A 144,179-nucleotide genomic window follows, 5' to 3' on the forward strand; every position below is an offset into this window, starting at 1 on the left:
TATTCGTAGTGTGAAAACCTCTCGTTTGATATTAAAATAATTGAAATTAGGTTATTTTTCTTGGTTAAAATCATTATAAATTATTGTTAATTTTGGTGTAGTGTATTGAATTACTCATAACTTCCAAATTAAACATCCAATCAAAAAACCATTCAATAGTGATCTATCCGGCTATATTACCTGCCAAATGAAACTAATAGCACGTAAATCAGTTTGGCCATCTCTGAGAAACAGGCGATCATTTGAACCTTGTCAAAACTGGTTTTTTAAGCATAACTTTTAAACCACTTGTTTGTTTTCAATAAAAATCGGCGTGAAGTTTAGCAATAGTAAGAGCTTTCATTTGGTACTAAGATCGATGAAATCGGTTATGTGGTTCCGGAGAAAATCGTGTCACGTAATTTTCACATTTTTGCTTATAACTTTTAAACTAAAAGTCAGACCTCGAAACCATTTAATACCCTAGCAACAATGTGAGTTTTATTGTACTCTTATGGCGGTTTTCATGACCAATTTTGGTCTTAAATGCCATTATAAGAATGTTATAAAACCCAAATTGTTACTTGGGTAGTGATATACTAGGTAAAAATACCTTTCAAATACAAGTTATAGCAGACGAATCGGTTCAGCCATCTCCGAGAAATAGGCGATTGAAAATTGAAGCGCACACACATACACACATACACACACACACACACACACACACAGACATTGCTCATTCGTCGAACCTGATCGATTGGTATATGTGACACGGCCCTCCGGGCCTCAGATCGACTTCGTGTTTTTCGACCAATTCCTAAACCTTTGTTATATTGTATAACAAAGGTAAAAATGTGCAATTTTTCATGGGCGGTGTCTTTGAAGAAGTTTATCAATAAAATATAGCGCATCTTTCTGCACTATTAGGGTGACCATGTATCCACCTATAAGGGCGATATAAACTTTTGTTTTTTAAAATACGATCAAAAAATTTTTTTTCTTAGAAACTCTAGGATAAACAACTTTGCTCAATGTAATAACTTAATAACTGGTCGCGAAATATTATAATTTGTTTAAAAAGAGTACTTGAAAATCAATTAGGGTGATTTATCTATTTTGGACAAGCGTTACGTCTAATCTATTTTGGACATTTCCATTTGATTTTGCCGTAAAAGTCCAAAACAGAGTACGCGTAACGCCTGTCTAAAATATATAGATCACCCTATGCTCAATAACTTTGCACACGATTTTTTTATTGCTTTCAAATGTTCTACGAAGTTATTCAAGTTATTCAAAGTTATTCAAATACACCTTTCCTCTAAGACTGTTTTTCGTTAGGACGCATAACCAATGAGTTATAAAATACATAGCAGCAATCCCACTAATATGAACGCTAATAGGGACCGCCTTAATAGAAACGTTCTTAATGCAGTCTACGTAGCATATGGGACATGAACTAAAAATTTTGAAAAAATCATTGATGTTTAATATCAGATTTTGATTCTGCAGTCTTTTCCGCTTATTTTGATACTAGATTGTAATTGTAATTGTAATTATTTTGATACTAGATTTGTAATGATCCGACCACGGGAAGTGGCCGAAAAACGATCATACACATAAGCATTCCAGTGCGGCGTGGAACAACTTCAGCGGAATTTTTATTCCTGGAAAACCATGGGTTTAGTCGTTCATGTCCCCTTAAATGGTTTCAATATTTACTCGTGACAACGTATAACTCGTGAGCCTAACTGTATAGAATGTTTGTGTCTTCGACAAAGTTATTCAGCAGATCAAAAGCTATTCATTGGATTGTAGTATTTCGGAATTGTCTCACTACGTAGCGTTATTGTATATGTAATATTCTTTAATAGGCTGTATCTTGTGCTGCTGACTATAAAGAAACTTGCGGCCTTCGGGAAGGTTGCTCGCCCAGTTAGCTCCGGGTCACAAGCCAGTCGTCGTAGGTTCGAATCTCGACTAGATGGTGCCGCTACAGAGTTAATAGGATCTTTGCACTAGTCCCGTAAAATTTCCTGTACTCTAATAACCAGCTGTAAAGTTTGTCGATAAAGAAGGGCCAAGTTCTGAAGGTCGTTTATACCCATGGCTTTGCTTTGCTTTATAAGCAGGGCCATTTTTTACGGAATTCATTCTTTTCATGTTTCTATATAGAATTTCAATACGTGTTTCTTGGATTTTCAGCGGTGACCCAACCTGTACAACATGGCCCGTCTATAACAACGTTTTTGATCTTCACGCAAATACCTATAACTTTATTATACTATTATTCTTCAAACAATCAGTTCAAGATTTTTCAGAAATATACCTTATTCTCAGACCTTTGCAACGATGTATTTAGATTTTTGAAATCGAATCCTTTTGAAACGGAAGTTATGGGCGAATGCCAAAAGGTGGCCCAACTACGACGACATTCCCCTATGTTCTACTACTACGCTTATTTACAAAAAAATTAAGTTTGTATCACCCTAACAGGTGGATTCACGGCCACCCTAATATGTAAATAAATACGCTATATTTTATAAATAAACTTTTCTAAAGACAATACTCCTGAAAAATTACGCATTTATACGTTACTAGCTGACCCGACAAACTTCGTATTGCCATAAATTATACTGTGCTGTACATAAATCGTGAATCTCTGAGTTTTGCAAGTTTCGGAGGAGTTCAACCTTAGATGATTCATTTTGGCAGTAACATAACTATGAAAGCATGGGTAACACAGCATGGGTCCACACAGTAAAGAAGAAAACAACTTTCCTATTGCTTAGCCTGATAAAATAAAGCGGATAGCAATATTCGCCGTGATTGTATAAAATTTCGCCGAATACCATTTCGTAAAAAACCTTACGCGGAATGTGCCATTTCACGGAAAACCTTTTTGCGGAATGTACCATTTCGCAGGGGTGATCCTCTTCTTAATCGCTGTCGCTCGTTCGGACCCAAATGAAGGAAAGTAATAAAGGTCAGTATACCTAAGAAAACAAATAAACCTAGACAGTTGTGATTTCTGAGCGGCGGCTGCCATTTGCTTGATTAGTTCTCGAGTTATGAGGAAATATGTATTTCATTTGTATGGTAGCCCCCCGTCTTAAAGGGGGGAAGGGTCCTCTTTTACTACAGAAAAAATTTCTGCCTCCTAAAACCTTCATATACCAAATTAGCTTCCATTTGCTTGATTACTTCTCGAGTTATGAGGGAATTTGTATGTCATTTGTATGAAAGCCCCCCGTTCTAAAGGGGGGAGGGGTCCTTATTCACCATAGAAAAAGTTTCTGCCTCCTAAAACCCCCACAAACGAAATTTTCTTCCATTTGCTTGAAAACTTCTCAAGTCATGAGGAAATTTGTATTTTATTTGTATGGGGGCCTTCCCTCCTAAAGGGGGGAGTGGTCCTAATTCACCATACACAAAATTTCTGCCTCCTAAAGCCCCCACATACCAAATTTGCTTCCATTTGCTTGATTACTTCTGGAATTATGAGGAAATTTGTATGTCATATCAATAATAAATTGCGTACATTTAAAATACATTATATCTAATCTTTGTAATCAAGAGCGCAGGTTCTTGAGAAAACTTAACTTGAATTATTCAAATAAATTAAGTAAAGCAAATCGTTAGAGTGCTGGACAATTTCGGTGTTACTGTTAGGATCATATTGTCCCTTACAGTCTCGCCCATTCGAGATTCAAACAAATAACGACTGGCTTGTTAAATCAGTTTGGTACCTCCAGGTCTACTCGAATTTTCAAATGAATGCTTATATTATTTTTTTTTTATTTTTTAATATTATTTTTCTTATCGTCCAGATAGTCTAAGTCACATAGCGTTTTTACGAGATAGGTAGAAATGACGACGGACTGGGGTCAGTCCCGGCGTAGTGGTTAGCATTCACGCCTCTCACGCCGAGGACCCGGGTTCAAATCCCAACCCCGCAAAAGTCACGAATGACCCAAAATTGGTTAAAACGACTATAATCTAAACAAAAAAAGAAAAGACAAATTAATTAATGTATCTAATATCTATCCATCAAATTCATATCTGTTAAACACAATTCGGTTTTCTGAAATTAGCTATCTGGGATGTTAAATTTGGAAAATAACCTCTATGAACTAAATCAGCGTACTTAGAATGGAGTATTCCCAATCAAGTAAACATGGCGAAAACTGGTGCCTGTGCTGCGCTCAGAACGCTCTATTGAAATTCGCCAATGGCGAAAACTGGATCACCTGCATAAAATGGGAACCAGTTTTCGCCAGCTAGAATTTTCTAAAAATTTAGTAAATAAGCAATAATTTAAAGTTTATTTATACACAATCGCTTAAATTAATAAATAAACGAAAGGAAAAATCTTTAAGTTTTCTACTGTAACCACAAAATATATTGTTTTTCTAACAATTATTGTTTCTCATCCATAGCTGTACAGCAGAAAAAAATCACCCCGATCTGAGAACGCAAACTGAAAATAATGATAACTTAAGTTGTACAATTATCAAGGTTTTGGAATCGTATTTCATTGGTTAAGTATATAATTTTGTTTAAATCAATGAATATGTTATGGCAATTATCGTACGCCAACTAGCAATAAAACACCTGTGATCCACTAGGGTGGCGAAAACTGGCGCCCTGGCGAAACTGGTGCCGTTACCCTATACGTTATTATTTTCCATGCAAAAATCTACGAAAAAAAAACAAAAACGAATGAAAAATTTTTTGGCCGGTTTTCGGAAATTTCACTGTTTGAATTCTCATTTCTATTTCGTGCTAGAAGTGTTAACTCAACTCGTTCACTCATTTTTCGAGTTTTTCAGGCTATAGAGCCCACAGACGATTGATTTTATAAAAAAAAAATAAATCGTGTCCTACAAATTATTTTTTTGCCCCCCTATTCAACAAATTTTAACAAATTACGTACATGGTGAAACAAATTGACTAGTTTTGAGTTTTATCATAAAACCTTTTGATTGACATTTTTATCGATATTTGTACCGTAACCTATTTGATTCTTGTTAGCTCAAAAGTCATCAGTCGTAAGTTACGTCCCGTCATAACATTGACTACTTCCTGACAAGAAAAGGATTGTAATAAACTGGAAAAGTTTACATCATTTTATTGCTAACTGCTAAAAGCGAAAGTTGAGGAAAGGTCCGGTAGCGAAAAATACACTATTTATTGCGGATGCTTGAAAATTTCGGATATTGGGAAATTTTACATTTCCTAACGGCAGCAGTTGGGCAAATCGTGAACATTAAGGACCGGTCCACCTCTCGAATAACAGTACCCCATCCACCCAGCACCCCGTAAGTAATAACCTAAGCTATGTGTGGCTGATGAGGCTGAATATTCGTAATAGGAGAAAAGCTGGTAGCGAAAAAAAAAATTTCATTAGCAAACAAAGACTGATTTAGCTGTCGATTACGAGCTCCGGTATGGGCTGCCGCATAGCACCGCGTTTGAGTGCGCCAGTGGAAAATAAGCTGCTGCCTGGTAATTCGACGTGAAAGGTGAGAGGTTAGCTTTTCCTGTTTGCTGGCAATCATCATTCGAGGTGCCACCGGCGGAACACCTTTCGGTTTTTGAAATGAAGTGAGAAAGAAAGCATGTGCTATCAAATGGCATAGCTTGAGTGGCATGGCAGCCAGCACTACTACTCTACGGCAGGAATTGGCAAGGCAATGAGTGTTGATGCTCACGCACATTATGCCAACGAGCTCGAGATAGTGTTTGGCCTAATACGATGTTGTTCATTTGAAAAATTAGTTTTTATAATAGAGTATTGTTTTTGTCTTGTGGATCGTAGACTAGTGACAAACTGCGAAGATATATCACATAAATTGCACACGGGAAATCCGTTGAAATTTAAAATATAAACATAAAACAGCAACAAAGAGAGAGTAAATGAGATTTCACTATTTCACAATATTCCCCCGTTGATGGATAAATTAATAAACATGAGAAATGATGTCCAATTCAAGACAAAGTTTAACTGTTTGTTTGAATAATTGGTTTAATCAACTGCGAAATTAGTTGAGCAAAATCAGAGCGCAGCTCGGGGTTTACAGCCCATTGACCACAAGAAGGAAAGTATGAATTCACATAACTACTTGAAAGTGGATTTGACATACATATCTTTAATAATGTCCTACGGAATGATAATTTTGTTAGGAGAACCAGGAAACAAAACACAGTTATAAAAATATAAACGTATAACTTGGCTTGCCCATGATTAATTCCAACATCTTTTACGATATGTCGATTTTAAATTAATTTCAAGAATAATTTCCTTGTAAGCATTCAGTAATTTCAGGTCCATTGACAAGCGTAATAATAAACATAGCATTTGCTTGTGTTCAAAAAGACTGGTACCGTTATTTCGAAACAAAACATCCCACCACTTAAATTGTGATTATAACCTTGTTGTCTAAGCTAAAGTATGATTAATTTTAAAGCATTACTTTACCTCCGAGAACTTGGTTTAATGAAAATCAGAAGTGATTCAAAATTTAAATACAAAAATTGCTTAATGATCCCGATGCAGCCTAGCCGGAACGATAAAACCTTCTCTCTTCAAGGGTACATAAATTACGCCAATGATTAAATCGCCACGGACATCACGGTTAGCTTCGTTTACGACGAACACGAAATGAATCGGTTTCAAATTTTAGAACCAGACAAAACACAGTTCCATTTGGCTGATTTACGAGTATTCAAACATTCCAGCACTTCATTTTGGCTGCCTGCATTTTCCCAGGTTCAAATTCCCTTTGCTCTGCTGTCGTTCGGTTGCCCTAATCTCCCCCCTCCGTTACAATGAAGTATAATTATAGAAAACAATCGCACCACCAAAAGCTCACGTAGTTCTGGAAATAAAACGGTGCCGTGATATTCCCCACTTCCCGTCTTTGGGTAGCGTTCCGAGCGTTGTTGGGCGTCGTGGTTGGGTGAACACGCTGCTCACGACGTCCCTAACCTGCGACGCGACAGTAACATGCGATGATTGTTTCTTTTTCTTATCATCATTAAACCTCGAATGCTATAGCACAGTGTGCTTTATATGGATATGAGTATACGGAGATATCTACAGCAAAGCCTCAATTTTGATAAGACATGCGAATGGTGAATTCATACTCAATAGAAAGTCATGTGACGGTACTGACCATAGACTTTAGCACGGAATTGAAATTGGCAATCAACGGGTCATAAATTCATCACGACGTTGGGATTTTTATGATGGATGTTCTATTGCAGCAATAAGAAATCGTTATCACATCGATGACTTCATTCGAGCTAGCCCCTTTCGGTGAGGGTATTTTTAGTGACGGAACAATCCTACGCCGCAGCGCAGCGATGATTTGCATTTGAATTTTATCGTTATAAGAAATTCTGCTTCAGCGACCTATTTGAAGTGACACACATTTCCAAAGTCAACCATCAGCCAATCAACAGAAACTATGGTGGTGTGGTGACCTAATTTTTACGCAGAAACTGTCACTACAAAAAATTGATCATCTTTATTGGATATTATAGAAAACCACAAGCCGACCTATCTAACACTATCTGACTTTGGAAGAAGTATAGTTGGTACGTGCTAATTGACACGCAAACGCCGCACTATCAGTCAAGTATTTGCCGTCACTAGCTTATGATTTATGGTTTGTTTCGCACTTTCTTGTCAAAAAGACCATGCAAACAAATACCTTCGCACAGTTCTAGCCAACCGAGGCGGTTGGAGTTATAGAAAAGTTTAAGAAATTTGAAAATTATGGTTAGCTCTTAGCTGACTACCGGAGTTTTACAGAACATTTTGTTCTCACAACTGTGCTAAACCGTAAATATGGTTATTTTTCAATTTCCAGTACCCAGCAGTTTTGCTGGTGCCAATTTTTTTTTGTTAAATATTAACTAAAAATCATTGATAAAGTAAATTCGATGGCTTTAGAAATACCGTAAGCGCGCCTAATTCTGCGCAACACAATTTTCATTAAAAATTGTAACAATTAATTTAAGATAACTACATGTACACATATTTTCCTAGACATGCTAATTTATATAAAAAATTGTATGAATTTTAAAATTATGACTGAAATGTACGATGCGCAGAATTAGCACCCATGCGCAGAATTATGCGCGCTCACGGTATATCGTGAAAACTACCATAAATTATGACAGGCAATGTTTACAAACCAATGTGATCTACTATGCACTAAACGAAATTATGAAATTATGCAAAAAAACGTAGGTGTATGTTTTTAATTTAACCCTCGGATCGGTAGTTTGTACCATGGTCTTTCATTCTGTGTAAGAACATTTCATAGATAAAAAATTTACCTTCAAACTACCGTATCCTGTCAATATGAACGTTATATTCTCTTGTATATTAGGTTAATTTCTTGTGCAGCTCAAGCATTTCCCTTTCTCGACTAAGGAGAGCTTCAAACTTCTATCAGAACGTGCTTCTACCCGAGAAATACACTTTTTGTGTTTTAGTTGCCTGGATAATTCTCACGTTTGGTTGAAATTTGTGTTTCATTTATATGAGGGCCCTCCCTTCCGGAGAGGGGAGGAGTCTCGAACCATTGTAGAAAATTTTCTTGCCTTCGAAAACCTCCACATGCCAAAATCGGTTCCATTTGCCTGATTAGTTCTTGAATTATGCAAAAATTTCTGTTTCATTTGTATGAGAACCCCCTCTTCCAGAGAGGAAAAAGGTCTCTAAAAATCTTGCCACCAAAAACGCTCGCGTTTCAAATTTGGTTCCCTTTGCTTGAATAATTCTCGAATTATGCAAAAAAAAATTGTTTCATTTGTAAAGGAGCTCCCCTTTCCACAAGGCTAAAGGGAGTCACCGTCATAAAAACCTTCCCCGGCCCCAAAAACCCCTGCACACAAATTTTCACGCCGATCGGTTCAGTAGTTTCCGAGTCTAAAGGGGTCATCCAGACAGACATAATTTATTTTTTAAATAAAAGAACTGTGCAAAGCGCTTTCAGAAAACACTACAAAATGGCGATGGAAAAATGACTAAAATGCGAAGAAAGGACAATGAAGAAACGGCATAAAGACGACGAAAATCCGAAGCAAAACTGATAGCAAAGTGATGAAAGGGATGAATGGCCGAAAATACGATGAATAGATAGCAACAAAATCAGGAAATGACTACAAAAATATGATGAAAGGCAACGATTACAAAGAAAAGATAACAACGAGATTACAAAAGATGGCAGAAAGACACATAAGATACAGACAACAATAAGGTAACGAAAAGACGACAAAAGAAAGTTGAAAAAATGAATGAACGTACAATAAAAAGATGCCGAAAAACGCCAAAGAAACGACAAAAATGTCAAGAAAGAAAATAAAACATGACGAAGAGAGTAGAAATAAATGCAAAAAAGCGATGAGGAGACGATAAGAAAACAGCAAAACAGCAATAAAAAATGCCAAAGAAAGACTACAAATAATAATAAGAAGACTCCGTCAAGAGCAACCAAAATGTCACAAAATACGATAAAAAATATCAGAAAATCGCTAAAAAGAGAAATATAGACGATGTGAAGAAGCCAGAAAAGCAATCGTTGTAAAGGCCGAAAAACGACTAACAGAAAGAACAACGGTAAGAAGACAACACCAAAAGGCGACACGTTACACGTAACAAAACACACGAGAAAAAATATAAGACGAAAAAACGGCAAGAAATGAAATATGATAGACAGAAATACAAAAATGAAAGATCAAGAAGCACAGTCGAGAATAAGTGTCATTGAATAATTTAAGTTAAAGTCATCTCAAATGTATCAAGAAGCGATTTCAAAACAGTTTGGAATTAAATAAAAAAAAACTTATTCAATTTAATTCTACTATGTATATTTAAACAAACAGACGCTGAGGAAGCCTGTAAGTCGTAGGTGAAATACGTATCTGTCAAGAATAAATATAAATAGTTGAATTAAATTGGATAAGTTTTCTTTTTATTTAATTCCAGATTTCGTATTCTACTAAGACAGTCCAAAAATTTCAGCCAAAACAGGCTACTTTCCATTAAAAAACCTCCAAATATCGGTTCAACAATGTATATAAAAATGAGTGAAAGTATGTTTGTATATTTGTATGTCTGTATGTTTCGTCATAACTCCGAAATGCTTTGACCGTTTTCCACCAAACTAGGCAGACACGCTCCTTGACGCAAAGGAATTAGCGGAGGCAAGTTGACAAAAGGAAGGCGGTCTCTAACAAGGAGGGGAGAACTAAGTAAGTAAACAAGGCTGCGTTTCTCTTCCATTTAGACCGATTGTAGCTGTGCAAGTGACTGTGAGAAATGAGGGGGGTTCCACCGAGGAGGGAAATATGAAAAAACCTTTATTTCTTTCCCCCGTTATAGGGGTAGGCAAATCGATGCATAATTAGCTACGTGACAGAAGGCAGAACTAAAGGAAACGGAAGGAACCGACAGGCATGGGGGGGGTGTAGGGGGGCGAGCGAGGAACGTGAGTATGAATGTATATACTACCATAACTCCGGAACGTCTGGACGGTTCCTCATCAAACGTCGTTTGTCGAACACATGTTTATTAACATACAAAAATCAGCGCAGGGTTGACAAAAGAGCGAGATGGTCTATTACAAGGGGGAAAAGGTTCAAATGGGTAAAGGGGTGTATTTCCCTTGCATTTAGAATGATAGCAGTTGTACAAGTGGCTGGATTTCTGAAAGGGAGAATAGGGTGGCCATTAACAAGTAGAGGTTTAAAAACGTAAAAAATGCTTTATGTCTATTTATAGGGATTACCGAGAAGAAGCGGCTGAGGAAGGGAGAGGCTGTACTGACAAAGAAAGTAGATACATTCAAATGAAGAAAAAGGGCTTTTTTCTTGAAGGTTTATGAGAATTTTCGTTACAATAATAGATGTACATTGTACAAGTGACAAAGGGAGCCAGAGTAAGATCGGGCTATCAGCTGGTTTAAACTAAAATTTGATTAAATTTCGCTTCTTTCTAATTTTGAAACGAAATTAAATCCATGCTTCGGTGTTAAAAATACAGATGGTAAGACTACGAAATTTTCTTCAGTAAAATTTGGGAGATTAATAAGTATAACTCCAGAACACCTTCTGGGCGATTCTCAATCAAGCATGAAAAGATGGTCATAGAGAAATTTACCATAGAGAAATTGGCTGTTGGACAAAAGGAGGAGCGGGCAAGTGGGGGTGCAAATGAGGAAAAAAGCTATATTTCTTGCTCTATGAGAATTTCCGAAATGAAAACATATGTCTGGAAGACGAAACGAGAGTGACCTCCTTCAAGCGGGCTACTCACAAATACTGATATCTGATACAAGAGGGCTGATCAAGTCTTCTAAATATATAAAAGTATGTTTGTATGTATATTTGCAAGCACCATCATAACTGCGGAATGCCTAAATGACTCTTCAATAAACCTAACATACATGTTCCTTGACATAGCATAAGGGTATCAGCACGGGAGGATTGATAAAAGGGGGATGGTTCCTAACAAGATCGATAATAGACGTACAATTGATAAAGATATAAGAGAGGAGTCTTCAAAGAAGCGGCAACAATTCACAAGAGTAGATGTTTAAAGAAAGAAAAAAGCTTTGTTTCTTTTTCTTTACAGGGAACATAAGGGTGGTATGGACAGGGGGCGTTCAAATGAGGCTCACAGACATAAGTTGTTTGATAAATAATTAATAATTCTTAAAATTTCATGTTGAATATTAGAAAGCCATGCTCCACTTCAAGTTAAGCGATGGAGAATATATTTTCTCAATATTAGGTGGTCTTATAAAATATGTATCTCGAAAAAACTGTTTATTTTAGAATTAGTTTTTTGCGAACCAGCAATTATATGTTCCAAGCTTCACTTACACTGATCGTGTAAAAATTTGCAATTTTTTAAACAACTCAAATTTTAAAAGCCCTCGTAAGAAAAAGATTCTGAAAGAGAAAGACAACCAGAAACTCTGTCATAAGCCGTTTTTAATTGATAATTAGCAAACTTTTCAACAATCATCAACTTGTAACACCGCGATCTCAACTGGAAGTAACGAAAGAGAATACATACAATATTCAGATATGACTCTATAATCTAAGCCTAAGGTAAAACAAAGGAACAAGATAAGTAAGGGTAATTGAAAGGAAGTGATTAACTATATACCTTCGCAAATGAAGGGATGTGCTACTGTCGATCCACAAAAAAACCTTCCGAGACGAATTGAACGCGTAGGCCGAAGTGCTTCACTCACTGAAACTTACAACATACACAGCCCAAGGTCTTACTGCCACCGAAAAGCGTGATAAAAACAAACAGTCATCAAAACACTCCCCTACGGATGGTACAATTTTTCTCCGAATTCACCTCATCGCACTAGCATCGCTGGTTTTTACTCTCTAGGAGTGGTGGAGGTAGTAATCATTACCTTCGATGAGGTACGAATGAGTGGGTCCGCGATGATAGCACAGGAGGACGTAACATCGGCACATCGGCCAGACGAGAAATTTAAATTGACTGGAACTAAGGAAGTAACAGATTAATTGTTACCTCAGCTTCTCACTTGATTCACACGTTCGTAAGAAGTGTTGTTTCAAGCTACCACGTAATAACTATCTAGACAGAAAGGATGAAACAGAACGAGAAAATGTGGGTGTCGAGTAACTGAGAGGAAATGAGCTTTCATTTTCATTTAAGTGCAGCACAGGTAACACCCGCCCAGGTACGCTGCCTTACATTTCATTTGGAAGATTTAAATTTTTAATTCAAACCAACATTCTGAACCCGCGATTTGCGCTGCAGCTATCCATCCCAACACTTTAATGCGACACTTCCGTTCAGATCCGAATCTGTTGTGCTCTTATAATCGAATTAAACGTCGAAACTCGCGACCAGACACCAAATCATACAATGAACAAATGAAGACATAAATCCCAGCTGATGGCTGCGGCTTTATGGGACCGAATTTAGGAAACAATTTGATAGGTAGTCGGTTATAACATCTTCCACGGCGTTGCGTGTAATGGGACGTACCGAGATAGAGAGACTGCCTGGATGGCACGCAGGGCACCAATTGTTCCAACTTCCTACGTACAAAAGGTAGTTTGTTCGATCTGGACCTCGCCGAATATACTGTATACAGCACTGCACCGGTCAGCCAATTTCAGGCCATGATTCAGTCCAATGGAAAGTGTGTGTAATTTAAAATTTTTGGAGCTTCAAATAGGCGTGTTATTATTGTTTCTTTCTCTCTCTCTCTCTTTCCCTCAACGCCCCTCCGGTTAGTCGGTCGGTCTGGTCCGGTCGCTGCGATGCAATTTACTGGTCTGCATTGCCGGTGTTCAGCCCAGCAGATAATGGTTGGTGCTACTTCTACTACTGCCGCTCATAGTGCCGAAAGCATCATTTCTCCATTCCGGGTTATGTCACCCTTACGACCGCTAGATGATGACCCGCAAATAATGCGGCGCAGAGTTTCCAATGAAGTTGTAACGGAAACCTACTGCAAAGGGAGAGTAAAGTTCCGGCATGTCGAGTGCAACATCGGTGGATCCCATCGATTTAGTTTCCGTGAATTTGAAAATGGCTGGGAAAATGGCTATGAAATTGGTTTCAATAAATATTATAGAGTATTGGAAGACGAAATTGAACAATGTTTGTGTTTAATACACATAAAGTAGTTACAGCGAAAAAATATCTGTTTTTGTTTGTTGAAATGGCTGTGCGTCGTGCCTTTATTACGTAAAAGTTTTTCTTTTGTAGACTCTTCATTACGTTTCGAAAAAAAACCCTTTCCTATGAAGACGATAATCAAGAAGCAATTTTCAGAACGAATATGACACGGAATCATTTCGTATAAGTAAAGATCCAGGACTCGACCTAAAGGCAATACCCCCAGCAATTAAAGGCAATTCGATGTCGGAAAACTTGAGCTCAAATTTTGCATTGTCAACGATGGAATCCCCAGAGAGGATTTTAAAGGGCTAACGTAATAGGGCTTGTGCTGCCAAGCAGACTATCATTTTCTTACAATTTGTGGTGCTAAAAGTATGACTATCATTGCAAAATAGTGTTGTTAGACAAAAAAGAATGAAAACCGTACATATAATAGGGAATAATAACTATGCTACAAAGAAAATAAAGCACGGCATATAGAAGACACTCGTCACAATAAAATAACACATTAGTTACTGTGATATTGCCCAAATGAAGAAAAGAAATACCATGCCATGTAATCATGAAACTGACCACAGAAACGAAACAGTTCAACAACAAAACTTCAACTGGCAATATTTCTGACAGGTAGTTGAAAATTCGGGTGAATGCCCTTTTTATGCTTCCAAAAATATTAATTAAACACAAATCATCATATTCGCTCATCACTTTCTTCACAATTTAACACTTGTTGCACTTTTTCAGCAGTGAAATGAATCATAATCACGAGTTTGTTTCATACCAATTCATAGTTTATGACGATAAAGTAATCTTCTTTTATCTGCTCATCTACACGAGGCTGATCTAATTATAAATTATCGAACCCATTCAAGTCACAGTGGACGAATTTCCCACGAACTTCACTTTCTTGTAAATCGGGCTACCAATCCTTGTTCGTAGCATACATAGGGTATGTTGCTGCTTCGTCGTAATTGCCTATTCCCGTCCTATCCAACACAATGCAAAATTAGTTAAACCCTAATATTTTTGTTCGTTGACTATCATACGCAATCAATCAAAGTGAGCTGAGATCTATTTAAATACTTTTTTATTAAAGAATTCCTAGCAGCCAGATTTCCTACGTTTTGTCGTGCGACGATGAAGTAAACGTTTCAATTTCCGTCATTCATGAAATGAAAATAACTCACGCAACGCATTGTGGTTATTCTGCAGCCGGGAAAACTTGCATGACCTGCAGAACTTTTGCAGAATAACATTTGTCATCCCGTCCTACACAAATGAAACACAAAGTTCCCCATAATTCGAGAACTAATCAATCAATTGGAACCATATTTGGCATGTGGTGTTTTTGGAGGCAAGAATTTTCATGCGCGCTAGCTTCGTAAACAATATTTTTATTTTAGTTCGGACGATGAAAAATGTTGAGGGACGGATTTTAAAACGGTACGACGAATTTAAGATATAAAGTCTGTTGCGTAATTTCAATAAAATGCTTTAATAATTGTTTTTTAGTGAATACAAGGGGCACGGATCGGAAGATAAAGGTGTTTGAGAGAAATCAGTAGCAGAACTTTTAGAGTATTCATTAAATCCACCTAAGAAATGATGAAAATTAGAGTGGCTTTCCTTACTACGACGGGAATTAGAAATAAATCCTACATAGGCTACAGACGAAAATATAGTTGCCGTAGCGACCAGTGTTGATGACAACCTTCAATTCTCGATCCGTCGCCGTCCTTAACTTTTGTCATCCGACCATATTGAAGATTTTACGCAAGGTTCTAGGTTAAAAAACGTACAAAATACAACATTACAAATCGAGCGAGAAGGACACGATGCCCACTGTCAACGCTTACTTTACTGACGCAAGCGTACCTCAAACAACCACTGGTGCATACATTCTGCTACCTTCACACTCGTGAGCGCACATGCTTGTAGCGTCTTTTTCTGCACAACCCGCTCACAAAGCCAACAACTCATAAGCTATCAATAGCCCGCGAGCGCCACACTAGGATGTATTCTTCTTTTGTTCTTCATTTACGACCTCGCCTCGCCTTACGACGACGGCCTCGCGAGTGGTCAGTATCAAGTGCTCGAATTGTGCTAACGAGCGAGCGACGACTGTGGCTGATAACTAAATACACAATCGTAAAAACTGCATTGAAAAATGAGAAAGAGAGTCAGACAGAGATGCTTTTGGCAATGTGTTCGTTAGAACTACATCACGCCCGTCAGAAAATAGGACCACACGAGTGCGGGCTCCGTAACACTAACAAAATACTATGTTGGCGGCTCATGCTGTATCAAGAACTCAGTTTTCCTCGGTCCTAGGCTACTCGTCGGTAATTCCTTCAGCGTTTCGACCATTGCAAATCAGCTTCAGCCTGGTCGAGCCGTATAACTCACACAGGTAATATACAAATATTCCTCACAGTAAAATAGAAAAGAACTCCCCCCATTGCTTAGCCTGATAAAATAAAGCGGATAGCTTTTAAAAATTCGCCATCATTACAAACCATTTCGCCGAATACCATTTTGTGGAACACCAATTCCCGGTTGACCGTAACGCGGAATATAGAGTTCGCAGAATACCATTTCGCGAAAAACCTTACGCGGGATGTACCATTTCACGGAAAATTGTTTCGTAGAAGGTACCATTTCGCAGGGGTGACCCAACTGAAGGAAAGTAATAGAGGTCAGTAGATCTAGGAAAATAAATAAACCTAGATAGAGGTGATCTCTACGGGGGGCTGACCCCTCCCCCTCGCGGTGGCCGACGCTCCCGACGGCAGGTAGCCGGCAACACTCGCGGCCTGTGTCCGTCTCGCCCTGAATCATCTAATGTTACTATTGATAGTTTCTGGTGGTCTTGTTATTGACTAATGTTTTATGAATGAGTCTAAAATTTCTCGAGTTCGATTAGTTTTTGAGTTACGCAAAAATTTCTGTTTTATTTGTATGAGAGTCCTTATCCCCCTACCACAGGGGGATAAGGACTCTCAAACCATCATAAAAAACCCGATTTAATCCACCTAGTGGTGAAAGAACCTTTGTTATACGATCTGCATCTACGTTAACGTTGTGTAGTGCGTTTGTTTACATAATTTTTTTGGCAATTGAAAAAGTTTACAAAATTTGAACAAAATAGGAGCACTTATAAATTTTGATAGATCCTTTTTTCATGAAATTGCTGAGAAAGTATAAGTAAGTTGTTACTAATTTGAGTAAATGCAAGTAAAAGTAAGTTGTAAGAGGAAATATTATTATTTAACATATACATTGCGTAGTAAAGGTCTAGTTTAAAGGTTTTGAACTATGCATAATTTACTGTAATGCCATTCTAATTGATTCAATAAAGTTTTCATCAATTTTTATTAACCTTCGGTTACTCACGCTGTTGTATTTTGTACAACACGTGTAGATTTTAGAATGCCATATTGTTATAAAGTTACAAATTGATGTTTAACTAACGTATATTTTTCAATAAACTTGTTATGAGCAAAATACCATAATTATTCAATGCATTAATACTTTAAACTGTTGGCAAAATAGATCAGCAAAAACTGACATCACAGAAACGAAGCAATCAGTATGTGAGGTGTACCGCAATAGGCCCCAGCTGGAACTTTCTCTCGTTTCTCCATATGGAAAAATAGTGTCTGTATGCAACAAAACTATCAGCAAAAGTAAAATGTTTTAAATGTATCCGTCTGTCGGTAGTCGAGTAATTTGGGGTCAAAACTAGGATATTTTTATAATCAAAGTTCTACAGTTCCTAAACAAGCAATTATAGAGGTATACTATGTTCAGCAAAGTTGTGTATTTTTACTATTTGTACAACATGAAAAAGTCATACAACAATTACAAAACGAGCTAAAATGGAAAAACTGATTTGACAAATAAATAAGATTTTTCTCTCTTCGCTGAAGAGATAGAAGGTTACTGTCTTCCGCAAAGTTTCTTGTAATAATATACTCTTCAACTTTACAGAACACATCAATGTGTTATATTGAAACTGAAGAAAAATATTTTTTTTATTTCACTTTTAGGGGGATTAATCAAAATTTAAATTCTACCAGACGATAGAGCTTGCAATTTCAAGAAACTCTTCCAAAGGTGCGATAAACCTAAAACCAGGTTTTCCTAGTCAAAACTCTAATGCGCACATTTTTTTGGTCTTGGGCTATTGTCTCCCGCGAGCAACCGTGTTACAAAAGTTGGCGCGAGTGTTCAAGGGTTAATATCTTTTGACCGGCAAAACCAATTCTTCTGAAATTTTGCAGATATATTTGCAGCAATTAAACCTCTAATTTGATGCCAAAAAAATTTAAACTAGATAAATTATCTAAGATGAAATAGTCGAAAATAATTGTAAATTTTAATGTGTTGTATACAATTGCTCATAACTTTTGAATTAAACGTCCAATCAAAAAACAAATCAATAGTGATCTATTAGGCTATATTACCTTTCAAATGAGAATAATAGCGCATAAATCGGTTCAGCCAACTCTGAGAAACAGGCGATCATTTGTACCTAGTCAAAACCGGTTTTTTAAGGCTAACTTTTAAACTGCTTGTCCGTTTTCAATAAAACTTGGTAAAAAGTTTAGTAATAGCAAGAGCTTTCGTTTGGTACTAAGATCGTTCAAATTGGTTGCGTAGTTCCGGAGAAACGCGTATCACGTAGTTTTCACATTTTTGCTTATAACTTTTAAACGAAACGTCAGACAGCAATGCAATTCAACAGTGATATACTAGGCAATAATACCTTTCAAACAAAAGTAAAAGCGGTCAAATCGGTTCAGCCACCTTTGAGAAACATGCGATAGAAAATGAGCTGCACATACACACATACACACATACACACATACACACACACACACAGACATTGCTCAGTTCGTCGAGCTCTATCGATTGGTATATGTGATTCGGCCCTCCGGGCCTCGGATCAATTTCGTGTTTTTCGACCAATTTCTAAACCTTTGTTATATAGTATAACAAAGGTAAAAACCTGCCTCCAAAACCCCCCACATGCCAAATTTGGTTGCATTTGCTTGATTAGTTCTCTAGTTATGACGATATTTGTATTTTATTTGTATAGGAGCCTCCCCACTATTGAAGAGGGGAGGGGTCTCAATTCACCATAGAAAAAAAATTTGCCTACAGAAACACCCACATGCTAAATTTGGTTCAATTTGCTTGATTAGTTCTGGAGTTATAAGGAAATTTGTATTTCATTTGTATGAGAGCCCCCCCTCCCAAAAAGGTAAAGGGTCCCAATTCATCATAGAAAAAAATCTTGACTCCAAAAACATCCACATGCCAAATATGGTTCCAATTGATTGATTAGTTCTCGAATTTGGGGAAATTTGTGTTTCATTTGTAAAGGAGCCCCTCCTCCTAAAGTAAGGAGGGGTTCCAATTCACCATAGAAAAAATTATTGCCTCCAAAAACCTTCACATGCCAAATTTGGTTCCATTTGTTTGATTAGTTCTCGAGTTATGAAGAAATTGGTATTTTATTTGTATGGGAGTCCCCCCTCCTAAAAAGGTAAGGGGTCCTAATTCATCATAGAAACAATTCTTGCCTCCAAAAACACCCACATGGCAAATTTTGTTCCATTTGCTTGATTAGTTCTCGAGTTATGCAGAAATTTGTGTTTCGTATGTTCGGGAGCCCCCCCTCTTAGTAGGGGGATGGGTCTCTAACCATCATAACAACCTTTCTTGACCCCAGAAACCTCTACATGCAAATTTTTATGCCGATTGGTTCAGTAGTTTTCGATTCTATAAGGAACATCCCGACAGACAGACAAACAGACAGAAATCCCTTTTTATAGGTATAGATAGATAGATAGATTAGCTTCTTAAGGAACTTACCCTCTACTGCCATCAGTATCAAAGGTAAATGTCGGTTTTTTCTCCATTTGTCGCCCTCATATAATTTTCAGACGCCGCAAGAAAAGGAACGCTCCACCGTAGCTTTACCTTTGTATTTACCTATTTAACCTAGTTCAAGAATAACAACCTTACTCTGATGCAAGCACACGATAGCAAATAGGTTTGTAACTTTACAGTACGCCTCAAGCACGTTGTTCAATGGTATCGCTGAACCACTAAATGAGAAAACTTTGCGAATGATGCATGCAGATATTGCAAACCCGCTCTATTTTCATATCGAGTAGAAATTGTTTCACATTCTCTATTTATCTTCTTCATTGATACAGAAGTAGCACCAGGATCCGATGTGTTGGTATGCTTGTTCAATGAAATCGCTGAACCAACTGGTTTCGTTGAATAATTTACTCATCAGCTACGTTGCTAAATACAATGGAATCGATGCGCAGGCCATCAGAATATGTAGTGGTAAGTTGAAATAACGAGCATTCTAATAAGAAAGTATACTGTCTAAATTGGAATTCATGCTGCGTGTGCATCGGTGCAAGCGAAATCATGAAAGAGTGACGAAAATATTGTTATCTGGTTATCTGAATTTTGTTACCTGTGCTATGGTTGAACAGGCGGACGAGTCACCACTGATCTTCCGTAAGTCAGGTTACAGTCTACCTAAAGAACTGTGCATTATGAGTTTTGTACGACAGCGTATGCTCCCTCGTATGATCGAAATAAATTTCAGAGAGAAAAAAGTCCGATTTCTAGCTTAAATACAGCGTTGAATCTTGTTACTCGTGTTATTGTCGACGATGACCAGAGATCCCAAATATATAAATTCATTAAATTCGCGGCCGCGCCCTGTATAAGACGCTTATTAGACATATGAAACACAAACAATGCTCGAGAAAGACCTGCGAGTGTTAGGAGTTTTCGAACGACGAGTGCTAAGAACGTTCTTCGGCGGCGTACGGGAGAACGGAGTATGGAGGCGGTGAATGAACCATGAACTCGCACAACTCTATGGCGAACCCAGTATCCAAAAGGTGGCTAAAGCTGGACAGATACGATGGGCAGGGCATGTTGCAAGAATGCCGGACAACTACCCTGCAAAGATGGTGTTCGCCTCAAATTAACACGTTCCAGACAATGCGGTCGCATGTTGTATTGATGAGGAAAACCGGTGTTGCAGCGATTATACGATACTGCATTGCAGTTTTTGCTTTTAACATGCCTGCCGTCCTCACTGTATCAGACTAGAAAACGATTGATGTCTTCATGTAGTGCGACACAAGCGACAAGAGTAGCAATAAAACTCAGAAAAATTTTAGATTGACGTAAAAAGAAAGTTTTGAAGAAAATTATTAAGATGAGCGGGCTAAGCGTACTGCCTTGAGGTACACCAGACGATGTGTCAAATATTTTTGAGCGCGCGGAGTTTACTGTAAATATTATACAATATATAATACAATACCATACTATAAAAAACAAGATGATACTTGACACATGGCAAGTCGTAGCAGATTTTCAGGCCATTTTAAACCAGCCGCTGATTGCCCGAATTAGACTGCTTTGCACGAATGAAACACAATGAATGAATGAACACAAAAGGGGCACTCAGCAGTGTCTTCAAGAACAACAGGTTCATAACTTTTGGTAACACTGCTAGGCAACGTGTGAAAATTACCAAAAGATAGGTGAAAAGAAAACAAAGAAGCCAGTTGTCACGCCTCGTCTCAGCCCAAGGGTCTCAGAATTTTTCAAGATTCACACACGGGCATAATTTATGAACTTTTCAATGAAAATAGTTGATAAAAAATTGGAGCTCTTCTGTATTCCCACAAAAGTAAAATTGAAATTTTAAGATTTTCTTGGATATTGCTTATTTTAAAAGTTCACTGAACCAAGCGTCGGAGAACAAAACCTTTTTCTTTGCAAATGTAAAACAATTATCTCAACAATCTTGAAAGAATATCCATCAGAAAGTGTTTCTAAAAAAGTTTCACGACAGTGGATTTCGGTGGACGGTGGACGGATTCTCCTGATAGAGAAAATCATCTGCGCGGTATACTATGTAAGAGCACAGGCCAGCTTGAGTTCAGTTTAAATAGTTATGGCTTCTAAATCAGTCTTTCACTCTACTTTCACAGCCTCGATATTCCCTTACAATACTTTCAAATCTAGACTTTCATTCCTCGAATTCTACCCATTCTATCTTCCATTTCCTAACATTACCGTTTAGAAGTTAGAGTTCGAATTATTATAACAATGACTACCTATTTGTGAATAAATTAACAAACAGAAAATAAACGATGCATACTCGTTTTTATCATATTCTGCACAACCAAAAATTCGTAAGCATTCGCTTCTTGAACGCCGACTGTACAAAATACGTGGTCAACTATAAAATGCTTACCTTTATCTCCGATGGCCACAAAACAGCTCCCATCTTTGTGCACGTTCAGGTGTTTCGTCTCACTCGGCAGTCGCAAATCGCGCAGCCGAAAGCCGGGCTCCAGCAGTTTGGCCTTGAACATACGTGCACTTTGATAGATCAACGCCCAAGCTTGATCTTCGGAAATGGGTGCGTTGAATGTTTTCAGTATGTCCTCCAGCGAAACGGACAACAGTTCTGGATCGTTGTCCACTAGTGTTCCGCTGGTCTTGTACTGTACAACGACCAAGCTATGATGACTGCTGCTGCCGCCGCCGCCGCCACCGCCACCGCCCCCGGCACCTGCCGGTGGATCGTTCGCCGCGCGGTCCACTTTTATAGCTCGAGGAACCGGAGGCGGCTTACGATTTGTAACTACCAGATTCTTCGGCAACGGCGGACAGGCCGGAATTGAGCCAGTCGATTCTTCTGCCATCGTAGCCTGTTGACGCAAATCTGAATGACGTTTGCCCGGAATTTACGTCGCTACAGTTACCCTATAGATCTTCTCTTCGGCCTAAGCTGTACAGATAATTATGCACTTTGTAAGGAAATCTGGAACGCATTGTAACGACAGGTACCAGAAACAGCTTTCCACGGATGAGCTTGTCTGATCTTGCAGCAGTAAAAATGACAATAGGTCGGGATGAATCACTAGCCGTTCACAGACCAATACTCACTTGACTTCGTCTGAATCCACTTGGAGTTGCTATCATAAATAAACACTACACTATTCTTATCGCGGGAAGCCAGTATCACATCGTCGATAACGCGTACGTCGTCAACATCGTTTTAGAGCAGATGAACTCACGTTATCAACAAAACCACCGCACTTTCATCTACAAAACTGCCATCTGTCAGTACTGTGACAGTTCGCACCACCAATCTGCCGGGCTACTTAGAACTTGAAATCATACTTATTCACGTGGTATTATCGAGCTGCAGACTGAACTCTCACTTACATCTACCTTTTTTCAAGGAAATCAATTCTCCATACGAATATTACCACTCACACTACTTCGAACACAGATTCCTTCTGCGGATAGGTTTTCTTCCTGATAGGTACGGGCACTTATTTTGCAACAGCTTAGAAATTTGTTATACTCCACTGCTCAAAATAAAAAAAAAGATCTTCCAAAATCGAGTGCTGGTTTCTAAAAAATCTTGCACTTTAAAGATAGCCCAATGAAATACGGACACTTGCTGATATCAGTTTCACCAGATATAAACAGATAATTGTGTAGAGCAAATAACAATGTTAACACTAGGGTAGGCCACAATTCAATATCACCATAAAGCACTTTTCTCTCTCACTTTGGTCTGGCCAGCTTCGTCACATGAGATCTGATGATGACCCTCAAACTGTCACTCTCGGCCTGGATTCCCTATATTTGATTCGTGGGCTCCATTCGTTGTTTCCAATTTTAGAATGATGATAACAGAGCAGCCACACGAAATCGGTAAAAGTAGCACTTTCCTCGAGAACTTGTTTATTATTTTTGCACCTCACAATCTGTACCATCCAGTATTGATTTCTACTGAAAGGAACTACACTACATCCACACAGCATAAAATATGTAGGTATATATCAGCACCCCACTTGATGCGGGCAAATGCCTGCGCCGTATCCGACGGAATCACACAAAAATCGGAAACATTCAACTGTTCCTCTCATTCAGGATAGAACCAAATCTTCAGCTGTTTCATCAGCGCGCGCGTCTGTGATTAGCCTAATATTGTCCGCGATACGCATGTAAACTACCGAAAGCAGAAAATAAACAACCATAAGCTATACAACGTGCACCGAACGAACGCCAACCGTATACTAACAGCGGACGCATCTACTCGAAAGCTTGTGCGCCGCGAGAGCCATCATCTGGTTTTTGGTGTGCTCTCGCAAAATCACCCATCAACAGCGAGCTTATAAGCTTTTCTCTCGGACGCTCGCTGCACGCTGCCTGCCATACGGGTTTACAGCCGTTTTCGAGCAACGTTTGTTTTGGTGCTGTCTCATCTGCACCCGTTAGCCGGTATTTGCTTGTTTTCTCGCTTGCACTGCTGCGGTGGTCGAAAACCGGTTCGTCAAAACCTATAACCGTTCGGTGTGGGTGGTGGTGTGGAACGAACGAGAGAGGTGGTTGCAATAGAACCTGGTAAATGCCGAAAGCTTTGAATCGAGCAGTGGCTGCGTTAGTGGTTTCCTTTGTTGGTATAGTATAAAGGTGCTCAAGCAGTGTCGGTCGCGATGCAAAAATTGGATTTTTAGCTTTTTTATCCGAAACATTCAGTTCTGTTCTACGCTTTTTCATAAAAAATGATGTGAAATGATTGATATGAATTACGTAAACTTAGGACAGTTTTAACGGAAGATCATTGATAGCCTATAGTTGAAAAACTTGCAAACGAACTATAGATTGTAAAATTAAAGCAGACCACGTTCTCTTTAGTTTGCAAAGGTTGAAAGTAATTGTAAACCGTTGAAAACAATGTCGATTTTATTAGCCATTGCTCTTCAAACCCATATAGGTACATTGTACAATGTATAATTTTATGCTTTCAGGTTGAGTTTACTACTAGGTAATCATAGAGCCTTTCCATGGTCCATTTATCTGCATTTATGTGCGTAAAGCTTTTTAATTTAGAGGCCGATATGGCTGGAGCCTGATTAATTTTTTTTCAATTGTGTAAATGTGATGTATTCGAGTTTATGGTTCAATTACCAGTAAGTTCTGATACCGTTCAAGAAAGTAAGATTACCGCTCTCACTTGATTATTTTTGTATGGCTTGAATTGTCAGTATTCAGGACCGAATGAGGTCGCGTTTTGTGTGCATTTTTCCAGCAATATGTCTCAGTTCAAGTAATTGACTGAAGTTTTTGGAGCGTCTTAGTAGAACACGAAACCTAAAATTAAAAAAGAAGAAAACTTATCCAATTTAATTCTACTATGTATATTTTACTAGCTGACCCGACAAACTTCGTATTGCCACAAATTAACCTGTGTTGTACATAAATCATGAATCTCGGATGATCTTTGTCACAATCTCGAGTTTTGCAAGAGTGGGCGGCGCTTCCGACGGCGGGTCACCGGCAACACTCGCGACCGTCTCGTCCTGAATGATCTAGTGTTACTATAGATAGTTTTTGTGATCTTGTATTGACTAATGTTTTATGGAAGAGTCTCGAATTTCTCGAGTTCGATTAGTTTTTGAGTTTCGCAAAAATTTCTGTTTTATTTGTATGAGAGTTCATATCCCCCTACCACAGGGGTGAGAGGTCTCTAACTATCGTAAAATAAATTCAAGACTCCAAAATCTCCCACATGCCAAATTTGGTTCCATTTGCTTGATTAGTTCTCAAGTTATAAAGAAATTTGAATTTCATTTGTATGGGAGCTCCCCTCTTAAAAGGGGAAGGGGTCGTAATTCACCATAGAAAAAATTTCTGCCATCTAAAATTCCCACATGCCAAATTTGGTTCCATTTGATTGATTAGTTCTCGAGATAAGAGGAAATTTGCATTTCATTTGTATGGAAGCCCACCCTCTTAAAGGGGAGATGGGCCATAACTCGCTTTCTAAAGAAGAGAGGGGTCTCAATTCACCATAGAAAAAAATCTTGCGTCCAAAACCACTTACATGTCAAATTTGGTTCCATTTGCTTGATTAGTTCTCGAGTTATGAAGAAATTTGTTTTTCATTTGTATAGGAGCCCCCCCCCCCCTGGGGAAATCCATAGAAAATATACCATAGAAAATATTCTTGCCTACAAAAACACCCACATGATAAATTTGGTTCCATTTGCTTGATTAGTTCTCGAATTATGAGGAAATTTGTATTTCATTTGTGTAGAAGCACCCCCTCTTAAAGTTGGGAGGGGTCCTAATTCACCATAGAAAATATTTTTGCCTCCAGAAACCTCTACATGCCAAATTTGGTTCTATTTGCTTGATTAGTTCTCGAGTTATGAGGAAATTTGTATTTCATTTGTATAGGAGCCCCCCCTCCTAAAGTGGGTAGGGGTCCCAATTCATCATAGAAAAAATTTTTGTCTCCAGAAACACCCACGTGCCAAATTTGGTTCCATTTGCTTGATTAGTTCTCGAGCTATGAGTAAATTTGTATTTCGTTTGTATAGGAGCCCCCCCTCTTAAAGTTGGGAGGGGTCCTAATTTACCATAGAAAATATTCTTGCCCTAGAAAACTTTCACATGCCAAATTTGGTTCCATTTGCTTGATTAATTCTCGAGTTATGAGGAAATTTGCATTTCATTTGTATAGGAGCCCCCCTTCCTAAAGTGGGGAGGGGTCCTTATTTACCATAGAAAATATTCTTGCCCTCGAAAACTTTCACATGCCAAATTTTGTTCCATTTGCTTGATTAGTTCTTCAGTTATGAGGAAATTTATATTTCATGTGTATAGGATCCCCCCCTCCTAAAACGGGGAGGGGTCCCAATTCATCATAGAAAAAAATTTTGTCTCCAAAAACACCCACATGCCAAATTTGGTTCCATTTGCTTAATTACTTCTCGAGTTATGAGGAAAATTGTGTTTCTTTGGTACTGGAGCCCCCTCTCTTAAAGTGGGGAGGGATCCTAATTTACTATAGAAAATATTCTTGCCCTCGAAAACCTTCACATGCCAAATTTGGTTCCATTTGCTTGATTAATTCTCGAGTTATGAGGAAATTTGTATGGAAGCCCCCCTTTTAAAGAGGAGAGGAGTTATAATTCCCCTTATAAAGAGGGGAGGGGTCTCAATTTACCATAAAATAAATTCTTGTCACCGAAAACACCCACATGCCAAATTTTGTTCTATTTGCTTGATTAGTTGTCGAGTTATGCAGAAATTTGTGTTTCATTTGTATGGGAGCCCCCCCTCTTAGTGGGGGGAGGGGTTTCTAACCATCACTAAAACCTTTCCTGGTCCCAAAAAACCTCTACATGCATATTTTCATGCCGATTGGTTCAGTAGCTTTCGATTCTATAAGGAACATACGGACAGACAGACAGACAGACAGACAGACAGACAGAAATCCTTCTTTATAGGTATAGATTCACGACAGATACGCATTTCGCCTACGACTTGCATGTTTCCTCAGTGTCTGTTTTCGAATTTTGAACTTTTTAATTTTAATTTTACACACTTAAAAATCTCTGCAAAACTTGCCGAGATTTGGACAGCCGAGCGTTCGGTGAAAATTTCAGTTTTGCAAATCGACGCTTACGGATCTTTACTAACGTTTGGCATTATAAAAAATCTTACCGAACGCTCGGCTGTCCAAATGTCGGCAAAATTTTGCTGACTTCGGCACTTTTTTTTAAGTGTGTAGACAAGTAATTGAGTTAATAGGGCCCTATTCTGTAAGTCACGTCGAGCCACTCGGCTCGACTCAGTCACTGTCGAGTGTCGAGTGCAAGAAGAACGGGCAGCATAGCGGCTCAATGCAGGACCAAAACAAAACTAGCTCAAGCGTCACTTGCTAACCGTTTAGTCACTAGCTTTTTGGCGGTGGACTCGGTCGAGTTACTCGACAAAATCGGGTCGCATGTGACTTACATAATACTAAAAGTCGACTAGTCGAGCAAAGTGACACTCGACGTGACTTACAGAATAGGGCCCATAAAGAAAATTTTTAAGTTAATAAATTTCATATTATGGGTTTGGAGCCATTTTAACACAAAGGTATAATAAGATATATAGGTCATTTTACGTGAAGTGACCGTAAAGTTCAAACATGTTTCCCGGATTTGAATTAAATTTAATCAGATTGTTCGTTTCGGGCAATCAAGAAAAAATCCCAAGTTTGATGCCGATTGGATCTTCCCTCGATTAATGGGAGCACCTCCTTTTTGAAAGAAAAGGCACTGCGATCGTTTTTATCTACTTCCCGTGGTTGTGTCACTACAAGATTACACGCAAAATAATCCACACGTCCTTTCCACGTGAAAAATCATGTAAATTTCTCTACAAGGAGATACGTGACCTTTCACTTGAACATTATAGGAAAATACAATACCATCTATCTGATTTCTACGTAAATGCACGCATACTAATGCAACTACGTGAAATTCAAGTAAATAGTACCGGAAAAGTTGTATGGAAAATATTCACATAACTTTTCCCGTAATTTCGACGTGAAAATTATTTTGAGTGTAGTATTAAAAAAGACAGAAAAGTCTGTGACATGAATGACCTGAAAGACGAAGTAGCTGTTATTCAACAGAAATGTTTGTTGGGTAGGTGCTACATAATTCCATAATTCGTGTCCGTAAAGGGCCACCGGAAGGATTAGTGTTCTGTAGAGCGCCAATTTTGTGCGAATTTGCAAACTACGGGACTTCAGCTGGCTACGTAATCCGTAGAAAGCCCGATTTGCGGCTGCAACTCGTCGTTTCACTTCGCGGCTTACATCGTTGTCACATGACACGAGTGTACCAAGGTATATAAATTCCTCCACTACTTCATATCGTTCCCCATCTAACTCCACCTCGGCACCAACACCACTTGGGCTCCCACGTTCCCTACCAGCAACCATGTACTTCGTTTTGGCGGTGTTAATAGTAAGTCGCAATCTCGCCGCTTCCTTTTTAAAGGGACTCTTCCACTGCTTTACGGTTGATTCCGATGATCGACGTCATCCGCAAAACCAAGAAGCATGTGAGATTTCGTGATGATAGTTCCATTCCTTTCCACGTTTGCCCTTCGTAATGCACCTTCCAAGGTAATGTTGAATAACAGGTTAGAGAGTGCATCCCCTTGCTTCAGTCCATCCAACGTCACGGGAGCAGCTGAGGTCTCACCCGCTATCCTAACGCATGATTTGGATCCGTCCAGCGTCGCACGTATCAGCGTAACTAATTTCGTCGGAAAACCATGTTCTAGCATTGTCTGCCACAGCTCATGTCGTTTAACTGAATCATACGCCGCTTTAAAGTCCACAAGCAGATGGTGTGTCTGCAAGTTGTACTCCCGTAACTTGTCTAGCAACTGACGCAGGGTAAACATCTGATCCGTCGTGGAGTAAACCCCACGAAAACTAGTTTGGTACTCGCCGACGAAGGACTCCGCTAAAGGTCTCAGTCTGCAGAACAGGATACGGGAGAGCACCTTATAGGCAGAATTGGACAATATAATTCCTCGATAGTTTTTACACTCCAGTCGATATCCCTTTTTGAAAATTGGGCAAATGAGGCCATCCAACCACTCCTCCGGCATTTGTTCTTCCTCCCAGATCCTGACATCACAGGCATAGCAAAATTCCTGCATCTCACCGTTTTATAGAAACTCCGTGTGTCGTTGCTAGCGTGTCGCTCCTCTGCGCCGGCGAGCACGTGCTCCTCGTACTCGCGTTTCTTTAGACGATGGATTCTTTTTTCCGCAGCTCTAGTCTCTCTATGCCTCTCTCTGCTTTGACGTGTTGCCGCAGTGAGCATGCGACTCCTGGCCTGGTTCTTTTCATCGGTCACTCTCTGGCATTCGGCATCAAACCAGCTGTTACGCTGTCTTCCACGCGTCGTGCATACCACCTCTCTCGCAGCTGTTTCGATGGCCCCATGGATGTTCCTCCACAGCCCATTTATGTCTTCTCCTTCTACTTGCTGTTCTGCAATTCTTTGGTCATGCTTCCTGGCGTACTCCGCTGCTACGCCGTCTACCGTTAACTGCTGGATGTTGAAACGCAGCGTCCTCTCAGTGCGAGCTTTCGCCGTGTTCGACAGCCTTGCGTGAATCTTACTCACTACGAGATAGTGGTCGATATTTGGTCCCTGAAAAACCCGTACATCGATAACATCCGAAAAGTGTCGACCGTCAATCAAGCCATGATCGATCTGAAAGCTAGAGTCTCCATTTGGATGCCATTTGGTGTGTTTCCGAATATTCAAACGTTGAAAGCAGGTGCCACAGATGGCCATTCCTCAGGCCGCGGCAAAATTTATTAGCCTCAGACCGTTATCATTGGTCGATAGATGCAGGCTATGTCTTCCAATAACTGGACGGAAGAATTCCTCCCTCCCGATCTGCGCGTTTGCATCTCCGATGATGATTTTCACGACGTGTTTTGGGCACTCTCCATAGGTCCTCTCAAGCCTGTCGTAAAACTCGTCCTTAGCATCATCGGATTTATCATTTGTCGTTGCGTATAAGTTAATTAGGCTATAGTTGAAGAATTTGCCCTTAATCGTCAACACGCATATACGGTCATCTACGGGCCTCCACCGGACAACTCGACGCTTTTGTTTTCCCAACACTACGAAACCGACTCCATGTTCTGCTTTCTTACCGCCACTGTAGTAGATGTGGTACTTGAAAGAAGTACCTGCAATAGGGTCTACTGCACGGAACTCGCTTTCTCCGGAATTTGGCCACCGAACTTCCTGAATAGCAGCGATCTCCACTCCGAGTTGATGCAGCTCTCGAGCAAGCAAACCAGCCCGCGCCGGTTCATGGAGAGTTCGGACATTCCAGGTACCAAATTTCCAATCGTTATCCCTAAATCGTTTCCTTGTCCCTTGCCGTGTCCTATACCGATTGCTCCGTCCTGAATTTCTTTCTTCGTTGTTCGTGGTAATTGAGTTTTCGGTATGCTACCTCACCGGGGTCGCGATACCTACATCCCGCTGATGGGTCTGCCATCTTAGGTATAGCTTGCGGGATACAGCATTTCATATTCAGCCGCACGTTACGAGACAGACGCTGTGTGAGCCGCCCCTCACCTCGAGAACAGGCGCTCTAGTTCGCACCTCCTAGCTTAGCTGCTTCAGTAAGTACATGAAGCATTTCCGGGTACGGCCATCGACCGTCATCATTTGACTTAAATCTGCGTCGAGGCGCCAGGTGGGAGCTTGAGAGAGCCAGAGCTATGTTTGTAGCTCCTTCCTACCCTTGACTCCAAACCATCGGCGTCTAAATTGAATCTATCTTCAATTACAGTTCTTTCTTCCCGTTTTTCGACTCTGCTGACGATTTATCTGGTCTAACTCCCGACCACTTCTTTGTTCAAAAACCTCCTATTGCCATAACTGAAAGCGATGTGACCAATCTCACTCCTAGTGGATTATCACGATAGCCGGAGTTGAAAAAGGCAGTCCTAGACTGCTGGAGCTATCTCAGCCATTTACAACAACTAACAAAGTGAAAGCCACCGAAACTCATTGTGGCCATTAACAGTTGGTGCTCGTGAACCGAGTAACTCATCGCCTCTTTAATGGCCGAATTGTCAAAACAATTTTGCATGCCCGCCTATAACATCGTGAGCTAGACCTAACTGCTTTCGTCATCTCGTGAACAGTTTTAAGCAACTAGTTATGAATTAGACAAATATTTTCGCGCTTTAATTTTCGGATCAGATGACAACACGCTACTTTAGAAAACAATTTCATTTACATGTAAATACTAAACAATTGCAATATAAAATATATAAAATTGTACGAAAGATTTGAAACAAGTTAACAAATCTAGATAAAATGCATTCTGGGTCCCTAATGTTACCGCAACTACCCGGACCTTATTTGGGCGATAGAATCTCCTGCATTCCTTGCTGCCAAATCTCTCTAGTCTGATGGATGCGACTCCTGGTAAATTCCATTTTCCGAATCAGCTCGTCATTCTAAAACGAATAACCAAATGGCAACCATTAAGTTTCCTACTCAATCAGTGTGGATACAAACCTCCTTACAGGCCGGATCGCTGTTCGATCGAACTAACTTATAAGCTTCTGGATAGAATGGTTGATGTAGCGAAGTGCTAAGTGTTCTAGAAACAGACCATGGTGATAAATAAAAATCATTAATAAATTAATGACACTCTTTATTACGTTCAATCGACAGATTTATATGATTCATAAACTGTGAGTATTCACCTGCGACTTTCACTGTAAATTTGCTGATAATTTTCCAACTTTTGGTTCAATATCACCGAGTCCCGGTGATAATCGTAGAGTTTTCTTATCATCTTAACGCGATCCTCTCGTAGTTTCACAATTAATCGTTTTTGCTCTTCAATCTTTTGCTGGAATGCCTGCTCCCGATGTTGCGATTCGTCGGCGCACTTTTGCGCCAATTCAAGCGTATTCATTGTCTGGCGCTTAAACTCCACCAGCTTCCGGTAGTTGTCCAAGTGGGTTCGCGTAAGCTGGCTCTGTTTGGCGAGATCCTCGTTGTAGCCTTTCAGATTTTGATACGCTTGGTATATGTCACGGTAATTGCCCTCCACTTCCTGAAAGTTGTATGTATCAATTTGATGGAAAAATGCTGGAAGCAAAACAAAAATGTTTCGAACAAACCGCTAAACGTTTAGTTTTGAAGGACAAGTCCTCTTGGAGCTTTTTCAACACTTCACAGAGTGCGCTTTCCTTTCCTGATGCACATTCCAGCTTTTCGCTGAAATCTTGGACCTGCTCCCTGAGGGTGTCTCGCTAAAATTCATAATTAAACAGTACCTGTAAGTTAGAAGATATACACAGGTATAAGAAACGAACGAACCTCTTTCAGTAAATCATCCGCTTTGTCCCGCAGTGAGTGTAACTCTTCCTGCTGATTAGCGAGTTGATTCTCGCAATGTTGCAGCTGGTTCCTGTGATCCTGGGTGCTTCTCCGGATGCTGTTCAGTTCTTCCGTTAGTTTCTTTTCCCGAACGGTGGAGTCTTCGCGAAACTTTTCCAACAGCTGCGACAGACTGAGACGGGTGGGTGGATTAGAAAACAAATTTTGGCTATTTTGATCGATTGAATAATCTGTGTATGATCATACTTGGCATTTTTTGTTTCCATATTATGGGCGGCTTCGGACTTGGCAGCTAGACGCTGGTTAACGTCTCTCAAGGTTTGCTGTAAACGCTCTATCAGTTCCTCTTTGTGGAATAAAGTTTGCTCCAGATTTGAGTTTTTTCCCTTTAGTTTACCGATCTGTAAGTAGTACACAGGATTTGTTATTATTATATTGTACATATCTGTCATGGTTACACAGTTTCATATTCAGTGCTACTTAATCCAAACGTATCAGTCTATCAGTAAATAATTGATTAATAATCAGACAAGTCTCGGAATCCACTAGAAAATACCCAATATTCATCTACTATCTACCACCACCGCTCCACTACTGAGAATGATTGCAATTAATGATCAAATTTCGCAGCTAAGCAGTCCAATGAACTGCTCAGGTGCACTACAAGGAAGTCTCAAACGCACGCTGCTTTTTGTACCAGTGATGGACAAGCTTCTCATTTTCATCGACAAAGCATCCATTTCAATATACGAAAACGATGTCAAAGCGTCAAGTGCTGTAACAATATCTAGTTAATTTTGGTAGAACTTAACTTTTTTTTCTTCTGCTGAGCACCTTGGAACCACTTCACCCACTCCTAGACTACTCGTCGTGTATTCGTCGAACGTTTTGACACTTATCAGTCACCCTCGAGCTGGTCAAGTCATCAAGCACCTCTATGTCTGGTGCCGGTGGATTTCTTGAACAGGACAGGTTTCGTCCGTCATCCTCAAGACTTGGCCGGCCCACCGTAATTTTGCGACTTTTGCCAGATGTATGATGGATATCTTTTTCGTTCGAACACGGTTAGCGGACGTACGTCTTTATAGGACTATTGAGGGCCAATTAGCGTTCTGTACATCGTCAGCCTCATGCAGCGATTTGTGGATCAACCAACATTGGATGAGGTGAACAAACAGTCGAAGAACTGAAGAACATTAGTAACGCCTGTATATACTTGCTTAAGTCGCTTACCGTCCTAAGACAAAGCCTGTTCAACAAGGTTTCTCCGGTTAACTCAGTTGTGGGCTACCGCTCTCCAATTCCTCGGACACCGAGTACTTTCCGCCAGATCTCGCACCACCCGGTCTAATCTTCTTGCTCGCTGCGCTCCTAGCCGCTTTGATCCTACCGGATTTGAGGCAAGCACCATCTTTGCAGGGTAGTTGTCCGGCATTCCTGCAACATTTCCTGCCTATCGTATCCGTCCATCTTTAGCCGCCTTTTAGATACTGGGTTCGCCATAGAACTGTGCGAGTTTATGGTTCATCCTCTGCCTCCATACTGCGTTCTCCTGTATGCCGCCGAAGATCGTTCTTAGTACTCGTCTTTCGAAAATTCCGAGCACTCGCAGGTCCTCCTCAAGCATTGTCTATGTTTCATACCCGTAGCGAAAAACCGGTCCAATTAGTGTCTTGTTCAGGGTACACTTTGTACGGGGGCTTAGTTTGCTCGACCGCAATTGCTTGTGAAGCCCATTATAAGCACGACTTCCGCTGATAATACACATCCAATAGCATTGTCTGCCGGAGAGCCACGGTAGACAAATTCGTCGATTACCTCAAACTTATCGCCTTCGACCTTTATACTACTACCCAAGCGGCGTCGATCGGCTTCGGATCCGCTGGCCAGCATGTCTTTTGTTTTAGACGTAAATATCTTCCTTTAACCCAATCTTTTCTGCTTCGCGCTTTAGCAACAGATGTTCTGCCGATAATATCCATGTCATTGGCAAAGCAGACGAATTGACTAAATTTGTTGAAGATCGTGCCCCGCGTGTTGATATCCCCTTGGTTCATAACACATTGTAGCGCTATGTTGAACAGCAGGCATGAGAGATCACAACCTTGACGAAGTGTGATTTGAATAAATCCTGGGGAAGTTGTTCTCGTCCATGGTTTTCCATAGCTCTTTCCGGTCGATAGTATCATATGCGGCTTTGAAGTCAACGTGAAAACTCGGTATTCATGGCCCTTTTGGAGGATCTGCCGCTGTGTAAATATTTGATCCGTTGTAGACCGACCTTCGACGAAACCGGCTTTATAAGTTCCCACAAATCTGTTCCCAACTGGTGACAGTCGGCGGAAACTGATTTGGGACAGCACTTTATAGGCGGCATTGAGATTGGTGATCGCTCGATAGTTCTCACAGTCCAACTTGTCACCCTTTTTATAGATCGGGCAGATAACCCCATCTTTCCACTCCTCCGGTAGCTGTTCCGTATACTAAATTTCAACGATTAGCCGGTGTATACAAACGGCCAGCTTTTTTGGTCCCATTTTAATAAGCTCAACTCCGATGCTATCTTTCCCAGCTACATGATGACCTCCTTAACTTCACCTATCGTTGGGGCTAGCACCTCCTCCCCGTTTGTTACACCGTCAAAATCGTTTTTCTCGCCGCCATGGTTCTCCGCCTGGGCGCATTCAGCTGTTCATCGAAGTGCTGCTTCTGCCTATTGGCCACCTGCTCCCTCACGATCGTCCGTCAGAATACTGTCATTCTTATCCCAATATATTTTGGCCCGCGGCACCAAAAATTTTCCGGGATCCGTTCAGTTTTTGGTAGAACTTTTGCGTTTCTTGAAAACGATACAGCCGCTCCAACTTAGCATATTACTGCTCTTCCAGGTAGCCAGGTAGGTCCAGGAATGACTATATATAATCCGACCTTTCTAAAGTCGGCAGCGAAAAGCTGTCCTGTGTAATCCATCAGATGGTCGCAGTGGTCAAATCTTCCGACAAAAAAAAATCCATCAGACAATCTTGAGGTCATGGGCTGATGAAGAACTACCTGAAGACTGGTTTAAAGGGCAGGAAGCTACCTGGACTGTAGTAATTATCAAGGCTTAACTCTCCTCAACTCTGCATACAAATTTCTCTCAGGCGTTCTATTCCACAATACGGGTCCTCGATTCACATCGAGATTTCAACTGGCAGAAACCATAGCTGGTTTTACACTTTAAGGCAGCGCGTGATTCAGTCAAGCGAAATTTATCATAGCGGAAAAACACTAGGTTTTTCTCAGGGGTAAATGAAATCACGAAAATACTGTAAAAAATACCGGAAAAACAAAGCGGACTGAAATACTTGTCCGCGACCAAAACAAATTTGCTTGACATTTGTTGACAGTTGGATCACTAGCTTTCGGGCGGTCTTCTCAATCGAGTTACTTCTCAATCTGAGTCTTCTCAATCGAAAGCAGCGTATCGTGCTCGGTTTCTATAATACCTAAATTGACCAGTCGATAAAGGTCTCGACGCGAGTTACATGATAAGGTCCTATGCTTGAACAATATTTCCCAACAAAACTGATTAGATTGAAATGTTGTGTTGCTGTTGGCCATCAACACAAGTCGGCAAACAGTAAACGAGGTCGACTGACCTAAATTTTTAAAATTCTCACTTGCCAAACGACTTAAATTTGGCTAGCTCAGCGAATGACTGTTACTTATCTTGTCATGTATATCAGAATGAAATGTAAATGTGTATTTTAGCATCAAAATTATTAAATAAAATATTGAACAAGCATTCTTTTGACACTTTAATGTAAATCATCCAAAAATCCAGCTCATGAAATTTCTTCCCTATCTTCTGATACTGAAATAATAATGAATTTTGACAGGTTTTACGGTTAGTAAAGCGCCAAATCTAATTAGAAATTATATCGTACGTACCTGTGTAAATAATTCAGTTGATTGTTCCGTTAATCTGATTCTCTCTTCGACGTATTTGGTTTCCAACTTTTTAAATTCAACAGTTTTCTGTTTGAGTGCATCGGCTGCTTTGGTAGCTTCCAGCGTTTTTTGAACCACTTGTTTCTGCAGCGAATGGGAAACGGGAGTTTTAGACTAAAATATAAAAAAACACAGTGTTTATTCCTAATCAATCCACTGTTTGTTGAACTGTTTCACTCACCCTCTCTTTCAGGCTATTATTGAATCCACATTTGCACATTCGCTTGTGTAAGCTTAAATCGGCTAACAGCTTTTCCTTTTCAGTGTTTAAACTAATGATTTTACTATCCTTCTCACTACACGAGGACGTAAGAGTACTTACTTCCTTCGTAAGGTTGTCATACTATTTACACAATTAAAATCCAAAGATTAATAAAGTAATATGTCAACCTGAATCGATGCTCAACAGTTCTAATCATAATCCAAATAATTTACCTGAAATTTAACAGCACTAAGCTCTTGCTGCTGTTGTTCGATGGTATCCTCGTAAGATTGAATATTTTTTTGAAAAATTTCATTGTGGCGTTCCAGTTCAGTGATTGTATTCTGCAATGCGTTTGACTCCTGCAACCACTGCTCGTGGTGAATAGCCTAGGCGTTAACAGCAAATTGTATCAACAATCGAACATTAATCGTCACACTCACCTGTTCACTACAGCCCACCAGTTGAACGCTAAGCGACTCAATTTCATCACGCAGCCGTTGCAATTCCTGCTGATGTTCCATATCCTGTAAGTGGAATTTATATGCCTGTTTTACCTATTAAAAATTTTGCGGTTGCGTTTTTGAACTCGTATTTTAAACTTACCATCTCCGCACACTGCTTCCGGAAGTAACTCAAATAATCACGATCGCGCTGTCGGGAGTCGATTTCCTTCTGCAGGGCTACCATTTGAGCTTGCAAACCGTTCAGCTCATTTTTCATCTGCACAACATAGCGCTGTTTTTGTTCTGCGAGCTGCCCATGAAAAGAAAACAACAATTTTAATATACTTTTTAAATTATTGCGCTCCTGTAGAACGAACTTATGGAGTGCAATTTGCACGATAGAAAAAGTTTTAATTCAATTAGGTGTGGGTTTAAAATGGATCAAAACACGTTTCGTAATATTCACCTCACATGTAATCACGCAAGTTACAAACAGAAAACAAACTTTTACGGTACAAATTAAAATGTGAGCGAATGTGAATCGACAAGCGAAGCTTCTCATGTTTGTTTGTGATCCGAAAGAACTATATTATACTAAGTATAAGATTTTTAAGAAATTGAAATTCGACAAAAGTAAAGAAAAATCTTTAAAATAAAAACTTAACTAAAGCAACTTGGTGATTGATATTAGCACCCGCGCATAGTAAACAAAAGCACAAGTTGCGAAATGAAAATTGTCGACAAACATCCAAAATAATTCAAAAAATAGATCATGTCAGCATATTCGAATGTATTACACCTGTTTGGACCTAGAACTGCATTCCTCTTCGTTACTATAGATCCACAGAAAAAACTCAAATAATTCAAGGTTTGAATAAAATCAATGAACCATCGCCACACTACGGAGGTGCGATATTATCGTAATCCTTAGTAGCACCGACACAGTTAACCGCATCAACCTTCCTTCATGCACTGTCAAAACGTAACTAAACCTGCTTCGACTTTATAGGGCGTTTACTTCTAGATAAACGATTCACACATTTTCCCCCGCTCCTTGTTTGATTCGTCGTGTATCGCAATTCCATCAAACACTATTCCGTCAACATAAATCCTGTGCCACAGAACCTACGAATTGAGAAGGGCAAGAATTCGCTTGACATGGTTCGGTTGTACCGCAGCCTGTATAACAGCGTATACATATTGCTCGTGTTTTCCGGTACACTATTTTATGTCGTATTTACAACATTACTTCCACCCGCGGAATTCCAAACTCGATAGATAGGGCCCATTTGGTACCGTAACTGTAATTATTTCAAGTCATGAGGGAAGGTGCGGTCACAGGACCAAACAACGGATTGCCTCGTCGTAATTTCATCACATAAAAATTGAGAAATTATGTCCATTGGTTGCAATATGGTAGTTGTAAGGCATGATCAATTTTAGCAATTAGACTTCCTAATTAACATCTGCAATCTAATTAGCTAGCAGCAGTAGCGTCTTATCAGAACTCATCAAATGCAATTTGCACTGTTATTACTATGAGGTGCGAAATTGATCAACAGTAGAAGAAAGTCCTTTCTCTGAACCAATTCTGCCAGCACGCTATGTGCTAATAATATTCACTTATCTAGCATTGCTATAGTGTGTAGCCATAAGGAAGCAGCCACCAAGACACATCGCGTGTAACAAGTATTTTAGCATTCCGTGACAGGAGAGCCCCGTTTCCAACGCTGTCTCGCTTATATTACCGCCGATGTCGAAACTTTAGTCATTTTTTGTATGAAGATATAATCGTTCAAATTTCAAACGTCATATCTATCCTGGGAGCAAGATATCATTTAAAACTTTCTATAACATATTAGCTAGCTTTCTACAAAGAACCGTCCTAATGCAAAAGCACCAAATAAAGGTAGTTACGATTAAAAATTTTGGGCCGGTTTGGCCTGATTTGGTATCCTACCATTACGCTACAAAGGGCTTAGACTGGCATACCGCCAATGACATCCCAACACGCCAGAGCTTCGCTCAATCGAGAGATACTGGGGCTTTGTCAAGTGAAATTTACCAAAGTCCTAAAAACTGTGAGCAAAGTGGATGAGATGGCTATAAAGAATCTGATGGCAAAAGCTAAACAAAAGGCTCGGCAATTCGATATGGTTAACTGAAAGTTTAGATGAATAGTTTTTTCTGTGTTTTATACTAATAAACTATAAAAGAAAAATATTTTTTTTTATTAAGTCAATTGATCAAATTTGATTCGCAACACCCTCTAAGTGTAATCGATAATTTTACTCAACTCAATAGTTTTAGTGTTACTCGAATTGAATAATAAAATCATGCATTTTTCTTTCTATCTTGGCGCAAACAATAAATAAATACCTATCGTCACCTTCCTTCAAGTGGAGGGAATCGATGACAGGAAAACACGAACGAATAGAGACAATTCAATTTCCTTTTTATTTTTCCTGCTCACCACCGCACCCCGTCATAACCATGAATGAATAGAAATACCAAATGTGTCAATATAGCAAAATTTATTCAACGATAGCATAAATTCGGCACCACTTTGAATGGTTTCTTGCTCTACTTGTCTTACCTCCCGCTTTGTTCCCAACAACGTTACGAGGTCCTTAAGCTCGATGGAATCACGCGTCAGCTCCGATATTTGACAACGCAACTGCAGATTCGAATCCCGATACTGTTCAAGCTCGCTGTCCTTGGTCACATTCTGTAGGTATACGACACCAGAGGAACACATCAAGACACGAATAAAAGTGGTTGCTGCAAATGGTTTTGACTTACCTCCCGAAAAGCATGATTTAGTTGTTCACCAAGCATCGAAACTTGTAAGTGTAAAGTTTCAATGACTTCTCTTAAATGGTTAACCTATAACAAATTGAAAACAATCATTCAACAATTGAATTGAAGCGAAAATGATTCAAAACAAAATAATAACTTACCAATCATTATCTATGTTAGTTAGTGATGGGATATACAGCAAACACGATTTAAATCATATTCATAGTGTACTGGCAAGATAGTAATTGTAATAAATTATTTTATTGAAATTTCGAAATTTTGATTTCAACATAATATAAAACTCTGCCTTACTTCTAGGTGCTTAATACTTTACGTTGGCACTTGGTTAACAAAATATAAACACTTAAATTGTTAGTTTAAAACAACCATCGAAACGTGCTATTCATGTTCACTCCATCAAAGAGCTACAAAAAGCGGTAAGTATGTCACTGTCATAGTGTTTAAATTAACAAGCAAATAATAAATAATCTTATCGGCTACTAGGACAATTCAAACTTTGAGCGATACTTGGACGAAGCCCCTTCCTGTGAGTCTGGATAAAAATATGTTAGAAAGAGAGAGAGAGAGGGAAAAAGATTCAACAAAAAAAACAAATGCTGCAAGTAGGAATTCGGGAAAATGATCAAGAATCATGCATCGCGCGCCAGAAGGCACTCCAGTAGGAAGTTCCGCTTCCGCCGTTATTATTGTGGTGGCTGCTGTTAATGTTAGTACTGCTGTGGTAGTTGTGATGCTGCGATTGGTAGACATTCGGACTCGGAACGGTCGGACTGCTTCCCATTAGAGAAGTTAAACTCACGGAGGAGCTACTGTTGCGCTTCGTTTCCTCCAGGGCGGTGCGTAGGTTGGAAATGGTAACCAGCTGGTTTTTACACTGTATAGTGAAAGGGAAGAATAACAGAGAGAAGAAAAGAGGCACAATGATTGTACTGCTGGATAATCACAAGATTTTAAATTGTGAATTTATGACTCGTTTCAATAGTTGGACAATAAAAATAATGAAATAATATAATTGCCTAGCATGGCACAGCATAGTTTGAATGGCCCAAAATATTAACAATAATATAATGTGCTTAAACTCTTTGATAATCGCACATATGTAGATTTAATAAGAAAGAACGTTTCGTTAAAAACTAAAATAAAAAGAAAAGAGTTCAGATGAGAACCTTGCGGTACGCCAGAAATAACTTGTGAGATGGTGTATTTTAAAAGCGATTGTACACTTACAGAAAACTAGTAGCAATTGAACGGATAGTTTGACTGATATCAACTTGCACTGTTGCACATGTTCTAAACGAACGTCAAAATGCGGCAAATCGAATTAATGATATTCTACTGAGTTATACCAACTATTAATTGGACTTCTCTTCTATGGGTTTGAAATAGCTATTGTACTAGTTGAGAACATTCTTGAAGTATTCAAATGGAGGGTGCTGCAGACTATCTATGCCGGAAAATTGTCATGACATGAGCACATGAGCAGAAATCTGCACGCGTTGCTTTTATAGAAATCCTATTATGTTTACCAAAACTTATTTTCTGTGACCCCTTCCGAAAATAGACGCGGAGGTTCATAGTGTACACAATGATTTGAACTGATTGGAAACCACCTACAGGCTGAAAACCGAGTTAAATGATCACAAGCGACCCCAGCTCTCTCCTGCTAGCCTAAGAAGCAAGCGAAACAATTGCGTAATTTACGACAGTCGGCGTTTTTTCGTTACTAACTTCTTACTTCTAGCAGCATAGAACCGGAGTGACTCTTGCCGTATCCAGAATTCCTCTCCACTGTACATGGTCTTATGCTACTTGTCGCCAATTCGTTGAGTGTCTCGGCATACGCAAGTCGAGTTCAACCTGGTCGAGCCATCTAGCACGTTGGGCCTCTCTATTCCTGGTGCCGGTGGGTTTCTGGAAGAGTACGGATTTCATTACACAGTCATCCAATCAAGACGTGGCCGGTCCACCGTAGTCTCCAAACTTTTGCCAGGAATATGATAGCAATCTCTCAAAGTTATGCGTGCAGCTCGTGGTTCATACCTTTACGCCACTCTTCGCTTTCCGTTTGTACTCTGCCAAAAATAGTCCACAACACATTTCGTTCTCATATGGCAAATGCACGTATGTCCCCCGAAAACAAAGTTACAGTTACTATCGGTCTGATAAGCGTTTTGTACATCGTGCGAAGGCGTATGCCCTTTGATTAAAGCGTCTTCCGGAGGAATAAGTAGGCTCGACTTCCAGCTTGGATGCGTCGTTAAATCTCCTTACTCGTATTATTGTCGACGGTGACCAGAGATCCCAAAAATATGAACTCATCAATCACTTCAAGTTCATCGTCATCAATAGGGAGGTGAACGTTGTTTTCTCCACAGCCTCTTCCTACCATATATTTGGTTTTTGACGCATTGATTTGTAACCCTATCCTCCCAGCCTTCGTTTTTAGTCTGGCGTAGATTGCCTCCGCCGTTCCAAGGTTTCCAGTAATGATGTCGAGGTCGTCTATGAGGCTAGGATTTGGCTGCTTTTGCGAAGATCGTATACACTTACAAAAAAGCACCGAATTCGGTAAAATTTTGCCGCAATCTCAACTGTCGACCGTTCGATAAAAGTTATTATGTTACCAAACGTTACTAAAGATGCCAATTTATCGAACGTTCGGCTGTTGAGATTTCGTCAAAATTTTGCCGAATTCGATGCGGTTTTTAAAGGGTGTACCTCCCGTTTCGATGCCCCCTTGACAGATTACACCTGCAATAGCAATATTGAATAACATACAGGACAGTCCATCCCATTGCCGCAACCCTCTGGTCACGCGGACGTGGCACATCACTCGTTCCAAGGTAGCTTTGATCAGCCGCGTCAGTTTGTCCTAAAAACTGTACTCGTATATTATCAGCCATAGCTGTTCGTGTTTAACTGTATAGTATGCTGCTCTGAAATCCACGAAAATACGATGCGTAGGTACGTTGTACTCTAGGAATTTCTGGAGGATTTGTCGAAGAGTAAAAATTTGAGCCGTAGTAGCACGGGCCCCCACAAAGCCTCCCTGAGACTACCCTACGAATTATCTTGCTATCTTGGGATAGACGACGCAACAAAATCTGAGAGAGCAGCGTTGACCAGCGTAATGTCGCGGTAGTTGGTGCAATCTAGCCGGTCACCTATTTTGTAGATGGAACAGACTACACATTCCATCCACTCCTCCGGTAGTTTCTCCTCCTCCGAAATTCTTGAAATTATCCGGTGAAGTGCCGTTGTTAGAAGTTCTTGGCCCTTTCCGGCGGCTCTATTATTCTTCAGCTGACCGATTGCTAGCTGGATCTCTTCGAGATCGGAAACCGGCACGCTGTTGTCATTTGTAGGCACTCCTAGGTTAACTCTCGTTGCGTCTCCATCTGCTATATCGCCGTTGCGGTGCTCATCGAAGAACTGCTTCCACCTGTCAACCACCTTGCACTCGTTTGTGATTAGATCCCCTCCCTCGTCCCCACACATGTCAGGTTTAGGTGTGTAGCCCTTACGAGTTTGGTTCACCATCTTGTAAAACTTGGACGGAATAGTTGTTCCAGCTCCTCACGATCTCTGTCCTTCTGGTGGCGCTTTTTCCTCCTCAGGATCATGGTCAACTTATTCCACGCTCGTCGATACTTAGCCAAATTTTCTCTCGTGGATATGCTTAAATAGTTTTTCCAAGCTATCCTCCCTATCGCTTTTTGGCATTCCTCATCAGACCAATCATTTCGTGCGCTCGAGGTTTCATCACCTAGCACCGCGATGGCGGCTACGTTGACGCCCGAGCGTATCATACTCCATATGTTTTCGAGGGTCCAAGCATCTAGCTTCACAGAAGAAGGAAGCTTCATCCAGTACGGGCGCGTAGTTTTCGGCAACTCCTGGGTTGTTTAGCTGCCGAATTTTTGAACCGAGGAGGCCGAATTAGTCGCGAGGTATGAACCATCGATAGTTTTAAGCGCACATGTACTGCTACTAGGTAACGGTCTGAGTCGATATCCGCACCCCGTAGGAAGCACACATTGGTGATGTTCGAGAAAAACCGGTCTTCGATGAGAATATGGTCGATTTGGCTCGAGGTTCGTTGGTCAGATGATCTCCAGGTGACTTTGTAGGGAAAGAAAGTGCTTCACCAAGCTCGAGAAGCTGCAAAGGGGCCGTGCACTAATTACGTAAGGCATAATGGGGGGAGGGGGGGTTCTGCAAAATCTTACAAAATCTTATTTGGGGGAGTGGGGGGCCTAATCTTTTCTTACGTAAGATTTTCATACACGAAAAAATTATGATAAATTCAAATTTTTTAATAGCAACTCATGCTACTTGTTACAATTTTTTTTAATTGTTGAGTTAAGTTGTGAAGTGTCAAAATCCTTCATGCTACAAGGAAATGCGTAGCAACTTGCTGAGTATTTTACCCTTGCCCACTCAGGGAAACATCAGGCGACCTACTTGTTCCAGAGCCATCTGATGTTATCGGTTTATGCTATTATTCCAACATATTCGGTTGCAATTGCCTATCCCAATCCCGCAAGGCAGCCGCAAAATCCCTTATGATATCACTACAAACATTTTTGTTTAAAAGTAGCTAATGTATAGCTGTATCAAGGGAACAAGCGCTTGATAAGCTACTGTACAACAAAAATGTTTCTTGGAATGTAAGACCATGTCGCGTGTCATCTAGAATAGGCAAAGAAGTTCTTTGTATGCTACTGCACGAGGACACGTGTTCAGAAGATGTAGAGTGGATCAATGCAAATTCTGGCTTCAGTTTTCAGAAGGTCGCATAATGCATGCAAAAGGGTTGATTATGCGACCTTCTGAAAATTAAAGCCAGAATTATGTGTACGCTAGTGAGTTTCTGAACATATACCAACATCTATTGACAACCTCAATGCTGTAATACGTTCGGTTCGTGAGTGGGCTATGAAGGGATTTACAGCAGATAATTGATTTTGCTTGTTTTTTTATGAATTTGTTTGAAACTTGGTTTTTATGAACTTGTTTGAACTTTGTTGACTGTTTCAATATTCTTTCAATGTCTAACATTTTAAATAAAACTTGCATTTTGATATTTCAAAAAATCTTACTAAGGTTTTTATGGGGGGAGGGAGGATTGGCCAGAATCTTACAAAATCTTATATAGGGGGGACGGGGGGTTCAAAAATGAAGAAAAAGCCCTTACGTAATTATTGCACGGCCCCAAAGTTGATGCATCGCTGGCCGCTATTGTTCGTAACAAAGTGCAGGCTATGGGGCCCGATCAGCGGTCTATACATTGCTTCCCTGCCGACCTAGGCGTTCATATCTCCGATGACGATCTTGATGTTCCGTGGTGAGCACCTGTCGTACGTTGCTTCCAGCTGCGCATAGAACGCTTCCTATAGAAGCTCTGTTCATAGTGATACTATTTTGGAGATTTTCGGGCATCCCCGGACATGCTATAGCCGAAGAATTGACCACATTCAATGCGCAACAATCAATTTTTGGAATAAATTCCGATGTTCACAATAAAGCTATGTTCGTGATAATATCAAAAGCCGATGGATGCATTATCGGCGAAGCAGGCGAGTAGTGTATGTCATATGAAGGATGTTCATCCGATGACTCGTAGACCGCTCTTTGAATAACGGCGGTGCTGCTGACTATCGACGGCGGTGAATTGTGCATATGTATAAACCATGAATTGCACGCGATGCTTTGAGAGAAATTCATTGAGGTCTACTAAAATGCGGAAAGCTGCAATGAGTCAGACAAGGATGTCGGCCGATAATCTGGTTAAAAACTTTTTTTCAGCAATCGCACCGGTACTAGGAATAGCGGAGCATAGTGTGCACGACTTGCGAGCCCAAAACCGAGTTAAATGAGGAGATCTTCTTAATAGAGCACGAGCAACCCCGGCTCTCGCCTGCTAGGTTAGGAAGATTTCCAAAGCAATAAGAGAATTACGTCGTTTACCAGTAGATGAACAAGTATGCATTGTGATTTTATGCCAATTATGCTAGCACGATGAATGATGAGTAGCACGAAAATAAGTGGTCCTCAATTACTTCCCTGCGGTACACTAGAGATATGCGTGAGGTGAGCTGAAACCGACACTTTCTCATATTTGGTGTTCGATTTATTAAATCATCACAGAAGAAGAAAAACAGAAGAGGTTCGGAGCTTGTTTAGAGGCTGGGATTCAATTAGGAAGAATGCTACTCGGTAAAATGCCAATGATAATAAATATACAGATTAGGAGGATATTTATTAGTAAAAAAAACTGATACAACAAACTAGGTGCTTGTGGCAACTACACCACGAGGTTGAAAAACTTCAATGCAATCTATAAGAACAAAACAAACGACGTTGTGACGTAATTCCCGAGCGCTTTGATTGCTTATATTATATGATACAGGTGTAATACGAATACGCTTGCACGATTTGCCTAACCTGCGCTTTATTATGATTGGTAAAAAAACCACTTTCAGTTTGGTGTACACAAGTTTTCCTGGACTTTTACACTCATTTCATTGTTAATTTGGATGCCTTGGATTATAATATAAGTGTGGAATAAATCCACAATTGTTCACACGATTGAATGCATTTTTCAAGTAACGTAAGCATTTCCGAAACACGATCGTATGAGCTAAACTTAATCACGTTTCTAGATAAGACAAAAGTTCAATATCACCAGATCAATATCAAAAACTTACTGAAACTTACGTTGTTTGCTTTAAAATAGCTTCGAAGTTCGATGCTGGTCTAACAAGCCAGTCGTCATATGTTCGAATCTCGGTTAGGCGGTACTGCTAGATAGTCAGTAGGATTGTTGCACTAGCCCCGTAACTGTGCTGTACTCTAACAGCCAGCTGCGAAGTTTGTCGATAAAGAAGGGTCAAGTCTTAGAAAGACGGTTAAACCCAAGGGTTGTTTTTGCTTTGAAATATGCGGTAATCTTATTCAGCTTTTTCTCCACAAAATTCTCTTAAAACTATTTTAGGTATAACCTTTGAAAAATGTCCATGACCAAATCTTGATAGATTTACAAAACTATTGCTACACCGCAAACACAAATAACCCTTTTTAAAGGAGTCGTTACTACAACGAAGGACGTTGCACGATGTAATTAAAAACATAGTAACGGTATACTCAACGCAGCCTGGTTCATTTAGGGAAAACCAAAATGCTCCGAAAAAGTAAATACAGTTATTCAAGAAAACTCAATTAGCAAGAAAACTTACCTCGTCTTCCACACGGCTTTTCTCTTCGATTGTACGTTGAATATTTTCTTTGTATGCGTGCAGCTGTTTGAACGAGTCAGTTAAAAAAAATGAATTAATAAACTGTTTTCCTGTAATCAATACTGTAAACATAAAGATTTTCTTTTGAAAATTTTAAGATTTAACAAAATTAATTAAACATTACTAAACGTTAGGTAATACTCGTGGAAATTCAGCACATAGATATTCGTTAAATCATACTTACAGTTTCTTTCATGTCGTCTATCTGTAACTCGAGCCCTTGGTTTTGTTGTTTGAGTTTACCAATCGTTTCATCATGATCCTGCAGTGCTCGTTGCAAATTTTCAATCTAGTTGAAGGAAAACAGGTGAAGTTTCTCAATACGTTCAAGCACAAGCAAATCATATTCTTACCCTCTTGTTGCAACTCAGCCGTTCTCGTTCCACCGAATCTTGCCGTAGTTTCAATCGATAGAGTTCTTTCTCATTAGAAGTAATCGTTTCTTCGAGCTGAACGATAGTGTCTGCCTTTCCCTGAAGTAATGAATCTTTCGCCTCGATTTCCTGTTTCAGATTTTCAATCAAACAATGCAGGGGCGTTGCGTCCAGTTCGGAAAACGAGCTTAAGGTATCGTCTGGCAAATCCTTTCCTAGCTGGAAAATGCCCATTGTAGTGTCTACGTAATAAGTCTAAAGCAGCTGCTCTTGCACTTTATTTGGTCTGTCCAATAAAATTACACGCACGAAACCGACCCGTTCACTACATGTTACACGCTACGACCGGTCCGAGAATCACACTAATACTGAGCATCCCAAACATTTTCAAACCGTGAAAAACTCGAAATCCAACAGATTTCCTCTCTCTCATGCTCAACCAAAGAGGAAAAGCTAGCGCTCGTTAAGTGCATTAAGTACACTCGAATAGATTAACGTCTCGGCATGTCAATGGGTGGAGGTTTCTGTAAACAATTTTGAACATTTCAACTAAGAATGAATGAAGAAGCTAGATTCTCTTGTACCGCTGCTTTGCTCCCGGACCTGTTTATTTTTGAAAAAAAAAATCTTCATACTCCACCTCCTGTTTTCCTCAAAAAGTGACTCTAGGCAGGAACAGATGCATCAACGTTGCAACACCCACAACTGTGTGGTGTTTTACCGGCTCGCAGTGATGACGGTAGACATCTTCAAATAATCATCATCCCGATCGAAACGGGATGGGACTCGGATGCTCTGCCCTGCCAAGCCTAGGGTGATGAAAGCAAATTGCTTGCGCGTAAAGTTTACAAACAGTTCACACACAGCGCAAGGCCGATCAGTCGCAGCTGACAAAAAAGAGCATAAAACTTAGAAAAATTAATTTGATTCGACAGCATGCAACTGACGTGCTGCGGTTCGACCTCCGCGAGATGCAGCGAAGCAGCAGACAGCTTGTTGGGAATAATTCTCTAAAAATAGTCTGCAGTTGCACACGTAGCAAAATAGAAATGGGAAATACTACTGTCACAGCGCAGCGTGCCTGTAGAGGCTGAACAGATTCGGAGAATCTGTGATGGAAAGCAGAAAATTTTAAACGATGGATTGTTTTTAAATTACCTCTTACAAATCATAAAAGTAGCCGAAATTGCCGAACTTATGTGTGACATTTCAACTAAAGCAGGACCAAATTTTTGGCAATTGCCGAAATAAAACGCACCTAGAGATTTTGTTTGAAGCTGGTATACCCAAGTATACTTTGCAGGTTTATTCTGAATTAAGCAATAATACAAACAAATGTTGCTTAATGATTGCCTGAAAGGAGTTTTCTGTTTGGGGATCAAGAACTTTTCGTTGAATTTGTTGCATTACATAATTTTAATGCAGGAACTTTAATCGGTCCATCTTGATAACAATTCAATATTATTTTCCATAATTTTCTATTAAGATTGATGTATTACAGGTGCCCAACAACGATAAGCAAACCATAATTTAAGAAGAAGTCATTCAACTTTCGACGCAATATTCGGCGCCAACCCACCGCGCTTAACTTGATGGAAGTAAACCAGTTGACAGCTACGACTGACAGGGGATCCTAAGACTCCAACTAAATATCTAAATATATTAACACGTGCAACGATCGTGAAGTGTACGAATCGTTTCGCTCTCTTGCATGGAGAAAGATCTTTTCCACTTTCACTTTTTTTCCTTTCCACAGTCAGGAAAGAACAAACCTTAACTTGCTATTAATAGTCATTGACAATTCAAATGTGGGTTAAATTCCGCGCTTCGTTATCCCGTTTCACACCATTTTACTGCAATGAAACGAGTGCAGTTTATGGAGCGAATCAATCAGCTTTAACCAGCCATTGTCAAGTCGGTGGCTTAATCCATCCTCGGTTGTGTTTATTTACCCGTTTGCGCGGCGTGCAACAGATAGTTTGAACAGCAGGTACCACGATATATTTAGGATAGACAGACCCACGCGTCTAGTTAAGAGCATCTACTTAGACTATCAACAGGAAGCAAGGGTAAACAAATGAACATACCAGATAGGCGATTTCTTCGGCCACGGCACGCAAGACGTTTTGCATTTGTACTCGTTGGGCGGCGAAGGACTCGGGAGACTGTTGGAAACGTACGAGAAAGGAATTTTACCATTTTATTTGCAATTTTCGTTCGTCTTCGATTGAACGGATGACTCATACCTTACAACAAGATTCCGCTTGATCGGCAATCCTCTGAGATTCTAGCTGACTGGCACGTTCTGCGGCAATCAGACCATTTTTGAGATTCTCTATCAGATCGGCCTGTTTACGCTTGTCGTGCTGCAAAGCTGTATGGATTATATAAACAACGCGCATTAGAGCAGGCATGCTCAATATTAAAGATGTTAGTCATTAGACATTTTATAGGTTATTTTTATTAGAACACTTATGAATTACTTAAAAGAATAATACAAGTTTGGCGTACCTGTTATATCTCTCCTTAGTTCTTTTTGTTCGGCAATTGTCAATAAACAGTGGCGAGTAATACTGTTAAAATGCTGCTGCAGAGATCCTAGGATTAATTTGTCTGTTTGGAAGATATCACCCGAAAGATCTTCCAAATTGGCAGTCGTAAATGTTTGAGGAACTAATTCCTCGACTGCTGCAATGTTCTATCGGTAAAGAGATATATTAGGAAACGTCTGCTGATCGCTTGCATTTAACAAAAACAAAATACCTGTGGCAATGGGAAAACATCTTTGGTGGTTTCCCTGAGTATTTTAATTAGCCTCAAAATTTCAGTTCGCATTATAAGCAGGCGTTTTTCGTGGTTTTCATATTCATCTCGCTATAAAATCAACATTATTTATATAAACGCAAAAGCAGTGCTTTAATTAGTTCCAACAAACCAAAATCTTATATTCACTCTCCGTAACGTGCAGCTTTCCACTCTGTTGAGCAATTACTTCGTCCTGTGCTTGCTTGACGGACTGAAGTTCCTGCAGGCGAGTGCCCATTTCTGCCAGTTCAATTTTGAGCCGTTGAACTTGTTCCATTTCAAATTCGCTCACTTCGCTCAGACGATCCAGACTGCTTCGCAGTGCGGTTGGCGATACCGGACATCGTACAACCGTTCCGATCGATGAATCGGAATGGGCACTACCGAACGAGGTAACCGATTCGGAGGAACATAGCGATATGCTGTCGGTAGCGAATGCGTTGGAGTCGAAAATGTGGGCAGTATTCTGGGGAGATACAATCGCCGTTAAATTTTTAAACTCAAAATAATTCGTAATGAAATTTAGTACGTGTGTAAGTCTACGGTCAATAAAAAACGGATTAATACCACTGAAATATTCTGCTGGGTACGTTGTTAGTATTGGGAAGGTTGTGCGAAAGCTGTGAAATATTTTTAGCAAAAAGCAAACCTCTACCAATTTGGTCTTTCTATTGGTTTCCTTCGACCAATGGGCGTTAAAAGTACCTTTCAGTGAAACCTTGCCTATCAGCCATGCAATCATAGTATCAACTAGGATTCGACCAAGCAATGAAATTATCGTGAACCCGACCCTTTTCTAAAGCTAAATAACTAATGTTAAGAAAGCCCCAATGGTCGAAATTTAATTCATTAAACACAATAGAAGAATGCGTTCGTATGAAATTGATGAAACTGAAAAACTTTCGAATTTCAAATATCACTGCCCAGCACAGCCAGCAATGCATGGCATCCAACCAAAGGTCGTCCCATTAACCGTGCAAGCCCTGCAGTGACACTGGATAAAATCCAAGAGAGTCACTGCCATTTCAGGCCAGACGCTCAAGGTTGGTCCTACCCTATTACCTCTTATAAAGCACCCGGATATTCCACAGGAGCAACGTCAATTTCCGCAATTTCCAAGTAACAATTCAATTTTATTGCACTCTTCTTGTGGCAAAACCATCATATGGGTGTAAGAAAAATCCCCCCTCGAAGCCAACTGGGAGGCCCACTTCTTTCTTCACCTCGTGCAAAAATGGCGGAATACAGCTCGACCATTACCCACAATCCTTTTCCTGTTCCTATCGACGACTCTCTGTTCTTCATGGTCAACAGTAGCATAATCCGATTCCCGTTTCCGTTGATCGTTCTATAGAAGATTTTTTGCCTAGCGGCAATTTTGCACATCGAGCGAGAAGCAAATGATGCCTACCACCACGCGAGCGAGTATGAGAAGCATAGCATCCAACGCGACTGACGCAAGCGTACGACAAACTGCCGCCGTTGCTATGTGCATACATTCTGCTACCTACACACTCGCGACCGCATAGCTTTGCAGCTTCTTGCTATCATAGCCCACTCACGAGATGAATAACTCTTTACTTCTCTCACGCGCCCTATTCTCACAGTCACCTCACCTCACCTAACGGCTCCCCGTTTGATTTGTACAGTCACCCAGGTGAGCGGGGTCACCTAGGTGACTGGAAGAATCGCACATTGTCACCTCACCTGAAAAATTTAGGTGAGGTGACTGTGAGAATAGGGCCCTGGGATACAGATTTTACAGCATTACTTTTACTTTTCATGTTTATCTTACGCCTTCGATGCTACACGCGGGTGGAGCCCTGACGAATGATCGCTATCAGCTGCTCGGGCTGCAATGACGAGCGGGAGCAACGACCGTGGCTATTAGCTAAATACACACTTGCAAAAAATCGTCCTAGAGCAAGAGACGGAAGGGATGCTTATGTTGGCGTGTTTGTCAGAACGAGTATGCGTGTGTGAGACAATTGACCACATGAGTGCAGGTCTTCGCAACACTGCGTAGCGGAACAGTGTGTTTTTAGTGCTAACATTTCTTACAGTAATGAAGTTTGTTCTACTACAGTAAAGCAAAACCTTGGTGCTACATTCCGCTGTTAGGGCACAGGACAATTGTGGGGATGGATCCAAATGGTGCTATAAGAACTCCCCAGTTGAGATTCAAACCTGTGACGACCAGTTTGATAAGCCAGTCTCGTACCTACAGAGAGGCAAAAGACGTGCAAATACTAGGACTCGTGCTGCTTGGCTTTGATCTAAATACGTTGGACAAACGGACGCGCATCATAGTGATTCGAACCAACGTTTGGTCGACGAACGAATATCTGAAAAGTGCCGACCATCAATCAAAACGTGACCGGTCTTAGAGTAAGACTTTGGGCTTCCCCTTTAGATGTTTCCAGTGACCCCACGTGCAGAAATGGATAGAAATAGAGATGAGCCATCAAATGAAACAAGTACCCAATATTCGAATGGCGCCATGTCTGGGGAATATGGTGGGTGGGACAGGACTTCCCTTTTCATCTGAGTGTTTTCGAGTAAGTCTTAACGGATTTGGAAACGTGAGGCCAAATGTTATCATGCTGTAGAGTGCTGTTTGATTAACGAATGTCTAAGCTTGGTTCATGACTTTTTAGTAATCCCTTATCCTTCCACCACGTCTCGAGGAATATTCGCTGGCGACCTGTTCTTCATACTTTCTCAACTCGGTTTGAACCGCTTTTACGCGCATTTTACGCAGTCTATAATGCTTTTTTCTCGCTAGAACATTTACGGTTCTATCGCTATTATCTGCGTCGACGTCGAATTTTATTTTAGGCGTTCTGCCCAAAACCATAACCGTTCTTCGCTTTTTCGCTGTGTCTGTGTTATAAAGTCTAAAATGATAAAAAAATAGCGGATTGCCTTCAATCACCTGCTTGTTAAAAATACTTCAGAACTCCAGCCTTAACGCAAAAGTAGGTTCTGAAAAGGTGTGATCGGGAGGTAAAGGTTTAAGAATCTCGTTTGCGAAAAACAGTTCAAACACTATTCAAGAACTTGCTTTACTTTTGTTACAACGGAACAAATCTAGTGTGTCTTTCTCCGCAATGCACAGACAAGACACGAAAGCAGTCCTGGTCTTCGCGAACAAAGGATTCCTCTAACGATAGATTAATTAAAAAGAAATGGGAGAGCTCTTGGTATGCAGAATTTAAGCAAGCCCTCTAGTTGTTACAATCTAGTAGATGTTCCTTGGGAAATGAGACCTTCCAAACGGTATTTGTCGTATGTGCCTAGATTCTCAATATGACTTAGTGACGTGACCCTCAACGGGTTGTCGTTTTTCTTCAGCTTTCTAAACGTTTCTTTAACCTACTACTGCTCGGGTGGTTTCACAGATTGTCTGTTATTTATAATTAGATCATAATCCTCATCATGTTTTTCCTGCAACATGTTCATCCTGTTTGGACTTGCTTGTTCCTCGCTATTCAGAAATATCCTAAAGTGCCCATTGCAACTGTTAACATTATTGATATTAACGTCATGTGAGCTGAACTAGAAATATTCATCTTCACAATTCCCAATAAATGAAACCAACGCATTTAAACAACATGAAATTTAATAATAAATAATGTTTCGAATTACGAATAACTATAATATATAAAATATTTCAGACACGTCCTTCAGTGGTCGCCAACGTCGCCCAATCGATTTTTTCTGATCATTTGATATTCGAAGTCAGAATCGGTATCTTTTCGACTTGAGACACTGCTTTTATCGGTACGTTTTCTACTATAGTTTCTAAATTTCTTGTAATTCACCTCAATCTAATAGATAGACAAAAAACAATCCCATGTTAGTTCGGTGAGTAGCCACATTCCCAAAACCCTACGTAAGCAAAAAAGAAGAAATCACACACCTTCTTCAAGATTTGAATCTCCTGACGCAACTGTGAAATCACTGCATTGCGATGCTTTACGACGGCATTAGCTTCATTCAGCGACTGTTCAACATCCAACAGTTTCTTCTTGAGCCGACGGTTTTCGTCGTAATGAATACTAATCTCATTTACCAGCGATTGGTTATCGACACTTAACTGTTAAGACGAACGAAAAAGGTAGGGCAATTGCAAACGATTGTATACCTAACTAGACTGTAGAGAACAGGGTGGGTGCATTGATGCACTACATACCTGAGCATTTAGCTGACCGTTCAGAGCGGCAACCTGCGATCGAAGAGCTTCGTTGTCCCTGATCGCTGCTTCTAGTTGGTCGGACTTCGCCCGTGCAAGGTTTTGCAGCTGCTGCAAAACTTTTCGGTTTGGGCCAGCCGAGTCCTCAAGTTTAATATCAGCAAAGGAACGAGTTAACTCAAGTTCGAGCTAAAAAATATAGAAATACGAAGAAAATTGAGCCATTACCATAATATTTAAAGTAATGTGCAGAAAGCTTGTGAGAATATTCAAAATTTTCTTACCTGCGTCTCCGTATCATCGAATTTGTTTTTCAACTCTTCTATTAGTTTATTAAGCCGCTCAATTTGAAAGGATTGCTGTTCAAGTTCTTCATTTTTGTGACTAATGAGCTGCCGCAAGTGTTGCAAATGTTCCTTGTTACTGGCGCCACAATCCATGCCACCGTGAATAAACTCTGTTTCAGAATCTTCAATACTACCAGGCAATGAAGGTGTTTTAAGTAGAGTTTGCCCCAGAGCTATTTCTAAATCGTCAATTCGTCTAAAAATATTAAATATTATACTTCCTATTTTATGCCATAGAACCATAGAACATACTTTTGCTTAGCAATCAATTCTTGCCTAAGATCATCAATCTGCGATATATCTTCAAGCTGGCAATGCGAAGAAACCGCAAGATTCACTGAAATGGATGGCCCATCGTTTTGAAGCTCAACGTGTTCTCCCGTTTTCTTACCAAAAATATCCTCAATACTTATATCGAAAAATTTAATTCCTTCAATGTCCCACCGGCCTGTGGTACGAGCTCTTCTAATTACTTCCAGCAAACTGTCCCTGTCGCTAAGTAGGCGTGCCTGTGCATCTCGGCCAAACTTCGTCAGATTTCGCTTGTGTGTTTCATTCATTCGATTCAAATGCCGTTGACAAGTACTTTGCATAACTCTAATTGCTTCTATCACACTGATGTTGATCGTACGCAGTTCTCGAATCCAATCTTGGTATAGTTCAATCTATAAGAAACAAACATGTTCTATATAAAGGTTTTATGGTGCCGCTTATAGCCATCCTGGGTGATACGAATATTGTTATTAGGCACTCTGTTCAAGGTTTTTTTTATTGTAAACGAGGGAAAGACTGCCGTGCCCTTGAAAAACACATTCACAGGAGCCACCTGTTACGTGTGGTCTTGGTTCAGTGACCTTGGAAGGCTGCACAAGCTACAATGCAACTTTAGTCACGCTCCGGTCGGCACTTACCTTCAAACCAGCGTCGCCCCCTTCCTTCTCGACCAGCAGCAAACGTTTTTCGAAAATCAGATTCATCTTCTCGGCCAGATCCGCGGTCAGCTGCCGTGGTTCGCCACATATACCACAATCTCCACCTTCCTGGTGGCATCTTTCAGCGGGTGAAAAATCTTCAGCTGCAAACGTCTCCGCCACCGTGCCATCCTCGATGGAAGGGTTTACCGGTCCAGTATCCATCGGAAACCTTCAAACACTGGAGGGATAAAAGTGACACTTCGGCTACGGTGAAAAGATTGTTAGGTACAGAGTTTAGGAGAGAGAAAAAAATCTACACCAATCACACTGCCTACTTTGTTTACGTTCAAGGCACAAGCGCACAGGTGAAATAAATAAAAACCAGATTTTGTGCTACGAACGAGCTGAGGCTGAGACTGTTAAGTAACACAAACACATGCGCATGCTACGCTTCGGAGAACGCAGGCGAGCTGGCTTATTTTAGGGTAATGAACCGATTATGTATTTGCATCCATGCTTACTATCAAACAAAATATTTCGCAAAAACGATTTCTTTCCTGCAAAAATGTATGCTATGGGAAGAGTTTCTTCGGCCTAAGGCCTTTGGCCTATACATACCATCTGTGCTTCATATTTCGGGGGAAAAATGTTACTTTACTGTAGATTCAAATCCATGAAGCAGCAGCAGAGCGTGTTAAAAAGAAGAAAATAGCATCCCATGCTCTAGAAAATCAGTAATATCAACCGTCGCGTCTACCCTAAGAACCGTTTCTCCTGTTCGCTCGCAGAGCAAGCGCGTGTTAACCCTTTACCGGCTAAGTACGTCACTAGATGACGGTCGTAACATTTAGGCCTAAAGAGGCACAAACAGCATTTGAACCACGTCTTTAAAAGTTTCTAGGTACATATTACAAATATCTATAAAAAGTCAAAAAAAGTGAATCGAAACTTATTCCTTGAAATTGTGTCTTTTCAATTAAGAAAACAGATAGTTTAAAAATAAAACAATTAACATCCTAGTTTTACTGTAGGCAGCTTACATGATGTATTGGAGGTTTGTGATACATCTCATTTGAAAGTGTTTTGAGTTAAGCATTGGACATTAGGATTCCTCAAAATTATTATACAGACTTGGACCGAAGAGTCTCTGAATTTTATGAAATGTTATACACCAGCATGCCAATGGGCTTCACCAACACGCACTACCAATGCTATTGAAAAGCAAGCCAATAAGCATTCAAGAGTCGCCTCAAAAAATATACTCAAAAAAATATATGGGCAAAATCTAATTCCTACTGATTGCTGAGACAAACAATTTAAATAGAATAATGGATGCCAATTTTCAACAGATATGCAGTCAAAAATCTAATATACAGCAATGCGCAGTAAAAAACGCCAATAGTGCTAATAAACGGTTGATTTACTGCTTATGTTCATGCTCATTGCTAACCTGGGTTGTGAACTTGAGATTTAAATATTTAATAAATTTGAGGTCACCATTTTTCTTCAGAAAACTGCAATGTAAATTTCCCCATTTTGTCGGACATTATATCACAGCTGTTTGACTAAGCAACGCAGAAACAATTTTTTTTTACAAAAAACTTGCAGCAAATGATCTCAGGAAAAATATTCGGAAAAAACTTATGACAAAATTGATCACGGTGATGAAAAACTTTCAATAGAAATTGTGTGTGAAATAAATTTTTTCGTCAATTCCTGGTGGGTGATGAAAAGTTTACAATAAAGCTTCTTTTCACTCTTGACCGAAGAGAATCGATTTTCCTTTGCTTTTGCAGCGACGGTCCGCATTCTGGTCACATGTCCAGCCTAATGCATAAGCGTATTTTCATGCTTAATACAGCTCATGATTCATGCGACTACATCACACTTCGTCGTAGATGGTTAAAACCGCAAGCTCCCGTCACGAAAGCGACTAATGCCTCGCCTGTTATTTTGAGGTTTCTTTGGATTCCTTCAGCGGCGTTGGATCAGCTTTGTCAGATTAGCCAAAAAACTATCACCCATATTCTATATTTCGGACACATTGAAATAATTTGTATTCGTTCGGAGTACAAAATAAAGAGGTATGTTTAAACATTATCTGTCAAAGCTCGCTTTCCAGGATCAGTCGGATTTATCACGAGGTAAACGTTTGATCCATCGTAGAGTGATTTTCTCGAAAATCAGCTTCGTAACCGTTTTTCAGCTCACTAATTGCATTCTTAACGTCCTTCTGTGAGGGTGGCTCCATGGTTTAACCATCGCACAGGATTCTTATCTTGTTTCTGTTGTTCTCTATGCTTACTTCTCCATTCAACAGCGTGGCAGCCCCCTCACTTCTCGCAGAAACCACTTCTATTTTGGTTTACTGACTAGTAGGGATTATCCCTTAGTTTAAGTCCAAACGAGCGGCAGCGAGTAAGGACAACATGTACCCAACGTTTGTCCGGGTTGAAGGCCATGAATATTTTCGGCCGAATGTGACGTTCGGCCATTCGTGTTTCGGTCTTTTGTGATTCGACCATTCGTGATGCGACCGTTTGTGATTCAGCCATTAGATATACATATTATGCCATTTGTTGTTTCGGTCGTTCGTGGGTAATCTCTTTCTACGAGATTTTCTATAGAATCTGTTCGAGCTTATCGTAAAACACGTCTTTAGCGTCTTCGACTATGTCCGTTGTCCATACGTAAATTGAATTTGCCCGCCGAAGTTCCTGAAAAGTTGCAATCTTGATTCCCATTCGATGAGCTGCCGAGCGAGTAGGCCAACTGCTCCGGCTTCATGAATGTTTCGGACATTCGAAGTAATCGAATTTTTAGTCGGTTGTCATAATAGTTAAAAATTCTTCTATTACAGAAGTAGTACTACAAAGAGAAAAGTGATGCAAGCTTGTAGAATGATCGCAGTTTCGGATATTTTCAATTTGTTCTCATCAAATGCATTTTTATCACGCTTTTGGTTTGCTGATCTCTATTTTTATTAATAGGAGTTTCCATATTCTCAAATTTAATAATTAATTTACTTTAATTACTATATAATATGCTTCCTCTTTTTCCTTCGCTTCTGTCCCTCGCAAAAAATATTACCGCACTGTTATAATTCCCTTCACTGTTGCATTGGAAATTTTGTATATCTGCGCTATCAGACCTAATGCTAGTTGTGGGATCGCATGTCGTGCGCAGATGTTTAGCTATAGGTGTGAAATTTAAACCGACAGAAACTGCTTCAGCATCAAGGGTAAACTGAAGAATGTATGCGCAAAAAAACAGGGCAGCAAATTTGTTTATTTCTTTGTACAAAGATTGATGTAATTGCATACATTGATTCCGAGACAGGTGTGTCTTACAAATCACGCCAAACTACGATGCTTCTGGAGCAGAAACCACTTCGGGATTCTTTGTTAAGCGACAGCGGCGAAGCGATAGCGTATATTTCTATGGATCAGTATGCGCAAAAATACATTTCAAGCGAATCGAATAGGATGGAGTTAATTTTTTTGTGGTCTGTTCAGGAAAAGGAATCGAATCTAGTAGAGAGATTTTTCGCGAATGCAACAGATTTTTGCGGAGCTCACAGGCATTCATCAGTTAACTTTCATTGTTTGAGTGTTACAATGTATATTCGCTTCCATTATAATCCGTGCAATGTCGGCGTCAACTTGTATAAGAATGCGAGTGTACGCGCGCGTGCTTATTTTCGTTTATGTAACGTGTGTTTGTCTGTTTGTGTGAAGGGGTGAGTGTCGGTATGTAGGTCCATGCCCAACGCATGGTTCTCTTCTTTCCAATAGTTTTACATCACTAGTTAGCCATTTTAAGCTAAATACACATAAACTTTCCTATCCTCGGGCGTTCGCGCCAAATACTCGCGCTCGATAAGACCCTCTATTCTCTTCTTGATAATCACCGGTGAGGGCATAAACCGGCTCTTCAACTGAGTGGTCACATCTGATACCAGCAGGTTATGCTACAAAAATGAGAAAGAAAGAATGGTGGATTAGCTACAAAGTTAAGAAAACCGGGTCGACTAAATGCTTACCGCCATCTTCTTTCGAGCCTTCATGATCCTCACTATAGCGGCTTCTATTTCGTGTTTTCGATCCTCGTCTACCTTGCTTCGAGTTTCTTTCCTTTCTGGCTCCGATTCACCCTTGGCGGCTACCGTTTGGATTTTGACTCTGTAGAAGAAGTTGTTAATGCAATTAATTCTAACAACTGAAATTCTCTAGACTTGTTGTAACTTATTGAAATTTGTTACTTGAATCGCGGGGGATTATTCTAGGTGCATGCTAGAGCTAGCGAACGAAACTTACTTGTGGAATTTGGAGACGAAAGCATCGTTCACGTAGAACATGTTCGTCGGTTCGATGTCCTTCGATTTGGGCGTTCGCACCAGCAACCGTTGCTGCTGTTTGCCCATGGACAGCGACTGCAGTGCCCGAATCAGATCCTTTCCGGGGATGTCAGTTTCCTGCTGAATTTCGTCATAACTTAACCTTTCGCGATTATTAAACAGCATCAGGACACACATCTTAAAACAAAAAAAGAGAGTACAAAACAGTAAGTTCTGAATGTTTTGCGCTGATCGTTGACAGATAATAACCTGATAGGTTGAAAGTTGCAGGACGTGCTTTCTGGGTGCACCGAGTGCTAACGGAGGTCCCGTCGACCCAGAGGCTACAGCTGTACTACTACATGCCCCATCTGCACTTTCTTTGTCGGCTTTGACGCCATAGAATTCAGCGTTCATATACACTGTGCCTGCATTACACAAAAAGAAAATAAAAATTAATCTGTTTCGTTCGCATCTACCTACAAACGCGTCGTAATCGATGACTAACCTAACTGTGGCTGTAAAGTTAGTTGCCGGCCTGAATGCTTCGCTAAATAGAAACGCTTGAATGTTTCGAATGCTCTCCTTGGTGCCTGCGGGATGTTGCAGTTCGGCGTTGCCGACTAAAGAAACCAAAATGGGAAATATGTTATCAAACGAAAGTTGCTAATTTATAACCGAACTCACCTGTGTTGGCCAAAATCCGGTCGTAAGAATTCGAACCGACAATTCTACACCGTCCAGAGCAGATGGATCGTTACTGATGTGATTTTTGAATTCCTCCATTACGGTGTTCGATACGGACATATCCTTGAACATGCCTTCCAATTTTGAGGTAAATTGACAACCGCATTCAGTCTAAAAAATCGTTGTTCAACATACGTACTAACTAACGCAATCTACAAATACCTTACCTTTAATTTCGATATCATATTCTTCTCCGAATCGTCGCTCACAGACTTGTTCAGCAGCAGACGCTTCGCTAGATGTGCCTTATAATATCGTTCAAACACGTCCTTTTCCAATAAATATCTGAATAGTACCATAGTTTTGTCCAGTATGGTTTCAATCTCTTGTTCTGACATCTGGAATAAGTGCAAATAGTTATTATAGCTTATCAATTATACACGAAATAACCCGAGAAACATACCCCTTTACATCCTTTCTTTAGCTTATCGTCGATAAACAGTGACAAATATTCCGGTGACTTACTGTTCAAGTTCAGGAAATGTTCAAAATCGGACGAGATCATGTTCTTGAAGATCTTATCATTGTTGAACGAGTGGTGCAAGAAATGATCGAAACGATCCTTCAGATCCAACAGGTTCTGAACGAACGTGATCGGATTGGTGCCGCTCTCTTCCTCTTTCACCAGATTTTTTCCCATCGAACGCAAATGCTGCGAAACACAGTCGGCGATCGTCTTCAAACCGCCGTTCACTCGGGAGAACAATTTGTACATACAAGCCAAGTCCTCTGTCTTGGTATTTTTCAGCATGTAAACTACACCGGAGTTCTCCATCTCAACAATCGTGCGCATGTGCTTCTTTATCAGCTCATCTTCAACAACTTCAACAATACGACACTCGGTACTTTCGTCCAGATACAGTTTAGCACGTTCCGCCTCTTCCGTGATACGAGCCTCAACACGGCGGATGTACACGCTGGCACTGTTTTCCGAAAGGAACTTCTGAGATTCGAGCTTATAGAAAGATGCCGACTGCGTAAGGAACGGCCGCTCGAAATCTTCCTCATAAACCCAACGATTGTTGATACCGAGTACCATTAGCATTTGGCAAGCATTTTTAATAGCGATGTGATCTATAGCCTCACCTTTTCGCTCGCACATCACCATGCTAAGTAGAGTTTCGCGCATATGATCTCGAATGCGTCCATATCGAACAACCTGCAATTAAATAGAACGCACACATTTAGAAGGTTAATTCGTACCAGTCCATAAAACTAGTCACCTGATCTCGGAATATAATCAATCCTAAATTATACACGTTGTCAACATCATTCTGCTGCACGTATACCCGGTCCATGTACATTAGAATATCTCGGATCATCACCATCGACGTCTGGTGATCGTTCCAAGCCTGATTGAGCGTCTGCAGAAAATTACAGTTGAAACTACGCAGCACTTCCTCTCGGACCTTTGTCTCCAGGTGCAATGTCACCACATCCTTCAGGCCCGTGTACAGCCGCTCACCGTGTTTGTGCAACACCATGGTGTACGCATTCCGGTACAGCTCTTCGAATGACAGGCCCGAGTTGTTCTTCTTTTGGATCTCCTGTATTGCATTCTTCAGCAGTGACCAGATGGACTCCACGTATTTCTCGTCCATAGTCATCTTAAATAGAATGGAAAAAAATTGAATTAAGTCTTAAAAGAAATTCAACTTAACAATTTGTGAGGCCGGTATACATAGATAAACGGAAATTCGACGTAGATTTCACACCAGATCGGATGCGTTCTATGCATCGGGATGGTATTAATACGAGACACTCTACTAGAGTGTAAGGCCGATTTTATACGTTTGCTGACTCCCTCCAACATTTCGCTAAAACTCGCGAGTGGTCAACCATGCATTGGGATGCTGTGGCCGTTAATTTGTTTACGAAAAATCTTGAAGTGTGGAACCAAATAAAAAATTCTTGATGAGAAAAAAGTTGAATAAAAACGACAGATTGTAGGCAGGTAATCTGTCAAAAATTATAACATCAAAGTAGACAAGCATGTAAAAAAAATCGCGCAGCAACGGAAATCAGATCAGACCAAGGTCTTTATTGACCTTGGATCAGATTTCTCTAGATTTTGTTGTACTACGGGATGGATGACACAAAATTAATTAGTACCCAGTGCGGAAAAGAAACTTATAAATCGCGGATAGCTATGATTGAATAAAGAATTGATTAAACAACTGAAATAAATAAAGGTTATGTTGTTGCGATCTAACTTACGCAGCCGTAATTTTTAGAATAGATAAATGTACTTTAGTTGCAATAAACACGGTAAAGGTCAAAAAGCGTGTAGGGCGCTATATCTCTGCATATTAGCGTTGGTAAGAGGAAATGCTTATCAACTTAGGGACTATATTGGCTCGTTTCATTATCCTTGATTTCCCTGATCGCGGATAAGTTCAAGTTGTTACGTGGTTTTTGAGCCGTAAATCTCGCATGTGCATAGTATTTTTCGATATAAATTAAATTATGGTTGTATATAAGCACCATTGGTATTGTATTAAATTTGTTAAAAAGGTATTTTTTATATCTTAATTTTCGTAGTTACTGACTTTACAAGAAAATTTTCGAATATCCAGCTTAGTCTCATATGACTGATGCTTACATACTTACATTATCCATCTAGCTCCGCCCATCTACTAACAACAATTCCTTTCCCGAAATACTTGTGAAGATGCAGAGGATTCCCTGGTCTTTAGTAGCAACAAGTATTGGACTAACATTCCTTTCCATCCCACCAGGACCCGCATTCGGACGTGGCCGGCGTCGGTATTGATCAGCATGCAGGGACCTGATAATGTTGCACAATGAAAAATAGCGTGCTGTCCCAAGTATGCTCTTTCCAGCCATTATTTTGCAATTTTCATCGGTCTTGGTCAATAACGGAGTAGCAGCACACGAGCGGTATCCTATGCTTATGCTTATGCTTATGCTTAATAAACACGGTAAAGGTCAACCTCCACTCCAGAGTATTTGAAGTTTGTTTTTGAAAAATTTACATCCAAATGAACTTGCACTCACTTTATATTAACCCCGACGAAAAAATGAGCTGAATGTTACAAATCGTCAATTTCAGATGAACAACTGCTTTTTAGAAGAATCTACGTGAAGGACAACCGCCTATAGGTAGCTTCGAGGTACGATGCTGATCTAACACGCCAGTCGTCGCATGTTCAAATCTCGGCTAGGTGGTGCTTGCTAGACAGTTGAGGGTGGCCACTCAATTTCAAATTCCTGGTTTATGTATGACTAGCTGACCCGACAAGCTTCGTATTCCCACAAATTAAACTGTGTTGTACATAAATCGTGAATCTCGGATGACCCTTGTCACAACTTTGAGTTTTGCAAGCTTCTGGGGATTTCAAGGGTATTTTAATATACAAATTTTCCTCACAGTAAAGTAGAAAACAACTTCCTCCCCTTGCTTAGCCTGATAAATAGCCTGATTCGCCATCATTACAAACCATTTCGCCGAATACCATTTTGCGGAACACCAATTCTCGGTTGACCATAACGCGGAATATAGAGTTTCGCAGAATACCATTTCGCGAAAAACCTTACGCGGGGTGTACCATTTCACGGAAAATCTTTTCGTAGAAAGTACCATTTCGCAGGGGTGACCCAACTGAAGGAAAGTAGTAGAGGTCAGTAGATCTAGGAATATAAATAAACCAGTGGCGACTCGTCCGCATGTTCAACCTGTTCATAGGACAGGCAACAAAATTCAACCCGACAAATTTTTTTTCATCACTAGTTCATGATTTCGTTTGAACCGACGCATATGCAATACGAATAATTCGGTAAATTATTAGTTTAGTTTACGAAGCTGCTGAGCAAACCGCTCAACACGACGTTTGAACGTTGCTTTGATCTCAATGCACAAGCATATACCAACACATTATTCCTGGTGTTGATTCTGGGTACGAAGGAGATAAAAAGAGAACGTGAAACAGCTTTTACTCGAAAGCGCGGGCGCATTATTGTCTCATTACTCGTTCATCTTCAGCATTGAACAACTTACTATCACATATCCCTATGGCCTGCGCTTTGATTCCATTTTATCTAGTCACGAAGCTAATGAGCAAAACGTTCAATACGACGCTTGATCGTTACTTTAGAGATTAGCACCAGGAACAATGTATTGGTACGAAGGGAATGGCATGCATTATTCGCCAAATTTTCTCATTAACTCGTTCATCTTTAGCATTGAACAACTTACGCATATTGCTTTTGGTGCGTGTGGTGGTTGTTCTTGAATTTGGTTCAATAGGTAAATTGAACGGAAAGTCTTAGGTTCGTAGTTAAAATTCAGAGACGAGTTTGCTGGTAAAGTAAACCGCCGTATTCCGTTGTTATTTAAATAATAGGGGTATTCACGTAGCGCTTGTTATGTTGCGTATACGGAGTATTGCGTATTTATACTGCCGCTACTCTGCCGCTTCCATAGAAACCGGAACTGCTATACGAATTGCGGCAGCATATACACGAAATACACCGTTTACGCAACATAGCAAGCGCTACGTGAATACCTCTAATGTTTGTTTTATGAATAAAATATAGAATTTCGATAATAAAAAAGCTGCTTATTAATTTGTATTTTTCGCTGGTTGAACAGGTAAGCTAAACCACCACGAGTCGCCACTGAAATAAACCTAGATAGAGGTGATCTCTACGGGGGGCTGCCCCCCGCAGTGACCGGCGCTTCCGATGGCAGGTCGCCGGCAACACTCGCGGCCTGTGGCCGTCTTGCGCTGAATTATGTAATGTAACTATTGATAGTTTTTGGTGATCTTGTTATTGATTAATGTTTTATGAAAGTCTAAAATTTCTCGCGCTCGATTAGTTTTTGAGTTACGCAAAAATTTCTGTTTTATTTGTATGATCCTTATCCCCCTACCACAGGGGTGAAGGGTCTCAAACCATCATTAAAAAAATTACTGCCTCCAAAACCCCCCACATGCCAAATTTGGTTCCATTTGCTTGATTACTTCTCGAGTTATGAGGAAATTTGTATTTCATTTGTATAGGAGTCGTAATAACGCGCATATGCATTTGTATAACGTAACGTAAAACAGACCCCATTGTGGTCCCTAGCCTCTTATCTAGCAACTCTTACCACGTGGTACCAGCTGGAATACGAGCAACCTTAGCGGAGATCGGGTAACCAACCCCGGTGGAAACTAAGGTCGTATACCAACAGGGGAGGAGGCACAGTGTGTCTGCCCCCCATCACGAGACTCGGTAGCGTAAGCCCTAGTACGGCTACCTATCTAAACCAAAAAACTTACAAGAGTCAAGAAATATCTTCTCGGAATATTCGGCATGGACCAAGGCGACGAAATAAGGACATGGAATGGAGACTTGGTACCTGGAACTGCAGATCGCTAAATTTCGTTGGTGGCGACAAAGTGCTGCTCGATCAGCTGGAACCCCGAAAGTTTGGCATCGTGGCACTACAGGAGATCTGTCGCAAAGGAGAGAAGGTGTGGAAGATCCCGCGGCTTCCCGAGGCTTGGTGATCAAAAGCACCTTCTTTCCTCACAAAGACATACACAAGGCCACCTGGAGATCACCTGACCAACGAACCTCGAACCAAATCGACCATATTCTCATCGAGGGCCGGTTTTTCTCGAACAACACCAACGTACGCTCTCTATGGAGTGCGGATATTAACTCGGACCACTACCTAGTAGCAGTACATGTGCGCTCAAAATTATCGACGGTTTATACCTCGCGACAAAGTCGCCCTCCCCGACATTCGGCAACTAGACAACCCGCGAACTGCCGAAAACTACGCGCGCGTACTGGATGAAGCTCTACCTTCCTCTGTGGAGCTAGATGCTTCGACCCTCGAAAACGGATGCTGTAGGATACGCTCAGCCGTTAACGAGGCCGCAACCGCGATGCTAGGTGTGGAAACCTCGAGTGCATAAAATGATTGGTTTGACGGGAAATGCCAAGATGCGATAGAGAGAGGAAAAAAGAGCTTGGGAAAACTATCTGAGCATATCCACGAGAGAGAATTTGGCCAAGTATCGACGAGCGAGGAATAAGTTGACCCCGATCCTGAAGAGGAAAAAGCGTCAGAAGAAGGATAGAGATCGTGAGGAGCTAGAACTATTCCGGGCTAATGACACCCGCAAGTTTTACGAGAAGGTGAACCAAACTCGCAAGGCCCACACACCAAATCCTGACATGTGTAGGGACGAGGGAGGGGATCTAATCATAAACGAGCGCGAGGTGATCGACAGGTGGAAGCAGTTCTTCGATGAACACCTCAACGGCGATATAGCAGCAGGAGACGCAATGGAAGTTAACCTCGGAATACTACAAACGACAACAGTGTACCGGCTCCCGATCTCGAAGAGATCCGACGAGAAATCGGTATGCTGAAGAATAATAGAGCCACCGGAAAGGACCGACTCCTGGCAGAACTCTTCAAAAATGACCAAGAACCACTAGTAGCGGCACTTCACTGGCTAATTTCAAGGATTTGGGAAGAAGAGAAACTACCGAAGGAGTGGATGGAACGCGTAGTCTGTCCCATCTACAAAAAGGGCGACCGGCTAGACTGCTGGAACTACCGCGGCATTACGCTGGTCAACGCCACCTACAAGGTGCTCTCCCAGATTTTGTTGCGTCGTCTATCCCCAATAGCAAGAGAATTCGTAGGGCAGTATCAGGCGGGCTTTATGGGGGCCCATGCTACTACGGATCAAATTTTTACTCTCCGACAAATCCTTCAGAAATGTCGAGAGTACAACGTGCCCACGCATTATTTTTGCCCTTCGCAAGACGTTTCGATCAAGGAGCATACGCCGCCGCACAAAACTGACGATGTACAAAACGCTAATCAGACCGGTAGTCCTCTACGGACTTGAGACAGTAACTTTACTTACGGAAGACATACGTGCATTTGCCGTTTTTGAACGAAAGGTGTTGCGGACTATTTTTGGCGGAGTACAGACGGAAAGCGGAGAGTGCCGGAGACGTATGAATCGTTCGCTATAGGCACTGCTTGGAGAGATTCCCATCGTACACCTGGCGAAAGTTGACAGACTACGGTGGGCCGGCCACGTCGCAAGGATTCCGGACAACTGTGTAGTGAAATCCGTTCTCTTCAAGAACCCCACCGGCACCACGAATAGAGGGACTCAACGTGCTAGATGGCTCGACCAGGTTGAGACCGATTTGCGTGTCGAGACGCGCAACGAATTGGCGACGTGTAGCCCAGGACCGAGTACAATGGAGAGGAATTCTTGATACGGCAAGAGCCATCGCGGCTCTCGGCTGAATAAGTAAGTAAGTTGTATAGGAGCCCCCCTCCTGAAGCGGGGAGAGGTTTCAATTCACCATAGAAAAAATTCTTGTCTCCAAAAACACCCAAATGCCAAATTTGGTTCCCTTTGCTTGATTAGTTCTCGACTTCTGAGGAAATTTGTATTCCATTTGTACGGAAACCCCCCTCTTAAAAGGGAGAGAGGTCATTATTCCCCTTCTAAAGAGGGGAGGGGTGTCAATTCACCGTAGAAAAAAAATTGCCTACAAAAACACCCACATGCTAAATTTGGTTCCATTTGCTTGATTAGTTCTCGAGTTGAGGAAATTTGTATTTCATTTGTATGGGAGCCCCCCTCCTAAAGTCGGGATGGGTCTCAATTCACCATAGAAAAAAATTTTGTCTCCAAAAATACCCACATGTAAAATTTTGTTCCATATTTTTGATTAGTTCTCGAGTTATGCAGAAATTTGTGTTTCATTTGCATGTGAGCCCCCCCCCCCCCCCTTTTAGTGGGGGAGGGGTCTCTAACCATCATAAGAACCTTCCCTGGCCCCAAAAACCCCTATAGGCAAATTTTCACGCCGATCGGTTCAGTAGTTTTCGATTCTATAAGGAACATACGGGCAGACAGACAGAAATCCATTTTTATAGGCATAGATTTGTATGGGAGCCCCCCCCCCTCTTAGGGGTTTTTCGCCGTCGAGAGAACCTTCCCTAGACCCAAAAACCCCTACATGCAAATTTTCACGCCGATCGGTTCAGTAGTCTTCGATTCTATAAGGAACATAGGGACAGACAGACAGACAGACAGAAATCCTTTTTTATAGGTATAGATTTCCCCGAGCGAAAATTTTTTCAACTGATCAGATTGTTTTAAAAATATTTTAAAAAGGGTTTTGAGAAACCCTTTTGAGATCTTGATACAGATAATTGTTCAATTCAAATAAACAAAGCTTGGATCGTTTAGAAATGGAGCAATTAATTTTGGGGTTAGCGGGGCTCTCAGTAGTCGAATATGCGAGTTTTTGACTGCGTTTCGTTGTTCATAAACAGTTCTGTTTGGTTTATATTTTTTGTAGTCTAAAACTAATGTGGTTCCGAAATGTTTATCATGCAAGAGGAGAAAATAAAAATAATTGACACAGCCAACTCCAAAATCCATCACCGTCAACTCGGTAGCAGGGAAAACTGCTGGATTATTTCAAAAGTATTGTGGCGTTAGTTATTAAAAACTTTTTAATAAAAAAATGCTAGAAAATTCTCACGACTGCCGCAAAGGGCAAAGTGCAAACCAAGCGTCGGAGTAAAACCCTTGATCGTCAACTGCGGTTAAAGATCATTCGGAAAGTTAAAGCTAATCCCAATATTCCAGACTAATTTGGAGAACAAACTGAATGTTGACTGATACATTCTGTGATGAATTTGGAAGGCTACAGGTGTTACCGAACAAATGGCCAGAATTAGGGCATGTTTGTTGTACGACCAGGTGCTGACGAAGCGCGATGGATGTGAAACTTATGCGAAAGTCGATTACAGCCGAATATCGGGGGTCAAATTCTTCAAGTCTCCTACTCGCGTTTATCCCAAAAGAGCTGAATCCACCAAATTATTCCCAGTTTCATCCAAGAGATGTATTGGGCGATAATGAAGCGGAAACTGAATATGACGGGGGTCTTGGGAGACGATAAACATTTGTTAGAAATAAAATTGATGGATTCAGCTGACCAAGATCATGACTGGAGCAGGTGTACGTTAGCCGATGAGCAGTATCAACAGTAAAGTGGGAGAATTCCTTCGAAATATAATGTTATTTTCTTTGTTTCGTCTTTAGGAAGTGTTTCGATCGAAAGAACAGTTAAAAAATATACGCTATCGAATTTGTCCCATTGCTAAATTTAATCAAATGGGCACTTAGCTCTTTTGAACCGATGACATCTCCATGTCCGGATGGTATTCTATCCATTTTTTACAGAAAATGGACGACGTTATAATGTCAGAGCTCATCAACCTTTTTCGAGCCATTTTCGCTTTGGGACATATTCCGGATTCCGGCAGAAGGTAGAGGTTGTGTTCATACCTAAGAAAGATAAAAAAGAGAAACCTATGCAAAAGGCTTTAAAACCAATAAGTCTTACATTAATGCTTTCAAGTTGATGGAGAAAATCACAAATAACGCAACAAGTTTTCGAAGAGCTCTTCGTTGCATGGAAATCAACATACTTACTAAAACGGCCAAACTACGGAAACCGCACTGCATTGTGTAGTGGCGTTCATTGAGAAATCACTCGAATATCAAGAGACGGGACATTTTGCTTTCCTTGATATTGAAGGAGCTTTCGATTACACGTCCTTCGTTTCAGTTATTACGACTCTCTTCCAAAATGGAATCGACTACACTATAATAAGCTAGATTCAAGCAATGCATTCGAGCAGACAAATCACAGCATCATTGAGAAATATACTGGTCACGATTTCGGTGATCAAAGGATGTCCACAAGAAGTTCTCCCCCTTGCTTTGGACACTGTTGGTCGATGCACTCCTTCACAAGATGCCGCAGTCTCATAACCAGACTATTGCTTAGGCCGTTGACGTAGAACTTATCGTCAGAGAAAAGTACTATCAAGTTGTTTATTAGCAGTTCTAAAGGCCACCGTGTTATTATGCTTACTAGACGAGTTTTAATATAAACTCCACAAAAACAGGCGTTAGCAAACAGTACAGCTTAGACTATGCTGTTAAGAAAGCATTCTGTTGCAACCAAATACAGGAATGCAGATCAAACATTTAAACAGTTTATCTACCCAAATTTTACAGTAGATAAAAACTACTCAACTTAACTCGTAGTAAACTACGCACAATCACGGGACTGCTAACTGGACTCTGTCCCGCTTTTTTTATTTAAAGAATATCGGAAGATACCGTAACCTGCCGCTCTTGTAACTCTGAACTTGAAAGTTTAGCGCATCTGCTCTGCAATTACGTGGCTCTTGCTTTATGTAGGCATGACTTCTCCGGAAGTATCCTTCCTATCCTAGAACTCAAATCCCAAAAGGTCATTGATGTTATTAACCATGTAGTACCGAATTGGACCACAAGATTACAGCTATCTAGCTCAACTCCATCAATGAGCATTCCGCAAACTATGTAGAGCAATTGGAGCCTGCCCCAAAAGATGAGCATTTTAACTATCATAGTGACATACAAAAAAGCCTCGCTGCTCAATATGCACAGGGCCTCGCGTGTTGTAACGCCGGCTCTGGAGCGCTTGAACCTCGCACTTCGTTGGCAACGCCTTCGGGGTGCACGGATTAGTTGTTTCATTCTCACTTATACTTCCGTACTGTTTTAAATAGTTTAACACCATTTTGAAGACTTAGTAGCATGAGTTAATTGACACCGTATGCACGCTAGCCAAATTTTTACCTGGATTGTCAACTCTCTTTATGTTTATAAATGAAAAGATGGCTACTGCGTTGAATATGTTCCCCGGGGGGATTCAGTTACAGGTATCGTTATTACAATTGAACAGCATGGTTCCGGCAAGTATGACGGGTAACACATTAAACAAGTTGCCACTGCCGTGTAAAACCTCTTTTACAGACAAAAGTGATAAAATTGCATTTTCTCAATTTCATGTCCGTGGCATATTAGCCAATTCTTCAGTTATAGGCAGTGAACTATCAGTTACACAAGGAACGGGACGGAACCAGAATGGAATGAATCTCGTTTCCAATACACCACAATATCGCATCAAAGTGCAAGTTTCATCATTGACATAGTTTAATTCACTATTTAGAAGGATTCCAACTGAACACCTGGTGAAAGTCGGAAGGCGACGGAGGGCCGGCCACGTCGCAAGGATGCCGGACGACTTGCAATAAAATCTGTTCTCTTCAAAAACCTCAACGACACCAGGAATAAAGTAGCCTTCCAGCCCAGTCAGACTCGAAGAAAAATTTTAGATCACAAATGAAACACTCTGCTATTTAGGCATACTAAGAAGCTAAATATTACTAAATTAGATTACTTACGAAAGCAGAAAGTATTCTTTAGAACTTTCTCCTCAAAAAATTACCACCCATTATAACAATGTTGACATCTATCAAATGTATGAATAAAGCATTATTTCGCCAGCAACACAAAGTTCATTGCTTCCCATGGCACCGCACCAGCTGACGCTGGCATCCTCCACCAGCTCACTCACAGTTTCCAACTGGCATTTCTGCACCACAGCCACATCACGGTAATGAATGAAGCAACAAAAGATCACACTTACCGGGAAAGCCCGAATCCGCATTTTGCCTTCCTTTTTCTGCGTCGAAAGACGGCTCATTTTGAAAGCAAATCCAATTTAATCGCCTTCCTCTCCTCGGCAGACCGCCTCCGTTGGGTCTGTCTGACCTTTTCGTTTCTTTCTGCTTGCCGTCAGGCGAAACAAGCAAACCACCACTGGCAGATTGGAAAATCTGCTCGAATTTATCTTCTGCGTTCTACACGGCTTTTGCACTGTAATCACAAGCAGTCTTCTTTGTCTCACTTTCTTCCACTGAATTTGTTACTATTTCGCGTATTTTATTTACTTTATTAATCGATTTGCGTCGGATAATTTGCTCACTAAACTTCTGCAGCTTCTCTTACCGCAAACACGCACACACTGGTGCAGAATTTTTGCTGACAGTGTCCTATTTTTTGAGACTTAAAACGCTTTACCAGGGTAAAGGATAACGGTAGTATACTGCTGGTGCTGCTGCTGCTGGGGACACTGAAGACCGAGCACTACCGATTTGAAGACAGCCGCTTTATGAATGAATCGATCACTCTCAAACCAAGTCATTGTGTTGCAGGAAAAATATTGTTTCTAAATTTTAGCTTGATTTTTCTGTTCATTTTGATGCACTAGTGTAAACAGGATCAACGGTGAATTCTAGAATGTAATAGTTTAGGTAAAATTGCTATCAATACTTAATCGTCATCATTATTGTCTTCCTCGGAAAAAGTCAAACTCATTAAAAAGCAAAATCAGCAGAAAATTACTTAAAATGAGGTACTGCATATAGCAGGTAGAATATTTCTTAGGGAATTGAAAAACGAGAACTCTCAAGCGGTCAAGCTAAAGTTCTTTGCATATATTTTTAAAATCTTAATTTAGAAGTGAATATAAACCAGGGTTGCACGTAAAAATTATCTAGTGCTACTCAAACAAAACAAATTTTAGTAATGTACCACAGCCTCTTAAAATATTTCAAAGAGCTTCAAAACGATTCCACGCTATACCTTACACACAAAACCCGCTCTGAATCTAAGTGTATATTCTACACAAAACAATGCTTTCTTTTAAAGCACATTTATAAAGAAAATCAACTAAAAAATCTGCTGATAAAAAATTATCAGCACTTTCGTCATTTGCGATCAGTTTATAATTTCATTGACAGTGACAGTAACAGGATTAAAAACAAAAAAAAAAGCTTTTGCTTCAACAATTCTGGATTTAGTTTCCAAAAGGTCGCATAATCAACCCTTTTGCATAGCTTATGCGACTATAATTTCAAAACTAAATCCAGAACTCTCCTGCCACTGCCGCTTTCATTATTATTTTAATTATTAGAGTTGACGCTCAAAACTCTACTTGAGCGAGACTCGTCGACAACAATCACGATTTCATTCTGCCAGTCACTTCGTCACACAAAAAAAAAACGCAGCGAGCTATAGCAGACAGATTTAAAGTGTATCTACATTTTGTTCAATTCCGTACCACGTACATACATTAATTTTGACGGCCGTCGTCGTAACCTCGGCTCTAGTCGACTAGCTTCGATCTTTGTGTTCCATCGCACCCCTATTGTACGATTATGTCTTTGCAAATACGTCCAAAAATTACGGTGCTTGAAGCAAAAAATTAGAAATTAAAAAAAAAACATTGTAAATTTTAGCCACATCCCGTAGGTGCAAAGTGCATTTCTGTCGCAAATTACGGAATTGCTACAGAAACACGACTGGGGACGATTCCGGCTGAGCTGTTTCGGGTTTCCCGTTGGCGATAAGAATACTGATTTTTAGACACCGATCAGCCGAGGATGACAATGATGATGACGGTCATCGAAACACTAGCACATATAGGCAACACCAAAAAAATCATCTTTTCCAATCACAGACAAGACGAACCGAAATAGGAATTCAACCTTTTCGGGTCACTTTTCTCGAGAGAAATCAACTTAACGCACTTTTAAACACTAGCAAACAAACCACGATGGTATAGTGCACAAATTCTACACTAGCAAGAACATTTACAGACTGGAATAACTAACTAGATTATTAACTTTTCTGAAACTTTAGTCGCAGTGCCGTCTTTGTACCGTAATGGCGACCATGTTTTTTCTTCCTCTTTTCATCGCTCTGTCTCTCTAGTGTCCATCAATCAGCAAGTGGGCCCGATACACGAATTGCTTCGAGTAGCTCGATTGTCGAGCACTTTTTGACAATCGCCGTTTGCCCGTTTGTCAAATTGCGACAACTTTGCGCAAAATCATCATTGATTATGTAAAGGAGTGCGGGGTTATCTGGACCTTTGCATGCACTGATACAAAGACTATCCACCTTTTCGCGTGCGTAATTGAGATTGCTGACAGCTACCGTACGCACACAAGGCCGCGTATACGTACACGCGATTTGTTGCTGCTGCTGTTGGTTTTTCCATGACGTTTTTCAAATTGGGGGAAAAGAACACCTTGAGGAAAGGAGCGAACGAGGTTTGCAGAGCAGCACTCGACTGGAATCCACAAGGACAGCGTAGAAGAGGCAGACCCAGATGCTCATGGCGACGGAGCTTAGCCAACGACATCCGGGCTGTAGACGAGAACCTGTCCTGGCGACATGTAAAAGTCATGGCGGGTAACCGTCAGCAGTGGAGATCTCTGATTTCATCCCTTTGTTCTGCCGGACCGGCGGACAGGGACACATAAGTAAGTAAGTAAGGGAAAAGAAACCACCAACACAATCTCAAATTAGCAAGCTCTATGACGGCTAGTGGGTACAACTTTCGGAAAACGTTATAGCATACCTTTGGCAACGCAACGTCGTCCGCATGTTCAACCTGTTCATAGGACAGGCAACAAAATTCAGCCCGACAAAATTGTTTTCATCACTCGTTCATGAATTTGTTTGCACCGACGCATGCAATACGAAATTAGTTTAGTTACGAAGCTGATGAGCAAACCGTTCTACACAACGTTTGAACGTTGCTTTAGAGATCTCAATGCATAAGTATACCAACACATTATTCCTGGTGATGATTCTTGATACTGAATTAGCACCAGGAACAATGTGTTGGTACGAAGGAGATAAAAAGAGAATGTGAAACAGCTTTTACTCGAAAGCGCGGACGCATTATTGTCTCATTAACTCGTTCATCTTCAGCATTGAATAACTTACTGCCACATATCCCTATGTATTTTTTCACTTTTATTTCACCGAAAAATATCGATGAAACATATTATCACATATCCCTACACACTTAAACGATTCGGTAAAATTTACCGAAATCTAAACAGCTGAACGTTCGGTAAAATTTTTTATTGCACCAAACATTACTAATGATCTGTAAACGTCGATTGGCACCATCGAAATTTTTACCGAACGTTCAGCTGTTTAGATTTCGGTAAAATTTTACCGAAATCTGTGCTTTTTGTTAAGTGTGTATGGCCTGCGCTTTGATTCCGTTTTATTTAGTTACGAAGCTAATGAGCAAAACGTTCAACACGACGTTTGAACGTGGCTTTAGAGATTAGCACCAGGAACAATGTGGGGGTGCGAAGGGGATTTGAAAACAGAGCTCGGTTGGCATGCATTATTCGCAAAATTTTGTCATTAACTCGTTCATCTTTAGCATTGAACAACTTACGCATATTGCTTGTGGTGCGTGTGATGTGGGCTTGTGCGCGCATCGCAGTAAGGTGGTTATTCTTGAATTTGGTTCAATAAATTGAACGAAAAATTTTCGTTCGTAGTTTAAATTCAGAGACGAGTTTGCTGGTAAAGTAAACCGTCGTATTCCGTTGTTATTTAAATAATAGGGGGATTCACGTAGCGCTTGCTATGTTGCGTATATACGGAGTATTGCGTATTTATGCTGCCGCTACTCGCATGACAGTTTTATCTCCATAGACACCGGAACTGCAATGCGAATTGCGGCATTATATACACGAAATACACCGTTTACGCAGCATATCAAGCGCTACGTGAATACCCCTAATGTTTGTTTTAGGATTAAAACATAGAAATACGATACCGTCATCCGGGGATACTTGCAACACCGGGGTTACTTGCAACACTTTTGCGCATCGCGCTTTTGACAGCTCTAACGCATTTGTTTGTTAACATAACCATTTGTAGTCAAAGGGGTTTCAAAGAACGGACGTTTACCTATTGTTTAGTTAAGTTTAATCCATTACATCATTGATTTGCTTGTTTTTATACGATTGGAAAGTAATTTCATTTTCAGAGTAGGAAAAATGGATGTACAAAGTTGTGTCAGTGCATTGACATAAAATTATTCTTTAACGTTTGGTTTCTGTACACAATTAGTACATCATATAAGCTAACATAAGCTCGCATAATAGCAACTTTGAGCTTTGTTTATATTTTGAACTTGGAGAAGAAACGATGAATTCGTGTTGTTACTTCCAATATGGCGCGGTTTGCAGCACTTGTAAAAATGAAAATTATCGTAATAGACAGTATGTAAACAGTATGTTTGCATCTGTACGGTGTTATTTTGCCTACTGCCATCTCCACGTGTCCACCTTTCTACCTTTTCGCGCGCCTAATGGCGGCTGCTGAGGGGGTCCAAAATACGTTGGTTACCCTATGCCGAGTGACAGCAGCAGCTGCATATAATTTGGACACTTACAGCAAAATCAAATAGAAGTGTCCAAATAATGTACAGCTGCTGATGCGGTCCGAAATAGGTTGGTTACCCTACTATCCACCTTTTCACGTGCTTAATGACGGCTAGTGGGTACACTTTTCGACCATGGTTTTTTTTTGCTTTTGCCAACTCCGCTCACGTACACTTGGATACAATCTTGGATGGAAAGGTCAACTTGACGCGAACAAAGTCGCCAAAGGCATGCTTATATTTTCTGAAGGTTGTACCCACTAGCCGTCATTAAGCGCGCGAAAAGGTGGATAGTCTCTGTAGTGGGTACGCCCTGCGGAAAATATTAGCATGGCTTTGGCAACTTTATTCGTGCCAAGTTGACATTTTCATCCTTGATTGTTGTTGTAAAACTATCAAGCGCACGTGCGGAGTTGCCAAAAGCAAATAAACATTTTCGAAAAGTGTACCCACTAGCCACCATTAAGCACGTGAAAAGGTGGATAGTAGGGTAACCAACCTATTTCGGACCGCATCAGCAGCTGTACATTATTTGGACACTTCTATTTGATTTTGCTGTAAGTGTCCAAATTATATGCAGCTGCTGCTGTCACTCGGCATAGGGTAACCAACGTATTTTGGACCCCCTCAGCAGCTGTACATAATTTGGACGCTTGGATGGGGTCCAAAATAGGTTGGTTATCCTAGCCATTTTTGTTATACGACTTGAAACAAGCCGAACTGTGCCGATGCTGTACCGAAAGTGCCGAACTGCAAGATTTGTTAAATTCGTTATAATCTGATAGTTATGGCAACCGTGCGAGATGATTCTGATAATTGGCAGTGTTCCCATTTCATACACACTTAAAAACTCAGCTAAATTTGCCGAGCGTTCGGTAAAAATTTCAGCTTTGCAATTCGACGTTTACGGATCTTTACTTTACGTTTGGCATCATAAAAAAATTTACCGAACGCTCGGCTGTCCAAATCTCGGCAAAATCTTGCTGACTTCGGCACTTTTTTTTAAGTGTGTAGGTAAAATTGAACCGGAGGTGTGCCGCTTGATATCTCTGGAGTGCCGCGGCACAATGTGCTAAGTGTCCGACCCCTTGTTGGCTACCCTAACTGGTACCATATTAAGCGGGGTACGCTGCTGAAAAGTAATGGGTAAAATATTTCATGATTTGCAGTAGTAAGTGGACACCGGAGATATTGCGGGTTGTTCGGGGGTATGTCAAAAACTGATTGTTTTCATGGCTTGTCTATCATGGAAATAGGGAACTGTTCTGTGTGCCTTAGGCGTATAAAGCGACTTGAGTGTATTCTAACAGCTAACCGCAAAGTAAATCAAGTTCCTAAAATGACACCTGGGACCTACGTTGGTTGTTAATGTTTATCTTCACTTTAGGATTTGGTCTTCTTCAGGTATATAACCAAAAGTAAAACGCCTATATAACTTTGATTATAAGTGTATTTTGCTTACCTAAAACCTATTTAAATACTAGCAATACCGTTCTTTTCTACTTGCTCCAATAAGGCCTGTAGATTTACGTCAAATAACTCGCAACGGATAGGCATCTCCAACGAGTAGAAAGGATTCTTAAGCACATAATCAGCATATAATTCATAAACCCTCCGCAACAACACATCCATTCCGCTCTGAATGTTCTCAGCCACCACCATGAACTTAACGCCCGTCAGCGTTTGGAAGCAATGCAAACGGAAAGTGTCAGCTTCCAATATTTCAATGCCACTGCTTTTCGGTTCCGGACTGAGCTGACTGGCAATGGCAAACAGCGGGTAGAACATACTGGCAAGAAATATCTTTTCGTTGGTTGTCATTTTCGGTCGACTGAACTTTAACGTAAGTGGATAATTATCCTTATTTTCTATCAACTCTTTGATGTCCCGTCCGTCTTCTAGTGCCAAACCGTTTGCCAGTATACCATTTACGCTGACAAGGACGTGTCCAACTGAAAAAGACAATGTTTGAACTTATTTGTTTAACTTGTGTAGGGTACAGGATGGTGAAAATACCCTCCTATTAAACGATTGCTTCTATTTTTTAGCCTAGGCCTAGCTCTGATGGAAAAACTGATGATTTTGATATTATTTTACCAAAAAAACAGCATATCACTTACATTCCTGAGAAAACATTTATAACATATCATGTTGTTAGAGATGAATGAATTTAAAATTTAAAATCTCTTTAAATAAAAAAATATTAATGTTGTATATCGGCAAAATATTTATTAAGCGAATGAAAAGGGAAATAGGCTAAATTTAGACGCTGGCTGAAAATACAGTATAATCAATATATATCCACCTTTTCGCGTACGTAATCGCGAGCGGAGTTCCCAAAAACAAATAAACGTTGTCGAAAACTGTACCCACTAGCCGCCATTAACCACGCGTAAAGGTGGATAGAATGCCAGTGTCGCTGATGTTTCATGGATATTTTGGTGGCAAACGTGTTGCTAGCTGGCTCGTGTCTTGGATACAGGAACAACATTGTCAAATTACCTAATAGAAAATTTTTCCTGCGGACGAAATACCCCGAAACGATCAAATCGGGTAATTTATCCTACGTGATTCATGGAAAAATAGGAAGGATTTTTTATTGGGTTACCTTTTCAGTTCAATCAGATTCTCGTTTCGAATCGAGCACTCACGCATATGCGCATACAATGTAAATACATAGGCTGTGAACCATTTCGCGAAATTTTTAACTTTTTGGTTAAAATTTGACAGTTCGATGGTTATTTCTCCTTGAGTGGTTAAAATCAGTTCAGAATGTGAACCATTTCATATTTGACGGATTGATAGTTTTTTTTTGCTCAATGAGAGCATATAAGGTGAGGATGAAAATATTGTTTTTTCTGTCCGAGTTAAAATCGGAGGAATTTTTGATGTTCATTTGCTTTTTTTGATAGATAAAATTCATCTCATTTCAATCCGGGTTGTTTGAACAAATTTAATGCGATAAGCATCCATACCAATGTAAAACAAATCTATCGAAAAATCAGCGAAACTTGTCGAAGCTCTCTTCCTCACCTGTGCATATCTCATTGGCTCTCAGAACTTGGTTAAAACTAACCATGCTCCCGAGCAGGGTTATTTTCGGAAAACCATCGAACTGTCAAATTTTAACCAAAAAGTTAAAAATTTCGCGAAATGGTTCACAGCCATAATTTTCAAATGTGTGATGCTTACCACGAGCTCTGCAGTGACACTACATGCTAAGCCCCACCTAGAAGACATTGAGCCCCCCCCCCCCCCCCTAGAAAAATTAAGCTGGATTTTTAAACTTAAGAAAAAACTATAGTTAGATAACTTTACATAATAAAAACTTGAGAGTAATTTTTATACGCATCACAACTTAAAGTTCCTATGCAAGTTCCATTGTAATATGCCAAGGAAATAAAATGGTCGAAAAAATGCCTGGGGCTATAGCCCCCCTAGAAATGAGCGCTAGTTCCGCCAATGACTTTCCCATTAACTAGTACATGAAGTTCATGTAAGTTGCTGTAGAGAAGTTTACATGATTTTTCACGTGGATGCGACGTGTCGATTTTTTTGAGTGTATAGGATATTTTCCCCTGGATACGCTTTATCCTGCCCTACCTTGTCTTGCAAAATAATAAGGTTTTGCAAGGTGACGTCACGAATGAACCGGAATGAACGCAATTCACCCATTTGACATCCACTCGTGGTTTGTTTACTATTTGTTAGGCGAACGCGATATGCATAAATTGGAGGTAAACGTTTTAAAAGCATATTATCCAGCAGTGTCGCCCTCCAAACTACTCAGAATGGCAGTTTTTGTGCTTTTCTGACTTGCCGTTAAGGCCTTAAGCAATATTCAGTTCCAACTTGTTAACCCATGTTCCAAGTCCATGTAAACAAACCACTGATAGACGTCAAAGAAGTGAGGTTATGCTCGCCCGTGCAAAACCTTATTCGTATGTAGATGCTCCAGTAGTTGTGGTAGTACCAGTAGGTGCTAGACAATGGAAATATTCCAAAATTTTTACAGATTTTAGTACAAGTTTGATAAAATCGAACTACCAGTACCAGTACCAGTACCATTTGGTAACTATCAAACACAGCATGACTAGAATACTTTTTTCGGGATACGCCTTACCCTGCTCTACTCTATCACGTATTTGCAAAATAATTCGTGTAGTTATTTGAAATCTTCGATTGAATGTGTTCTTACTTTTCTATAATAGATTGCAAAACATGCTACGCAAAGTTGCATATTTGCTGCATTCTTATTCGAACTACATATATAATTGCGATTGACTACACATTGCGACATGCTAAAGATGACTAGAAAATTAACTTTGTAATAATTTAAGAGAGAATTATACCTAACAAGACAAAAAAGTTTATTCCAGCAGCTTACCGTTTATTCCATCCTTTTGCCCAAATGAAACCGATACTTTTTTCGGTTCGTACTCCAAGTTAATTTCCAGCGGGTAATTGAACGTTCGCTCTGTTTCTATCTTTGGTACATTGTGGTCCAAATTGAAAATTAACCCTCCAGATTTGCTTACAATGTATACTCCATAAATGACCATTTTCGTGTTTAACAAGCAGCAAGATATTTCACTTTTCAGAAAAAACACTAGCCGTTCGAATTCGTAAACAAAACTGTTGACATTTGACAAAAACACCAGCCCATAATAATTCTAGTGAGAAAAAACAAAAGGGCGATTGTCGCAAATGTAAGCTTTTGCCGGGTGAGGGTTGAGTTTCCAATGCTGATCCAGCAAAGAATATCTCTCACGCGTATGGTTTTAAAAAAATCACAACTCGTCCTTTATTTAGTTGTATCTAGAATTGTCACTTTGACAGTCCTGCTCGAAAAAACTCAATTTTCGAGCAGGTCTTTTGTTTAATGTTTGTTAACAACCAATGAAGCTTAAAAAGGTGTGGAACAAGACAACATTTGATGGTATTAGTACTTTAGTGGTGAAAAATCAGAAAACGACGTCAAGCTACAAAAACAATCCGCGTTGGACGGTTTGCGGTTGTGTTGGTAGTTTGTTTTCCCCCAGTTTGAAAAACGTCCTGGAAAAGCCAACAGCAGCAACATCAAATCGCGTGTACGTATCCACCTTTTTGCGTGCTTAATGGCGGCTAGTGGGTACACTTTTCGACAACGTTTATTTGCTTTCGGGAACCCCGCTCACGTACGCTTGAAAGTTCTACAACAACAATCAAGGCTGGAAATATCAACTTGACGTGAAAAAAGTTACCAAAGCCATGGTAACGTTTTCCGAAAATTGTACCCACTAGCCGCCATTACGCACGCGAAAAGGTCGACACGCGACATAGTGTGCGTACGGTAGCTGTCAGCAATCTCAAGCTTGGCGTCACGCTTGATCGTGATTGGTTGATTTACGATTTCACCCACACCGTGATGAAATTTCTTCATTTCACTAAACCACTTACCAACATTGCCACACCTGCACATACCACGTTGGTCAACAACGTCAACAACAGGCGAGCAGTCTTCATCTCGCTTCTTCACCCCTCGGCAAAGCTTCCGCTGCACAAACCAAAAGTGACGAACAGATGATTTCATGTGCTTGAGACTGTACATGACTTAGTTTACTTTATTGTCCTACATCCCTAGGTAGAACCGAAGGTAGTATCTCACGATACTTTCATTTTCTACCTATCGTCTATGTAGTCCTGGTGCGAGCTGTGTTGACCATTTTGCAAAGACAAAATGAGACGTATTTTTGTGTTGTCTTGAAATTCAGTGAAAATCGTGTGCAAAGTAACTCCCTTTCTTTCTTAGCAATATAATTAGCATTTTTTATTTCCTGACCTCGTTAGTTATTTACATGCAGTGGCTTTTACGAGATGAATAGATTATACGTAAGTATGAAAGAATATCTGATAATGTATGAAAAATTCAGACCAATAAATTTACGTTTCAGAATATAGCGATCCTCATGTTACATGGAGCATTCGAAAGCACTAAGGGCATATATGTAATTATTCAGTTAGATAGGGAAGCAAGTCGAAATGCGGCACCGCCGAAGGTAAGGCGTCTGGACCCAGCAGCACTGTCGGGCGGTCGGGCCACCAAGGAAAGTCTGTCCACGCCGTCTGCCCGCTCGGAGAAAAACAAAGATAGCGTCGAACCGAAGATGTACGTATTGTTGTTTTTATTTCTTGCTGTAAGGGAAAAATATTTCAAAGGTCCTGGTCCTACTTCGTGTAGAAATTTTTTGTTGGCAAGCGATAGATGTTTTTTTTTTCTTAAGAAAACTGAAAGATGGTTGTGTTGCATCGCTGGTTTAGCAAAAAAGCTATTTTTAACTCGCAAAGGCAATGTTTGTAGCTACCTATTGAGAAGAAGTTCTGCTTTAGTTCTATTCATCGGTAACATTACGTCCGTGTCTGTTAGTATACGAACTTGTCATTTTGTGTTTGCCATTACTGTTGTACTCAAAATTAGAATATCCTTCGGATAACTAACATCAATATTTACTTTATTCCATACGATCTAAATCTCTTTACAGTGAATACAAGATTACGCGACGTGTACTCCAGTGCTGTGGTCTCAGCTTAGGAATCTTTGGGTGTAGCATGTTTATATTCAAACTAGCTGTTCTACCGGGGCTATACTACCTACTATCGCATCTGTTTGCAAACTCTGCAACCGCCTCAACTGTATGGGGCTGGATAAGTCCATCACTTTCAGTGCTATTTCACGGTCTCTGGGTGGTGCCTCTATACGTGATAAGCAAGGTTGTCAACACTCTTTGGTTCCAGGATATTGCAGATTCGGCGTACAAAATACGTAAAGGTCGACCGCAGCTGATTACTAGCATCAGTAAATTTATCGCTGACAGCGCTATCAACTTCGTCATCCAGTTGCTTTTTCTACTGCAGAGCGTATTGTGTCTAATTATACCATTTCCTGTGCCATTCTTGGGCAAATTTCTGTATATCATACATATGAGTATGCTTTGCTCGTTGTATGCATTCGAGTACAAATGGCTCAATATGGGTTGGGAATTGCACAAACGACTGACCTACATCGAAAACAACTGGCCGTTCTTCATTGGCTTTGGTTTGCCTCTAGCCATTCTCTCAGAACTAGCCGGCGCGTTCTTCTTCAACAGCTGTATATTTTCCGCGCTATTTTCCTTACTCATTGTTAGCGCTAATGAAACCACTCCAAGGGTGGTAGTAGGGTGAGTATTTAATGGGTACTCTCTTGATTAAATCAAAGTTTGACAATCTGTACTTTTAGTGAAAGGCCTCTGAGACTCTTTGCAGTGGTGGTAGTTATCACCAATCTCGTGCTCAACAATCAAATCAAGCTGGGCAAAACGGCTCTTACGACTCCGATCAGTGGAAGTCCCGGTACACCAGCATTGATGGGCCGCGGAATAACTCCACCTCTATCGAGTGGCACACCAACTCCGTCGCTTAATTTTCAACTGAATCAACAGCAAAAAAATCGACAGCACCACCATCATCATCGCCAGCATCGCCGTACATCTCCGACATCTTCAACTGGAACAGATTCGATGGCAGGCACGGTGCTGTCATACCAACAGCAACAACAAGCTTTGCTAAATCGTAACTTCAGGCGATAGGTGCATCGAAGAAGCCACATTAGGATATAGAAATCAGAAGCCAAGATGATAGAATCAAACAGCCGCGGTGCAAATCGCAACACAAGTGATCAACGATTATTAAATAAGTGTACCAGTTCTAAGCGCGTAACAATAATCATAACACAAACAAACAAATCGAATAAGAACAAAATTTTCAGATAGATACGTTGAATGGTGCTCAGTTTCGGTTTCGGTTTTTGTGTTTTTTTGCTGAGGATTGTTTCTAGAATTAGATAGTGTCGCCTCAAAGATACAAGCCACTGCACATAATAAGTATATAAGATAAAATCCAAATTGTGGCGCACTTACACTTTTTGTGTAAAAAAAAGAAGTAAACGATCAGACTGCTTTTTCCTCTCTAGTAAGGAAACATTAAATAAGATTTCCGTGAGATTAATCAACGGTTGTGTGTTGTGTGAAAAGAGAAACATCCCTCTTCATATGATTTTTCCCATTTTAGGTTGTGTTTTTTTTATCGACGATCGATTCAATTGTAACTGTTAATTTTGGCGAGGCAGTCTTCGGAGAAATTTATCAAGACTGAAGTTTGATGTTTTCCCGACGTTTCGACACTTTGTTGGACACCACCAAATATTAACAGTTTTCCATTTTATCTAAATTCTCTCGACTATTGCAGCATTTTTTCAATTTTATTCTTGTCTGACTTCTATCTTTTATTTGGATTCTTTTACCCTAAAAGGTGAAAATAGTTGCAATTTCAGAATTTTGATGAGACGAATTGTGTTGGGTTTTTCGACCGCCAATATATTCAAAATTCGAATATCAAAAAAGTGAAAGATGCCAACTGTTTCTTCCTAAATTTGATTTGCTGTTTGCTGGGCTTAATTACTGGTTGAACTACGTCAGGCTACGCTAACTAAAGGTTTAATAGCTCTGCCGTTTCCCACAGAAGTACATATGTCAACGCTATTATACTGAACTGTAACTAGCTATCTATAGTCGACTTTAAGACGAACAATACCTTACTTACTTTACCAGTCGAGAGCCAGTATGGCTAGTCGTCGCCAATTCGTTGCGCGTCTCGACACACGCTGGTCGAACCATCTAGCATGTTGGGCCCCTTTATTCTTGGTGCCGGTGGGGTTCTTGTAGAGAACGGATTACACTGTACAGTCGTCCGGCATCCTTGCGATCCTTGATTTGTAACCCTACCCTCCTAGCGTCCGTTTTTAGTCTGGCGTAGATTTCCTCCGCCGTCCCAAGGTTTCTAGTAATGATGTCGAGGCCGTCTGTGAAGGCTAGGAGTTGGCTACTCTTGCTGAAGATCGTTCCCCAAGTAGCACACTTTAGGTCCATTTAGTTGAAGCCACCAGGTTTACGACTGAAATTAGTCATAACTCGGTTGCCACAACTACTTTATAACAACCGTACTAGTAGGGTCTTCTCGTTTCGATGCCCGCTCGCCGGATTACACCTTCAATAGCGATATTGAATAATATACAGGACAGTGCGTCCCCTTGCCGCAACCCTCTGCGCAATTCGAAAGGACTGGAGAAAGTCCCCGAAACGCGCACGTAGCACATCGCTCGCTCCAGAGTAGCTTTGATCAGGAGCGGTAGTTTGTCCGGAAAACCGTATTCGAGCGTTATCTACCATAGTTGTTCGCGTTCAACTATATCATATGCCGCCTGAAATCCACACGAAAATATGATGCGTTGTTCACTCGCCATTTCTGGAGGATTTGTCAGAGTAAAAATTTGATCCGTAGAGCACGGGCCCCCATAAAGCCTGCCTGATACTACCAAACGAATTCTCTTGCTATAGGGGATTGCCCGACGCAAAATCTGGGAGAGCACCTTGTAGGCGGCGTTGACCAACGTGATATCGCGGTAATTACAGAAATCTAGCCGGTCGCCCTTTTTGCAGACAGAACATACTATACCTTCCATCCAGACTTCCAGTAGTTTCTCCTCCTCCAAAATTTAATTTAATTTAATTTATTGTTGCACCGCCTTCGATTAACATCGTACAGACTGAATATCTTAAATTAAGTTTAGTATGATCTAATTCTATTCGAGAAAACTGGGGTGACATTGCCATTCTCGTTTCGAGTGGTTTTGGTTCGTTTCGCCCATTCGTTTAATGTGGTCGAAACGAACCAAAATCACTCGAAACGAGAATCACAATGTCACCCCTGTTCTCGTCGACTCAAAGTCGAAGTAATCTCCAACTTCGTTGAATACGCGGAAGCAACAATCCCACGGGTTATAGTGGCCATAACACGTGCGATGGTGAGGAATGACCAGCATTGACGTACCCCGCAGATGTCGCTGAAGTGCGTTAAAAGAAATCTGCTCCAGTAATGCAGAACAATCGGTGGTTCCTTTGATTATGTCGAAGACAAACATTCTTTGCTGATAACTACGCCTAACTGACAGAGGCTCCAACTTGATTAACTGGCACCGGTCTAAATAGTTGGGAAGATTATCTGGATCGTTCCACGGAAGATTGCGCAATCCGAATCACAAACTTTTTTTTTCTGCACTCGCTCTATTGAGAGAAGATATGTCAGCTGATACAGGCACCAGGCTGGAGAAGCGTACTCAAGAATGCTACGTACTAACGAGCAATACAGCGTTTTGAGCGCGTATATATCGGTAAAGTTAAATCCTTGAAATTATCCAATGAAGTGTCGTTGCTAGCAGTTCTTGCCCAGTTTTGTAGAGTTTTGTCGAGAGTCGGTCCTTTCCGCCAACTCTATTATTCTTCAGCTGGCAAATTTCTCACCGGATCTCTTCGAGATCAGGAGCCGGCACGCTGTTGTCGCTTGTAGGCACTCCGAGGTTAACTTCTGTTGCGTCTCCTTCTGCTATATCGCCGTTGAGGTGCTCATTGAAGTACTGCTGCCACCTGTCGACCACCTCGCGCTCATTTGTGATTGCTCCCTCGTCTCCAAACATGTCAGGTTCAGGTGTGTAGCCTACAGAGACTATAGATTACAGAGGCGCCAAGACATTCAAAATCCGCTAAACTTTGAAACAAAACGGAGAGTACCATCATAAATAAAGGTAACTCTCCGCTTTCGTTTAAAATTTAGAGTTTGGTTCACCTTCTCGAACAACTTGCGCGTGTCATGAAGCCGGAGAAGCCCAACAACAAACAAACAACAGCCGGCACTGGCGCTTAATCCTGTTACCTGGTAATTAGCTATACAACGTTTGAAGAAGCTACTATTCAACCAAAATGTTTGTTGGGAGTTGTTCCAGCCCCTGACGGTCTCTGTTCTTCTGGCGCTTTTTCTACTCAGGATCGTGGTCAACTCTCGCGCGCTCGTCGATACTTGGCCAAATTCTCTCTCGTAAATATACTTAGACAGTTTTTCCAAGCTTTTTTCCCTCTCTTTCGCTGGTTGGCATTCCCCATCAAACCAATTAATTCGTGCAATCGAGGTTTCCACACCTAGCACCACGGTTGCGGCTTCGTTGACGTACTCCTACTAGGTCGATATCCGCACCCCTTAGGGAGCGTACGTTGGTGCTTCTGATCACCAAGCCTCGAGAAACTGCAAAGCTGATGCATTGCTGACCGTTATCGTTCATGTCCGTGTGCAGGCTTTGGAATCCGATCACCGGTCTATACATTGCTTTCCTGCCGACCTGGACGTTCATATCCCCGATGACGATCTTGAAGTCCCGTGGTGAGCAGCTGTCGTACGTTGCCTCCAGCTGCACAGATAACGCTTCCTTCTCGTCGTCGGGTCTACCTTCGTGTGGACAATGCACGTTTATGACGGCGTAGTTGAAGAAACGGTCATTTATCTTCAACAAGCACATCCTCTCGTTGGTCGCTCCACCGCTCTGTTAAAACTGGGCTTTGTCGCCACTTTCTCGCCTTTGCGACAGATATCCTGCAGTGCCACGATACCAAACATTCGGGGTTTTAACTGATCGAGCAGCACCCGGTCGCCACCAACGAAATTTAGCGATCTGCAATTCCAGGTACTAAGTTGGTATACGATAATACCATAATGTGTAATTTGCTGGTCAGGGGTTTGCCGAAGTACGAATCAATAATTTTGGGTCTGGTGTGAGCCTGACGGCGCTCAAGGTTTAGGAAAGCTTTAAGCAGAAAGTGCAGAAAGTCAAGGTGATTCGAAATCGTCTGAAAATTGGCGCGCATTCTGCAGCAAGCAACAGTACGAGGAAAAAGCAAGTAGATAAGTCCGGTGTGAAGTGTTTTCTTGCAAATTCTCACAAAATGTTAATTTAGAGAATACTAATCTTCCGGCGGCCCTTTACATACATTACGCTAAAGGAAGCTGATCGACGAGTGTTTGCGTCTTTGAGCGTAAAATCAATACCAGTAGCCAGAATGCCGTACGAAAAAGTAGCCAAAACTGTCTTCAGCAGGTGCAGCAGAACCAGGAAGAGGCCGTATATTTTGAGGCAGACCTTGCAGCCGGTGGATGTGCACTCTCGAGGATGATGTGGGAGGAAGGACCATAATTCGCTCGACGTAGGTTCGCTAACGAATCGTCGCCACCATAGTAAAGTAAGTAGTACCAGGAATAATCGAGGAAGAAAAAAGTCGACATGTTCCAACATTTTTTTCAAGCCCAAATGCCAGAAAATATACCCTAAATCGAGTTCGATGACTATAACAAATAAAATATTTCAGTTAAAAGAAAAAACATATTTTTAAGAACAAATCCTACCATGACACCAGTCAAACTAACCATGTTTGAAACACTTTGAAATAACAACTAATCTTCTTTAGCTTAAAACGCAGACAATTTTTCATAATCCTCAAAGTTCGGTGCATTCGAGTTCCTAGTAAAAATTATCAAAAACAATTATCATCTTCGCTCACATAAAAAAATTCTGCCTTTTATTCGAATTCTTAAACGCACATGACTTAGCACATTCAACTATCACCGTCCTCGTATTTCCTAAAACACACACCCACCCGCTTCTAGGTTCTAGGACAAAGAGAACGAATTCCCATCGGAATGATCCAGCAGCTCGTCCGGTGGTTCCTCCTTGATCTCCGGCACCGTGTGGTACGCCGAAATGGTGATATGTCTTTGCAGTGCTTCATAGTTGAGCGACGGATCGTTTTCCTTGTCCATATTGGCAAAGTTCTCCTTCCGGATGCCACGGTAGTTGACGCACTTTTTCGACGCAGGAAAGCTCTGTATCAGGCTGGAGATGGTCGGATGCGATAAACCGAAAAACCAATCGCCCGACGGTCGACCGTCGATGCTGCGGCAGTCCAGTGAAGCGTTTATACACTGCAGCAGAGTCGAGTGGCACGCATCGGTGGAATTGCCTGCTATCGTTAAGTCCGTATCGTTCTCCGGAATGATTTCGAACCGGGGACAATCTCCACTGTCAACAACTCGGCAGGTATAAATGCATTTCTTGGTAGGATCCTTTAAATGGCCATACGGACGGGAAACGGTGTATCCAACCGGGTATATGGTATACTCCGTGTTGTACGCTACACGTTCTGGGACAATTTCACCTAGATTGAAAATTGTGAAACCTGCGATCGTTAGGGGATATGTCGGATGACCTGTTTGCCGTAGCGAAATATTCTGTACACTTTTCTTTGTGGTATTCTTTTCGGCAGTTGCATTTGCGGTGGCACGCGCTTTCCGGGTTTGTCCTTTACCCTTGGGGGTTGTTTCAGCTCCAGCGTTAGCGTCGGCAGTCGCACGCTTTTTGTACTGTCTTTTAGGAGGCAAACTATTCGCAATTAATTCGTTCAATTTGCTACAAGGCCTACCCAATTGTGTTTCCATTTCATTTTCATGCTCCAGCAGCTTCTTCAGGAGGTACCTCCGTTCCTCTTTTACTAACAGTATATTTTCCTGAATTTGAGCAACATGGTCACATAAAGCTGCATTTTCCTACAACCCAGAAATCAAATTAATTGCGTCACTTACTCATAATTATAACAAAAACCACGCCACTTACAAAAATCAAATTTTTCATGATCCTTTTCAGCCGTCGATACTTGCGCCGGTATTTTTCGTTCACCGCCGGATTCGGGGTAGCCGCGGGAAACGGAAATGAGCTCTGCATTGTGCCTAGCAGCCAGCTAAGCACCCGTTTTTCACTGCTCCGTCGCAGCGACCGATGAAATTCTTTTCGCAGTTGCAGCAAGCCAACATATACGTAATCGCGTCGATTTGCTGCTACCAACGTGAGGTTTTTCATTCAAGAAAAAATATGCGATAAATATGCCTTCAAAAGCGAACGCGGAGTTGTATTAAAACGCTCACTCGTCTCTTTTTGCTTACCAGTTGTTAACACAGGCGTAGTGAACACACGCACACTAGCGAAGATAGCTAACAGTTTATAGAAAAAGAGAACGGAAGCGACGAAATGCGAAGCGTGCGGGGCATCCTTTGTTTTGACTTTTCTCGTTGTCAAAAATGATAAATTTACACACAGAAGTCGAAAAGCCTAGAATTAGATGATATTTACTCAACTTTTTAGCAGCAGAGATGCCAGATGCGGAAGAAAGGTTGAAATAAATATTGTGCTTTGCAAGAAATCTTTTCATTCTCGGAAAGTTCATAGCAAGCTGTCAAAATAATTCTGTATTGAGCGTAGCTGACGAATTTTTGTTAATTGAATATCGATATTTTTCACACATTTTTCAGCTAAAAGCATAATCAGCTAAATTGCTCGCATCAAGTGACGATCTGTATTTTACATTTATTTTATAACACTGACAGAGCTGTTGTATTTATTTATAGGCATGCCGAAATTAACTATTTCGAAAAAATCTATCGAGATTTCGTCCACAGATGTCGATACCAGTTATATCGATACATTATCGCCCAATGCTGAGCTCATCAAATATTGAAGGATATGCTTCTGTCCAGAGCTGCCATACAAATAGATTAATTTCTATTGTTTGGATTTTGCATCACCGTTCCGTTCCGTACTTCTTAAATTTTGTTACTATTTACACAAATTTTTATACTTATGATATGATTTTTTATGGTAGTTTTAGTTGCTAAAGCATCAGTAACAATTGCACATATAAACCAAAAAATATTTGGCCACCTTTCCTTGTTCTCGTTGCGGTGATTGACGATGCGGACTACCGCCGCAACAGGATAAAAATTTATGTAAATAACCGCAATATATTCGCGACTACGAATCTAAAACAAATTTTTAAGCCTGTTCGCACTTCGGAAAATCGCATGCCAAATTGTCAAAGTTTGCCTGAAAACAAAAGCAAAAATATACCGCACTTCCCGCCAAACTGGACTCTGCAGTTTGAAAGTGCGACTGCACCAAACTGCGACCAACTGAAATAATTGTATAGTAAGAAAGAGAAAGAGCAACAACGACAATGTTGCTGTTTCGTTCCGTCATATACATTGGTATTAGGGAAAATAGTCCAGATTTAGTTGCCAGACACAATACTTCCTTCTCTCCTTTTTCCCACAAAAACCAAACAAATATTAGTAACTTTGTAGTCACGAATAATTTCAAGGGGCTTTCAAGTTTTGATTGCTTAACTGAATACCTCTGATTACCATTAGCTTTTGGTAATCTGCACTTGAAGTGAATATTCACAGCAATCTTGAATGAGTCTCCCTGATGTTAATAGGTCGAATTTAGCTTAAACTTGGTTAAAACTACTTAAAATGTCTTTAGGGTGTACAAATTCAAATTTTGGGGAGAAATTCAGCCAATTATGGCTTGCTACCGATAATTGAATTATTCTCTGTGACAAATAACGTACTTTGAAGTTCCTACTACCAAGTTCTTGATTGAAAAACCACCTAAAAACTGAGTTTGTACACTTTAAGGGCATTTTGAGTAACCAAGTTTTAGCTAAATCCACCCAAATTACAGGGGTAAAACTCATTTAATAGTGTGAGCTAATAATGAGCTAGAAGAATTGTAGCACCGTAAATATAAAAGATACAGCAAAACTTTGTTTAGCAAAGTTGTGGATAATAACTAAGTAGTTCTATACAAATGTCCCATATATAACTTTGTCAAATGAATCAAAATTTGGTCAGAATGATAGTCCGAAAAAAAATTACCATAGCACGAAGATAAAATTTATTGTAACACAATACACAGGATACAACCCAGGTAACCAATAAGCATTTCCAATGCAATTTAAATGCAAGCCAATAAGCATTTAAGATGCCTTAAATGCTACTTAAATGCTATTTTGGCAAAATATGCGGCTACTTTACAGCTAGCCCTCTTATAGTGCTGCCAATGCTCATTTGCTGCTAGTTACCGACAAGAATTTAAATAGAATTGTGGATGCCAATTTACAACAGTTGTGCAGTCAAAAGGCTGACAAACAGCAACCTGCAGTATAAAACGCCAGGGATGCTAATAAACGATTGATTTACTGCTCATGGGAATCCTCCTGGGCACCTGGGAATATGCGGTAAAACATTAACATTTATCGATAATCAAACCATCAAACTTATTGAAGTCCACCATAACTTTCATGGCTTTGAGATTCTACTATAAAAATGACGCTTAATAAAGCAGCTTAATAATCAAAAAAAATTATTGTTTCATTTCATATTGTTTCAACAGAAAAAGTTATCAACTTCATATGAAGATAAAATTAACAAAAGGGCGAATGTCGCAAGCGTAAACAAACCGAGTGAGGGTTGATTTTCCTATGCTGGTCCAGCAAAAAGTAACTCTCACCCGGTTTGTTTATATTTGCGACATTCGCCCTTTTGTTAATTCTATCTAGATATTAAAAATGTTCAGATTAAGGAAGGTCATTCCAGCGGGGGTACACGGTAGACATATTGTTTCTGGCTTTGTACTACAAAATTTAATATTTTTTTTCGGGCGAACCATTCTTGAACACAAGCAACTTTTTTCGTGATTTTTAACGTTTCATTGGGTACATTTCCGATAGAGTGTAGATTTTTTTACTGACAATCTGGCAACTTTGAGTTGCGGAGTTGCTGCATTGTGCATGTGCAAGTGCAACGTGCAAGTGCAGTGTTTTGTTTTGTTTATCAAGTACGAGTACAACTACTACAAGCTGTAGCGCCAGATTATACAAAAATAACTGTTGTTGTTTATTTGATTATGCATTTTACGGTATTTTCATATTTTCCAAGCAAATTTTTACAAACTTACTCACTTTCTACTTTAAAGGAAAAATTGGAACGTGTTAATGAGCAGAAGGAGCCATCACCATCAATCTATGACGAAACAACGCAACACCCAGATGAAACGGGTGAATCTAATATGGGTTTAGTCACGGAGGCCGACCTGGTGGAATACATCTCGCGCGATCAAAAAGTATTTTATAAAAGTCAACAAATCAATGATCCTGAACTAACCGTAGAAGAAAAACTCAATATTTTGAAGGAAGTTTTATCGAAAAGTCACACAACATTTCTGTCTAGGTTTGGACACTTTATTAAGGAGGATCATTTGCGATATTTCGAGCAAGATCAGGAGACTTGCGGGTACAGCCCAGACGAACGTTACGAGGTGGAATACTATTTAGAGAAGATTCGACGTTCGCATAATGGTGGCCGAGAACGGGAGATACGCAATCGAAGGTACGCCGCATTGAAGCAACTGGTGCAGGATGGGAGCTATTTTAGCGAAATGGAAATGATGCAACGGGAACCGTTGCTGTACGAACAGCTCGTTGGGCAGTACTTAACTGAGCAGGAACGGAAAGCACGAGACGCGGAAGGGTCAAAGAAAGACAGTTTGGTATCGATACTGTTCAATGGCATTGATAAAGATAATACCGACGCGTTGCGCAAGGAGCAGCAAAGTGAGGAAACTAGAATGGAACAAGTGGCGGCCGGTTGTGAAGATGAGGATGATTCCGAGGATAGCGGACGGGAGAACAGACCGGAAACGCCAGCTTTTTCGCGCGCACAATGGGGTAACTTTGATGTGGAAGAAGAGGAGCGATTGAAAAATATTCAACTAGAGCGGGATGCAGAAAAGCGCAACAAAAAGTATTCCGTACCCGTTAGTATGGTAACGGCTGGCGAGCGGGACCTACTGAGAGATGAGTTTATCGGGACGATGTATTCAAAATTTATATCCGGGGAAGATGGGGAGTTTGATTATTCAAAAATTGATGAAAGCGCCGAGTACGAAAATTTGGACATAATCGAACAAGATGAACAGGAGCGATACTTTGACTCGGAGGATACCGAAGGCTCTGTTCCACCGAATGATACCGTGCATTCTGATATGCAATTGGATGATAACGAGGAAGATGATTTGGATATCTACATGAGGCATATTGATCAACATTTGAAGAATCAACAAAACATGGAACGAATGAATAGTCAGATGCGTGATATAAACTGTGAATACGAAAGTGATGATTAATAATTGTTTAATTGATAATTGTAGGAAAACAATAAAAACTTGTAATTTAGCTGCTAATTGGTATATGATTTAGTGAAACCTAAAAACCTTACTTAATTGAAAGTAATAATGCTTACGTTAAAGTCATGGTGAAGTTGTAAGCATTCGAACTGCACTGCTCGGATGAATCATCAAAGTCTACAGATTCCGTCTTAATTTTCTTCGACGGGCTAGCATCGTCCGAAGTAGCGGGAGGAGTTAGTGCAATATTAGTCAAATGGCGGTTCATGTGAGATACAATATTGGCTAACACCCAATGGCCAGTTCGATCCTGAGAAACTCGTAATTTTTTCTCTACTTGGCAGAAAGGACAAGTTACGTAAGCGACCATATTACCGTCTTCAACATATTCCGCAGAGACTTGAACCGTGCTCAGCATGTTGCAAAACTCGACATTTTTCGTTGTTCCATCGCAACTAGATAACGAAAAATTATTTATAATCCAATTTTAGAAGTTAGCAGACCAGTTACCGGTTGAAGTAGAACGTGTGAACACGTTCCGCTAACGATCGGGCTGCCTGGTCTAGTGAGTTTATCTCAGGGGCACATTCCTTTCGACGTTTTTCCCGTGCTCGGTTAAGTTCGTCAAGTTTCATGTAACTGGCAATGCCCTTTTGCCGCAAGTATACTCCAATCACTTTGATTTGTTGTGCTTCGCCACTCAATATATGAAAGTTTTGCGGGCTTCGATAAAATTTGCCAAAATATTTCTTCATTTGTTCCTCGTCGCTAGCAGGAATTCGAAGAATTTGCGGTATTTCTGCGAATTGTAAAAGTATGTTAAAGTGTGCAGAATTCATTTTGCGAGTAGTACGTTTAGATCTGATTTGTATCATAAATTTTAAATATATAATTAAAATTTAAAGTAAATAAAATAAGTATGAACGAGCCACACAATGGTGAATGAAAGGCAACATGTTCATCTATGTCACTGTAGTATTCTCAGATTAGCGCCCGCCTTGCCAGTCCTGAACAACACGTGGTTGTTCGTTGTTTTTTTTACGGAACGACTAACAAATATGTAATGCGATTTAGACCGCCCACCTTTGGCTTCTCTTTCTATTATTTTTAAACTATCGTCGTTCACCGATTCCAAAGCACAGTTTGCAGAGTAACCCGTGAAGTCCAAAATATTGATTATATGCTCCGGAATCAGCCCGACATCCCGTTGGACAAGCATCCAGAATCGTTCCTGAAAAGGCATTGGCAATCAGTCGCGAAACAACTATGCGCAAAAGTACTGTTTTGGCGCGCGGTTTTCTTGCTTATACCTTTATCGCTTCAACCATAGCGGAAGGACAGTTTTCAACCGTTGGGGAGGAAATCTTGAGGCACCTTTTTGCTTATGAAATGGCAAATATTTACACCTTTCCGTACCAGATAACAAGCGTTTTTGACATTGGCGTATCCATGGCTGGACAAAAATATGCAACGCACACATATGTATGCGAGAAGCAACGTAAATGCAGCAATGAATTTTTTACGGCTTTCACACAAAAGCGTCCAATTCGACAAACATTGGCAAACATTTTGAAACGCTTGCAAATAAATACATGCTACCGTAAGCGTTGCTTTGCTCCAAAAGCTTTCCCGCAAAACGAACGCTTCATTACGCTGCTGGATGGAATGGAAGCTGAAAGCTTTATTTTCAAAGCTCTACATTTTTGTTTTAGTTAATGCGGAATCATGAAAGCAAAATTCTGTAGGTATTACGTTCAATATGAATGTTAGTTAACATGAAAATGACCACGAGGTGTTATAAAAACAATAGGACACCATACGAACCGTTGCTTTTCAAGAGATGGCGCTTTTCTAGTGGTAGTAAAATCAAAATTTCTCACTTATTTATGTTTACCTACCTGAAAAACAATCACTAATCATATTTTATTTGTGGTTCAGTTATTCTGTTATACTTAATTTTCATGATTTCTGCCTAATTTTGATAAAAAACAAACATTTCCTATACCTCTCCATAGCATCTTACTACCCAGTCATCCGAGAGCCCTAAAAAGCTAAAGCCCTATAAAGATACATTTATAGGGCTTTATGAAAAGTATGTTTGCGACATTTCAATTCGAAAAAATTAAATTTCGCAACATGAACGCAATAAATAAAAACAATGTTTACCAACTATTTTTTGGTTCAGGTGTCAAACGTTATATTACGATTAGCGATAAACACAAAAGAAACTGAGATGCATGAGAGAATAAGGGTGTTGATTTCAGTAAATTTATTGTCGCGCAAAATTCAGCTTTTACGGACATTCACACTATGCGCTACGAGGTAACGACATCTGTTGTATTCAACATGGAAACATTGAAAGTTTCAAGCATACTCTCACGCATGGCGCATGATGAAACACTTGCGCCAACTTCTGTTATTTATTATCAGAAACTGGAGGCGGTGTCCTATTGAAATCAGTGAATCATTTTGTAATTTATATAAATCTAGCATTTGTCGTATCAATAGGAGACTTCAACTGTGGTCAACATCATCAGTGGTCTAATTTCCTACAATAAGTACACTGAACACGAATGAATTACAATCGAAGAGCTACTGCGGGTTTCCGACAATTTCGTTACCTTAAATAACAGACTTCAAGACATCGCTTTTGTCAACCATTTCGAGTACATATAGCCCTCTCTCCGTTGTTGCTACTTGAATGTTCATCAAGCACCATTTAATGGAACTCTGCTTTTGCGAATCCTTCCACAACCACAACCTCTCGAAAAATTTCGGAAAACAATTCTTTCTTTCGAAGTCAGAAATAGATAGATCATTCTTTCGCGAGGCTGCATGGATTTATCAAGATCGAATAAAACAACCTATGACAACTACCTACTTCTCAAGGATCCAGTCAAGCGTTAAACAAAAAGTTGCACGTTTCTGGGACTATATTAGGAAGCTGAAAAAGAGTGAATAATCCCGCACAAGCTTCGCATCGTTCTTCGAAACCGAGGATAGCAGAGCAGCACCACTGCCGAATGTTCACTGTTTTGCCACTGTTTGTTTTTAAGCACATAACTTCAATTTCCCCAGTCAGCTATCCAAATTTCCACAAAAGATGCAATCGCCGCGCTCAAAGAGCAGACACTGACAAAGAGCCTCCTCATTTCTCCAATGCTTCGAAAAATATATGCTGATAGTCTAGCAGAACCGATTGCACTGATTTTCAATTGTTCGCTGTGCGAAAAATCTTTTCCGGCTGGTGGGAAATCGGCCTTTATTGCACGGCTTTATGAGGAGCCGGTTAACAACCACTAATCTGATGTGCTACGTCTCTACTTTATCTAAAGAAAAACGAAGCAATACGATAAGTAGACTCGCGTTTTAGCACGGTGTAGCTAAATCTGCTAGCTGTCGAATATTTCATATTCCTTCCGGCGTACCACAAGGAAGCGTGCTCGGAACATTGCTCTTCAATATCTTCGTAAACGACTTTGACGTACTTATGTCGTCTTCCGTACTGTCGTTTGCGGATGATTTAAATATTTTCCGAGTAATAGCGTCTGTATCGGACTGCATGGCACTGCAGTAGGATTTAGATAATCTACTAATTTGGTGTGATAATCATGGCATACGCATTAATAATTACAAAAATTGTGTGATGGTACCCTTTACCCGCAGCAACATCATCGATACTCATTGGGGTTAGATATTGTAAATCGTGGTTACTTAATCTGGATGTTGAGTATTCGTCAAAAACTATCTGTTGTGAACAAACATACGATACCGGTGCCCGCCACGGTATAAACTAACGCGACTGAAGCAACCGGATGTCGCTGAAAGCTACGCGTTATCTCTCGAAGCCGCGCTACCGGAAGAGGGTGAGCTGGATAAAACCCCTCTTGAAGACTGTTGAAGTACCATGAAAACAGCAAATAACTGCGTAGCGGAGAACGTCTTAGGCCGTGTGACACTGAATCAACGTAACAATTCGTGGAGGACTGGAAGGACGGCGTTATTTGCCCTATTTACAAGAAATGCGATAAGCTGGATTGTGAGAACCACCGAGCGATCACTATTCTGAATGCCGCCTACAAAGTGCTTTTCCAAGTCATTTTCCATCGACTATCGCCAATAGCCAATAGATTCGTGAGAAGATATCAGGCCGGCTTCATGGAGGGTCGGTCTACAACGGACCAAATCTTCACCTTGCGGCTGATCCAAAAGTGCCGCGAACTCCGAGTCCCCTCGCCTCACTTGGTTATTGATTTCAAAGCCACATATAATAGTGTAAACCGACAAGAGCTGTGGAAAATTCTGGACGAAAACGGCTAGACTTATCATGGATCGTAGCTACGATGGAAGGGATTCAGTGATGTGTGAAAAACCACGGGTGGATTGTCGTCCCATTCGAATCTCGCAGGGAACTTCGACAAGAAGATGGTGTTTCCTGTCTGCTATTCAACATTGCGGTTGACGGTGACGAGTTCCGTCTGGAATGCGGGGCGCGATTTTCGATAAATCCAGTCAATTGATCTGCTTTGCTGATGACGTTAGCTTCGGGGTACGAAGCTGGTCTAACAAGCCAGTCGTCGTATGTTCGAATCTCGACTGAGCGGTGCCGCCATAGAGTTAATAGGATATTTGTACTAGCCCCATAATTTTCCTGTCTAAAATGAAGTATATGCTTACGGGCGGGACCGAACGCGACAGGGTAGCTTGGGTAGTACCGTGGTATTCAACGGGGATGAGTTTGAGGTAGTCGACGAGTTCGTATACCTTGGTTCACTAGCAACAGCAGATAACCAGATACCAGACGTGAGATTAAAGGGCGTATTATTAACGGAAGTCGGGCCTGCTACGGACTCCACAAACACTTGCGGTCGAACAATCTGAGCTACCGTACAAAGTATACACTGTACAAAACGCTTATTAGACCTGTTGTTCTCTACGCCTACGGGCACGAAACGTGGACACTGCTACAAGAGAGGAACTCGGAGCATTCAGAGTTTCGAGAACCGTGCTAGAAAACGGTGTATGGAGCCTAAGAATGAACAACGAACTCGCGCATTCCTACGGCAAAAGCAAAGCCTGGGTGCTAATTCCGTTATCGAAATTTGACCTTCTGTTTTTATACGACAGACCTCGCAACCAGCTGTTAGAATACAGGACAGTGCGGCGTCAGTGCTACGATCCCATTGACTCTAACAGCCCCTCCGAGCCGAGATTCGAACATACGACGACTGGCTTATTAGACCAGCGTCTTACCTCGAGGCCAACTGGGAGGCGTTCCTACGGTGAACCCAGTATTAAAAAAGTGATTAAAGCTGAAAGAATACGTTTGGCAGGACATGTTGCTACAATGCCGGACAACTATCCTGCAAGAATGGATTTCGCATCGAATCCGGTAAGAATAAGACGAAGAGGGGCACAGCGAGCGAGGTAGCAAGACCAGATGAAGCGAGATCTGGCGAGCACTGGGTGCGCGAGTCATAAGACGTAAGGCCAACTAAGTAAGTAACTAAGCTTACTCATTCTGCGACCTAGAGGTCAAAGCAAAGCAAAGCAAAGCCTAGGTGCTACATTCCGTTCTCGACACTTCTATTCCTTCTGTTTTAAACGGCGGACTTCGCAGCCGGTTAGTAGAGGACAATTACGGGGCTCGTGTAACGATCCTGCTGGCTGTATAGCAGCACCGCCCAGCCGAGAATCGAACACTGTTTTTTGCCGGGTTTTATAGCACTCTTTTAATGGTTTTAATGGCCCATTTCAGCCATAAAAACCGTTATAAATGTGCAATAAAACCCCGCTCTTAAGATATCCCAGTGAGTTGGCTTACTTACTTTTACTTTTTCGGCGACAATCTGTTTATCGAATCCATGCCGAATTCAGGAGCTGCCTCCATATTACTCAGTCTTGGGCTGCCGCTCTCCAGTCGCCCCTTACATCCGCTGTTCTAGCATCCTCGTCAACAGCGCTCATCCAACGGGTACGGGGTCTGTCTTGAAGTCGTCGGGTTCTCTACTAAATATTGTTCTCGCTGGTCTCTCATCCGGCATCCTTGCTACGTGGCCAGCCCATTGTAGCCTGTCGTATTTTAATCGCTTCACAATATTCGCATCTTTATATATTTGGTATATTTCATGATTCATGCACCTGCGCCACACTCTTTCGTCTAATATACCGCCGAGAATTGTTCGCAGGATCTGAGGCTCGAAAACGCTAAGAGCTCGTCGGTCCCTCTGTTTTAACGTCCACGCTTCGTGGCCGTAGAGTACCACCGAGAGAATTAGCGTCTTATAGAGCGCGAATTTTGTACGGAGTTGTAGGCTACGGGACCTTTCCTTCACGGCTCACATCGTTGTCACGTCACTAACGTACCAAGGTAACCAAATTCGTTGACCACTACAAAAGTATCTCCATCTATTATCACCGCAGTTCCAACACCCGAAGGTCTACCACGCTCTCTACCAGCCACCTTATACTTTGTTTTGGTAGAATTTATAATAAGCCCTGTCCTCGCAGCTTCCTCCTAAAGATGCGTGTACGCTTCTTCCACAGCTCTACGGTTAATACCAATGATATCGTCGTCTGCGAACCCTAGGAGCATATGAGATTTCGTGATGATGGTACCGCTTATCTGCACGCCTGCCCTGCGAATAGCACTTTCCAATAATGCAATGTTGAACAGCAAATTCGATAGTCCGACACCTTGCATCAAACCATCTAACGTCACAAACGAGTCCGATGTCTCACCCGCTATCCTGACGCTTGATTTTAAACCATCAAGGGTAGCACAAATTAGCCTAATCAGTTTTGTTGCAAAACTATGTTCAAGCATAATCTGCCGCAGCTCATTTTGTTTAATTGAATCGTACGTCGCCTTCAAGTCTATAAACAAATGGTGAGTCTGCAAGTTGTACTCCCAGAACTTATCTAGCAACTGACGCAGGGTAAACATCTGATCCGTCGTGGAGCGACCCTCACGAAAACCAGCTTGGTACTCGCCGACGAAGGACTCCGCTAACGGTCTCAGTCTGCAGAACAGGATACGGGAAAGCACCTTGTAGGCAGAATTGAGTAATGTAATTCCTCGATAGTTTTTACACTCCATTCGATGTCCCTTTTTGAAAATTGGGCAAATGAGGCCATCCAACCACTCCTCCGGTATTTGTTCTTCCTCCCAGATCCTGACAATGATCCGGTGGATTGCTTCGTACAGCCGCTCGCTCCCTGCTTTTAGAAGTTCAGCCGGGATACCGTCCTTCCCAGCAGCCTTACCGTTTTTCAGCTCACTGATTGCCTTCTTATTCTCCTCCTGTGTCGGTGGCTCCACAGCTTGACCATCGCTTACAATTTCTATCCTGTCCCTGCTGATCTCCGCATTTACCTCTCCAATAGTGTCCGAAAGTGCTCCTTCCACCTGGCTGCTACCGCCGTTTTGTCGGTTCTGCGGTTCTGTTCTGCGATTCGCTGGTCAAGCTTCCTGGCGTACTCCACTGCTACGCCGTCTGCCGTTAACCGCTGGATGTTGAAACGCAGCGTCCTCTCAGTGCGAGCTTTCGCCGTGTTCGACAGCCTTGCGCGAATCTTACTCACTACGAGATAGTGGTCAGAGTCGATATTTGGTCCACGAAAAGACCGTACATCGATAACATCCGAAAAGTGTTGACCGTCAATCAAGACATGATCGATCTGAGAGCTAGCGTCTCCATTTGGATACCTCCAGGTGTTGAAAGCAGGTGCTACAGATGGCCATCCCTCTGGCCGTGGCAAAATTTACGAGCCTCAGACCGTTATCATTGGTCGACAGATGCAGGCTATGTCGGAAGAATTCCTCCCTACTGATCTGCGCGTTTGCATCTCCGAGGATGATTTTCACGTCGTGTTTTGGGCACTCTCCATAGGTCCTCTCAAGCCTGTCGTAAAACTCGTCTTTAGCATCATCGGATTTATCATTTGTCAGTGCGTATAAGTTGATTAGGCTGTAGTTGAAGAATTTGCCCTTAATCCTCAACACGCATATACGGTCATCTATGGGCCTCCACCGGATAACTCGTTGCTTTTGTTTTCCCAACACTACGAAACCGACGCCATGTTCTGCTTTTTTGCCACCACTTTAGTAGATGTGGTACTTGAAAGAAGTGCCTGCAATAGGGTCTACTGCACGGAACTCCCTTTCTCCGCAATTTGGCCACCGAACTCCCTGAATAGCGATCTCCACTCCGAGTTGATGCGGCTCTCGAGCAAGCAAGCCAACCCGTGCCGGTTTATGGAGAGTTCGGACATTCCAGGTACCAAGTTTAAAATCGTTATCCCTTAATCGTTTCCTTAATCCTTGCTGTGTCCTATACCGATTGTTTCGTCCTGAATTTCTTTGTTCGTTGTTCGTGGTAATTGAGTTTTCGGTATACTACCTCACCGGGGTCGCGATACCTACATCCCGCTGATGGGTCTGCCATCTTAGGTATAGCTTACGGGATACAGCATTTCATATTCAGCCGCCCGTTACGAGACAGACGCTGTGTGAGCCGCCCCTCACCTGGAGAACAGGCGCTCTAGTTCGCACCTCCTAGCTTAGCTGCTTCAGTAAGTACATGAAGCATTTCCGGGTAAGGCCATCGACCGTCATCATTTGACTTAGATCTGCATGGAAGCGCCAGGTGGGAGCTTGAAAGAGCCAGAGCTATGTTTGACGCTCCTTCCAGGTAACTCTCACCATTTCATACCCTGAGGAGAGTAATGCCTCGATAATTTCTGCATTCCAGTCGATGGCCCTTTTTGTAAATACGACATATGACACCTTCCAACCAGTCCGTAGGTAATTCCTCCTCAATCCATACCCTTAGTATAACCTGATGGATTGCACAACAAAGCCGTTCGCTCCCGACTTTCAAAAATTCGGCGGGGATGCCGTCCTTTCCGCTGCTTTGTCGTTTTTCAGTTCTCTCGCTACTTTCCTAACCTCGTCCAAAGTTAGTGGATCCACAGCTTGTCCATCATCCTCAATCGTTATCCTGTTTCTGTTGACCGCTCCATCTTGTTCACCATTCAACAGTGCTTCGAAATATTCTTACCAACGCCTAGCCACCTCCGATCTTTCGGTAATCAGGTTCCCTTCCTTGTCGTTGCACATAACAAGAGTTGGCACGGTCCGGTTCCTGACTCCGTTGATCTTATTAAAGAAGCTTCTCGGCAGCTCTAGCTCGTGTCACAGTTGCAGCCAATATGTGACCTCTGGCTCGATTCTGCTCATCAGTCACTCGTTGGCACTCTGCGTCAAAACACTCACTGGAAGAAGCTGCAGCAGTAGTACCCAACACTTCCTGCGCTGTAGTACTGATCGCGTCGTGGATGTGCCTCAACTGTTCGTTCAGGTTCTCTCCGAGTTGTTCACCGATCCGCTCATCAGTCGTTCGAGAGTACTCTGCAGCAACTCCTTCTGCTGATAACCGCCGTATGTACAGTCGTATCTTCCTCGTTGGTTACAATTTGAATACGTTGGACAACCGGGCGCGGATCTTATTGAAATGGGCCATTAAAACCATTATAAGAGTGCAAAAGAACTCTAATGGTTACCACTTGGGATATTATCGAGGACATAACGATGGCTTTTCTTTAGAAAGATTTTCTAAACAATCCTGCAATTACTCTTTTGGAAACCTAACATTCTCTATAAGCATGAAATATAATTTTATGTTTTATCACTGCAAATCTCACATAGAAAGTAAGTTGAAAAAAGAAAATTAATAAAAGCTTTACATACATATTTTTGTCCTATAATCTCTTCTGCTGAAATATAGTTAATAATGATTCACTAATTTAATCATACTCTATTTGATTATTCATTTCGATAATGATAATTAGATACGGAACAAAACCATTCCCACGCAGCATCCGGTTCCGCGCAAAACAATGCCCATGCGTTGCTAGTGTGCATGTAAATACTTAACACCGAGAATACACATACGTCATTATACATTCTCCAGAACAACTTAATCGATGATAAATCGGCGATGTTGAGTATAACTCACACGTTCATTATGTGTTGCCACATCATTTGCCTATCAAATGCGTTTATTTAGCCAACATAAGTTGTAAGCAAACAGATAGTGGAATCATCGGTTCAATGATTTTTATTAACTTTCCTCACGCAATTAGGTGATTTCGGATCGACTCTCGCAATTGAATTCAACTTGATCTGTGTAGCTTTTCAACTACAATGAAGTGCTAAAATATGCAAATTTCAGTGTTTGAAGCAAACTTACATTGATCTACTGTACATACACTATAATTAAATGCGCTCCTGTTTTAACGTATATAGTTCGAATTATTCACGGCGAGAGTCAAGAGTGCGTCTGCTGATCTATCCTTGATCGGATCAGCTCTACGGGAAACGTGCCGCACTGCATTTAGTGTTCGTTTTTTTCTGTTCATTTATAAAAACCAGGAATTAAAGATGGCGCTATCGTGATTACGATGCACGCACCGAGACCGTTCGATGTAATTTATCAGTTAAACTTTAGCTAGAACCGATGAATAGGCAGTTCGTAAAATACCGATGCACGTGTGCACGGATTCGTTTTCCCACTATTGTTGCCTCCCAAATAGTGCGCTAATGGGCTGGAAAGTTTTGCCGTAAGCTTGTAAGCCCTGCTATTTGGTTGATTTGGTTAAGCCCAGTGTCTCTGTTTCACGTTTCATTTTTATTAGTCAATAAATAGAAAATTCACGCTATAAGCTAGAAGAACTTTAATTTTTATTGGTAGACGGTTTAGGGGAACATTGAGGTCGAAGTCGAAATAATTAAAAAATAAATATTTTGTTTTAGATTCGAATTTTGCAATGATTTCGACTTATTTTAAGTTTTCAAAAAATCCGACGATTTTTTGATACCGATAACGATAATAATAAACTCCACGAACGCAAAAACACATCCCTCTTGCAAAATCATGTGTTTCAAACATCGTGTACCGTGTGCCTATCGTGTACTAAAAAACGTATTGTAATTTTTGTTTGTTTTTTGCTAGTAGACATTTGGAAAGACTTTTGCATCTTTTGAGCTTTGAGAATAAAACACGACCCAAGAAAAAACAAAACGAAGAAAGAAAGATGGACGGAAACCTAAAACCCTTTTCATACTCTGTTTTTTTCACAAAACTCGCTCGAATATCGTTGATCATATAAATCCACCCTTTCGTAATTTTCCAGTCCAGGAAGCTCTAAGCTGAATGCATCTAAATTATATAGAATTCTAAACCGGACAGCGCATTCTAGAAACAGCAAAACCTTCCAAAGTGTATAATTTGCCCTCTAGTTTTTGGTCCGGGTTTGGAAAAAATCAAACAGGCGCTATGTAGGTGCGGTGCCTACTTACAAACTGTGACGTTAACTGTGCCGGATATTTTCATGTCTAATTGCAATCTAAACGAATGTTACGATGCATTAATTCGAGCACGTGGTATGTTGTAGCGCAAAAATCGGGTGATCTTTATCAAGATGAACTCAGGTTTCTCGAAAGCTGCGTTCTCGATACACATTTGCGTAATGAATAGCAGCATTTTCCCTATATTTTCTTTAAACTCGCTGCTGACACGGGGTGCATCATCGCCTACCGGAAAGCAGTACTCGTGTGAAAATAAGGTGTCCGACCCAATGATGGCTGTTCAGAAGACGATCGTCTGGCATAACTGAAAAGTGCTGCATAAAGTTTAACGTTGACAGTAAACCTTTATCGTTTCGGCAAATACCGATTGAGGTTTCACAAAAAAAATCAAAATCATGTATTTTTAAAACAAAGAAAGAATTGGTTAGAACATCCTTCAGTACCCTACTAGCTGTTTTAGACAGAGCTTCTACACCTTCCACAATGAGGGATGGCGGTCGATTATCATCCCCACTGCCACCCACTGTATCTACTGGTGTTAGGGTCATCTAAGTTGGGTCGTTAGGGCAAGCGATCGGGTCAGTGTATTGGTTGAACCAATTAACCCATTCAGTTAGGTCGCGGTATAAATAGGGCGATCTCCGGATTCGGGATGAGTTATTTCAATCGGTTACGTACTACAAACAGAAGCTCCCGAGAGCTTTCAGGATCCGAAGCGAGTGATGCAACAAAAAGTTTAATATTGGGCACGCGGTTTACTTCTGAATCGGATCAGTGAGGTGTTTGGCGAAGTTCGACATAGAAGAGGACTGTTTAACCGAGATTTCTGATTAGTGCTTTGTGAAAATTAAAATAAGAAAAAAAAAAAATCAATACCAGTATGGCACCCTTACTGAAAAGTATGCTCTTGCAACCTTTGTGTAATCAATTGAGATTGAAAGAAGAATAATGTGATTTGTGATTTTTAGGTTTCTTGTGCTATCTGATTGTTCTGAGCGCAGTCCAGCGGATACATGCTCAAACGGATTATTGTGATAAATCCTTGTGCAGTAAGTGTTTAATTGAAATAGTGTAAAATATTATTACATATATCAAACTATAAAAAGGAACAATGAAAAAATAATAAGAACTAAAGTCCCCGTGACTCGGTGGTTAGTGTTTTCGACAAATTATTTATTAAGGACTGGAACGAATGAAGGTAGATTGCTTGAATCTAATTTACTTCCTAGCGAAGCTAGAACGGAAACTAACAAGAGTCATACGGACACACTTTTCTCTACTAAGAAAAGTGATCATCTCCGCGGTGGAACCGAAATAATCATCATAATGTTAAACATCGCCATTAAACTGAAACCGATGGAGATGCATGGTCATCGTTACCAACATTTGCAGCTCCAAATTTACTAAATTAGAAGATGGTCGACCAGTGTAATACTTAGCAATATTACTATTGTAGAAAACTATTAGGCAAAACTCACGGCAATGCACGTAAAACCAAATTTTATTGATTAACTCTCAAGTTTATGTCTAACCGACCAGAAGTTACTATGCATTCAGTATAAATGTTGGGCTGACATTTTTTCCAACAATTCCGGCTGCTAATCATGCTAATCATGAAGAACAAAGAAAAGTACCAAATCTGGAAGAGAATTTTCATTTAAAAATATTGTTATTTAAGTTGGTTATTAAATTGGTCCAAAAATCCAAACTCTCTGGAAATAAGGTTGTAGCATTTTTTCAATTTTGTTTTCTTTATTTCCGAGAATTTTGGTTGTGGGATGGCTCTTCTCGTAGACTATCTATACCTATAAAAATGGATTTCTGTCTGTCTGCCCGAATGTTCCTTATAGAATCGAAAACTATTGAACCGATCGGCGTGAAAATTCGCATGTAGGGGTTTTTGGGGCCAAGGAAGGTTCTTATGATGGTTAGAGACCCCTCCCCCCACTAAGAGGGGGGAGGGGCTCCCAAACAAATGAAACACAAATTTCTGCATAACTCGAGAACTAATCAAGCAAATGGAACAAAATTTTACATGCGGGTGGTTTTAGAGACAAGATTTTTTTCTATGGTGAATTGAGACCCCTCCCCACTTTAAGAGGGGGGGGGGGGGCTCCTATATAAATGAAATACAAATTTTCTCATAACTCGAAAACTAATTAATGAAATGGAACCATATTTGGCATGTGGGTGTTTTTGGAGGCCTTAATTTTTTCTATAATGAATTAAGACCCCTTACCTTTTTAGGAGGGGGGGCTCCCATACAAATGAAATACAAATTTCCTCATAACTCGAGAAGTAATCAAGCAAATGGAACCAAATTTAGCATGTGGGTGTATTTGTAGGCAATTTTTTTTCTATGGTGAATTGAGACCCCTCCTCTCTTTAGGAGGGGAATAATGACTCCTCTTTCTTTTAAGAGGGGGGGCTTCCATACAAATGAAATACAAATTTCCTCATAACTCGAGAACTAATCACCCAAGTAGCACACTTTTGGCACTTCTAGTTGCAGAAACTTATTTATGACTGATATTAGTCGTATATCGATTGCTTCAACTGTTTTGTAAGAACTGTGCTAGTAGGGCAAGCAAATGGAACCAAATTTGACATGTGGGTGTTTTTGGAGACAGGAATTTTTTCTATGGTGAATTAGGACCCCTCTCCCCTTTTAGGAGGGGGAGCTCCCATACAAATGAAATACAAATTTCCTCATAACTCGAGAAGTAATCAAGCAAATGGAACCAAATTTTGCTTGTGGGGGGTTTTGGAGGTAGGAATTTTTTTAATGATGGTTTGAGACCCCTCACCCTTGTAGTTGGGGGATAAGGACTCTCATACAAATACAAAATTTTTTTTTGCTATATACCAAATGGTATTGTCACAAATTAAACTGTGTTGTACATAAACCGTGAATTTTGGATGACCTTTGTCACAATCTCGAGTTTTGCAAGTTTATGGGGAGTTCATGGGTGTTTTAATATACAAATTTTCCTCACAGTAAAGTAGAAAACAACTCCTTCCATTGCTTAGCCTGATAAAATAAAGCGGTTAGCATTTAAATATTCGCCACCATTACAAACCATTTCGCCGAATACCATTTTGTGGAACACCAATTCTCGGTTGACCATAACGCGGAATATAGAGTTTCGCAGAATACCATTTCGCGAAAAACCTTACGCGGGATGCATCATTTCGAGGAAAATCTTTTCGTAGAAAGTACCATTTCGCAGGGGTGACCCAACTGAAGGAATAGAGATCAGTAGATCTAGGAAAATAAATAAATCTGGATAGATGTGATCTCTACGGGGGGCTGTCCCCCGAAGTGGCCGGTGCTTCCGACGGCAGGTCGCCGGCAACACTCGCGGCCTGTGGCCGTCTCGCGCTGAATTATCTAATTTTACTATTGATAGTTTTTGGCGGTCTTGTTATTGATTAATGTTTTATGGACAAGCCTAAAATTTCTCGAGGTCGATTAGTTTTTGAGTTACGCAAAAATTTCTGTTTTATTTGTATGAGAGTCCTTATCCCCCTACCACAGGGGTGAGGGGACTCAAACCATCATTAAAAAAATTCCTGCCTCCAAAACCCCTAACATGCCAAATTTGATTCCATTTGCTTGATTACTTCTCGAGTTGAGGAAATTTGTATTTCATTTGTATAGGAGCCCCCCCCCTCCTAAAGTGGGGAGGGGTCTCAATTCACCATAGAAAACTACAAGGTATACAGCCCTAAGGGTTATACGAAAGGGTGACGTAGGACTATATCAGATCATTAGATCAAAGACTAATGTAAACTTCATTTCTGGCATATGTATGTACATAAGAATCATTGTTTAAGTGGATGTTTAAAAGAGAAGAGCGAAATATTCAGATTCAATTCTTCATTGAATGCAATGGTTGCTTTGAAAATACGTGGACGGGGGTTCATAAGTACAACGCCTGCAACCATTGAGACACAGAGATTTCTTTAAGGTTAAAATAGTAATGAACGACCAGCCCACAGATTATTGTATTGAATATGATAGTTTGACACGTTTCAATAATTTTACTTTAACTCGCTTGTGGCCTTTAAAAGGGTCATTGGTTACAAATAACATTAAAGCCAAAGCAAATTCATCGCATATATGACGTGTCATTCGAATATCCTTGTCTTTCGACATGAATGACAACAGGCACGTTACTTAGCGGCATCGATTCACTGTCTCTTGCTCCGAGAAGTTACTAGTTTACTTTGACAGCTTACCACTTGTTACGTAGCACAAAATATGGCACATACGCAAAAATTTCTGTTTTATTTGTATGAGAGTCCTTATCCTCCTACCACAGGGGTGAGGGGTTTCAAACCATCATAAAATAGATGCATGCCTCCAAAAACCCCCACTTGCCAAATCTGGTTCTTGATGCTTGATTAGTTCTAGAATTATGAGGAAATTTGTATATTATATGTATGGGAGCCCCCCTCCTAAAGAGAGGAGAGGTCTCAATTCACCATAGAAAACAAATCTTCCTACTACCTACTGAAACCCCCACATGCCAAATTTGGTTTCACTTGCTTGATGAACCTCACAGTTGGCCTCGAGGTAAGACGCTGGTCTAATAAGCCAGTCGTCGTATGTTTGGATCTCGGCTGGGAGAGGCTGTTAGAGTCAATAGGATCGTAGCACTGACCCCGCACTGTCCTGTATTCTAACAGCTGGTTGTGAAGTACAATAGAAAAAATTCTTACTTTTAAAAACCCCCACATGCCAGATATGATTCCTTTCGCTTGATGAGTTCTCGAATTATAAGGAAATTTGTATATTATTCGTATGGGAGCCCCCCTTCCTAAAGAGGGGAGGGGTCTCAATTCACCATAGAACCAATTTTTGCCTTCTAAAGCCCCTACTTGCCAAATTTGGTTCCATTTGCTTGATTAGTTCTTTAGTTTTGAGGAAATATATGCTTCATTTGTATAGGAGCCCCCCACCCCCTATACGCCCTCCTTAATATTGCTCTCTTACCCCTCTATAAAATTGCTGGTCATTTTATCTATCCAACGACATATAAATTGTTCAGTTGTGTTCAGTAGTTTAGTAGTTATTAGCATTTGAAATCTTTCATTCAAACGTTACACTTCTATTTTCGTTTTCAAAAAGTGCTACCCAGTCCCAGTATAGTAAACAAAGACGTAGTCCTACGTCAAAAAATTCTTGTCTCCAAAACCACCCACATGTAAAATTTTGTTCCATTTGCTTGACTAGTTCTCGAGTTAAGCAGAAATTTGTGTTTCATTTGTATGGGACTCCCCCCCCCCCCTCTTATTGGGAGGAGCGGTCTCTAACCATCATTAGAACCTTCCCTGGCCGCAAAAATCCCTATATGCAAATTTTCACGCCGATCAGTTCAGTAGTTTTCGATTCTATAAGGAACATGCGGGCAGACAGACAGAAATCCATTTTTATAGGTATAGATTGCCGCGTGGACGCGTCGATGAAAAGAGAACTAAGAATGGTTTCAGCGAAAAACCCTTGAACGCAAAACTTTTCAATTTACAATTTTACGAGAAAGTGAACTAAACTCGTAAGGGCTATCGCAGCGAAGCCTGATATGCGTAGGGACGAGGGAGGAAATCTAATCATAAGCGAGCTCGAGGTGGCCGACAGAGGGAAGCAGTTTTGCGATGAACACCTCAATGGTGAAGTTGCGAAAGGAGGCAGAACGGAAATTAACCAAGGAGTTCCTACCGGCAGTTCTTTATAGATATGCTGGCAACGCCTATACCAGTGTACAGTGTTATTTCCAAGATTTGGGAGAAAAATCTACCGAAGGAACGGATGGAACCAGCCACGTAACCAGGGGGGTTTGGTTTACATTTAAAAAAAATATCAATGCAGAATAACAATACACCAAGCTAAAACTGTAGCACAAGTAGGGTATGTTGCTGCTTTGTCGTAATTGCCTATTCCCGTCCTATCCAACACAAATTATTAAAAATATCAGCATTTTTATGACCCGCAATGCAAAACTAGTTATTCCCAAATATTTTAGTTTGTTGTCTATCATACGCGATCAATCAAAGTGAGCTGAGATCTATTTAAATGCTTTTTATCATTAAAGAAGTCCTACCAGCCAAATTTCCTACGTTTTCTTCGTGCGACGAAGAAGAAAATGTCGACTAATTGTTTTAATTTCCGTTATTCATAAATGAAAATAACTCACGCAAGGCACTGTCATTATTCTACAGCAAGGAAAACTTTCCTGACCTGCAGAAATTTTACAGAATAACATTTTTCATGCGTCCTACACAAATACATGCGCGTTAGCTTCGTAAAACACATCGTTGTGATTTGTAGTTCGGACGATGAAAAATTTTGATGGGCGGATTTTAAAACGGTACGTCGAATTTGAGAAATAAAGTCAGTTGCGTAATTTCATTAATATGCTTTATTAATCGCTTTTCAGTGATCTCAAAGTTCACGGATCGGAAGCTAAGTGCGTTTTAATCAAATCAGCACAAGAACTTTTGGAGAATTCATTAAATACACCCAAGTAACATTTTTGTTGTATAATAGCTTATTAAGCACTTGTTCCACAGGAATAAGCGGTACAATAGTTTAATAAGCTATTATACAACAAAAATGTTACTCGGGCATACATCGAACAAATGATGAAAATTAGAATAGCTTTACTTACTACAACGGGAATTAGAAATAAACCCTATATTTTTTATGAGTGCACCTTCGAATAACAATATAACCGACATCGTTTTGTCACAGAGAACAGATTAACAGGCTCGAAGGAAGTAATCGATTTTTGGTGTGTAAAATCTGTCGGTGACGCCCGTTTACTTTAAAACTAGTTTATAACGTTAATAAGCGGCTAAGGCGTCATTCACAAAAGACGTCTGTCTAACAGGAGGTGGGGACGGTTTGAAAAAACGGACGCTATAGGACAAGGGGAGGAGGGAGGGTAAACGTGATTTCGGTCCAATCACAAAAATCAAAAGCAATTTAAATATCCGGCAAATTCAGCTATCATTCAGCTGCAGCTTGATGTGAAGATGTCAATGGGGTGGTAAGGACTAATAGAGAAATGTGCAATGTATACGTATTACGTATACGCCGCTTAATTTTTAAAAAAATATTTTGCAATGGACGTCCGCCCTACTGGGGGTAGGAGGGGGTGAGGGTTTAGCTGATGTAGACAAAAAAGGACGAGGGGGGAGTGGGGGAGGGGGCTCTTAATCGCCGAAATATACCGGACGTCCTTTGTGAACGACGCCTAATAACAAAAAACAACGTGGCTAATGTTACCATCATTTATTTACCAGAAAACAATTTACCTCACGTCGCCTGCGGTAAGAGCGACAACTACGGACCTTTCTGTCCGGTCAATCGAGAATTAGTGGTCCTAACAGAAGACGTCAAGAGATACATACTGGATCTACACAATCAATTTCGAAGCACTGTGGCACGTGGAGACGCGCCAGGCTATGCACCCGCTTCCCGAATGCCAACATTGGTAAGTTGATTTTGTCATAATTTTGCAGGCGTTTTGAACGATAAAGAAAAATGAATCATGCAGGTTTGGGACGACGAGCTGCAGCGGTTAGCAGAATATAATGTTAAGACATGCATTTACGGCCACGATTACTGTCGGAACACGCCGGAATTTCCGCTGGTCGGGCAAAACATTGCGGCCAACTCGTTCTATGGTATGGAAGTGACGCCGTTGGATACTATGACAGAGCTCTTGTACAGTTGGTACGGAGAATACGAAAACGGAAACATGGGCTACATCGATTCCTATCCGCTAATAGGCCAAGATCCACCGTAATTATGATTCATTTATTGTAACATAGTAATGATGCTACATGTTTTTTTTCTCATTTAAATATCATCAAACAGGAAAGATATTGGTCATTTCACGCAGATTATGATGGATAAAGCGGTATCGATCGGATGCGCTATGATTCAGTACACCCAGAACGAACAGGGTCATGATTGGGTGCATCAAAACTACGTGTGCAACTATTCCAATTCGATAGCCCGTGGGCATCCGGTTTACGCCAAAGGGGAAACTTGTTCGAAGTGTCAAACCGGTTGCAGCCAGGTATATCCGGGTTTGTGTAATGTTGGTGAGAAGGTTGAACCAACAAGAACGTAGGAAAGCTCCCATTCAGGACTGGATTCTGAGTGAGAAATTAGTGTGTAAGTGTAGTTCCATCTGCATCGAAGACGACGTACAAAACGATGTAAACAGACTTATCCAATTCAAGTGTATGCCCTAAGGACAATGATATAAATTATTGTATATAGTGAAATATCAAACGGTAACGTGTGAAGTTTTATTTTTAACGCTTATTTCTTCACCAAACAGTTGCAGGAAACCAGCAGCGAACCGGCCGGATTCTTTTTTTGTCATGTTGAGGAGTTAATTTGCGTGTTTTTGTATTCGATTAAACACGTCCATTAACTCTGGTACATGATGATAAAAGCGAGCAGCGTGGAGTGATTATGTTTGACCTGGAAGTGACTTAAACGATGAGATGACAATCTAATATACTTTGACTAGAGTTTTTGAAGCATCTTAGTAGAATACGAAACCTGGAAATTAAATAAAAAGAAAACATCCAATTAAACTTTACTATGTATATTTTATTCTTGACAGATACCTATTTCGCCTACGACTTGCAGGTTTGCTCAGTGTCTGTTTTCGAATTAAATTGGATAAGTTTTCTTTTTATTTAATTTGCAGGTTAATACTGCAATACTGTAGTAAGTCACTCACACCGGCATAGCTGAAACGTACGTATCCGATAACGACTACACGCCGCACTTCCTCTAGAACGGTCAACACAATGAACGTTTAACAGGAACTACCCACTGTCCTGATATCAAATGCACCACCTCTAGCAGCTAGTCAGCAACACGGTCGACGGACTTGATGTCACGCGAGTAAAACTATGCTGATGCAGTTACTAATCCAGCGTCGAAATATCACGTGCTCCAGTAGTATGCTAGCACGATCGTTGAAACTGAAGTGCCGTTGGTAAAACGTTGTTAGTGCCAAGGCAAATCCTGGTCAAGGCACCAATGTTCGTGATTAGGGATAGATTTCATCCACGTTCTACTGTGCTACTGTGTGTCACGTTCGATCGAACGGACAATACAGTGGACCCCCGTTCGTTTGAACGATGCCTAATGCAAACTAACGGGGTTGGTTTTTAATTTGTACAACTGGCAACCCTAAATATGCTGGAAATTGTGTGAACTGGTCACCCTACTCTTTGTTATTGTTTTGGTGGTTTGATTCAGTTGGAAGTTGGAAGCAGCGAATATTTCATTCTCCGATCGGATTTCTATCATATTCGTTGAGAAAACGCAATGTGAAACAGATTAAACACGCTAGATCAGTACAAACAAATAGCGTTTATGCACATTGTCTGCATAAGCAAATGATGTTATGTTGAGAATGACATTTGAACCATTTTTAATTTGCGCATCGTGCAAACCAACGGGGTGCAAATTAAAAAGTGTTCAGATTAAAAACGGTCAAACGAACGGGGGTCCACGGTAGTCTTTTGTGACTAGCTTCTGCTGGACAATAGGAGCTAACTGCGAGGGAATATTACAATGCTGCTTTCTGCCGCAACAAACATTATAAACGCAGGTATTTTGAAAGGGGTAGAAAGTAATATAAGGAAAATTTGCTTTTTGTTGAGATCTAAAAGCTTAAATTTGATGAGTGATTCCTTAAACCAAACTGTAAGCTTTCGGCGTATTTCGGCTCTGCTAAGAGTCAGACTTTATGAGTGAATTTTTCTATGCCAAACATTTGTTTGCAACAATCATGTTTACACATATTTGAAAGTAATGACATATATATGTGTTTTGACCGTTTGAAGTGCTGCGATACTATTGATATTCTCAGATATTATTCAAAAACCGAGAGGCGGGCAACAATTGGCACCGTGCCGACAGAGCAGCAGGTTGCATCTTTCCTGCCGTTAAATTCGACGAAGATATTTTCGTGTGATATTCAGCTGAACTGCCTTTTTTCGTGCGGACTGGTCGCAACTGCGACGAATTCGTTCTCGAACAATCTTGTTGACCTCTGCAGTTCTTCCTGTTTTTTTACGGTTTTCAGCAGATCCTGTCTCGATAAATCTTTTTACTGTATAGTATGCAAATCCTTTTTTATGTCGAGATGTTTGAGGTCACGAGAAATAGTGCTACATGCAGCACCGTTTCGGAATTTTATTTATTATACGAAAATGAAACTATAGTTCCAAGGACCACCACCGTCCGCGCTTAAGTTTCTGTCGAATAGGTCAATAGCCTAAATTCGAAAAATGAGCACTCCGTACGAAGTGGCAACTCTGGAACATCACCTGCCGACGGCCCGCTAAACTGGGTACCCGATCATGCAGGATTAGCTATTCCTTAGCTTAAATCAAGCTGTAGAAGCTTAGATTGATCTCTTTTTAAATTCAACATGGATCACGTTAGACGCCAATTGCGGAAATTCAAGAGGGAGTTAGATCCATTAGTCCATTTGCCGAGTTCAAGGTACAATGCGACGAGGGATGAGAAGACCTTAAGTATAATATTTGAGGAAAAAGGACCACAGTGCTGTGATACTCACCCAGCAGATTACAATCCGAGATCGACCATCAAGAGCCTAGCAAATATAAGAGCGATGGATAAGACAGTGCAGAGCGAAAATAGATGGCATTTGCGGAGAGAATTTGACGGAACAACTAATAAAACCTTCACCTTCATCCGGACGAGAATAGTGCGCTCCGGCAACCTGCCAATAAATGCAAATGCGGCAGTCAAGCGAATTAAGCTGGGTTGGAAAAATAGTGTTTCACCGTATCCGAAAACTCCTAAGCTTTTTCCACTGAATTTCTCGGAGTGCAAAACATTGAACAGGTAAGTTTAAAACGACCCCATCGGCAGTCAAGCGAATTAAGCTGGGTCGTCCGAGAGTAAGTTAGTTGTATTTTAATTCGACAACATTATACAAGATACAACTCGAATACAACCCGACGCCGTAGAAAAACGCAAAAAATAGTGTTATTTTGAATTCACCGTATCCGAAAACTCCTAAGTTTTTTCCACTGAATTTCTCGGAGTGTAAAACATTGAACATCAGGTGGGTTTAAAACCACTCCATCGGCAGGCAACCATGTTTTCGTCGCATCATGTTGCATCAAAAGCCTCAACAATGAAGCAGGTGAAATTTTGTCCGCGAGTATATACTAGGGATGGAAAATCTCAAAAACTACTGATAGTTATCAGTAAACGAAAATATCACTAAATATCAGCAAGGTTTCGCTGTTATTGATGTTTACTGATACAGTTACGTCGTCCCGTTAGAAAAATTAACTAGATTAAATTTATTGATCGGTAGTTGTGTTCGATAGACGAGGATGACACAATATGTCGTTCGTCGTCGTCACCAGCTTAGAGCCGGTGTGGCTCATGTTGTTTCAAGCAGTAATCTCCATTCAACTCGACCTTGGGCCACTTGACGACAACTTCCCAGTCGTCTCAGAACTCGCAAATTACTTTCAACTTGGTTGAGGCATCTTGCACGTTGAGACTCCATGCCCGGTTGGGTTGTTGAAGAACTGTTTTTTCATCGTACTGTCGTCAGGTATCCTCACAACCCGGCCCGGCCCACCGTAGACAACCGACTTTCGCCAGATACACGATGGGAATCTCTTCATGCCGTGCAAGTAGCTCGTGATTAATGTTGATGGGGGCGATATTGAACACTGGCCGTCACTGAATAACCAAGAGATAAATACAGCAAAGATTCCCTAATTGGTGGTTCGTTAATTCACTGTCAAAATGAATCATTTGAGGGGTCTAGAAAAACGATTCAATATCATATTTATTGTTGCAGATCGGATAATCCGCTGGATTCAACGTCACGGATTACGTCTAACTTTTGTCGCTGTTTTTCCCGACGATACAGTCATTGTCTGTTTAAAAACAAACTAGTCATATCACCAGTCGATTATTAAGCATCATACATGAATGCAAAGACAGCAGACCGAAATGTTTACTTACTCCAATTTTAAGCTTAACCAGGTTTTTAACATGTATTCCGAGCCCAAAAATTTTTAAAATAGGAAACAAAAATAATCTGCGAACCGCTCAGGAAACTGTCAGCCCAATTAACGAACACGACTCGATAGTCGTGGCCCGAATAACGACGTCTGGCTGTATACAATGAACATTGATGTACCATCTCAATTCACTATGTACTTTGGTATTAATAAAGCATTAATGTCTAACTAGCTCCGCGCGAGTTTTTTGACGTAGAACTACATCTTACCGCAGGGTGTCAATCCAAATTTGGATTCAACCCAGCGTCACGAAGGAATGAAAGATTTTGAACGCTAATATCTCTGCCAATTATGTATGGATTTTCATGGTTTAGATACCGATCGACTCATAAAAGATGTAGCAATCATGTAATTTCTATTGTAACATTCTTTTTCAATCACTAATTAGTAAAAATTACCGAACAGTTTCAAGGTCAAATTATCCCATACATTTTCTTTGTGATCGCCTTGCTTCACAGTCAGGGACAACAGTTAAATACACCATCTGTTTACTGTGATTTCGATTACTTTATGTTTAGAAAAAAAAAGCAACAAAACCCCATCGTCCCAATAGGTCGAAGATTCTTAACGACGTTTAGACTTACACTAATTTGATAACTGTGCTTGGTAAGTATGCCAGAAAGAGTGATAATGTCCTCTCGTCTTAACAAGATTGCTTGGGACTGCGACCGACTAGTTTTGACTAGTCCAGTTTGATGTCCTGAAAGTAAACAATTTTGTTAAAGCATAAAACCACCCCTTCCTTTCAACCTAGTTTATTTTTAAACATTGAATCTAGCCCAAATTGATGTCCTGAAGGTGAAACGTCACAGAAAAGTGAGCGGTAATTTTTTCCTTTTGCCAGATTGTATCCACATTCGCGACTACGAAGTTGCTAATATTTGTTTGATTTTTGCATGAGAAAAAAAGTGAAGGAAGTACTTTTACTTTTGTTTGCACGCAAGTTTTGACAATGGGGTTTCGTGTAAGTGGGAACACGGTTAAAAATCTCTTTAGCTTTCGCAGTCGCGAATAGGTACTGTAAGAATTTTGACGATAGTGTGTCATTCCAAAAAATCGAAAAATGCGAGCGTCACGAAAAATGATAGGTTTTGAGCGCTAATAGCTCAGCGGTTTTCCGATCGATTTTCAATATTCTTACACCAATCGATCGGAAAATCTTCTAAGAATTGACCCAAATAAAGAAAAGTATGGATGTTGATCTATTGAAAAATTGAAAATAATGAACCTATGTTTTACCAGAATTCTCGCTTCTTGATTGGTTGGAAGATTCTTTACGATGATCTAAACCTATACCAATTTGATATCTGTGCTTGGGAAGCCAAAATAAGTGACAGTTTCCTCATTTCAACAAGATTTCTTAACACCGCGGTTAAACCTAAACCATTTCGATGTACTTGGTTGGAAAGTACGCCAGAAAGAGTGACAAAGCTCCTTCGTGCCAACAGATTTCTTACGAAAGCGATTAAACCTAGTACAATTTGATGTCTGTGTTAGGGAAGTGTGCCAGAAAAAATGACACAAGTTCGTTGTCCCAACAGATCGCAAATTCTTTACTGCGAGACGATTAAAACTCGGCGAATTTGATATCTGTGTTGGAAAAATGTGCTACAGCTGTAGTGTTCGGTTATAATACGACTCTGTATGAATACGCATGCTTGCCGTTTCATTAGAAGTGTAGTGAAAAGATGTGCTGTTGATGTTACTACTTTGATAAATGTTACATACAACGCATGTAGCATGTATATATGTTGCATATAGCATGTATACATGAAGAATCGAATGACTACAAGCAAGGATACATGCTACTATTACTACAAAGAGACTTACGTAGTCCTGCGTCACCTATATATGCGGTCGTGTCTTGTACACAACCCCTCTGATTTTTTCGGAACGGTTGTCTTACAAGGAAACACGGCGGTTACAATCTCAGATTATAGCTTGGTTCGACGCATGCACCTTCCAGCATTGGACAAAAGGTAGGAGTCAAAACGACTACTTGTTAAGCGTAGCTACTAATAACCCCCCCCCCCCCTTTCCGCTCCTTCACCAAAAAAGTTTCATTTCTTTCCCCTACCGTCCCTTCATCAATTGTAGAACCATCGTTACAACAAAATATGAGTATTACTTTGTTTACGAATGTGGCTACAATCTAGCAAAGGATTTCTGCTCACTTTTCTGTGACGTTTCACCTTCAGGACATCAATTTAGACTAGATTCAATGTTTAAAAATAAACTAGGTTGAAAGGAAGGGGTGGTTTTATGCTGTAACAAAATTGTTTACTTTCAGGACATCAAACTGGACTAGGTTTGTCCACGCAAATTAGTGATGTCCGAAATTTTCAATTATTCGATTACCGATTAATCGGTGAGCCTTGTCTGCACTAATCGATTAATTCAACTATTCGTGCTAGTGGTGTTCGATTAGAAATATTTGCATATTTCTTTGAATAATTCGATTAATCGAACGATTATGAACGATTAACGAGCATTATTCGGGGATTATACGTACTGATTGAACTATTCGATTAATTCAACTACTCGTGCTGGCATTATTCGATTAAAAATTATTCGAATATTCCTTGTGTTATTCGATTAGTTGAATTAATCGAACGATTAACGGACATCACTACACGCAATCCTAAGCCATCAATGTTAGGACGAGAGGATTTTATCACTCTTTCTGGCATACTTCCCAAGCTCAGTATCAAATTAGCATAAGTCTAAACGTCGTTAATAGTGATGGGCAAAACGGATCATTAGAATGCACGGATCAGAGCTGGTTCATTTAGTCAAGGATCCGGATCTTTAGTTACGCTGAATATAGGGCACGGGAGGGTATTTTCAGCCCATTAAGCGATGACATCTATTTTTTCGGCCTTAGTTCTAGTGGAAGAACAGGTGGTTTTGACGTTCTTTGAATAAAAAATAGTAGATTACTTACAGTCTTGAGAAAATAGTTATAATATATTAAAATTGTATGTCGGCAAAGTATTTTTATTGGCGAGAGCAGAGGCAAATAGGTTGAATTTAGAAACCTGCTGAAAATACCCTCCCGTACCCTATATTTGGGTTATTCTTTATTCTTCAGGCAAAATTTAAGAAAAAGAGTCAATGTTACTCCATAGAGAGAAAGACACAACTCTGAAAAAGATTCTAGAGCTAGAGCTGGCAAATGAGTGAACATGTGTAAATATATCACCTCTGTTTTCTAACTCCTATCTCTACCTCCACGAGGTGCCGGCTGGGGTACGGTAGCCAAAGTTGCGCACCTGGTGGTACGCAACTTTGGTTGTCGTATGCAGACAGAGAAGGTGGAATACTCGCCGTGTGGTGTCCGGCTACCTAATCATGCAGTTCGGCGCAGGATTTTCGGAGGGCGCGGCTGCGGGGTGTAAGCACACCGGGAGAGAGTTATTTTCTCAGCTGGCTTAGCACAGAGAGACTCTTAATCGGTCTGTTTTACACAATCTGCACTTACGCCCTTTGGCGGTTGGTGCCGAATTGTACATTTGGGCAAAAATTGAGCCACGGGACCTGATCCTGCCGGGAGTTGGCAAATCAGATGCCCCTAAGTCAAGGTCTACCTCCGTGCCGACGACTGAATGGCTGGAGGGGTGAAAACATGCCAGTCGCGAACGGAGTGCTTTGGGCATCTTGCCCCTACTGTGCCATGCGGGGCTCTGGTACGGTCGATCTTTGTTGTCCCTTGCGTTTTGTGGGAACAGCATAGTAGTCCTGCCCAATTCCCCTTATGGGTTTTACGCCAAGTGCGTTCTGGCCAACTTAATTGGCTTCGCTTACAATTTACTGTCTGATCTGTGTTGGAGATTGTTTGTGCATATACTCCGCTAGTCAAATAGTTAGAGTCGCACAAATAAATCTTCAACACAAACGGGCAGCAAATTTGTATTTATGCGAAAAACTTTTTAATGGCTCTGTCATCATCGCATTGGTTCAGGAGCCATATTTTTGCAAGGGGTACTTTCATTCGACGGATATTGGAAACCAGAACTTTGCTGTTTTCAGCAAAACTGGTATGACAAATCCTCGTTTGATGCCCAGGGCATGCATATTGTTGCATAGGTCAATTAGTGCATGCCTTATCTCTGAGTTGACTACTCGAGATATTTGTGCAGTCACAGTAGAACTCGTCGTGGATGATGTCCATAGGCGCTATGTCTACTGTTCTGCATACTTGCCACACGATGAACCGTCTCCCAGCGACGATTTCAGAAATGTGGTGAGATACTGCCAATCTAATGGGCTTCCGCTCATTGTAGGCAGTGATGCCAATGCCCATCACATCATTTGGGGCAGCTCGGATATCAATCTGAGAGGCTCTAATTTGATGGAATATTTGAGTAGTACCAACCTTGGAATACTCAACATTGGCAATTGTCCAACTTTCATACGAGCTGGTAGAGAGGAAGTGTTAGATATAACACTCAGCTCTAACAGGATCAGTCATGAGTTGGCACAATGGCATGTTTCAAATGAGACACCAATATCTGATCATTGCTTTATATATTTTGATCATTTGGGTGTCTCCTTGAACGCTGCAACATTTCGCAATCCGAGATTTTCTGACTGGGAACTCTTTGAGGAGGAACTGGCGACGAAATTTCAAGGATTCGAACCGACGATTGAGTCATCGATCGACTTGGATGTGGCTGTAGATGTCACAACATCTTTTATTGCAGAAGCTTTTGAAGTAGCTTGCCCGCTAAAAACTATTAAAACGACTAGAGGAACACCGTGGTGGAACTCTCATCTCGCGGAACTAAAGAAACGATGCAGGAGAGCCTGGAATAGACGTCGGAGGGATGGCGTGGAGCCTTTCAAGCAGGCCCGGAAAGCCTATGCAAAGGCTCTACGATCTTCAGCACGCACGAGCTGGCACAGGTTCTGTAGCAACGTTTCCAGTTTCGGCGAGGCAAGTCGACTTAATAAAATACTGTCAAAATCGAAAGATTATCAGGTTAATAACATTCGAAGTTCGAACGGTGAATACTGTTCGAATGACAATGAAATCCTGGAATGTCTCTTTTATAGTCACTTTCCGGGCTGTGTGGAACCTGAAGTTCGAAACGATCCAGAAATCGTTTTAGGTGGCTTACTCATGGGCTTTTGCTCGGAGACTTGTCACAACTGAAGCGATTGAGTGGGCCGTGAACAGCTTCTCTCCATACAAATCTCCTGGAACAGATGGAATATACCCTATTCTACTGCAAAAAGGATTCAAGTACTTCAAACATATTCTGAGAAGGATGTTTGTGTGTAGTATTGCTATTGGGTACATCCCAACTCAATGGCGTGAAATAACCATTAAGTTTATTCCTAAAGGTGGACGCGCGACATACGAGCAAGCAAAAAGTTTTAGACCAATCAGTCTAACGTCTTTCTTGCTTAAATCACTTGAGCGGATTGTTGATCACCACATCCGCGAAACAAGCTTAGTAGAAGTTCCTCCTTATTCAGCACAGCATGCTTATCAAAGTGGCAAGTCTACAACCACTTTATTACATGATGTGGTGGATAAAATTGAGGTTGCTTTTTCACAAAAGGAATCTTGCTTAGGAACTTTTTTGGATATTGAAGGCGCGTTTGATAACGTATCTTTCGCTTCCATTTTGGAGGCTGCTCGTTATCATAATGTGCCTTCAATAATCATAAAGTGGATAGAACAAATGCTTAGTAACCGATTGCTTTTTTCGTCCTTACGGCAAGCAAGCATTTGGAAGCAAAGTGTTTGTGAATGTCCACAAGGTGGCGTTCTCTCGCCTCTTTTATGGAACCTTGTGGCGGACGGCCTGTTGAGGAAACTCAATGGTCTAGGCTATCCGTCATATGGTTTTGCGGATGACTATCTCATCCTAGTAGTTGGAAAGTGCATAAGAACATTATTTGACTTAATGCAGCAGGCGCTACGCGTCGTGGAAGCGTGGTGCCAAGAAACTGCACTTTCGGTAAATCCGAGCAAAACATCTATCGTCTTATTTTCAAGACGTAGAAATACCAATGGAGCTCGCGCTCTGCGCTTTTACGATTCGGATGTTGATGTTGTGAACGAAGTGAAGTACGTGGGGTTGATTCTCAACTCCAAGCTTGGCTGGTCCACAAATATTGATTTCCGAATTAAAAAAGCGTGCATGGCCTTTGGGCAATGTAGACGAGCAATTGGCAACTCTTGGGGGCTTAAACCCAAATACATACACTGGTTATACACGGTCGTTGTCAGACCAATACTGGCGTATGGTTGTCTTGTATGGTGGCAGAGAGGGGAAGTTGTGACTGTCCAGACAAAGCTAAACCATCTTCAAAGGATGTGTTTAATGGCAATATCTGGTGCATTTACTACACAAGCGTGTAGGGCGCTATATCTCTGCATATTAGCGTTGGTAAGAGGAAATGCTTATCAACTTAGGGACTATATTGGCTCGTTTCATTATCCTTGATTTCCCTGATCGCGGATAAGTTCAAGTTGTTACGTGGTTTTTGAGCCGTAAATCTCGCATGTGCATAGTATTTTTCTATATAAATTAAATTATGGTTGTATATAAGCACCATTGGTATTGTATTAAATTTGTTAAAAAGGTATTTTTTATATCTTAATTTTCGTAGTTACTGACTTTACAAGAAAATTTTCGAATATCCAGCTTAGTCTCATATGACTGATGCTTACATACTTACATTATCCATCTAGCTCCGCCCATCTACTAACAACAATTCCTTTCCCGAAATACTTGTGAAGATGCAGAGGATTCCCTGGTCTTTAGTAGCAACAAGTATTGGACTAACATTCCTTTCCATCCCACCAGGACCCGCATTCGGACGTGGCCGGCGTCGGTATTGATCAGCATGCAGGGACCTGATAAGGTTGCACAATGAGGAATAGCGTGCTGTCCCAAGTATGCTTTTTCCAGCCATCATTTGCAATTTTCATCGGTCTTGGTCAATAACGGAGTAGCAGCACACGAGCGGTATCCTATGCTTATGCTTATGCTTATGCTTAATATCTGGTGCATTTACTACAACTCCTACTGCCGCCCTAGAAGCTATTTTCAATATTAAACCTCTACACTTCCACCTGAAGCAAGAGGCACTAATATGTGCTTATCGACTACACGCGATTGGCCTTTGGCAGTCTGTGGACGGTTCCACTGGTCATACTCGATTGTGGTCGCAAATTGTTGCTGAGGACAAGTTTGCCCTTGCTCCTAGCGATGTAACGCTCATGCGTACTTTCCCATATAGGACTTTCTCAAGTGACTTTCCTCCTAGAGTGGATTGGATGTCAGGCTACATGGAAAGGAAAATGTCCGACTATGTGGTCTGTTATACCGATGGTTCCTTGTACGAAGGTCGCGCGGGTGCTGGTGTTTACTGCCGTGAGCTGGAATTGGAGGAATCCTATTCGTTGGGTAGTTACTGCACCGTTTTTCAAGCTGAAATCTTTGCAATTATGTGCGGAGCTCAGTTTGCACTTCAGAAAGAACTGATAGGCAAGATTATCTACTTCTGTTCTGACAGTCAAGCCGCTATAAAAGCCCTTTGTGCGGCTAATTCTAAATCTAAAACAGTCATCGCCTGCCACACCCAATTAGAAGAACTAAGCATTCTAAATGCCGTTCATCTGGTTTGGGTTCCTGGCCATTCTGGTATAACCGGAAATGAATGGGCTGATGAACTAGCAAGATCTGGAGCAGAAAAGTCGGTTTTCGGGCCGGAACCTGCTTTACCAATTGCGGCATGTTGGATAAAACAAAAGATTCGATCTTGGTTTTCATCTGAACATGTACGTTATTGGGAAAATCTTGAAACTTGTCGTCAAACGAAAAGTTTCATTGTTAAGCCTTGAAGAAGAAAAAGAGTCAATGTTACTCCATAGAGAGAAAGACACAACTCTGAAAAAGATTCTACGGAGAATATCGTCAGGCATGCTTTACGTACAAGCTAGTACTTTTCAGTAAGGCACTCTACGGGTTTTCTCTCATTTTTTAAATGCTTTATGGCTACGGAAACATTTCCATTCAAAGCCCAAATTTGAAATTATTGTTAAAGAACGTGCGAACGTAGAGCGTGCGAAAACGAAGAGCCACTAGATAAGACATAAAGTGAAATTCTAGGTAGAACTGTCACCGGCGAAGTAAAAACTACTAAAATTCTCAGCAGACTAAAAGTTGCACGCGAAGTTAAGACTAAAGCTGGGTGTCATGATTTCGGATTGCAACTATCGAGGCTTGAGAGTAGGGCCCGACAACGTCACCTTCAATTGAATAGCGTTACACAAAAATGAAGCTGTGACTGCTTCGCTTTCAGACTGGCTTCAGTCAGCGTCAGTGAGACGCGTTTCACTTCATCATGACTATCGGTTTTAACTTTTGATTTGTACTTTTGTATCAAATATTCAGGAGCAGGCCAAAAATTTTGAATGCAAATAATTGAATTTAAGTAACATTTCTTATAATGCAACGCATATTATAATTAACCCGTTGAATATCGACAAATCGTGTCTGACTTTCAGTCGTCCATTGAAACTGCCACCAACTTCAATTGAAGCTTGCGTTCTGTTCAACAAATGAAGCAAGCCGCTTCATGATGAAGCGAAGGTAAGAGAAAGTCAGCTTCATTTATTTGTTGCGACGATGCCGGGCCCTGCTTGAGAGCAACATTGACTCGAAGATAGTTCGGTGGTCGGCCGTTCGGTCCGATGACCGTATATGGATGTTGAGAATTAAGGCAAATTCTTCAACTACAGCTTAATTAACGTATAGTCACCAACAAATCATAAATTCGATGATACTAGGGACGAATTGAACCGCCCAGTTAGCTTCGAGGTACGATGCTGATCTAACAAGCCAGTACGGTCTTTTTTAGCGACTTTGACCGCTATCTCGTCGTAAGATCCACGCAAGGTTATCGAAATCGGCGAAGGCTCGCACTAAGAGGATGTTGCATTTCATTATTTCAACATCTAGCGGTTTACGGCGTATGACGTTGCAGTGGAGTACACCAGAAAACTTGATCAACGAATCGCAGAACAGCAGGAAAAAAGGGAATAAGGCGTAAGTGGGCTGTGGAGGCCATGGCGCCAACAACTACGAGGGAAGTGATAGGCACGACGCGTGGAAGACAATCACCCTTATTCTGCGAGTCACGTGACTTAATACGACAATTGTCACTCGCCGTGACTCGCCACGGCGAGTCGAATTGAGTACTGCCACCTAGGTGACAACCGTGTCACCTAGGTAACAACCCCGTGTCACCTAAGTGGTAAACCGTGTCACCTAGATGACAAAGCGACTCACCTCATTCGCGATGACTCCAAATTAGTTAGCGTACGGCAGACTAATTCCAGCCCATTAAGAGGTAGCCAGAACAATATTCAGGAATTACGTTGAAACTATATTTATTCGAGACAAGATTTTTATACCAGTTGATAGACTAATATTTACTGAATATCGGCGTGTATTTTAGTCTTAATAAAACGCTACTGAATTTGAGTTATAGTCGCGAGAAATGATGAAGCTGCTGCGGCTAAATTGAGCCCATTTTCTATAGTGGTGTCTGTGTTTTTAAATCCGACCCGCCGAAATAGCCTGCACAGGGTTTCAATGCTTTTCAAAAACAGATCAAAAGAGTCGCTATTGTCGCTGTTGCCTACATTCCAGGCTCATTGAAGGTAATTAGTTTTGCAGATACAACAACTTGCTGCTGGCGCTAGTGTATCATTGAATCGTTCATATACATTAGCGCCGGTTGTCACTCAAATACTAGCTATGTCAACACGATAGAAGCATTTCAGGCCTCACATACTGGCAATAGTGTGAAAACGCACCATATGCTGGAATTAAAAACAAAATGCTGCTAATGGCTAGTGAATGAAAATTGTCTTATATTTTTATATCAGAGGGGAATTTTTGTGTTCTTCCATGATAAAAAGAAGTAGAATTGTTCTGTGATAGCATATTTACAGCTGTTTAGTTTCTAGAATAGGTAAACGTGATCATAATTGTGTGTTTTCCAAACCATCATCAAGAGCGGATACGCGTAAGCGATTGCTGCTGTTTTTTTCAGCCTGGTTACGTGCTAGTGGAAAAACAGTGGTTTTGATATCTATTAAATAAAATTTAGTAAATTACTTACATTTTTATGAAAATAGTTATAACACATTAAAGCCTATGAGTGCTACATTCGTTTCAGTATTGTTATATAGCGGCAACATTTTTATTTGGGAAAGTGTAGCCAAAAAAGATAATGTATGCCGAAATTAGTAGCGTGATGGGAATACCCTCCCGTACCCTACGTAACTCGCCTTGCAGAATAAGGGAGAGGGTAACAACTTGTTTGATGTTAAATGCCAGAACGACAGATGAAAAGAACCAGGCCAAGAGTCGCATGCTCACTGCGGATCATGTCAGAACAGAGAAACATGTAAGCTTTCTGCGTATTACGTAACCAGCTGAACCAGTCCCGAAGGTTGCAAACTCGCATAAACGCCAATTCCACAGGACGTTAATGCTCCCGTTAACCTTTAACGGACATGAATCATGGACGCTGAAGGAAGATGATCAATGCTTGGGGCTTCTGAGCGTAAAATTCTGCAATTGGTGAAAACGCTGTAGATCGCGTGTAAATAACAGTCTGTATCCGACTTTGGGCGCTTGATGTCTGCACCGTGAAGTGCGTGAGGCCTGCCATTGCCGATTTCGAGCACTGCAGCGAGTGAAGTCTGACAATTGTACGGCGCAAAACAAATAAAAAAATTACGGCGAACTGAAAGATAATCGAATCGTCACTAGACATGCAACAAGTTTTAATTCAACCGATCAATCTGCGTATATTTAACACGAAAATTTATTCGATTCCAAGGTTGATCAACAATATTACCGGGTAAACAAAATTTCCCTGATTGAATTTCGAAATTCCCTGATTTCGCTGATCGAAAAATGAATTCCCTGATATTCCCTGATTTTCCAGGAAATCGACACCCTGGCTATAATAGAAACGAAACAAAGGTTTATTTACCATATATTCCTCCTTTGTGGAACCCCCCTCTTTTCTCAGTCAGTTGCACAACTGGAATTGGTTTAAATACAAAAGAAACGCAACTCCTTTTACTTAGTACCTCTCCCCTCCTTGTTAGGAATTGCCCCCTTGTGACCACTTCCCAGTGCTGATTCCCTAATATCAAGGAACATTTGTGCCAAGTTTGATGAAGAACTATCCAGGTATTTCGGAGTTATGGCATCCACCCTGTTATGAACCCCCACTCCTCCTCTTTTTGTCAATATTTCAGTGCTGATTCCCTTATGTCAAGGAACATGTATGCCAAGTTTGGTGAAGAACCGTCCAGGCATTTTGGAGTTATGACCCTCCCCTCCCCCTGTTACGACCTCCTCCCCTCTTATCAACCACCCCGTGCTAATTCCTTTGTATCAAGGAATACGTGTGCCAAGTTTGGTGGAGATCGGTCAAGGCGTTCTGGAGTTAGGGTAACCAACGTATTTTGGACCCCATCAGCAGCTGTACATAATTTGGACACTAAGTAACGAATGAACCAAGCTGTTAAAGTGACTATAATTAAACAATATAATAATAATAATGATAATAATAATAATAATAATAATAATGTCGAAACGTGGAAAGCAAAGGAAGTACATGGGACGCACCCCCATCAATTAGAGCAAGCGCATATAGACAAAGTGGCATCGAATGCGTGGTTGGTGCGAGGTGATCTCTTTTCGGAGACGGAAGGCTTCATGGTAGCCATTCAGGATCGGGTTATTACGACGAAGAACTACTGCAGGTACATATTGCAAGAAGATATAGAAGACCGTTGTCGAAAGTGCAATTCAGTAGGGGAAACGATCGAGCATGTGATTGCAGGCTGTCCAGCCTTAGCCGAAACGGCTTACCTAGGACGCCACAATGCAGTTGCCAAGATTGTGCACCAGCAACTCGCCTTGAAGCACAACTTGGTAAACTGTTACGTACCCTACTATAAGTACCTGCCTAGCCCGGTTCTGGAAAATAGCTGCATAAAGTTGTACTGGGATCGTGAGATTATTACGGACGTCCTTATACGTGCCAATCGTCCTGACATTGTGATCTACGACAAAAGGAGGAAGCACATTACCCTCATAGACATCGCTGTACCGCTGGATCGCAATGTCCAGTCAACATTCTCGGCCAAAATAACGAAATACCACGGCTTGGCCGAGGAGTTAAAGCATATGTGGCACCTTGAGGGCGTACGTATAGTTCCGGTGGTCATCTCAGCACCGGAGTAGTGCCCTGTAACCTACAACGTTCCCTGGAAGAGCTAGAGCTCCAAAAAAATTTGGACAATATCCAAAAAGTGGTGGTTCTTGAAACCTGTAATATTACGAGGAGGTTCCTGAATCACCACAATTAAACACAACTGGAGCAGACGTAACAAAAAAAAATGTGAATGAGAACCACAGAGCCTAACCCCTCTTGGCATAAAGAAGCCCGAGGGTAAGTGAAAGTTTCCATAATAATAATTTGGACACTTACAGCAAAATCTTATGGAAGTGTCCAAATTATGTACAGCTACTGATGGGGTCCAAAATAAGTAAAATAGGTAGGTACATAACTTCGATGATATCTATACCTATAAAAAAGGATTTCTGTCTGTCTGTCTGTCTGTCCGTATGTTCCTTATAGAATCGAAAACTACTGAACCAATCGGCGTGAAAATTTGCATGTAGAGGTTTTTGGGGCCAGGAAAGGTTTTAGTGATGGTTAGAGACCCCTCCCCCCACTAAGAGGGAGGGCTCCCATACAAATGAAACAAATTTAAGGCGACTTAAATGCTTATTTGCCTATATTTGAATAGCATTGGTGATGCTTATTGGTTACCTGGGATGCTTTCATAGTTACGTAAATGAAATCATCTAAGGTTGAACTCCTCAGAAACTTGCAAAACTCGAGATTGTGACAAAGATCATCCGAGATTCATGATTTATGTACAACACAGGTTAATTTGCGGCAATACGAAGTTTGTCGGGTCAGCTAGTATACAATATTGAATACGGTTTCTATCATACGATGATAAATTTTGTTTTGTGATTTTGTAGAATTATTTAACAAACAGCTATTGATACATTCCAGCGTTACGGGACACCATCCCTACTATTCAAATCAGTTCCTATTTCGTCAAATCACTGGCATTCACATGGAAAATAAGATGCTCTTTATTCAATTATTCTACAAGGTATTTGTTAAAAAAATGGTGAAACAGGAAGCAATTCACACAGCAAAAATGTGTGCTAATTGTGTCCCGTAACGCTGGAATGTGTCTATTTATCTCTCTCGTTTTACAAGATTTGATGTTATCACTGCAAACAACTTAATAACATTATTAGCGTTTTTGTTTTTTAACCTGATGGGTTTATTCCGTTTATTCCAACCGACCACTGAATAAACAAACATTTTCGCGAGCATAAACAAACGTTTTCGGGTTGTCAGTACATTGCTTATTGCGAGGTTCAAACTGTGAAAAAACTCATTGCGAACTCGTCGTCTAAAAAGTGCAACCCAGAGTGAAACTAAGTTCAACCTGAGTGAAAAAATAAACGCTTTGACTGCCGTTCGATTGGAACTAGAGCGAACCTAGATTGGACCCAAGCAAAAACAAAAACGGTGTATGTTACAGATTCGCCTCGATTCTAGGTTCCGGTCTGAAACCACATTCTGAATTGCGATTGACATGTGCTATAGACTAACTTATAGTACAGTGGACTCTCGGAAAAGTTAACTCTCTGAAAAGTTAATTGTTCAGAAAAGTTAAGCGGATATTAGCTCTCATACAACATTCTAAAAAGTTAATTTGAGTTAAGTGAGAGTTTGAATTTATAGGTGGTCCAAAGCGTTCATTCACACAGGTGTGTTGTCCTTCTATCTTTATTTCTCATTTTTCAGTTCATTATCGCCTTTTCACGACTTCATAACTGGGATTAAATTAAACTCTTGTACCGGACAGTTGTAGCAATAGTTCAATATGGGGACATAGTTGGGGTTACCAACCTATTTTGGACCCCATCAGCAGCTGTACATAATTTGGACACTTCCATTTGATTTTGCTGTAAGTGTCCAAATTAAATACAGCTGCTGAAGGGGTCCAAAATACGTTGGTTACCCTACTTAACCCTAGAGCGGTCGCGCTAGTGTACTGAGTACACGCGTTTTCCAAAAACGCGAAAAAATCATCGAAATTTTAATCAAATCACACCAGGTTTTGGTTGTATTCGAAGATCTACTCTTCCTCTTTCTAATGATGCCAAAATATAGCAAAAAGAAATAAAAAAAGTGGTCGAAAGATGCTTGTAAAAATAGTGTGTCCGCGCGCGTGTACTCAGTACACCAGCGCGACCACTAACGTAACTTTTTTGAAATGAAAAAAGTTACACAAGCGGTCGCGTCGTGTACTGAGTACACGGCGGTCAATAGCTCAAGTTTGTGAATAGATAGAAGGATGCGACTTTCGACAAAGTTGCTTATCTAGTTAAGACACATCCCGTGATATACAACAAAGTTCGGAACTGTTTCGCTAGATGGCGCTAATAAGGAAGAAATTAAATTCATTTAGGAATATTTTAGAACCGTAATGAGCTAGAAGGTTGCTATTTACTACAAAGTTGTTTGTAAAACCAAGACGCATTTGGTAACGAACACTGAAGTTTGGAACTAGTCCGCTAGATGGAGTATACGGTGAAATTTATTCATTTGGCGATATTTCCGAACCATGACGAGATAGAAGGTTGATGTTTTCGTTGTTTATCAGGTCAAGAGACTTCCGATGATGGTAAATAAAATTCGGAATTAAGTCAGTAGTAGGTGGAGATGATGAGAAAATCAAATTATTTTCGGAATATTTCGGAATCATGATGACATAGAACACTGTTGTTCGCTACAAAGTGGTTTCTGTAGTCAAAACACGTTAAATAACACATCGTTGTCCTTTTCATCATTGATTGCGTTGTCAATTCCAGTCAATCAACAGCTATTTTTATGGTTTCCTGACAGAAGCAATTGATACGTATTGCTTCAACTATTATCAAAAGACAAGATGAAGAGCACAGGCTGATCAAAATGTTTTTGACGAAGCAATTTCGTCGTCTACATCGTGTATCCAGAAATATCACCAGGAAAAGATTCCTGGAAGCCCGTGCTGCGTTTCCATCTTCAAAAATATTCTTCAAACATTCGTCAAACATATTTTAGAGTGTTTGAGTCCCTATTCTTCCCAGGGTCGCTAGTAGGTTTATTCGAAAATCTGGCAAACACGAATAAATGTCTGGCCAAAATCTGGCGATCAACTTGACCGACGGGGAGGACTTTTTCGGGAAACGTCTTGCCAGTTTTGTTCAACGCAGATACAAAATGTTGTCTGAAATTAGGAGTGATGACTCTTTTGCAGAACGGAGAAACAGAAATCTGACAAAAATCTGGGACATTACCAAATATCTGGAAGATTTTGAACTTTGTCTGGCCTGCAATAACAAATCTGGTAAAATCTAGATTTATCAGCAAAGCAAAACAATGCATGGGTATAAACGTCCTTCAGAACTTGACCCTTCTTTATCGATAGACTTCGCAGCCGGTTATTAGAGTACAGGAAAATCTCTGGGCTAGTGCAAAGATCCTATTAACTCTGTAGCGACACCGCCCAGTCGCTACTCGGACATACGACGACTGGCTTATTGGGCCAGCATCGTAGCCCGGGCTAACTTGGCGGGCAGGGTTAATGGCAACGTTGATGCTTGCAATTTATTATTATCGTGTGCGTGATGATAAAACCAAAGCTATTTGTTTTGCTAACGCGACAACACGACTGAAGTATCGTAAGTGTGCTATTTGGGTAAGTTGAATAAGTATCATGTATCTCTAGGTGAGATATGTGCATTATTCAGTTTGCCAACATTGTCGATGATTCACAAACTCTGTTTTGGAAAAATCGCCATGAGAATACTATTTGCACACATTTTGGTATTCTTTTACTGACCAGATAAACCATTTTACCGTTTATTCGACATAAGCTGAGATATCGCAAAAAGAAATATGATTTTACCAACTGCGACATCTAGCGGGACAGTTCCGAATTTAACCGATCATTTTCAAATTCGTCTTGTCTAGACACACAACTTTGTCAAAAACCGCAACGTTCTATCCTATGATGGTCTTGAGATATCATCATAATTTGACCACGTGCGCCATCTAGTGAGACAGTTTCAAACTTTGTTATGCATTACCAAATGTGTCTTGCTCGAACAAATAACTTTGTAGAACGCAGTAACATTCTATCTTGTCACGACTCTGAGATATTTCAAAAAATCAATATGCTCGTTATAAGCGCCATCTACCGTATCAGTTCCGAATTTTGTTGTCCGCAGTCAGATTGATCTCGTCCAGATAAACAACTTTGCCAAAGACAGCAACCTTCTATTTCTTCTCAGTCCCGAAATATTAGAGATTCTAGAATCATTTGTTTTGGTCGCCATTTGCGCCATCTAGCGAATCAGTTCTCAAACTTTATTATTCGTTTCCAGATGCGTCTTAAATAGATAAACAACTTTGTCGAAAACCGCAACCTTCTATCTCATGTCAGTCCTGAGATATAGGCAGAATTATTCGCCGTGTACTCAGTACACGACGCGACCGCTTACGTAACTTTTTTTAACGCGACCGCTCTAGGGTTAAAGATTTTTGATAACATATTGGAACAGCGCAAACTCAAATTGAATTTTAAATGCAAAAGAAGGAACAGCAGGAAACAAAATATAAGCGCGAACATTGTCAAACCGTTGTCGTAGACTACAAAAAATCAAAAGTAAACTAGTATAACCGACTATTTTAAATTTACTGAAAGGAACTTAGTATTGTTTCATATTATCTTGCTACATATTTCTTTACATTACAACTTCCAAATACCTAAAATGACCATCCTATATCCGAGAATTTTCGCTTTTGTATTTATCATTTTCAATGACTCTTAGGACTACTCAGAAAAGTTAATATTTCGGAAAAGAAAATCGCCCCATTCCCCAATCGATTTACTTTTCCGAGAGTCTACAGTTTGATTTTGATCGGGCCGCTAGGCCAGAGCGGTATGCAAAATAGAGACGATAAGTTCTCATACCCAACTAGGACAGGAATTTTCGGCAACAACAAACGGACGTCAAGTACAAACATATGTTTATTACGGTGCTCATAAATATAATTGGATGTACTTCCTTTATATAGAGGAATTAGTTATCAAACTTTCTAGATCAAATGCATCCACTACACTCTGCTCCTACCCCTGAGACGAGGAAACCCTCTACCGCGACCGCGCAGAACTTTACCGTTCGCCGGAGGACTTTTCGGTCTGAGCGCTTCGATTCGCTCCGTACATCCGGTGGTTGGATTTTCCTCAAACGAGTTAGCGTACAGTTCACTGTTGAAATTCGAGTTGGTTAATTCCGGCCCAATGGTTACCCAACCAGGACGAATGGTCGAATCGCGACCGAAAATGTGCAATCGACGGCGGCCCAGACAAAAATGCTCAATAATATGGAAAATCTCGATAGGTTTTTCAAGACTTCCAAACTCAGCTTCTTCAGAGATAATTAAATCGATATCAACGTTGGCATGGATGAAATCCCCGTCGGTTGACCGACGAACGGTTCCTTTAATCCCCATCAGGCAATGTTCCTTAGTGCGCTGAAATACTGCTTTAGGTTCGAGGATTTTTGAATGCCCTGGAGAATCGATGTTGGTTCGAATCCAACAAATATCCTCACAGCGTCGAAAACCCCATTTCCGTAAACAGTTGCGTCCCATATCTAATCCTTCAGAACTTCCACACCAAAGAAAAACGAAACTACGGTGGGCAGCGACTTCTCCAATATCCAGAGCTAAAATCTCGTCCCAGGACCAAAAATTTCGGGGCGCTCCTGCTGCAACGGCAGCCCCTCCACGAGCATATTCTTCCAGCGGAGGCTCAATCAATATTACGTCAAATTTTGTACCTAATGTTTTAAGATCGAAGCTTTTCAGATCGGCTCGTAGATACATCGGAGGTGAGGCCGTTTCTGAAATTAGCTCATCTTTCAAGCGAATCAGTTCCCGCAGTTTCGGGTACTCCTCAAATCGATCCGCGAGACCTACATCACGAATAAAGTTCTGTGGCCGCTGGCCAGTGTCCACAAAATGTTGGCAGTAATCGTTATGAGGGTTAGACGATTGCGTTCCCTAAAATAGCATATCGATCAAACGGTTATTTTACCATCCCGGACGCTTACCTTTAGAAAAGTAGAAGAGTCACGGTACACCATTCCTTCGGATTGCGATTTTTTCGAAGAACTTGCCTCTTCGTCGTCGTATCGTTGAGATTTGTTGATTGGAGCATCTTCTGCTGTTCCGAGAACATGTTTCAAATCCTCAACGCTGGAAACTCCAAGCTAGAAGGTAGAATATTAATCTCATATTTAGTCGATACCCCAAAAACTAATCACCAACTTACTGTTTGCGCTAGAAGCTTTTTGCGTTTCTGCGACTTCTCGCGAAGCGACTTAATTACGTCTCCCATCAATGTAAGTGCACAACTAGATACACTATTGTTTTCGGGAAAACACAAAGAAACAATTAAGAAATTAAAACGACTGTACGACCGCAACCGCACGCGTCCAAAAAACTGTAAACCAAAAATCAAATCAACAAGCTTTAGACTACAAGCTTTAACCAGGGGGGATCTATTGCTGTCAAATTCCATACATGTGTGCGTTAGAGTCAGAGATGCCATATTTTCTAAAAAAATGTCTGCAACTGCTCGAAAACCGGAAAAATCGAGCAGTTTTCCGGCTACTCGAATTTTCTGGTTTGAAAATAATCTGCGAAAATCTGCACACTTTTTTAGGAAGTCTGTGAAAGTTTAAAGAGCTTCGAACAAAAATCTGCAACAAAACAATAAAAGTCATAAAAACTGCAAATATCTGCAAATTTATAATGATCTGCAAGACCGTTCCAAAAATCTGCAATTTGCAGACAAATCTGCAAATCTGGTATCCCTGGTTAGAGTGACTATATACAGAGTGGCGACAATGTCAAAATTGGAATGATAATTATCTGTCAGTGTCATTCCAATCGAGCAGACTAGAGTGACTATACAGAGTGGCGCCAAGTCATCCCAAATGTATGCAATGCGGTTTATCCTAGGTTTTTCTTTCTCTTTCCTGCATACGCGTTGGATCCGTTGGATAGGTTGTCTGCTCGATTGGAATGACACTGACAGATAATTATCATTCCAATTTTGACATTGTCGCCACTCTGTATATAGTCACTCTACGCAGATGGTGTTTGCCCAAGTAACCAAAAGTTCGAATATTACTTGACAAGCGAACTCAAAAGTTCACAATTAGTTCATTTTCAATTCCGTAGACCCTCCTTGCTGATTAGTAGTGTATATCAAGTGTACGTAGAACTAAATGCTTTAAGAAGTGCTGTAAGTACTTCATAGATATTGAAGTATCTTTGCTTTTAGGATGCTACATGAAGTTTTGAAGTAACCTTAGTTGCTAACAAGTTCTGTTTGTATGCTTCTGGCCACAAAATGATTGTTATTATTTTTATGTTTACATTTTTAGTGATCAAACCAGCAAACATTTTCATTTCACTCCATCACTCAAATAAATTTAATCAGAGCACATGTCTAATCAGTAAATATAATAAATTAGAATGCAATGCTTTTCATTATTTTTCAACTATGGGGCCGTGCACTAATTACGTAAGGCATTATGGGGGGAGGGGGGTTCCGCGAAATCTTACAAAATCTTATTTGGGGGGGAGGGGGGCTTAATAATTTCTTACGTAAGATTTTCACACACGAAAAAATTATGAAAAAGTCACATTTTTAATAGCAACATATGTTATTTGTTACAAATTTTTTTAAATTGATGAGGTAAGTTGTGAAGTGTAGAAATCTTTCATGCTGCAAGGAAATGCATAGCAACCTGCTGAGTATTTTAGCCTTGTCCACTCAAGGAAACAGCAGTTGGCCTACTTGTTCCAGAGTCTCTGATGTCATCGGTTTATGCTATTATTTAGAATTTATAATTTATTCGTATAATTCATAGGACAATTGGGTTGTTTAACGGTATATGGGTTTTAATGGCATATGATGCAGATTGGCATAAAAAATAAGAAAACATAAACCACTTGGTTTTTTTATTGTATAAACGTCAAAAAAAATTTTTTTTAATGTTTAATATGTTAGGTCAATATTTAAGACTACATGCCATCGAAAAACCATTCGCGACATTCACTGCTTGATTGCCTGATAGTTTGTGACAACCTTACATTCAACATCAACTATAGTCCGCCGCGTTTGCGAAAGCTTTTGACATTTCTTGATATCACAGTGATGAAATATTGTCCCTGTTGAAATCATCTTACGTGTCTTACGCATGTTTTTCAACGTAACTCACGAACGTCATTATATAAACGCAAGTGTCTTTTAATAAAAATTTAAAATAATGTTTTTTATAATATCGAAGCTGTAGACAATTTAAATGCAAAAATAATTTTTGTTACATGTTCCTGGAAATGTTCTTCGTGCATAAATGTGTCTAAATGAGACATTTCTCATGCACTAAACAACCCAATTTGGGTCTAAATGAATACTTAAAAGTTACTTAATTGTTAGTATTTACATTGTCAAGTGCACGAATTCGTCAGCGGTAAATGCGTGATGGTTCGTCAAAAATAAAAAGGTCAGCAAAGCAGTTGAATTGTCTGATAATGGAAGCGATGGGAGAGTTGGCAGCATATTGCGTTGAATAGGAGTCTTCCTGTAAAATCATTCTGGGTCGTAAGACTCTTGAAGGTGCGTAGAGTCTGATTTGCGATAGGATGTCCGATGCATGATATTCGCCAGTTAAAAGCTTGCAGCCAAACAACGATTGCGAAACCTCTCTATGTCGACTTAGCCTGCTTAAACCCAACAGACGACAGCGGTCTTCGCACGGTGTTAAGTTTTGCTGATCCCTCCACGGAAGGTGACGAAGTGCATGTCGAACAAATTTTCGCTGTACGTTTTCCAGTCTGGCGGACCAGATAAACTCGTGCGGGTGCAAACAATGCTCGCAAATTCCAGCGTTGACCGTACAATAGAGCAATAGAGAGCTTTGAAGCAGATCGGGTCATTGAATTCACCAGCAATCTTAAATATGAACCCAAGACTACGATTGGACTTGTCAACGATGGCAGAAATGTGGGACTTCATGGTGAGTTTTTCGTCAAGTAATACTCCAAGGTCCTTCACCTGTTCTACCCTATTCAATTTTGATCCCGAAATTTCGTAATCGAACTCTATTGCGCTTCTAGTGCGATGGAAACTGATGACGCAACATTTCTCCACACTCAGTAACAATTGATTCCTTACGCACCAGTCACTTAACAAGTCCAGAAGCTTCTGGAACATTCTGCAGTCCTCGATTCTTCTGACTTCAAGATAGATTTTCAGATCATCAGTGAAGAAAAGCCTTCCATCTTCATTGAGTAGTAACGCTGCATCATTTATGTAGATACAGAATAGCAATGGTCCCAAATTGCTACCCTGTGGCACACCAGAACCATTTGTAAACGCGGCAGGCCGGCAGTTGCCAAGTTGTACGAAGAGTTGCCTATCCGTAAGGTAAGTTTCCAACTATCTACACAATCTTGTGGTACACCCAAGTTCCTCCAACTTGCTTAAAAGAATAGTATGATTAACGGTATCAAAAGCGGCCTTCAAATCAGTATAAACTGTGTCCACTTGCGCTTTGGCGCTCATACTATTTATGCAGAACGATGTGAAATTCACCAAATTCGTTTCTACAGATTGCCCGGGATCATTCCAACATATTTCGTTGCAATTTCCTATCTCAACCCCACAAGGCAGCCGCAATCCCTTATGATATCACGAGAAATATTTTTGTTTAAAAGTAGCTTACACAATTAATGTATAGCTGTACCAATGGAACAAGTGCTTGATAAGCTACTATACAACAAAAATGTTTCTTGGGATATAGTGTTCTTCTGTTCCCAAATATCTTGCCTGCCGTATGTGGCCAGAGTGGGGTCAGTATTTTGCTTCAAAGGAAACCGCGGTCATTACAGATCTGTACATTAGACGCAACGCAGTGCCAATTCCTACATAAGACCATGTCGCGTGTCATCTAGAAGAGGCAAAGAAGTTCTTTGTATACTACTTGACGAGGACACGTTTTCAGACGATTTAGATTGGATCAATGCGAATTAAGTGAACGCTAGTGAGTTTCTGAGCATACACCAACATTTATTGACAACCTCAATGCTGAAATACGTTCTGTTCGTGAGGGGATTAAGGGATTTACAATAGATAATTGATATTATTTGTTTTTTTATGAATTTGTTTGAACTTTGGTTTTTATGAACTTGTTTGAATTTTGTTGACTGTTTCAATATTCTTTCAATGTCTAACTTTTTAAATAAAACTTGAATTTTGATGTTACAAAAAATCTTACTAAGAATTTGTACGGGGGGGAGGGGGGATTGGCCAAAATCTTACAAAATCTTATATAGGGGGGAGGGGGGGTTCAAAAATGAGGAAAAAGGCCTTACGTAATTATTGCACGGTCCCATAGGATTACAACGCGGAACGCCCGGGTTCAAACCCAACAGCAGGTGAATGCAACGAATATAGAAGTTAGGTAGAAGTATAAAAATAGAACATAGCAGTGCTGCTAAATATTAGCTTTTTCCTTATTTTTGACAGTTTATTTCGAAGCTGCTTAGTGTTCTATGCAGCGAACTCAAAACAACTTGAAAGTTCGGTTAATTACTTAAAAGTGAAGCTGCTTAACAAGTTATAGATCAATATACATAAAGCTGCTTAGCCCTCGTTAGACACCGTTATTCGAACTTTTGGTTACTTGGGTGGTCCATGACGATTGTACTGTCATGGACCAAACGGCGTGTGATCTATTTCGAGCCAGGGGACTCGCAACTCTATTTTTGTTTGCTGCAGTTGTCAGAAACTCAAACCCAAACACGCAGCGCAAATTGTCGTTTGTATTGTTTTGATCCCGATAATGCATTTATCTGATTTTTAGCGTAAATAAAACAAACTAATAAAACTTTTCGGAAGCTACATATACAGGCAAGAGCAGCAAATCGGTAAGAAAAAAAGTAGCAAAAGCGGCATTGAAAATTATGATCACCTGCCTGCCCCTTCACATGTGAGTTTCACAATTCCTCACCGATAGATTCCCCCTGGCTTTAACGCAACCGATGCCATGGATGCCATGCGCGTTGTAGCCTATAGTTATTGCGATTATTATCTAAAATTTTTCTTTCGTAGGTTAAGTTGTGCGCCTAACAGTTGCGCGCAGCTCTGTTCTGGTTGCTCGCAGTCAAAGTTTCTCATTTACACTCACACGAAATCTCGTAAGAAACTGTCAACGCAAGAGTGATGAGAAAAGCAACAATATTTCTCTCTCGCTCATCAGCTGAATGCTAGGGTAGCTTGCTTCGTGTTTGTCCGTTCAAACATAGACCACCCAGGTAACCAATAAGCATTTCCAATGCAATTTAAAAGCAAGCCAATAAGCATTTAAGTTGCCTTAAATGCTACTTAAATGCTATTTTGGCAAAATATGCGGCTACTTTACTGCTAGCCCTCTTATAGTGCTGACAATGCTTATTTGCAGCTAGTTACCAACAAGAAGAATTTAAATAGAATTTTAGATGCCAATTTGCAACAGTTATGCAGTCAAAAAGCTGATAAACAACAACCTGCAGTATAAAACGCCAGGGATGCTAATAAACGACTGATTTACTGCTTATTTTAATGCTTAATGGTTACCTGGGCAGTTTTTTACAAACGCAATCAGCATTTAAATTTTATCATTTTCGGTTAACGTAAGACATTGTAACTGTGTTGTTTGTAAGTCTGTACGTAATAAAACAAAACAAATGTTATCTAAGTAAAGAATAAGAGCATAAACATAGAAAACTTACACGTGCTTATACTGTCAATAATACATGATTTACCTTTGCGCACAACTATATAAAGTTGAAAAACGAAATATTTTCTCGGGAAGCACAATACTACACTCAAAATATTCCACACGTCCTTTCCACGTGAAAAATCACGTAAATTTCTCTACAGGGATTTACGTGACTTTCAGGTGATTTTTATTGGAAAAAATAATAACATCTATCTGATTTACACGGTAACGCATTAGTATGCGTGCAAACTACCTGAAAATCACGTAAATAGTACAGGAAAAGCTGGGTGGAAAATATTCACATAACTTTTCAGGTAACTTCGACGTGAAATATATTTTGAGTGTATTATTCACCCCATCGACATCTCTACACCGACGAACCGACATGCCATTCCATACATTTTCCATAGAAACTTTTGACCAAAATTTCAAATTAAAATACGTCAAAACAGTAACGCCATCTGTACAACGGATCGCCCCTTATTATCAATAAGGCTGAAGAAAGGTGAAAAAACTTAATTGTTTGAAATGAACCCGAATGATAAAAAATATTAGTAGCACTTCACACATCATCACAAGCGTAATATAATTGGGATAATACTGGGATAATAATGATTAACTGGTGTTTATCAGAAAATTTCATTTTCCGTGGTTATAACGAGATGTTAATGGTCATTTATACAAACACAATGTCTAGCAATATATTTGCTCACCGCACCTTTTTTTTTACTTTATTGGTTACGTAAATCAACAAAAGCGGCCCGCATGTAAACAAAGCAAAACTTTCATCAGAGTGGAGAAAAGTAAATCGGAGAAACGATCCCAAGCTCCAGTTGATTTTTTGCACTTCGGATGCTGGTTTCAGATATTGCACTCTTTCGATTTCGCCCAGATCCCCAATTATTAGCAGCTGATGTCCATAAGTGCCATTGATTTGATAACGAAGCAGCAGCAGCAGCTGCTGCTACTGGAGGTGATGTAGACTGATCTCCGTACTTACTGACTCTGTTGCTCGTGTGCATTTGTTGTTGAAGCAGGGATTATGTTGCTGGGGCTGAGGGTGCTCGTTACACTTTTGCTGTTGCTACTGATAATTTAGTAAATGCTCGTCGGTGATGGACATACTTTCTGCTTGTAAGGCTAGTAATAACATAAATCCACCCCATCGGCAGACAACTATGTTTTCGCCGCCAACATCTCGTGTGTGCGAAAATGAGATAGCATGTCAGCACTGCGTTTCACTCATCTGCGAGCAGTCTGATTTGGGCCCGCTGTCAAATTTTGAGCCCCGGACATGATGTCGCTGACGTTTACTGCAGCTCGATATAGAGATGTCGATGGGGTGCATAAATCACCCAAATCACCATCTTGCGAGACAGCGGCCGAATCAGCTGACACTATTGACAGAAAAAAAGTCATCTAGCGAGTTGTCAGTTTGAATTTTTGACATAAGCGATCGCTTGCTATTTGAAGCGACGGTTATGTGTCGGTCAAAAATGTGTTGCTTGTGTCACGTCAGTTCGTCAG

The 144,179-nt window shown here is 40.7% G+C and overlaps 9 protein-coding genes across 13 annotated transcripts; 3 read left to right on the plus strand and 6 right to left on the minus strand.

Annotated features, from left to right (window-relative positions):
- Positions 1-31,473: 31,473 nt before the first annotated feature.
- On the minus strand, positions 31,474-56,166 carry LOC128742915 (centromere-associated protein E-like). Its single transcript, XM_053839411.1, has 27 exons — positions 55,897-56,166; positions 55,238-55,650; positions 54,923-55,181; positions 54,639-54,827; positions 54,366-54,542; positions 50,574-50,909; positions 50,402-50,512; positions 50,150-50,336; positions 49,885-50,012; positions 49,726-49,803; positions 47,618-47,857; positions 47,449-47,553; positions 47,205-47,267; positions 40,766-40,840; positions 39,949-40,032; positions 39,743-39,874; positions 37,307-37,456; positions 37,144-37,248; positions 36,934-37,089; positions 36,680-36,841; positions 36,439-36,612; positions 32,752-32,906; positions 32,485-32,677; positions 32,286-32,417; positions 31,863-32,218; positions 31,672-31,756; positions 31,474-31,610 (listed from the first exon to the last, which is right to left on the minus strand). The coding sequence occupies exons 1-27, from the start codon at positions 56,119-56,121 to the stop codon at positions 31,509-31,511; spliced, it is 4,572 nt and encodes a 1,523-aa protein (XP_053695386.1). The 5' UTR covers positions 56,122-56,166; the 3' UTR covers positions 31,474-31,508.
- Positions 56,167-58,866: 2,700 nt separating this feature from the next.
- On the minus strand, positions 58,867-74,616 carry LOC128744238 (cullin-3). 5 transcript variants are annotated; one of them, XM_053841084.1, is made up of 11 exons: positions 74,484-74,616; positions 72,539-73,186; positions 62,206-62,589; positions 61,386-62,141; positions 61,150-61,320; positions 60,923-61,093; positions 60,744-60,858; positions 60,506-60,663; positions 60,216-60,433; positions 59,942-60,080; positions 58,867-59,869 (listed from the first exon to the last, which is right to left on the minus strand). In XM_053841084.1, exons 2-11 carry the CDS (start codon positions 72,593-72,595, stop codon positions 59,717-59,719), a joined length of 2,322 nt encoding a protein of 773 aa, XP_053697059.1. In that variant the 5' UTR covers positions 72,596-73,186; positions 74,484-74,616; the 3' UTR covers positions 58,867-59,716. The 5 variants fall into 5 exon arrangements, with proteins under 5 accessions (XP_053697059.1, XP_053697062.1, XP_053697060.1 ...); XM_053841087.1 differs by having other exon boundaries at positions 74,442-74,616; XM_053841085.1 differs by having other exon boundaries at positions 74,425-74,616.
- Positions 74,617-78,596: 3,980 nt separating this feature from the next.
- Positions 78,597-81,796, minus strand: LOC128743213 (trafficking protein particle complex subunit 4). The gene is made up of 2 exons (XM_053839743.1): positions 81,543-81,796; positions 78,597-79,107 (listed from the first exon to the last, which is right to left on the minus strand). The coding sequence occupies exons 1-2, from the start codon at positions 81,715-81,717 to the stop codon at positions 78,629-78,631; spliced, it is 654 nt and encodes a 217-aa protein (XP_053695718.1). The 5' UTR covers positions 81,718-81,796; the 3' UTR covers positions 78,597-78,628.
- A 1,004-nt stretch (positions 81,797-82,800) lies between these two features.
- Positions 82,801-85,167, plus strand: LOC128742865 (etoposide-induced protein 2.4 homolog). Its single transcript, XM_053839348.1, has 4 exons — positions 82,801-83,026; positions 83,089-83,303; positions 83,677-84,354; positions 84,414-85,167. The coding sequence occupies exons 1-4, from the start codon at positions 83,012-83,014 to the stop codon at positions 84,760-84,762; spliced, it is 1,257 nt and encodes a 418-aa protein (XP_053695323.1). The 5' UTR covers positions 82,801-83,011; the 3' UTR covers positions 84,763-85,167.
- A 4,447-nt stretch (positions 85,168-89,614) lies between these two features.
- On the minus strand, positions 89,615-90,965 carry LOC128743346 (transforming growth factor beta regulator 1). Its single transcript, XM_053839900.1, has 2 exons — positions 90,723-90,965; positions 89,615-90,655 (listed from the first exon to the last, which is right to left on the minus strand). Exons 1-2 carry the CDS (start codon positions 90,963-90,965, stop codon positions 89,723-89,725), a joined length of 1,176 nt encoding a protein of 391 aa, XP_053695875.1. The 3' UTR covers positions 89,615-89,722.
- A 2,834-nt stretch (positions 90,966-93,799) lies between these two features.
- Positions 93,800-95,136, plus strand: LOC128743119 (coiled-coil domain-containing protein 97). The gene is made up of 2 exons (XM_053839642.1): positions 93,800-93,860; positions 93,918-95,136. Exons 1-2 carry the CDS (start codon positions 93,849-93,851, stop codon positions 95,124-95,126), a joined length of 1,221 nt encoding a protein of 406 aa, XP_053695617.1. The 5' UTR covers positions 93,800-93,848; the 3' UTR covers positions 95,127-95,136.
- Positions 95,137-95,238: 102 nt separating this feature from the next.
- Positions 95,239-96,551, minus strand: LOC128743884 (uncharacterized). The gene is made up of 4 exons (XM_053840573.1): positions 96,437-96,551; positions 96,210-96,357; positions 95,637-95,925; positions 95,239-95,581 (listed from the first exon to the last, which is right to left on the minus strand). Exons 1-4 carry the CDS (start codon positions 96,452-96,454, stop codon positions 95,239-95,241), a joined length of 798 nt encoding a protein of 265 aa, XP_053696548.1. The 5' UTR covers positions 96,455-96,551.
- Positions 96,552-107,377: 10,826 nt separating this feature from the next.
- LOC128740576 (antigen 5 like allergen Cul n 1-like) lies at positions 107,378-114,760 on the plus strand. Its single transcript, XM_053836133.1, has 5 exons — positions 107,378-107,396; positions 107,466-107,546; positions 113,806-113,996; positions 114,060-114,307; positions 114,383-114,760. Exons 1-5 carry the CDS (start codon positions 107,378-107,380, stop codon positions 114,639-114,641), a joined length of 798 nt encoding a protein of 265 aa, XP_053692108.1. The 3' UTR covers positions 114,642-114,760.
- Positions 114,761-135,858: 21,098 nt separating this feature from the next.
- On the minus strand, positions 135,859-137,297 carry LOC128743056 (N6-adenosine-methyltransferase non-catalytic subunit). Its single transcript, XM_053839569.1, has 3 exons — positions 137,150-137,297; positions 136,929-137,087; positions 135,859-136,878 (listed from the first exon to the last, which is right to left on the minus strand). Exons 1-3 carry the CDS (start codon positions 137,213-137,215, stop codon positions 135,928-135,930), a joined length of 1,176 nt encoding a protein of 391 aa, XP_053695544.1. The 5' UTR covers positions 137,216-137,297; the 3' UTR covers positions 135,859-135,927.
- Between the last annotated feature and the right edge of the window lie 6,882 nt (positions 137,298-144,179).

The sequence above is a fragment of the Sabethes cyaneus genome, chromosome 3 (genome assembly GCF_943734655.1).
Source record: "Sabethes cyaneus chromosome 3, idSabCyanKW18_F2, whole genome shotgun sequence".
Taxonomy (NCBI): Eukaryota; Metazoa; Arthropoda; class Insecta; order Diptera; family Culicidae; genus Sabethes; species Sabethes cyaneus.

Coding starts and splice junctions, on each gene's coding strand:
- LOC128742915 (XM_053839411.1), bottom strand. CDS start 56,121: ATGGATACTGGACCGGTAAACCCTTCCATCGAGGATGGCACGGTGGCG. Junction 47,554..47,617: donor GGCTGAGTTGCAACAAGAGG/GTAAGAATATGA, acceptor TCCTTCAACTAG/ATTGAAAATTTGCAACGAGC. Junction 31,611..31,671: donor GCGATCCGGCCTGTAAGGAG/GTTTGTATCCAC, acceptor TATTCGTTTTAG/AATGACGAGCTGATTCGGAA.
- LOC128744238 (XM_053841084.1), bottom strand. CDS start 72,595: ATGAGCCGTCTTTCGACGCAGAAAAAGGAAGGCAAAATGCGGATTCGG. Junction 60,664..60,743: donor AACTTTACAGCCACAGTTAG/GTTAGTCATCGA, acceptor TGTGTAATGCAG/GCACAGTGTATATGAACGCT. Junction 60,081..60,215: donor TTCGTCTCCAAATTCCACAA/GTAAGTTTCGTT, acceptor CTTCTTCTACAG/AGTCAAAATCCAAACGGTAG.
- LOC128743213 (XM_053839743.1), bottom strand. CDS start 81,717: ATGGTCATTTATGGAGTATACATTGTAAGCAAATCTGGAGGGTTAATT. Junction 79,108..81,542: donor GCAAAAGGATGGAATAAACG/GTAAGCTGCTGG, acceptor TGTCTTTTTCAG/TTGGACACGTCCTTGTCAGC.
- LOC128742865 (XM_053839348.1), top strand. Junction 83,304..83,676: donor GATAGCGTCGAACCGAAGAT/GTACGTATTGTT, acceptor ATCTCTTTACAG/TGAATACAAGATTACGCGAC. Junction 84,355..84,413: donor ACTCCAAGGGTGGTAGTAGG/GTGAGTATTTAA, acceptor CTGTACTTTTAG/TGAAAGGCCTCTGAGACTCT.
- LOC128743346 (XM_053839900.1), bottom strand. CDS start 90,965: ATGAAAAACCTCACGTTGGTAGCAGCAAATCGACGCGATTACGTATAT. Junction 90,656..90,722: donor TCATGAAAAATTTGATTTTT/GTAAGTGGCGTG, acceptor TCTGGGTTGTAG/GAAAATGCAGCTTTATGTGA.
- LOC128743884 (XM_053840573.1), bottom strand. Junction 95,926..96,209: donor AATAGAAAGAGAAGCCAAAG/GTGGGCGGTCTA, acceptor TACAATTCGCAG/AAATACCGCAAATTCTTCGA. Junction 95,582..95,636: donor CACACGTTCTACTTCAACCG/GTAACTGGTCTG, acceptor TTCGTTATCTAG/TTGCGATGGAACAACGAAAA.
- LOC128740576 (XM_053836133.1), top strand. Junction 107,547..113,805: donor TTGTGATAAATCCTTGTGCA/GTAAGTGTTTAA, acceptor TTTATTTACCAG/AAAACAATTTACCTCACGTC. Junction 113,997..114,059: donor CTTCCCGAATGCCAACATTG/GTAAGTTGATTT, acceptor TGAATCATGCAG/GTTTGGGACGACGAGCTGCA.
- LOC128743056 (XM_053839569.1), bottom strand. CDS start 137,215: ATGGGAGACGTAATTAAGTCGCTTCGCGAGAAGTCGCAGAAACGCAAA. Junction 137,088..137,149: donor AAAAGCTTCTAGCGCAAACA/GTAAGTTGGTGA, acceptor TCTACCTTCTAG/CTTGGAGTTTCCAGCGTTGA. Junction 136,879..136,928: donor ACTCTTCTACTTTTCTAAAG/GTAAGCGTCCGG, acceptor ATGCTATTTTAG/GGAACGCAATCGTCTAACCC.